Genomic DNA, 144,179 nt, shown 5'->3' on the forward strand with positions numbered 1-144,179 from the left:
GTATCTCTAACTTCAAAATCAATTTCTCCAAATCGGAGGCCCTTAATATCTCCCTCCCTGATATCTTAATCGCCTCCTTTGAAAATTCATTCCCATTTAAATGGCAGCTAAAGGCCAAGTATTTGGGGGGGGTGAGTGCCTGCTAATCCTGCCAACACCTTCTTCCTTAACTACTCAGCACTAAACCAACACACTTTCAAGTCATATGATCGTTTCTAACTCTCATGGTTTGGTAGAATAAACACAATAAAAATGAACATCCTACCTCGTTTCCTCTACCTTTTCCAAACCACCTCGATCCATGTCCCCAGGTATTACTTCAAAATACTTAAAGAAAAGGCCTTTACTAAATTTGTCTTGGGCTCTCGCAGGCCCAGGACCAGATGTGACGTCATGTCTAGACCCAAGTCTAGGGGGGCGGGGCTTCCCAACCTTGAACACTGCTATCAGGCAGTTCTGTTATTCAGGATGATTGACTGGCGATTCAACAAACTAAGTAAGCAGTTGGTGCAGATTGAGAGGTTGATTTCCCCATCCCTTCCCTACTCTTGACCTCTCCATCCCCCTAATACAGAATTCCAGGCTCTTACAGAGTCATTTTTATTTTGGGAAAAGTTTCATAAGAGATCCGACTTGGTCACGATATGTGGCCCTGCCTGCCAACCTCTTAGATAATCCTACCTTCCCCCATGTTATGGCGAGGGAGTCGTTTCTGTGCTGGCACTCCTCAGGTCAGGTCAGATTGTGGCAAGTGGTGGAACTTTTCTCTAGGGCTCCAGATTTCTTGACCTTGCAGGGGACCTACCCAGGAATCTCCCCCTCATGGCGGACTTGAGGGGAGATGCAGTTACCTTGCTCCTCCTTTGAATCCCTCTTTATGCCAAATGCTCCTCCTTCCCATCGCATCTATATTCTATCCTGTTGGATGTTTGCACAGAGACTTCTCCTGATTACCTAGACTTACGGCAAAACGAACTCCAAACCACTTTGTCGGACGCAGATTGTTCTATAATATACACTTTAAAACACACATAATATCTGTCTCCTGTCTCAGCGAGGAAAAGAATTTTAAGGTCTTGACACATTGGTATAGGTGCCCGGTCTTCTTGCACCAGATCTTTCCCTCGGTCTCAAATCTCTGTTGAAGATGTGGCTTTGCTATTGGCACTATGACTCCCATTTGGTAGCCGTGTACACTACGCTGGTCATTCTGGTCTTCTATTAATGAAATTTACTTTCAGGTCTCAGGCACACACCTGGTACCATCTCCTCAGGTTGCTCTCCTACCAGGTAGTTTTCGGCCATTAGAACATACATCTTAGGCCTCTTTCACACGTCAGTGATTCTGGTACGTTTGTGTTTTTTTTTTTAAACGTACCAGAATCACTGACATACGCAGACCCATTATAATGAATGGGTCTGCTCACACATCAGTGATTTTTCACTGACCATGTATCCGTGCAGCGTTCACGCGTGTCTGTGATTGCCGCACGGAGACATGTCCATTTTTTTTCTGGCATCACTGATGTCCCACGGACCACGCAGTGGTGTGATCCGTGAGACACGTGCCAGAAAAAAACGTGTTTTTAAAATAAAAATAATTTTTACTCACCCGGCTCCAGCGATGTCCTCTGCAGCCCGTGGAGCCTGTTGCTTCTGAGCTGGCTCATTACTGTCGCGCATATTCATGATGCACGACACAGCAGACCCGGAAACAGCTGCTGCACCGCGGGAGCGATCAGCACCATGGAGAGCGGGAGCGCGCACAGGTGAGTTAATCTCTAAGTGCAATCACGGGCCACGGAGAACGGAGCCCGGATTGCACTTAGACAACCCACGTGTGCCGTTATTCACGGCACACGGAGGGATATGTGCGTGTTTTACACGCCAGTGAAAAACGTCAGTGTTTTTCACTGACGTGTGAAACGGGCCTTAAGATTTTTCTTAGCAGTGGCTCGGAATGTTAATTTCCAGACACTGGAGGTCCCCTGACCATCCATCTATGAGGGAGTGGATCTCAGAGATGAACCAGCTGGAGCGTATGGAATCTGGAATCCCTTATGCTACATGATTACAGTTCTTGGAACCAACATGCTATAATTTGGTTCTCCTGGTCAACATTCAAGGATGTCTCCAATTTTCTGCCTGGCTTGCTTGATTTGATCAGGGTGAGTGTGATAGCTAAGCCCCTCCACTCTTGTTCAATTCCTTTCCTCTTCCTGTTCTAGTGTTCTAGAAGTTGGATATTGGGCTCCAAATACAGCCTTTGACGATTATTACATAATATTGCTTATGTATTATTTGATGCTTTGTGTGGAGATTGTGGATTTCCCCTTGCATGTACCTGAGCTGTGTCTTGTAATAGAACCGTTCTCAGTCTTTTGGTTCAAGGGCATAAAAATGAAAAGTTTGAAAATTGTGAAATGTTCACATGGTCAAATAATTTCGTAAATGATTGCAAATCAAAGTCTACCATTAACATGAAGTACAATATGTCACAAAAAAAAAAAAAATAAGAATCACTAGGATCTGTTGAAGCGTTCCAAAGAGAACACCTTAGGCTGGGGCCACACGGGCACTACTGCGATCCACTTGCATGAGACTCTGCTCGTGCTGGCAGTACAGAGTGTCATGCCTGTGTCCTTGCAACTGAGGTCCGTTCGTGCGAGCAGACCTCAGCTGCGGGGGGCGGGCCGGCACTCAGGAGGGGAGGGAGGGATTTCTCTCCCTCTCTACTGCGTAGCCGGCTATTGCCATTCTCGCACTGCACTAGCAGTACACCGGTGTACCGCGAGTGCAGTGCGATTTTTCTCTCGCCCCATTCACTTGAATGGGTGCGAGAGAAAGAGACTCAGCTTACAATCGCAGCATGCTGCGATTGTTTTCTCAGTCCGATTAGGGCTGAGGAAATAATCGCTCATGTGTGCTGTCACACAGGCTAGAATTGGTCCGAGGGGAATGCGATGTTTTATCGCACTCCACTCGCACTGTTTTTCTCGCCGTGTGGCTTAGGCCTTCAAGTGATACTGGTCAATTGAAACAAATACAAACTGGCCAAGTTATGAAGCTAAAAACAGGCTCGGTAGGTGAAGGGGCTATAAATAAAAAAAAAAATAAAGAAAACCAGACCAGTCCCATCGGAATTAATTTACATGCATCAGAATGTTGCAGTTTTTACCTGCAAACCTAAGCAATTTGCAGTGGATTACTCTCGCAAGTGGATGGATCTCATTGATATGTTGCCCAGTTTTGCCATATGGAAACTGGCCTTTGGTCCAGATTCTTACATCCACGGGATGTGAATTCTGTTTAATTACAGACTTTGCTCTTAAAATTTCAGCTGTGCAGTCCTAAATACACTAACAACTCCACCAGTAATGTCGTGTTGTATGTGATCTATAGAGAAGCAGCAAAATCCACTTTAAATAGTTTCCTGCTCCATCTGCAGAAAAATCTACATCACAATCTGCGCATATTCCTGTGGGTTTTCAGTGGTAATCTGCTGCAAATCCAACAAATGATGAATTACTGTGTTTAAACGACAGAGAAGACGTAAATCAATAAAGGATAGCTTCCACATACAAGATCAAGAAAGAAGAGGGAGAAAAATAAAAAGACAAAACCAAATTCTTTCAGAATAATCCCAATTTTAATTTACAATGTTTGGTGGTAAAAGGTCAATTTTGCAATGAAGTGTGCACCAGCTTCTCATACAAAAGAAAGCATTTATTCTGTTTGCTTGCTGACCCCTGCAGGCCATCTCATCAACTGCACAAAAACAACTTGCAGAGTTATCAGCGGGTGTTTATAAAGTTCACCTCAAGCGCTGAATATAAAAAAAAAAAGCTGTGATGTCAAAACTTCTAAATAAAAGAATGACTAACACAAGGAGCGCCTTTTAATATGTGAGCATGACAGACGAAGTATGAAGATGTTCAAATTCCAAACCACTTGAAATAAAGAGTGCATCAGCACAAAATGACCGTTCAAACCAAGCACAGGTGCTTGCTGCACCTTCCACCTTTTTCTCATCCATCTCTGGACTCTTCCACCTCCCGTAAAGCCAGAGCTGTCAATCAAGAAGAGGCGAGTGGAGATAGATTTACAACAAGTAAATGAGAAGGTGCACCAAATTGCTTGGCCACACCAAGGGTGCACGGAGTTCCTTTGCTTGGTATCATTTTATACTGAAAGAATCCTTTAAAAGGTTATCTGCACTAATAAGTCAACCAGCGGTAAGTCATGTCACTGATTGGACATTGGCCCAGTTTTTAAAGTTATTAATAAAAATGTATTTTCAACTATAATAGATGTTGTAGTTGGTGGTAGAGACCAGTCCATGGCTACTGATTGCCAGAATTACAATTTTATAATATTTGTGAGACCTTCAAGAAACATTTGTGAAGGTCCCCATGGGGAAGGGGGTACCCCAATCTATTGAGAAATGATGGATGTATCACAGTAGATCACATTTTTAAAAGGGTCACAAGGAAAAAGAAAGGCAAGGATAAGATCCTTTGTAATGCAGCTTGCAAGTGATAACACACACATTTCACTTAGATTCAGGTTTACAGTCCTTTACAACAAATGTGTAAAAATCTGCACGATGGAGAAGAGCAGCTATGTACAAGAAATGGATTCGAAAGATGATCGGTCATGTGAGAACAATTTCACTTAAAATAGGAGAAGTCCAATAGAAAGTTCCCTGTTCTTCAGTAGGGAGTTTTAGCGGCGCTGGAAACTAAGCAGTAATCTGTATACGATCGACCAGTATCGAAGAAGACTTCATAAGATGAGCCAAGCCCAGTGACGTAAATACAGAAGTAATGGAGGAAAGTACCTCTGGCCCCGAACCTCAAAGAAAGCCACTGGGTTTCACTTCGCTCTGGATTACAAGTTACCAGCATTTTATTTCCAGTGATGGACAGTATTCCTCAAACTAAATGCAGAGCTCAATTGTAACACCAGCCAGGAACTAAAGGCATGGAAAGGTGTAACTCCCTAAATCAAGGCTGCAAGCCTGTGCTCACCTGCTCCAGTACACGGACGTGGGCTAAATTGCAGGCCACATCTACGGCTCCCAAGCTACAGATATACCTCACTACATAAAATTGTTCTCCCATGACGTACCTTCTTTACAATGGTCTAGGCTCAAGTGTTTCTCAACTCCAGTCCACAAGACCCACCAACAGATCATGTTTTCAGGTTTTCCTCAATCAGGTTTTCAGGATTTCTTTAATGTTGCACAGGTTGTGGAATTATTCCCTGTCTAATATTGAGGGGAAACCTGAAAACATGATCTTTTGGTGGGTCTTGAGGACTGGAGTTGAGAATCCCTGGTCTAGGTGACCTGGGAAAACAAAATATTTTAAATACCTGAGTTTAAAAAAAAAAAAACAAAAAAAATGCACAGGGTGAGAAATAGGCTATTTGCCCCAGTTTTGTCAGCCCTTATCTAGCTGGTATGGCAAGAGGGCTACGATAAAATTTAAAGGTCATATCACCCAGTGCAAAGTAGCAATTTCATCTAATTAGTTGCATGCAGCAGTGAAAACAATCCCAAGATACAATGTTTTTTTTTCTTCTATATATGGTTCCCTTTTCATAATGTCAATTATGTATTTCAGATTGCTCACTACAGTTGGCAAATAAAAATGGATTTTTTTTTCACATAATAGAAAATAGTCCTCTGGTATTCAACAGAGTATAATAGCAACAATTCTACAATATGAAAGTTCAAAGGCCCCCCAAAAAAACGGCACCGTCTCTGAAAGTGCTAGGGAGGCCGTTCTGCAGTATATACTCACGTATGGTTATAGCAGTATGTTGTATTCCTCTTTAAAACAGTCTCATAGCCCTGGAGAAGGATAATGCATGGATGTAGTAATTGTCCCATACACAATGAATGGTCAGGGAGGTCGAGCATGCACACCCCCCACTCTGATAAAACCAGGCTCTGCAGAGTCCCGTACTCGGGATAACTTGGGGGTACAAAGGTCGGACTCTCAGTGATCAGTAATCTAGCCAATGGAAAGGGGATAATTTGCACTTTTATGAAAACCCCTTTCATGAAACCATGAGACAGGACCAGACCATCATTGAAAGCCTACATCCATATGCTCAGCATGCCAAGAGCCACGTAATGGTGCCCTCAGATCGGGCAGTATTCGCCTGCTTTAAAAATAAGTATATTCTATTCACAAGAAACCACACACCATGGACAATACAGATACTAGCAGTGTGGGCATGGCTCACTATACTCCCTCCCCATTTACTGATTTCAGATTAATAATGTGAAAGGCACTTCCTAAGGCAAGGATTCCTGCCCGACCAAAAAAGAAAACCCCTTCTAGCTTACAGAGGGCTTTAAAAAGGTATCAGTACAGCGCTTTCATTCTAGTGCTCTCTACCAGTCCCTTTCCCTGCACCGATCACATACCATCTGCAGGGAAATAGACTGGTGTGACCACACAGGGTTGTACTGAAAGGGCAGATCATCATCAGGTAAAGACCCCTGCTCAGATTATGTCAGGGGACAGAAGATCAGCAGGTTTGCTTTCCAGAAATTGATCCATTTATTCTCTCTGGAGAAACTGCTGGTAAAGGTGCCTGTATGGGTCAGCCAGGAGAAAGAACGGTTTGTCAAATGATCATTCAACAAAAGCCATCTAATGTGGAGGCCTTAAAGTGATTGCCTGGTCACAGTGTGACTGCAGACATCTGAATCCTTACAGTGTGCGCACCGCACCACTGTCAGGATTCTTCGGTAATGGCAATAAGGAAGGAGGGTGCATGGCGTGTTTGCAAATATGTGACCACATGTATGCAAACCACATAATTTCAGCCACGTGACTGCTCTTACCGGCCCCACCGGAGAATCCTGGCAGTGTGCAGTGCTCACACAAAGGATTCAGGAGTCTACAGATTTTCATCAGGAGACAACCCTCCTTTTAAGTAATCATTCTTTTGTTATTTTAGGCAATTTGATACCATTAGTGTATTTTTTGCCAATCCCAGAAACCCCTAGAAGAAAGCTTGATTTCGGAGTGGTAAAAGCATTATCAAATTTATTACCAGTGCCATGTTCCAGAGAACATCACAGTTTTCCCTCTGAAAAGACAGCGTTTTACAAGACCAAGCCTGACGTAGTAGAGCAATTTACTTCTTAATGTTATAATCATGTAAAGACGCTCTCCATGTAGATGTATTATGTGGCATCCTGTAGTGACAGACCGAAAAGTAAGATTTTATTACTTCCAATCCTCCTAGAAATCAGTGCAGCCTCGTTTGCAGCTTTCCATCTCAAAAATGGTAGCTCAAACATTCAGCTGGACTGACACTGTCCTTACGGCACAGAAGAGCATTTTGGTACTGCCTTGACTACTAAATGAATTTTAGTACTGAATGTCTTTAAATTTATTCCTTTAGGATGTGTCTCATGTCAATTTTAAAAGCCACCGATTACTAGTATATTATGGAAATTTACACCAGTACAATCAGTTACCCACTAAGTAATATTTGAGGATAAATTTGGGCCCTGTTCGCACTAGGTTTCTATATAGTACTTCAGGGGATTTAGCAATTTTTACAAGGTCAAAAAAGTTGAAAACTGATCATGCATAGCTTTTATGGCTCCACTTTAATCTGAAGCCATACTACTAGCATGCACACAACTTTACCACCATCAATTTTTAGGGTAGCATAATCACTTTTGATCAGTAACCCAAAGCTTTGCAAAATTTTATCATTTCTTTATGTGAATTTAGATCAGAAAATATAAACTTATGGAATCAAAAGTGTATTCAATTAATCTGAGCTTGAGCGTCCCCATTTATGTCCGATAAGGAATCCCTATAAAAGTATACACAGATTCTAAAGAAGGTGCACCGTGTACACGAATACAACTTATGTAATCACTACTGCCATACTGGGTCACTTGAACATGTTGATTTATAAATGTGTACTTAAGGTATAAGTTTCAATAGTGTTGGAAATTGGACAGAAAACGAGTCAGGTATCATGCATGTGCCCTATTCTAATGGACAGGACAGGGGCACAGTACCTGCCAATGGTGCAGACGACCTCCTAGTTCTCTACGCCGCTCACCTCCTGAGATGGGAGTAATGCAGAGCAACCCCTCAACTTTCCTCACTTATACTCCTTTTTGATTGCATTGACTAAATGAAGACCTTCTATAAAAGTGCCCAAAAACAGAAAAAAACCTTAATGAGGAATGTGATCATAAAAGTGATCATTACGGCAGGGGAGGAACATGCAATTCTCTTATGTCACCCTAATTTTTGTTTTTATCCAGCAGTCTCTAGACATAGAATGTGTACTTGGCTAAGCTCACACTATATAGCGCAGGTTGAGCAGTGCTCAGTTAATTTCACATATAAAATCAGAAGAAAAAAAAAAAACAACAAAAACAAAACAATTTAGTTTAGACGAGTATTCATGTTCGCTAACCAAGCGAAAAGGAGAGACCAGGCTAAATACAGCAAGCATTGTTTGGTTGAGTTTTAATAATTATATATTTTTTTGTTTTAGAAATCCAACTCTTAAAAACATCCCATAAAAAAGAAAACTCCAAAAAGAAAAAACATGGGGTAAACATAACCAGGGACAACAAATGTCAAAAGCCAAGTGCGGAGAGTAGACCGGCCCTCGTGCTAGCTCATCCTTTATATATAATCTTAAAATTTCATTGTAGTCTCCAATTAAGGTAAGGATTGTTAAAGAAAAAAAAACTAAAAACTAAAAAAAACACAAACATGATAATTGCCCACAGTTTAGAGTGTTTTTCTAAAGTGTTGAGGGGCAGGAAGCATTTTTCATTGAGAAACAGTAATCCAGAGAAGCACAGAATGCAACTTTTATTAGCACCCAATGATCATTTCAGTCCTATACATCAACTAAAACTTGATCATGTTTGGCCAATACATTTTGCTTTTAATGCCCCTCCAAAAAAAAAAATAAAAAAATAAAAAAAAAAAAAAGCTTTTTTTGGACACTTTGGTGTTAAGTTGAGAAGTGGTTTAAAGGTAATACCAAACAGGTCATCGAAAAAAGGAAAAAAAAAACACCTCATACAGACTGGTATCAAATATTGTCACTTTGCAGCAGTAGATTGCAATTTGAAAAAAAAAACCAAAAAAAAAACCAAGAAAATAGACATGCGGACCATGATTTTTCGGAAGTTTTAGATGCATCATAATGCCGCTCTCCCTTAGCATTTCAGCTTAATCTGAAATGAACTTTATGACCCTTTAGAGGCAAACTTCAAGCTTGGCTTCAAAGCTCAACTGATCTATGAAGTGCTGTGCCAAAAACACCAGTACAAAGGTTATAGGGCATGACCTTAGATTTGATAAGTCGCTAGGCCAATATGAATATGAAATTTGGAAAGGTGTTCAAGCCTCTCTCACCCATAGCAGATTTCTTGGGTATAAATTTGATTCTCATGTGATTCGCATAAAGGCAAAGTCAGGCCCAACCAAACCAGTAACGGACATGGACTGACTGCACTTCCACAGTCGGCAGCGTGCACATGGGGGCTATAATGTAAGACTTCAAGGGCAGAGATCTTTAGTGGCTCTACAAGAAAACCAAGATGAAACAAGGGTAACTTGAAATGAGCCATTACAGACTTATTCCCAGAATTGCTATATCCTCTAGCCATAAGATAATTGGATAAAACGTCCTGTTGGCTTGGGAGTCCAGAACCACCAGAAGGGACTCGGCAGAGCTTCATCGCACCTTGAGGAGACACATTCAATGTCTATGGGACTGCCAGAAAAAGTTAAGGGTTGTACTCTACTTTCACTAGTAGCTCCACAAACGATGAATAGCGGAGGTCGAGCATAAGCATCTCTGCTCCAATACATTCTCAGGATCACTGGAGATCGCAGCAGTAGAACCCCCAGCCATCAGTAAGTTACCCTCAGATAGGGAAGAACATGCAATTCTGGAAATAAATAACCCTTTCAAGGTTACTCCGTCACCAGGAGAGATTTTTTTTTTTGCTGGGGAGATTACAGAATGGGAATTAAAGCCAACACATTACAAAGAAACTTATCCACTATGGCCTGGGCATCTTTCCAAACCATGGGGCAAATCTTTCTTGGAATTAAGCAAGAGGAAAAAAAAATAAAAAGTTGGATGTGTGAAAAAAAAAATTCCATTTATGCCACCCATAGTTCACAAGTATTTGCAAAGCTACAGTACAAATTTGCAAACTGTATTTATTCCCACTTGCCAACTTGAAGCAATTGAAATCAGTCACAAGTCCCTTCACCACCTCCACACTTTATTGTAGCTGGGGTGGGATTATTCTTGGGGGTAAAAAAAAAAAAAACAAAAAAAAAAAAAAAAAGGGAGCCTAGATGCGTTGACCTTTGGCACCTGAAGGACTGTTTTCTAAACGCATTAAGAGCGCCGTTGCCCGTTTTTCATTAAGTGATCCTATAGGCCATTTCAGGTACACGCAAATTCCGAGTGCTTGCCAAGCATCTGGGAGGGTTAGATGTCCATTTCAAACTGAGCATCGTCACCTGAAGACAAAAGGGAAATCATGAGTCAAGGAGTAATGGAAAGACACACACTGGGCTGAAAGAAAACAAAACAAACAAAAACACACACACACACACACACACACACACACACACACACACACACACACACACACCATTGTTGTCAAGAGCTGATCCACCCACCCAGTTTAAAGCACCACTAGAGCATTTTTTTTTTATTGCACCGCTGGAGTGGTGCTTTAAATCTAAGTCCCCTGGCCCATCTTGTAATCATCTTCCACAGACTTCATCCCTTTCCAGAGTTGCTCCGGTTGGTCTGCGCTGAAAAACGACTAGCTGGCAGCTATAGTGTTTTATGGAGCACACCGGATGTAACAACGCAATACAACTCTATGGGAGCCTCATTCTGGTTCTCAGAGATGCATTGAGCAATGGTGACATAGCTTCTGCTTTTCAAACAAAAAGAATTTATGGGCTCAAGATAGCGCAGCGGGACCGGAGTAGTATGAAAACACTGGAAGGAGAGTATAAGACATGGGGCTTACATTTTTGTTGTGGTACTTTAAAAGAAATAAATCATCATTGAACATTAGTACAACTTCCAGTTTTTAAACCTATAACATGAAAGCTTAATAGTATAATTTATTATAAAATCCCTTTTACTCAAATTACTTCATGCAAAAATGAGTACACCCCACATCAAAAACTGCTACATATAGTATTCTGCATGACTGCCATGATTTTTAAAGGATATTGCCACCAACATACATTTAAAAAAATAAAATTTAGAAAAATACATGGTGACTCAAGTGAAACATAATCCAGGGGAAGCAGGAATAAAACATGGTTAATCCTGCTGTTGGTGAAGGAGTCCAATATAAAAGCAGAACTGAAAATAAAAGGTGGTTGATTAAACGCATTTTTAAGCTTACCTTTTTTGGTGACCTTCGTTTACTTCGAAATGTGTTGAACAAAAATTTTTATTTTTATGTGAAACTGACTACCCAATCAGAAACTGAGCTGATCAAATCAGATTTTTTTTTTCTACTTTTTCTGCACCCTGTTGGAGTTACGGGGTTTACACTGTACCCCTATGTGAGGTTGCTAATCATAATTAGGCAGTGTCAGAGTGGGGACACAAAAGAAAAAAAAAAAAAAAAAAAAAAAAAAAAAACACCCCCCCCAGGAATTTTTAATGTGATTTAAACCCCCTTCCCAACGTAGCATTTTCATTTTTTAATTCATTTTTAAAAGCTATAACTTTTTATTTTTCTGTCTACATAAGACATGAGGACTTTTGTTTTCTGTTGGGACGAGCTGTGCTTTTGAACGACACCGTCCACTGGGGGAAAAAAAAAAAAAAAACAAACTTTCAAGTGCGGTAAAATTGTAAAAAATAACAAACGCACCACAATTCTGATATTGTATTTTGAGAATTGTTTTTGTTTTTTTACGACGTACATTATGTGCTAACGATCATCTGAGGTTTGAATTTTTTTCTCTTCACAGAATTTATCAATTGGTTAAATATTTTTATATATTTTGATAGATCGGACTTCTACAAACATGGCAATTCCGCGTGCATTTTTTTGGGGGGGGGGGGTGGGTGTTATCATCTTTAATTTCAATGGGTAAAAGGAGTGGGATTAAAAAGTTTGTTTTTTGTTTATTTATTGGTCCTCCAAAGAAACCTGAATCTTTGTCTAATTGCTTGTGCTATTGCTGTATAATGTAAAAACCATGGTCTCCTTTGAAGACCCCCAGCTGCCATACCAACAGATTGGTGCCCCTTATGTCGCTGAGCAGCCGATGGGCAGATAGAATGATGCCTCCCCATACTAGCACGCTGTTAATGCCAGTGTCACAGACCGACAGAGGCATTTAACAAGTTAATAGACAATGGTGTAGCTCTGTTCCATCCAGAGTTGTTAGTGGGAGATCCTGGCTGTGACACGTAGTCATTATCTGCCAGTTATGGGGATGTACAACTCCTGTCATGCACCATCCATGTTCTGAGAATGTCAGAAGGGGTGATGACACCTGATGCGTCTCACTTGAACACTCAGAACATCACTGCCTGTCACTACAGAACCAAGAGGAGAGCCGCAGCGGGAAAGCGACAGAGCCGTGAACGTGAAGATTATTGTGGGAGCAGCGTTTGTCACATACAACGTCCTGAGCCTACTACAGATATCAGGGAATGAGGAGATTGTGGTCATTCCCCAATGCCTGTAATAGGACAGATGCTGCTCCCACCATGATCCCCGCGGCTCTGGTGCTCCTCCAGGAGCTATAATGATGGGACCGAGGTATTGTCATAGTGATGACGTGACATCAAGTCTCACCAAATAACGCTGACAATGCCTTGTTTTTACATTCTGTGCTGGAATTTCATTTTTTCCCCTGTATAACACTCCTTTCTTATTGAGCAACACCACAGAGGGGAAAAAGTAAAGAAAAAAAATCTGTTATCACCCCTTGGTTCCAGGGGAGATTTCCATATAGGAAACAGTAAAATGTCCATCTGTAATGTGCACTGGCCTATAGGCCAACACGGTTTATTTTACACACCGCACTGCCTAGTGTGAACTGGGCCTACGGCATGCTATAAGGTCCATCTTACCAACAGTAGTCTTTCTGTCATGATTGTTCAAGTTGTTCGTTTCTACTTTGGGCTGTTCTACAACAGTACTGGGGCTGGTCACTCCAGGAATATCTGGCAAGCGGCGGGGAGGGGTCTGAGCCAGGGGGGAATTGCGACGGTCCAAGAGAAATTTGCGATCATAAATGATCCTTGTACCTATAGAAGAGAAAAAAAAAAACTAAGTTAAAGTTTAAAAATCTATATACCATACTCCAAAGCCAATTAAAACACTTTGTTTTTAGGAACGGTTTCATGTGAACCTTATGGACAACTTACAGTGTACAAGTTTTCATTGAGATTTTGCACAGTGTTTTAGCAAATTCTTCACATATGGAAATAATAATCTCCACAAACAGCGGCTGGCAATAAGGGAATGCCATTATGAAGGCTTTAAGAATTTCCCACTGCGTTCTAAGCAGATAAAGAAATACAAAAGCAGTTACTTTTTCTTGCCACACGCTGGCAGGACCAGGACATGACGTGAAGATCTCGAAATATTTTGTAACGGAATACGGACATGAGCAACTGTAAGTGACAGTACACGGGCTACATTGTAAATCTACACAACCCTGGAATAAAGTATCATGTCAGGAACAGAATCATTACCATTCACCAATCAGTATATAGTATAGGCGTGAAAAGGGCTTTGGGAATGCAAGTCTGTCTGGAACGGGTCCAGGCTCTCGCTCTGCCACAAGCTCAACAAAGCAAATTCTGATCAGCAACTCTGCACGTCCTAAATTCACAAACAAAACCATCTTATAAATGCAAAATAGCCGTGTACAGGACAGAACGCAGAATAGAGATAACCAAGGCCCATACAACCAGATAAAGAGAATGTATCATAAAAGTGATGGGGGAGGGGGGTCAGGGGAAACAAGGCACCGATTATCTGTAGAAGTTCGAATTATGGCCATGAACTTACATGATACCCAGTTGACCGCCGGCAAATATTCAGATCACTTTACTTAAAATCGGATCTTTTACTGGATTTTGTAAATGTCAAATGAGTACCTCCTCCAATTGGTGCGGCTTTACTGAATATGGAACACTTTTCCTATTTTACTTCTGTGCTCCTCTAAAAAAAAAAAAAAAAAAAAGGGGGGGGGGGGGGGTCTTCCTGGTAGTAAGGCTCCTTTCACATTGCGTTTTTCTGTACGTCCACAGGTCCCGTCGGGGCATCCGTCCGGACTGCCCCTCCCCCACTCTGCAAAGCGTGCTCCGGACGCCCCGACAGGGCCATTCACTGGACACCCGAACGTAGGTGGTCTACGTTCGGGTGTCCGTCTGCAGAAACGTATATGTGCACAAAATGGCACAAAACAGAGCACACGCTAACGCAGTGCGCTCCATAACAGTGAATGGCCCTGTCGGGCGCATGCGTTCGGAGCACGCTTTGCAGAGTGGGGGAGGGGCGGTCCGGACGGATGCCCCGACGGGACCTGTGGACGTAGAGAAAAACGCAATGTGAAAGGGGCCTAAGGCTGTGTGCGCACGCTGAATTTTTTGTTGCAGATTTGCTGCAGTTTATGATGCAGCTTGTTGCCCAAACCTGCATGTCTATCCTTATCCCAGCAAAGTCAATGATAATTTTGAAGTGTTGTGCGCACGTTGCTGCTTTTTCCTTGCAGTTTTGGGTGCAGAAATAATCTGCAGCATGTCAATTGTTTGTGCATTTTTTTTATCTTTTTTTTTCTAGCCCTTCCAGGTATTAAACAAAAAAAACAAAACAAACACCTGGCAAAAACATGTTTTTTTTCGTGCATTTTTCTACCACAAAGTGCATTTTTGGTGCAGAAAATCTCTGCAGCGTGTGTGCGCACATACCCTAAGGCTATGTGCCCACGGGGACAGTGTCCTGCGAATATATCCGCAAGACATTCCGCAGTAGCTCCCAGGAAACCGCACCACAACGTTTGTCTGTTTCCATGCTGCGGAATGTCCTGCCGATATAGTGCGGGCATTCTGCATTGAGGATACAGTACCATGGCTTCGGCACTGCATCCTCAATGCAGAACAAGTGCTGCAATGATCGGGAGTTCATACTCACCTCCAACATGCAGCACCTCGCTTTCCGGCGGCCGGGTCACTGTCAGCGTCTGCAGAAGGTGGGCGGGCCTGAACTAGCTCCGGCGGTCACATGACCGGAGCTCGTGCAGGCCCTGCCCACCTCTTTCCTATACCTGGATGGCTAGATCCACAGCGCTCCTGTACACCAGACGGAGAAAGTGACTCCAGTGAGGCAGGTAAGTATATGGGACCCTGCGGAGAAATCCGCAGGAAGAATTGACATGCTGCTGATTTTTCCGCAGGGAAATCCGCATTATTTCCGCTGCGGAAAAATCCGCAGCGTGGACACAGCAGTTCCCAAATGCCATAGAAATGGCTGGGGAGTAGCTGTGCTGCAGATTTTTGAAAAATCTGCGGAATTTCCGCCAAAAATCCGCGGCAAATTCCGCGCATTTTCCGCAGCGTGGGCACATAGCCTAACAGTGCACATTTTCCTTTCAACCATATACCAAGGAATGTTTGTGGGAATTTGGTTTTTCTCCTCTGATGCTGGCCAATCAGAATATAGACTTTAAAAAAGTAGGAACAAAACAATATGTATATTTGTTCCAGAATCAGTGGAGCAAAATCTAGTGACCATTTGAGTTTTAAAAGAAAACATTATAAAAATAAATAGCGGACTATTAGAGACTAGTTTCCTTCTTATTTGCGGTCTGTTGCCTGCTACACACGTAACCTGTAACACGCACCTCCAGCATGGGGTTTACAGGATTTGAGAGACCTTTGCGTCTTTTCACATAATCACTCGCACACCGGTAATACTCTGTCCGGCAGGGAAACCTGGAACGCAGTGCAGTGGAGCGTGAGGACCCGCGGCAGAAGGCATCAAGAAGTCATTGATGTGCTCCTGCACCCCAGAGGCAATAGACATTGCCGGTGTGTGTGTGTGTGTGTGTGTGTGTGTGTGTGTGTGTGTGTGTGTGTGTGTGTGTGTGTGTCGGAAGCAGGTGAGGACCATTGTGGAGCATTCCTACTGGAAGCGCCCGCTGAGGATCGCAGAAAGACCGGAGGGGGGGGGGGGGGGTGCAATGCAGCAGACTTCTTGGGTCTGGTAAATAAGAGTACGACAGTGTCTTATTTATGTAGTATACGTCTAAATCAGTATTGGGCTTATTCTAGCACAATGCACATAGATAGCATAGTCTCCATATACCAAACAGTGCATCTACACCCTTTATTTTTTTTTTTTGTTCAAATTTTGCCACTATCCACAGATATCCTAAGTGCACACAGTGTTCTACCCAAATAACCGAGCATCACATGAGCAGGAGTCCCAACAGTAACTTGGCAAGAAGTAACGTTTTGTACCAAACCTTGTGACACTGAGAACATTGCTTGGAGAGCGCCCAGTAAAGAAGGAGGCAGTTACATGGAAGGTAAACATTACTTCTAAACTGAAGAGCTGCACAGAGCCAAAAGATGACTTCACCTTGTATCAGGTGTTTACCAAAATATATTATATATATTATATATATAGATTAGTATTAATTGTTCATACAACATAGATTTCCCTTAAAGGGCTTGTCTGACATGAGCAAAATTCAAAGTGCTCGTAAAAGTAAATCAAAATGGGCCATTTATCCCTTATTAAATATTCTCCCTATTCTCAAGAACAGAGGACTTTCCATAATTCATAGTTTACAGAGGTGGCCGGTTTCCTAGGCAAAGCGTGTACCCCTGCAGTTTACTACAGAGCTGCAGTGGATGTGGCCAGGTTCACTCCCCCACACTCCTACCCTGTGGCAGAGGCAAAGATGAACCGATCCTGCAGGAGACAGGCACAGATCTGACAAGTGACCCAACTATAGGGTGCTTTACACGCTGCAACATCGCTAGCGATAGCACCCGCCCCCGTCGTTGGTGCGATATGTGGTGATCGCTGCTGTAGCGAACATTATCGCTATGGCAGCGTCACACGCACATACATGGTCAGCGACGTCACTGTGACCGCCGAACAATCCCTCCTTCAAGGGGGAGGTGCGTTCAACGTCACAGCGGCGTCACTAAGCGGCCGCTTAATAGCGGAGGAGGGGCGGAGATGAGCGGCCGGAACATCCCGCCCACCTCCTTCCTTCCTCATTGCCTGTGGACGCAGGTAAGGAGATGTCCGTAGTTCCTGCGGTGTCACACATAGCGATGTGCGACGTCGCAGGAATGAGGAACAATCAGCGGCATGCAACAGCAACGACATTTGGAAAAGGCGCGACGTGGCAACGATCGATTTTTGCCGTTTTTCCGATCGTTGCTCCTAGCTGTCACACGCTGCGATGACGCTAACGGCGCCGGATGTGCGTCACGACCACCGTGACCCCGACGATATATCGTTAGCGATGTTGCAGCATGTAAAGCACCCTTATGGGTGTATCTACCCAATCAATGTACATAGTGTTACCATGTGCAGTGTCAAGTAGGTAAAAACTCTCCACCAACTGGTAACCCTCGATTATTTCACAAATTTGTAGTAGCGCAGGAATAGCATGACAATGCAGAGCCCTACAAAAATAAGCTGCAAAACAGTATGCGGAATGCAAGCAAAATACTAAACCAGACATGAGGAGAGCGGATTCCACAGCCCGGAGGTAGCCTGCACTCCACCATCACACACGAGTGCGGCTCATCTTTCACTATCTCCTATGTGACGAGAGCAGACAGGTGCATATTAAAGGGGTTGTCTGATCAAAGGTGTAGTGTGCACTTACCGTGTGGCTGCAGACTCGTGTCAGGGTGCACACAACACACTGTCATGAATCCCCTGTATTCCCAGTGTAGGTGGGTGTGCATGTGACCGCACGTATGCCATTTACAATCAATCACTTGTAGAGTAGTTAGACTCTCCTCAGCTGCTCCATGTTCTAGCAGAAGAGAGTGTAATCTTCACGTAACTGCAAGCACGCAATTCTCATACACGTGGTCGATCATGGGGAATACATGGAAATATTGAAAGCGTGTACATTGCACACTGATATAATTCCACAGAGTGAATGCAGCCTTTTTCTTAGACTGGACAACTAGCGATGAGCGGACCTGCAACAAAGGCAGGGAGACAACCTATAACAGACATTGTAGGTCATGGGTCGTTAAGGGGTTAATAGCTACATTTTACAGCACCAACTATATATTGCTATGAGATTTCTGAAAACTCAATACTGCACAGTGCTATGAGGTCTAAGAAATCTCATCCACATGTTTTACTCCCCCCCGACAGTTTGTTTTTTCACCCATAGAGGACAATGAGAAAGTGAAAAATGCAAGAAATGTTTTTGCAGCATTTTTAGTGAATGAAAATTACTGTTACTATTAAAAGGGACCTCACAGGTCCTTCACCAAAGTGAATCGTTTGTATAATACCATAGAGAACAGAGAGGGAGGAATAACAGGAATCCATATGAATACCCACCCAGAGATTATCTGCTCTGGTGCAACTGTCACTCAAGAAGCTGATGATTTTTTAAACTTCACTTTCTTGGATTTGAAAGCCTAAACATCCGAGCTGACCACTACAGGTATGTAGAGAATCAGCCCGATAGTGCCAGTACAGCACTGGCTTTACCTTATGTATGAAAATCCTGATGATTGGTTCCCTTTAAGCATGTATGGTAGACAAAGCACACACACCTAATTTGCACCTCAAAAAAATATTAAAAAAAAAAAATAAATAAATTTAAAAAGCTGCAAAACATGCATTTTAAACGCAGCATTTTTTCTGCCAAGAGCAGATTTTGGATGCAAAACCAGCCTTTGGGTATGTCCACACGCTCCAGTTTTGTGTTCACCACAAAACTGCACCCTATGGCCACAAAAACATGCATTTTCCATGCATTTTTTGACCACGCTTTTTTTTTTTATCAATAGGTGAAAAACGCAGGGGAAAAAAAACAAAGAATTGACATGCTGCATTATTGTGGTCACAAAAAAAAAAAAACAAAAACAAAAAAAAAAACCCTAAAATAAAAAGCAATGTGCAATCAGCAAAATTGAAATCTTAAGACTTTGCTGGTGAAGGAAATGCATGCATTTTTGGGCCACAAACTGCACACAAAAACGCAGCGTGTGAATGGGGCCTTACAGCTCACACAGAAACCTAGGCTATGGTGTGACTGGTTCTCTAGGATGATGCGGTCTGCTTAGGATTGGCAAATGGGGCAAAAAAAAAAAAAAAATAAAAAAAAAATATATTTCACTCTGCAGCCAATATTACATTGTTTGTGCAGCGCAATATGAAAAATTTGGTGGAAGGGCCTTTTAAGACGCCCATACAGACTGAAGCTGGCGCACCCGTCCTCCATTTCTATGAACAATTTCATGTGGGCCTTCTGAGATCATGTCAGAACTGAGATAAGGATCAGGTGATGGAATTATAAACAGCCCAGTCCTCATCTTCTCCAACATGATCTGTCAAGGGCGAGTCCGGAGACGCCATGCACAATAGATGGCTGGCTGATACCAGCAGATAAGCTGTGGCCATGTGATTCTGACAACAGCTTATTTACTCCCCCCCATCGGAACATGCTTGAGTATTCGGAAGTGGAGAGAGACGGCTATCTCCTGAACAAACTGTGGGCTGACAGACCCTTACTTAGCATGCCCGGCTTCAGGCCTTCTTCACACACTTTCTATGGATTCTTGTAAAAATGAAAACAGGACTTAACACTGTAACCTCTCCTGGATGTATGTATCTCCACCGAATATGCAAACAATTTCTGTGACCCCTATTTGAATGGATCTGAGGTGAAACTGAGGGCCTGGTCTTTTCAGTGGGACCCCCCCCCCCCTCGCGAAAAGACACTTATCTCCTAATGTGGCACAGCCCGTCCAGGAGGGTGAGAATATACCTTGTGAACTGCCAGGTGGCTGGACATTAGCAGAAGGCTGATGGCTCATTTATCTAACAGATTGCATGTGCACCAGTCTGGCCACACAGGGGCTTTTCCTTTGCAGGGTGATAACTAAAGTCAAAGTGTCTTTCTTTACAATATCAGATAGATTTCTTAGAAAGGTTTCGGTGTTGTCTGTCACCACACGCACAGTTACTGGATGTTCTGTGTCCTCCTCGCACTTACTAGCGGAGACAAATCGAATTGTAAGGTTAGCACTTCAATCAAACTCAATCCAAACTTGTATTATCAAGGTAAAAGATAGTGTGGCCAATTCATTAAAAGGTGTGTACTCCAGAAATCTGGCATAAACACCTTGAAGTGGGCTTTACACGCTACAAAATATCTAACGATGTGTCGGCGGGGTCACGTCGTAAGTGACGCACATCCGGCATCGTTGTGGTGTTGTAGCGTGTGACAGCTACGTGCGATTGACCGTAAAACTGTTCATTTGCTAAAAATTGCACGTCGGGTTGTTCAATGTTCCCGAGGCAGCACACATCACAGTGTGAGACACCCCGGGAACAATGAACACAGCTTACCTGCGGCTCCTGCCGGCATTGCGGAAGGAAGGAGGTGGGCGGGATGTTTACGTCCCGCTCAGCTCCGCCCCTCCGCTTCAATTGGCCGGCTGCCTTGTGACGTCGCTGTGACGACGAACGTCCCTCCCACTCCAGGAAGTGGACGTTCACAGCCCACATCGAGGTCGTATGGAAGGGTAAGTACGTGTGACGGCAATAGTTTGTGCGACACGGTCAACAAATTGAACGTGCCACACATACGATGGGGGCGGGTCACATCGCATACGATATCGCATGCTTAATTGCAAGGTGTAAAGCAGGCTTTAGTACAATATTCCTGCACAACTCAGTAGGTGTGCAAAAATATTACGATTTTAGGCTTTTATATGCAGTTCTGACCAACTACTCCAATATGGGCATAGCATGTGTGTGAAAGGCTATTGTCACAACCCGCCGTCAAATTCATCATATGTTATGCCTAAAGTGGTGAAACGTACTCCAGATGTATACGCCAGCCCCCGGCTCATGGACATTTCTGGTGGCGGTGCATGCTGCTTAATCAAGCCAGTCACTCCATCGAGCGATTCCCTAAGCCTGGTGTGTGCTACGCCAGCCTTAATGAGTCACCATCAGTATCTTTACTTATAGCCTACGCGTTCCCAGCTATGGCAAAGAAAGGATGTTAAAGACTCACTGACTATACTAATACTGTGTTTTTCCAAAAATAAGACACAGTCCTATACTTTTTCTTGCCCCCAAAAAAGCACTAGGGCTTATTTTTGGAGTAGGTCTTATTCTTGGTGAAACATGGTTGGGGGCAAGCTTACCCTTCTCCAAAAAAGCAGACGCCCCCTTTTAAGGAGACTTATACCAGACCCCGGACGTCTGCGTGGCTCCCAGGTCCTCCTGTGATCTTCAGCGGGCCCTCTTAGCAGGTATGCTGCACGCCGTCCTCCCCTGCTTCTGGCCGACATTCACATACATCAGATCACGCGCACGCACTCAATACACACACTAGTCACTCACCACATCCGGCGGTACAGAATGCTTTCGGCTGCAGGGAAAGATGGGAGGAACTTACATAACGCAGGTCCTGTATTCCATCCACAGCCGCAGGTCCTTGTGTTCCCCCACATTGCCTCAAGATTCTGCCGGCCAGAAGAAATCTGTTTCGGTGGATAGTGTGTGTGTACACGATCTGATGTGTGTAGGTGTGAGATCCAATGCAGGTCCTCCCACTCGGTGTCTGGTCAGAATGATTGCGGGGTGTTCACTGTCTATAAGGCCCCTTTCAGATGTCCGTGTTTAATCAGGTACAAGCCACATGCATCGGTATGGTCATGTGTTTGACATCTGTGTTTGCATACGTGTGACATCAGTGTGACACATACTGGAGAAAACGCGGGTCTTTGAAATAAAAAGATTTTCGATATTCACCTGTACCCAGCGCGGTTTTCTTCGGCTCTGCTGTCTCCTGCTTCTGACCCCCACTCATTATATTCATTGATTATTCACTACACTGAGGACCTGGAAGTTAAAGCATTGTGGGGACAGCATCGGCGAAGACCGCACCGCCGGTGACAGGTGAGTATTCAGCAAGCAAGCAGTTTGTGTGCAGTGACGTCCAGGAGGTCATCAGAGTTCCCAATGAACTCTGATGAACCCATGAAGTCACCATGGTGACACCCGCTGTAGCACGGGTATCGCGGGGGTGTCATCAGGAGGTCATCAGAATTCATTGGCAACTCCAATGACCTCCTGGACATCACTGCACACCCACTGCTTGCTGAATACTCACCTGTCACTGGCGATGCTCTGGTTTCCAGGTGCTAAGTGCAGTGAATAATCAATGAGTAAATTAACGGGGGACAGAAGCAGGAGGCAGCAAAGTTAAAGAAAACAGAGCTGGATACAGGTAAATATAAAAAAAAAAAAAATCTATTTAAAAGACCAGTGTTTTCTCCGGTATGTGTCACACTGATGTCACACGGATTACATCAGTGTGCGATCCGTGTGACACCTGTGCTGCCGGAGAAAAAAACGGACGTGTGTAAGTGTCAAGTGGGGTCACATGCTCCATGTGAAAACACGGCCTGTCAGTAACTCCAGAGAACAACATTGGTACGTGTGGGCATCAGTGTTAAAAGCAGATGTCATACGGAAGTCTGAAAAGGGCCTAATGAAGTGTCAAGCAGTATCTAACTTAAGCTGCACGGACACTTCATTACTGAACCGCGACTAGGGCTTATTTTCAGGGGAGGGCTTATATTTAAGCCTTGCTCTGAAAATGCTGAAAATCCCTGCTAGGGCTTATTTTGGGGGGAGGGCTTATTTTTGGAAAAACACTGATACGTTACAAGTTATAGTTATAGGTATGAGTGGAGTGCTGAACTTCGTACAATGAAAAGGAAAAAAAAAAAACAAAAAAAAAAAACACAAACCTAATGCCGGCCACATTCATGACCTGCCATTTTATTCACAATTCTAAACATTAATGCTTCATTGCCAGATAGCTTAACAATTGTATGACCTCTCAAGGAGGCGATAGCCAACATATCCAAACCCTCTTTCTTAGGCTAGTTTCACACTTGCGTTGGATGGCTTCCGTAGCATTGCGTTGTGTGACGGATGCAACGGATGCGTTGCATATAGTGGCACAACGGATGCTACGGATCGTACAAAACAACGGAAAGCTTTTTTTCGTTGTTAATTTTTTTTTTTTTTATTCTTTACAGTTTTACCGGCAGCAGACTATTGTGAACGATCAGCTGATCGCTCTCAATAGCCGGCGGCCGGCCGCTCAGCTGAGCGCTGTCACTTGCAGGCGGCCGGGCGCTCAGCTGAACGCTGTCACTTGCAGGCGGCCAGGCGCTCAGCTGAACGCTGTCACTTGCAGGCGGCCAGGCGCTCAGCTGAACGTTCGGCCACCGCGAGACAAAAAGTTTGATTAAAAAAAAAAAAAAGAAGAAGAAGAGCATGCACAGTGAAATCCTACGGATTGCGCTGCTCAAAAAAACGTTACATGCTGCGTTTCTTCCGCCCGATGCAGCGTCAAAATAACGACGCTGCATCGTCCAGCGGATGCAACGCAGACACTTGCGTTACAGTGCGCTGTCCATTCAAGTCTATGTTAACGGACTGCGCTATTCTCCATAGTGACGGACTCCGCTGAACGCAAGTGTGAAAGTACCCTTACAAATTAAAAAGAAATACGAGACAGCTGAAATTTCTGGCTGTGGTCAGGTTCCCAGAAAGAGAGCAAAGTTAACCACTGGGTTATAGCAGAGCTGTTTGTCAAAGGTAAACAAAAGCCTTCATTTTGGTAAGTGTACAAATTGGTTATACACAGATGTAGGACTTCCCAGCCCATGACACGGGCACCGTGTGGTTTCCCAACATCTGCAGCCTCTTGTTTAGCATTCACATGTGAATTGGTTCATCCACCAGGAAAACATTCTCCTTTACATTCAGCTTATTGTCAAGGGGATTAACACTGATTAATGAACAACTAGCAAAGGAATGGGAACCTGGGAATTCGCAAAACATATAAAAAGAACCTGTCACGAACAGAGCCTTCCCTGCCTCCGTGACGTGGGTGCAACTATAAGGCTATGTTCACACACTGCGTTTTTTACCTGCGTTTTGGGTCCGTTTTTGCTGCAGAAATTTCTTGAGAAATTCTTGTAACCTTTCTGCAGACATTCCCCAGCAAAACCTATGGCAAAAAAAATTAGCTGTGCACACACTGCGTTTTTTTCTTAAGAAAATTCTTTCAGTAGATTTTCTTAAGAAAAAGAATGAGCATGTCACTTTTCTGCAGCTAACTGCGTTTTTTGCCATAGATAATTGGCACAATAACGCAGGGAGCAACCAGCGGTAAAAACGCACCAAAAACGCACCGAAAACGCACCGAAAACGCGGCAAAAACGCAGGTGCGTTTTTGATGCGTTTTTTAACGCAGGTGCACTAATCCTCCACTCTTAAGAAATTTCTTAAGAAAAATCATTTTTCTAGTGTGAACATAGCCTTAGGCTATGTGCACACTAGAACTGTGAAGTTTCTCAAAAAAATTTCTTGAGAAACTTCTGGGAGTGGAAGATTTCCGGACCTCCGGAAAAAATCCGCACCAAATCCGCGGCAAATCCGCATGCGGATTTGTCGCGATTTTCCCGCAGGTTGTTCCCTGCGGATTTTGCAGGCTGTACTGCCGAAATCCGCAGGGTACCTGCGGAAAAGAATTGACATGCTCATTTTCTCAAGAAATTTTCTCAAGAAATTCTTCAAGGAAATTTCTTGAGAAAAATCTGCAGTGTGCGCACAGCTATTTTTTTTTCACATAGGATTTGCCTTGAAATGTCTGCACAAAGATTGCAGACATTTCTCAAGAAATTTCCGCGGCAAATCCGCGGGTAAAACGCACTAGTGCGCACATAGCCTAAGGCTGCTTTCACACATCAGGTTTTTGCTGTGCGGCACAATCCAGCGCTTTGCAGAGAAAACGCATCCTTTTTTTTGCTGCCGGGTGCGTTTTTTCCTCAGACTTTTATTAGCACCAGATTGTGCCGCATGTACTCGTGTTTGGTCCGGTTTTCGCCGGTTGTGGCAAAAATCGTCACTCCGGCGGCCGAACACAGGACGCAGAAAGGAACGTTTTTTGCCAGTGGCAAAAAACTGCATAGCACCGCATGCGGCGCCGTGCGGCATGGTGCATAATGAAAGTCTATGCACGCCGAATCCGGTGGCATGAATCAAACGCCGGAAGCATGTACCAGATTCGGTTTTTACTTCTGAGCATGCCCAGAAGTGATATAAATTCATTGCTTGTCAGAAAATATCTCTCTCTCTGGCCTAAGAAAATCGGTGCGAGTGGAGTGTATAAAACATCGCATTCCACTCGGACCAATTCTAGCCTGTGTGTCAGCACACATGAGCAATTATTTTCTCAGCCCTAATCGGACCGAGAAAACAATCTCAGCATGCTGCCACTGTAATGCGAGACTCTCTCACACCCATTCAAGTGAATGGGGCGAGAGAAAAATCGCACTGCACTCGCGGTACTCAGGTGTACTGCGCGTGCAGAGCGAGAATCGCAATAACCGGCTATGGAGGAGAGAGGTAGATAAATCCCTCATTCCCCTCCTCCGTGCCAGCCCGCCCCCCGCAGCTATGGTCCGCTCGCGCACTCAGACGCAGGGACACTCGCATGACACTCGGCTCCTGCTGTGCTGCCAGCGCGAGCCGAGTGTCATGCGAGCATCACAGTAGTGCCCCGTGTGGCCACAGCCTCTCTCACACACACACTCACTGACTCATTCACTCACTCTCGCAGATCACCGACGCGGTGCTGCACGGCTGTCACACTGCTGGCGGCTTCTCCTGATTTGAAAATGCTGGCCGCCCATTATTCAATCTCGTATTCACTGCTTTCCCCACCCACCGGCGCCTATGATTGGTTGCAGGTAGACACGCCCCCACGATGAGTGACAGCTGTCTACTGCAACCAATCACAGCCGCCGGGTCTATTTCTTGCAGAAAAAAATAAATTAAAAAAAAAAAAAAACGGCGTGCGCTCCCCCCCCCCCCAATTTTGATACCAGCCAGGATAAAGCCACACGGCTGAAGGCTAGTATTCTCAGGATGGGGAGCCCCACGTTATGGGGAGCCCCCCAGCCTAACAATATCAGCCAGCCGGAATTGCCGCATACATTAGATGACAGCCGTGCAGCAACCAAACGCTCAATGCAGAAACCACTTCGTGAAAAAGGTGACAGCTCCCAATGCCAGCCACACACAATTATACTTTGTCCTCAGGCCATACACAAGGCACAGGTACAAGCCGACACCCAGTTTATACACAAAAGCTTAGGTTCTTTATGAAAACTAAAGGCCCAGTCACACTAAACAACTTACCAGCGATCCCAACAACGATCCAACCTGATAGGGATCGCTGGTAAGTTGCTAGGATGTCGCTGGTGAGATGTCACACTGCGACGCTCCAGCGATCCCACCAGCAACCTGACCTGGCAGGGATCGCTGGAGCGTCGCTACACGAGTTGCTGGTGAGCTCACCAGCAACCAGTGACCAGCCCCCAGCGCCGCGTGGAAGCGATGCTGCGCTTGGTAACTAAGGTAAATATCGGGTAACCAACCCGATATTTTCCTTGGTTACCAGCGCACACCGCTTAGCGCTGGCTCCCTGCACTCCTAGCTACAGTACACATGGGGTTAATTACCCGATGTGTACTGCAGCTACATATGCAGAGAGCAGGAGCCGGCACTGACAGCTGAGAGCGGCGGCGGCTGGTAACGAAGGTAAATATCGGGTAACCAAGGTAAGGGCTTCATGGTTACCCGATGTTTACTGTGGTTACCAGAGTCCGCAGAAGCCGGCTCCTGCTGCCTGCACATTCAGTTGTTGCTGTCTCGCTGTCACACACAGTGATCTGTGCTTCACAGCGGGAGAGCAACAACTAAAAAATGGCCCAGGACATTCAGCAACAACCAACGACCTCACAGCAGGGGCCAGGTTGTTGCTGGATGTCACACACAGCAACATCGCTAGCAACATCTCTGTTACGTCACAAAAGTTGTTCGTTAGCAGCGATGTTGCTAGCGATGTTGTTTAGTGTGACTGGGCCTTAAGCAAAACGTAATGGTAGGCTTTAACAAAAGAAGCTTAAATTAAAAAAATAAATATAGAAACAAAAACACGGTAAAAATGCACTGCAAAAAGAAGCGTTTTTTTTCTGCCAGGACATGCAGATTGGTGCAGAGATTTCTGCAACCAAATACTCAGCCTGCGCACAAAGCCTGAAGGCATAGCTGGGAGAAACTTGTACAAAAGAAAAAAAATGGGACCGTTGGAATTTTCATGTAACTAAATTGCACCAAAATGTAGCAATTTTTTAAAGTAATCTACGTCATAATTCTAGCGAAGCTGCCTAGAGGAATCTGGGCCAAAATGTGTAGAAACCGTGTAAATTAACAGTGTATGTAATCAGAATTACACAAAATGCTTGATACAGCAGATTCAGGGGTAAAAGGGAGAAGAAAAAAAAAAAAAAAAAGAAGCCGCCACTGTCAAGGACTCCAGTTGTACAGCTTTCACAGCTGTGACAAGCCCCGCCACACAGAGATAAATCTTTGGCAGATCTGTGGTTGCAGTGAAATCATGGACATATTGTTCCATTTGTACACAGCCACAAACCTGGCACTGATTGTCCACAATTTCACTGCAACCACAGATCTGCCGCAGATTTATCTCTGTGTGTGACAGGGCCTTAAAGTTGGCCGCGTCGACCGATATTGACAGCTTCCTTCACCACCAATGTGTATTGGAAATCCGGGAGACGACAATCGGACATGTCCGATTATAGAGTGACGATCACTTTGTTCTCCTGGAGACAGTGATTGGCAGAGATGTCCATCGGTCGGTGTCTCTCTCACAGGGGCACCGAGATAATTAGCTGAAGACCATCTAATATGTATGGGGGGGGGGGGGGGTTATACTGGTCACAGTTTTGATGAAGTTGAGCCAAACACTATGAAAGACCCAGGAGGTCCCTTCCGACTCAACCAATCATGATTCTATGAAGCACAACAGAGGGGAGAATGAAGTGGCCACTGATTGTGACGCGATCCCCGCACCCAGAGTTACACGTCCCCTGGGAGAGTCGGCACAGACATCACTGGAACGGTCCCCGCACCAGAGGTGAGTACATACTGTATGTTATGTTATTTTATAAGGGGAAAACCTGGTGATTAAGAAGGGCCTATCCGAGCGGCTGACAAACCCTTTAAAAAGGGAACATGTCCCCACTTTTTTGGCCTATAAGCTGCGGCCACCACCACCGGGCTCTTATATACAGCGTTCTAACATGCTGTATATAAGAGCCCAGGCCGCTGTGACAACATAAAAAACCCTCTATAATACTTACCGAACGGTCACGTGATGGGCCTTATGGACGTCTCCGTTGTCCGGTGCCGGCATTGCCTCTTTTTTCCATCTTTGTGCTGCTTCTCTAGCCGCGGTGCATGACAGGTCCCACGTCATACACACTCGCCGGCATTCAGGTCCTGAGCAGGCGCACTTTGATGCGCAGGACCGGCTAGTGTGTATGACGTACCGCGTCATGCACCCAGGCTTCAGAAGGAAGACGAAGATGGCCGAAAGAGGAGGCGCCGGCACCGGACAATGGAGACGCCCATATGGCCCACCGCAGCGACCGTTAGGTAAGTATTATAAAGTGTTTTTCATGTTATACCCCCGGCCTGGGCTCTTATATACAGGTTGTTAGAATGCTATATATAAGAGCCCGGTGGTGGTGGCCGCAGCTTTATAGGCCAAAAAAGTGGTGACCGGTTGCCTTTAACCAACGGATCTAATGTAATTTTTACTTTAAATATGTAAAGTATGTCACCTCCATGAAGACAGAACAGATTACTTAGCTCAATAACATTACAATCTGCCTTTGCACACGAGATTGCATCAGGCAGAACTAAAAGCACCTCAGTGTTTACCAGAGTATGAAATATAAACGATATGCCAGCATTAAGAACTGTAGGCAGTAGTCGGAGTTGGGTGTCCGCCAAGGGACAAACACATTACCAAGCTTTCCTTTGTGACCCATCAAAATATTTGCTTTGCTCTTAAATACACTTCAATACAAAACCGGTGTGCTGCAGAAATACTCCTGCCACTGGAGCGTGCAACAGATCCGAAATCCGATCAATGGTTTGTGAAATCTCCCTGTAAATAGCCCTATCAAGCCATTTACACAGCGTGCGGAAGTCAGGAGTCGTGTGCGTCTGTTATCCAGCCGTAGCATATTCCGCTGCAGATCTCCCCAGCCATTATACACAAGCTCTGCTTTGCACCTACATGCCAGGCTTGTGCAGTGAAACGCAGGGCAATTGTCCAATACCTTGCCTGTCGCTGATATTAGCAGGAACCAAGCAGTTCTAGTAAAAAATGCATTTCAAAATCTAAGTGGTTCACATAAGATTTTGGCAGCACAGCGATTCCCCACAACAATCTGGGAAGGGGCATCCTTAGAAATAGACAAGTATTTCCTTGTCAGAAAAAAAAAAAAAATTCGGCAAAAATCTTCAATCATCTCACAATGATCGACACCTGAAAACCACATGGGACAATTCCCAGCTTACTGCACAGCGGGTGAGAGGAGGCTTTTCCACAGGTGACCATTCATTGCTTGGAGTGGGACTGTGCTGGTAAGGCTACTTTCACACATCCGGCTTGAGCTCTGCGGCTCAATCCGGCTGTGCAAGCTATGCAACGGATGCGGAGAAAACACCGCATCCTTTGCATAAGTTTTTCCTTTGCGGCCAGTCCGGTTTTTGCCGCTTGCGGCATGCTACTGAGCATGCGCAGTGGCAAAAACCGCATGCGGCGGCCGGATGCGGTTATTGCCGCATCGCGCCACATCCGGCCGCCATAGGCATGCATTGAAAAATGCGCCACATCGGCCGAATGCGGCGCGATGCGGTTTTTTTTGCCGCACGAAAAAACGTGCCAGGCAACGTTCCATTCGGCTGCCGCATCGGCTAAATCTGCCGCATGCGGCAAAAACCGGACGGAACGCAAAGCCATGCGGCACAATGCGGCACCAATTAAAGTCTATGCAGGAAAATCGCAACCGGCAGCAAAAAAAAACGGTTGCGATTTTCCTGCAAAGTGCCGGATTGTGCCGCATAGCAAAAACCGGAGGTGTGAAAGCAGCCTAATTAATCAGGCGTGGGGTGGCACAGGCGTAGTCCCTGCAGCTCAGCAGCGTGGGGAAACGGTGGCTGCCACTATCCGCCTGTCAAGGTGAGAATGACAGGAGATGGTCCAAGGTCGCAACATTTTAAAGCATTCTGAGTTGCGACAAAATTTTTCGACTTTTCAAACTCAGACAAATGTTTTACCCCTTCACAATGCAGCTACTTCCTAGAGGACTATAACCTGCGATTGATCGCTTGTGCTATACACAGCAATGCCAGAGCATTGCTGTATATAGCAGAAATCAAGTCTCCTTTGAAGCCCAGTCATAGGTCTTCAGCAGATCACCTGCTGTCGTCATAGCAATCCATTGGCAACTCGCGTTCATGTCACGGACAGACTGACGGAAGGCTTAAAGTTTGACAGTGGGATTTAACAGGTTAATAATCACCGTCAGAGCACCGTTAGAGGAAGGTCCTGGCTGTAATACACAGCCATTAACTGACAAGTAAGGGGTGAGCTCACCCTGCACCATACACAAGCTCCCGACTTGTGCCATAGACGTAGAGTGGATGCCGTGAAAGGATTAAGGAATCGGGCCCAACATTTTTGAGGGGGATATAGACAGTTCATGTAAAAAAAAACAAACAAAAAAAACAAAACACAGAACTCAGTGTAGCCTACTAGAAAACGCTAACACAACTCCGCTGGAATGGTGTTGTGTGGGAGTGGAGTATATTTCTTATTTTCCATTGGAACAACGGCATTAAAGCGCATAAATCACCAGGATTTTCCTATATAACCTAAAACCAGTGCTATACAGGCACTATCATGCTGATTCTATACATACCTGTAGTTGTCAGCTCGGATGTATTGGTTTTGAAACACAAGCAAGTAAAGTTTGTAAAATGAGCAGCTGTTTGAATGACAGCAGCAGCTGATAGCTGAGGTGGGTGCGTCGTCCTCCCCATTATTTATGCTAATTCTATTATACAATTGTTTTACTGAGACTAGAAGGACCTGTGCTGAGGTCATACCCATTTGACCAGAAGGGGAGGGGCTTCAGCCAACAGAAAAATAATATTGCTTCCTGGTATCAGCTGTTGAGGCCCCGCCCCTTCTGGTCACATGGGTATGACATCAGCATTGGTCCTTCTAGTCACAGTAAAATGATTCTAATACAATTAGCATAAATAACAGGGGGGAGGACGTACAGGCACCCACCCCAGCCATCAGCTGATCAGCAGCTGCTGTCATTCACACAGCTGCTCATTTTATAATCATCATTTCTTGCTTGTGTTTCAAAACCTATATATCTGAGCTAACAACTACAGGTATGTATAGACTCAGCCTGATAGTGACAGTATAGCACTGGCTTTAGGTTATATAGGAAAATCCTAGTGATTGGTGCGCTTTAAAGGGGTAGTGGACAGCCCACTTAATAACATATGCACTTTGTACTGAGAAACCCGGTGACAGATTCGCTTTAAAAGGATTAAATGTCATGGCAAAGTAAAAATATTTATATGACTATCCACAAACTCCTGGAATATCAACTAGAACTTAATCCAGCAATCACGACAGTAACAAGTGTCAAACGAAACTGGCTAATACAGCAGTCTCATCACCGCCGAGGTGCTCAAGACTTGCAAAAGAAGGGGAATTAGTACAGTGACATAAGCAATAAACACAACTGAAAGGGGTTTCAGGCTCAGGTGGCAAATATGTGGAGATCTGTCAGTCTTTATTAAAGTGAACCTGTCATCAGAAATTTACCTGTAAACCTAAACGTTCCCCCCCTCTGAAGCTCCTGGGCTGCATTCTAGGAAGCTTCCTATAGTTTTTGTGGCCCCTTTTATACCAAAATAAATACTTTATAAACTTGTACCTTTTCGTATGCAAATTTTGTAAATCGTCCATGGGGGCGGGCTCTCTGGGATCCGTTGCTGTTCCTCCAGCAGATTTACGCCCCCCCGAACGCTGAATTTCAAACCTCAGGATGCCGCCTCTGGGCGACCGTGATCCCGCGCATGCGCTGTGCGACTGTAGCGGTGCCGAGCACTGTGTGCACGTGTGACCGCTGGTGACTCTTTGCGCGGGCACGAGGTTATGGGCGGCGCTGTGTGTGTCATCAGCAAGTGCCGCCCATAACCTCGTGACCGCACTTTCCCCTTTGCCTCCTGCGTTCTGTGCAAGCGTCTCCTCGTAACCTGTGGTGGCCTGATCCGCTCCTCCCATCTATTTCCTGCTGCAGGGCAAGATGGGAAAGGTGACGTCAGATCATTTGGCCAGCGCTTGCGCAGAACGCTGGAGGCAAAGGGGAGAGCGCGGCCACGGTATTATGGGCGGGCACTTGCAATGCAATCACAGCGCCGCCCATAATATCGTGCCTGCGACCACGTCACCAGCAGTCCTCGTGTGCACGGGACCTCGGGCACTGTCCTGATCTATGAAATGAAGCAATGGGGGACAGCGTAAACCAGAAGGAGGGACAGTAACCGACACCACACGGCCAACCACATGGACGATTTACAAGAACTGCAGGCAAAAAGGTACAACTTTATAAAGTGTTTTATTTGGTTTAAAAGGGGGCACAAAAAGTACAGGAAGCTTGCTAGAATGCAGCCCACGAGCTGCAGAAGGGGAAATCTTTTAGATTTAAAGCTCAATTTCTGATGACAGGTTCCCTTTAACATCACTCTGTTTACTCTATATACTGTGAATACTTCCAATACACACTAAATGCATTCCTTGCTTATAATGCGCCACATTCATGCCAACTTGTGTACACTTGGCACATCAGCACTGCGGCTGCCGCTCATTTGCTCCGGCACAGCTGAACAGCACTGGCACGGGAGGACAGTAACTGAGGAAACACGAAAATAAGTGGGTTGTTAATAATGGACAATCCTTTTAGGCCGGTGTCCCACTTGCGAGTGCCTCACGTGTATCTCACGCTGCATCACCCGGCACGGACTCACACTCTCCTCACAGGAGCGGGTCGCTTGCGTAGAGACACATGCAACCGACCAGAGAGTGCGAGGAAAGTGCCGGGTGATGCAATGCGAGACTTGCAAGTGTGACACCGGCCTAAAAGAGCTTCCATCACCAGGAGGTTTTTGCCACCTAATTTCAGAGCAGCACAGCGTAGGGGCAGAGACCCTGATTCCAGTCATGTGTCACTTACTGGGCTGATTGCTGCAGTTTAAATGAAATTACTAAGATCACTAGAGGACAAGTAAACCTGCTGGCATGTAGTCCTCCATAATCATGCGCTCTGTACAACCAAGCCCCAACACTGATTGACAGCGGTATATACTGTGCATAGGCAGAAAGCTGCCAATCAGTGCTGTAGCCGGGTTTAGAGAGCTATTTAGATATGTGACAGCTAAAAACTATTTTATCAGAACGGCAGCAAGAAACACAGTAAGTGACATCACTGGAATCAGAGCCTCATACATTATGTTACTGTCAGATGGGCTGAATAGCAAAACCCTAGTGACAGATTTCCTTTAAAGGAAATCTATCACCAGTTTTTTTCCCCCATAAGCTATGGCCACCACCAGTGAGCCCTTATATATACAGTAATCCAGGGTGCTGTATAAGTGCCCAGACCACTGTAGAATGTAAAAAAACAATCACATGCGGGACGGTCGGGTCCAATGGGTGTCACTGGTCTCAGTCCGGTGCCTCCTCTCTTCATCGCCGTCCTCCATTCTAGCTCCATGTGGATGACGCGTCCTACATCATCCACACTGCGGTCTCCATTGCGCTCCTGCACACTTCTCTGTCCTAGGTCAGATCAAAGAATTGTAGTGCGCATGCGGTCTTTCACCTTTCCCCACACTAGAGTACTTTGCTCTGCCCACAGCAAGGCAGATAAAAGTGTGCAGGAGCACAATGGCGGACTCTTCGTGGATCATGTAGGACAAGTCATCCACACGGAGCTGGGAAGGAGGACGGTGATGGAAGGAAGATAGAAGGCAGCTGACGGAGACCAGCAACACCCATTGGACAGGACTGCCCTGCAGGTGAGTACAATAAAATGTTTTTTAGGTTATACAGATCAGCCTAGACTCATACAGTATTCTAGAATACTGTGTTAGTCCATACAGGTGGTGGCAGCAGGTTATAGGGGAAAAACTTGGTGACAGGCTCCTTTTAAGGAACCTCATTGTCCTGTTGCACTTCGTGACCCCACTTTCTAATCCGCTGGCCACATACAAACATGTGAAGTCGCTCTGTGCTGAACAACTACCGTATGAGTACGTGTGAATCCTCTGCAGAAGTGGCTTCTAGAGTTCAGTATCCAGGTTTTATAAATTCCAAACTGGATCCAGCACAAGAACAAGCAACACCCAGCGCGGCCCGATAACGAGGCACAGGAGCTGGGCAGCGGCCAATAGCCTCACCAGTTCTGGAAAACTTATCATAAAGCTAAGCATATTACAAAATAAATCTGATCCCTGGACTGAAACAAGCGAAATGAGAAATCCAGCCACAGCTAGGAGCATTCCTCGAGTGTAGAGGCGATGCCAATAACCCTGCTCGGGGAGGGGGTATTAGCTGTGGAGGCCAAGAATGTCCTGACTTTGTACTATAAGTGCCATGTATTCTAAGAAAACAGGGCCGAGCCCTGGGCTCAAATCACACGTCACATAGGAACAAGCTTGCCTTCTGTTTCCTATGCAGCAGGGCTGTTTATTAGAGAAGTTCTGCAGCCACCTCTGTCACCTCCCCCTCACTTTCCCTGCACTATTGTGCAACAGTCATGGGGCTGCTCTCCCAACCTTGTTTACAAATTCGAGTGCTGGAAGGCATGGCAAGACGCTGGCAAAAGGTGGCCAGCATCCTGCACCGCAGGGCATTGTTACTGCCCGCCATACGACCGTGTGGAAATACCTGAAACACTTTGTATCAATGCACAATTAAACAGGACCCATTGTAAATTTGTAATATCTGATACTTTGCCACGAGGCATGCTGAACGCAGAGCGTGGGCATGCAGGAAGCAAAGCCTTGTTTATCTACAATCACCGCATACAGACGGTTACATTGCTGACAGCTGTAGGGGGCAGCTTTTACATGCGGATGTAAATCAGAAGACACAGCCCCGGCTACGCATTTCCCAGCAGGCCCACAATATACGCATATCTGCAGAAGATGTAGTCCCATTCATAGCGCTGCAAAACACTGAAGGGCCCATACCCATGATGAGCTATACTCACGGTTTTGATGCTGCATCTAAAACACAGCGTCTTAGGCCTAAGCCACACGGCGAGAAAAACGGTGCGAGTGGAGTGCGATAAAACATCACATTCACCTCGAACCAATTCTAGCCTGTGTGTCTGCACACATGAGCAATTATTTTCTCAGCCCTAATCGGACCGAGAAAACAATCGCAGCATGCTGCCACTGTAATGCGAGACTCTTTCTCTCGCACCCATTCAAGTCTATGGGGCGAGAGAAAAAAAAAAAATTGCACTGCACTCACGGTACACCGGTGCACCGTGAATACAGTGCGAGAATGGCAATAGCCGGCTACGGAAGAGAGAGGGAGATAAATCCCTCCCTCCCCTCCACAGCACCGGCCCACCCACCGCAGCTGAGGTCCGATCGCACAGTTGGACCTCAGTCGCAGGGACACTCGCATGACACTCTGCTCCTGCTGTGCTGCCAGCGTAAGCCCAGTGTCATGCAAGGATTGCGCTAGTGCCCCGTGTGGCTCCAGCCTTACAGTACAAAGTGGATGGGATTTATAGAAATCTCCTGCCCACTCTCCTGCTTCTTTACCTGCGGTGCCTTTTTCCAAGCCGCAGCATGTCAATTTCTCTTGCAGGAACGCTGAGTGTTCTGTGTGGATTCTCCCCATAGACTTGCATTAGATGCAGAAATTCCGTAGGTAAATATTGCACCTGCTGTTTTAGTGCTTTCGCTCAGCAGAAACGCATCAAACACACATATAATCCGCACATAATGATGTCAATATAAGGAACTTTCAAAAACAACTTTAGACGACATGACACCAAACAGACAAAAACCAAGTCAAAAGCAATTAAAAACGCAATTAAACTAAAGGGCGGAGAAGGGGCAGTATCAAGACTTCAATGGATCCTGGTCGTGAGAACGAAGCCTCAGGGGATTTCCAGAATGACAAAGGCCACAGTGAGCGATTCTAGAGGTTACACTGCATGGTTTACAGAAACCCCACACACATGACAGCGGCACATCGGACGGACCTGGAGGCCGATGCCGGCAGAGTGGCACACATGACAGCGGCACCTCGGACGGACCTGGAGGCAGATGCCGGCAGAGTGGCACACATGACAGCGGCACCTCGGACGGACCTGGAGGCAGATGCCGGCAGAGTGGCACACATGACAGCGGCACCTCGGACGGACCTGGAGGCAGATGCCGGCAGAGTGGCACACATGACAGCGGCACCTCGGACGGACCTGGAGGCAGATGCCGGCAGAGTGGCACACATGACAGCGGCACCTCGGACGGACCTGGAGGCAGATGCCGGCAGAGTGGCACACATGACAGCGGCACCTCGGACGGACCTGGAGGCAGATGCCGGCAGAGTGGCACACATGCAACTAAAAATCCAGCAGGAGGTTTGGTTTCTGTCACAACATGACCAAGCCGAAAATATTAGGCTGCTTTCACACTTGCGTTGTTTTGCCTCAGTCACAAACCGTCACCTTGAGGAAAAACGGTATCCTGCAATGTATTTTGCAGGATTCCGTTTTTTCCCCACAGACTTGTATGGATGACGGATTGCGACTGCTGGCCTTGCGTTGCAACCGTCGGGCGGCAGGAACGCAGCATGTAACTTTTTTTGAGCGGCGGAATCCTTTTGTTGTCACTGCACATGCTCAGATCTTGTGTTTAATCATTGAAATCATCTCTCTCTTAGCGGCCGAACGATCAGCTGATCACCCGGCGGCCGGCTACTGTGAACGATCAGCTGATCACCCGGCGGCCGGCTACTGTGAACGATCAGCTGATCACCCGGCGGCCGGCTACTGTGAACGATCAGCTGATCGCCCGGCTACTGTGAACGATCAGCTGATCGTTCACAATAGCTGGCCGCCGATAAAACATTAAAACAGCAAAAAAAAGGATCGTTTTTTGCAGCATCCGTCACATCAGTTGTGCCACTATCTGCAACGCATCCGTTGCATCAGTCACACAATGGATCGCAACTGATGCAAAACGACGCAAGTATGAAAGCAGCCTTAGATACACTGTGATAGTACGACCAAATAATCATGTAGGGAACCCATATTAACAATTTACTTTTCAGCCCCCTCTTGCGACATTTATATACGCGAATGATAGTCATGCAGCTGCTGCCGACAATCGCCATCCATCATGGTGACTTCACTAAGGACAACATGTAACAAAGCAGCATGGCGTCAGTGTAGACAAAAGACACCAGTGTGGTGGGCTGCCTGACAGAGGGGGGTCTCTGGGAATACATTAATGACCTATCGTTAGGATGGGTCATCAATATGAGTTAGGCAGGGGCTGCTGGTATTCGCTCTGCGGACAGCCGCATGTGTGTGCTCGATGTGTAGTGGTCTCTGCCGGGCACTGATGACCCTTCCCGGCCCCCTGAATAGGAGCCAAGTAAAGTACTCAGCACCAGCTGCTCAATGGTTACATGTAGCACCATTGGTGGGGGGCAGCTATATTGGTAAGTCACCAATTTCACACACCTGGAGAACCCCATTAAATAGCCATGCCCCTTCACTGTAGGTGGCTGAAGGAACATTCTGCTGACTGCCATTGACTATTACCCCGGACCACACACCAGCCCAGAAGAGCTAATGGTTTTTAGAAAGACAATGAGTCAAGACATCTTGGGAAAGGCCATAAAAATGTGTATTTAATAGCAGAGGCGGATATTGCTGGAGCCATATGGTGATGATACTAAAGGACGGTTCTGTATAAGAACGCAATAATCATGGAAGTAAGGGAGCTGACGGGCAAAAACTACCCGCCTTTCAGCTGGTGAAATGCCCCTTTCAGACAACCCATGCTCAGACATTCCGGACCCCTATTACATTGATGCCGCTTTGGCCATTGGGATATTTCACTTCACCATGTGTGGCGCTGCGGGGAAAGACGACAGCAGCGGACACACTGTGGTCACCTCATCACCAGGGGCCCTTATAAGAGCAGAAGACCCCTCTACAGGTTCAGGTTTTGGGAAAAGCCTTTTGTAAATACCCTTAAAGGGGATTCTCAGGAACACATGCTTCCAGAAAGCCATTATTCAGGCAGATGAGTCTTCAGGAAACTCCTTTTCTCTTGTATTTTTGTACTCATTAAGATTTGATTGTTTTTTTTCCCCCAAGAATATTTTGGTTGTTTTTTTAAGTGATTTTTCAATGTTTAACTGTTGGCATTTTATTTATTTTTTAACTCATGCAGTTTTTTAAGCAAACTTGCTGACAGCTTAAGCAGCAGCAGCCGCCCGGGCATGTTATTGACTGGTGAAGTATGAAGCTCCCTCCGAGCAGACGTCTGCAGAACGGGGCACTCGCCTATTTTGACCGCCTGGCATCTCTGGAAAAGTGAAGTGGTTAAAAGACGGATCATCTTTCAGGATTTTATATTGCACCCGGCTCCTAACGTGCCCAAAAAATGCCATGTGAACATACCCCAAGGAGCGAGGTGGAGTGCTGGTTACATCCAATATATGAAAGCGAGGACTGCGATGCCAAGTGCATTATGTGGCGGGCACCTCACTGATGAGTGGCACAATTCTCCCATATTAGGCCAAAACTCTCAAATGAGCAATGTCCGCTGGCTGGACACCCTGGTAGTCACTGATCACTATGCAAACATCTCAGCCAATAGGAACAGTGTACAGCTTCATGCCAGACTGTCACGGCTCCAGTCCTGGGGAGTATGTGCACAGCGGGGGCCCTCCAGCACTGACCCCCCCCCCCTCACATGCACAGGGAAGCCCTCCAGCACTGCCCCCCCCCCCCCTCACATGCACAGGGGAGCCCTCCAGCACTGCCCCCCCCCCCTCACATGCACAGGGGAGCCCTCCAGCACTGCCCCCCCCCCCCCCCTCACATGCACAGGGGAGCCCTCCAGCACTGCCCCCCCCTCACATGCACAGGGGAGCCCTCCAGCACTGCCCCCCCCCCCCCCTCACATGCACAGGGGAGCCCTCCAGCACTGCCCCCCCCCCCCCTCACATGCACAGGGGAGCCCTCCAGCACTGCCCCCCCCTCACATGCACAGGGGAGCCCTCCAGCACTGCCCCCCCCCTCACATGCACAGGGGAGCCCTCCAGCACTGCCCCCCCCCTCACATGCACAGGGGAGCCCTCCAGCACTGACCCCCCCCCCTCACATGCACAGGGGAGCCCTCCAGCACTGACCCCCCCCCTCACATGCACAGGGGAGCCCTCCAGCACTGCCCCCCCCTCACATGCACAGGGAAGCCCTCCAGCACTGACACCCCCCCCCTCACATGCACAGGGAAGCCCTCCAGCACTGACACCCCCCCCTCACATGCACAGGGAAGCCCTCCAGCACTGACACCCCCCCCCTCACATGCACAGGGAAGCCCTCCAGCACTGACCCCCCCCCCTCACATGCACAGGGGAGCCCTCCAGCACTGACCCCCCCCAGCACTGCCCCCCCTCACATGCACAGGGGAGCCCTCCAGCACTGCCCCCCCCTCACATGCACAGGGAAGCCCTCCAGCACTGACCCCCCCCCCCCCCTCACATGCACATGGGAGCCCTCCAGCACTGACCCCCCCCAGCACTGCCCCCCCCCTCACATGCGCAGGGGACCCCCCCAGCCCTGCCCCCCCCCCTGTCACATGCACGGGGGAGCCCTCCAGCACTGACCCCCCCCAACACGTGCACAGGGGAGTCCTCCAGCACTGACCCCCCCCCCCCCCCCAACACGTGCACAGGGGAGTCCTCCAGCACTGACCCCCCCCCCCCAACACGTGCACAGGGGAGTCCTCCAGCACAAACCCCCCCCCCCCCAATAACGTGCACAGGGGAGTCCTCCAGCACTGACCCCCCCCCCCCAATAACGTGCACAGGGGAGTCCTCCAGCACTGACCCCCCCCAATCACGTGCACAGGGGAGTCCTCCAGCACTGCCCCCCCCCCCCAATCACGTGCACAGGGGAGTCCTCCAGCACTGACCCCCCCCCCCCAATCACGTGCACAGGGGAGTCCTCCAGCACTGACCCCCCCCCCCAATCACGTGCACAGGGGAGTCCTCCAGCACTGACCCCCCCCCCCCAACACGTGCACAGGGGAGTCCTCCAGCACAAACCCCCCCCCCCCCAACACGTGCACAGGGGAGTCCTCCAGCACAAACCCCCCCCCCCCCCAATAACGTGCACAGGGGAGTCCTCCAGCACTGACCCCCCCCCCCCAATAACGTGCACAGGGGAGTCCTCCAGCACTGACCCCCCCCCAATCACGTGCACAGGGGAGTCCTCCAGCACTGCCCCCCCCCCCCAATCACGTGCACAGGGGAGTCCTCCAGCACTGACCCCCCCCCCCCAATCACGTGCACAGGGGAGTCCTCCAGCACTGACCCCCCCCCCCAATCACGTGCACAGGGGAGTCCTCCAGCACTGACCCCCCCCCCCCCAATCACGTGCACAGGGGAGTCCTCCAGCACTGACCCCCCCCCCAATCACGTGCACAGGGGAGTCCTCCAGCACTGACCCCCCCCCCCCAATCACGTGCACAGGGGAGTCCTCCAGCACTGACCCCCCCCCCCCAATCACGTGCACAGGGGAGTCCTCCAGCACTGACCCCCCCCCCCCAATCACGTGCACAGGGGAGTCCTCCAGCACTGACCCCCCCCCCCAATCACGTGCACAGGGGAGTCCTCCAGCACTGACCCCCCCCCCCCCAATCACGTGCACAGGGGAGTCCTCCAGCACTGACCCCCCCCCCCCATCACGTGCACAGGGGAGTCCTGCAGCACTGACCCCCCCCCCCCCCAATCACGTGCACAGGGGAGTCCTCCAGCACTGACCCCCCCCCCCATCACGTGCACAGGGGAGTCCTGCAGCACTGACCCCCCCCCCCCCAATCACGTGCACAGGGGAGTCCTCCAGCACTGACCCCCCCCCCCATCACGTGCACAGGGGAGTCCTGCAGCACTGACCCCCCCCCCCCCCATCACGTGCACAGGGGAGTCCTCCAGCACTGACCCCACGTCACCTGCGTTCAGACAACAGCAGGATTTAAAGTGACAGCACCCTCTCTAGGCCCCGGCGCCTCCCTGTTATGCAATGTGCGGCCCCCCCCATGTGCTCTGCAGACTGCAGCTTCCATTACACGGGGGGCACGGAGCACGTCCTCCCCGCCCAGCACGACATGTGCACGGCTGCAGCACGAGGGTGTGGGGCCTGCAGGCCGCGCTTACCTCCAGGGGTGGTGGAGAAGAGGGTGCCCCCGGGGGTGGTGCAGTAGTCATGAGGTAGCTGAGAGGAGTCGCTGATGGGGATGGTCCTGGTGGGGATGGCCCGGCTCTGGCTGTGCTGGTGTCCGGCTGACATGGTTCTGGCCTGGAGTTATGTGAGTGTGGTGGTGAGGGGACAGCGAGCGGCGGGCTGGGCGGAGCCGGGCTGAGGTAGAGGGCGCACGGTGCGGGCGGATTGGCTGCGGCGCCTCTATTATTTCCCTTCCTTCTCTCTTTCTCCTCCGCCCTTCAGCCTCGGTCCCTGCGCCAGGAAATGAAGTCAGGAGGCTTAACCCCTCACAGGCCGCGGCGAGCTGATGCAACCGGCGGGGGCCCGGTGCGGGAGGGTGATGGGGCCATATGCGGGAGGGTGAGTGGCCGGGGGGGCCCGGTGCGGGAGGGTGAGTGGCCGGGGGGCCCGGTGCGGGAGGGTGATGGGGCCATATGCGGGAGGGTGAGTGGCCGGGGGGCCCGGTGCGGGAGGGTGATGGGGCCATATGCGGGAGGGTGAGTGGCCGGGGGGCCCGGTGCGGGAGGGTGATGGGGCCATATGCGGGAGGATGAGTGGCCGGGGGGCCCGGTGCGGGAGGATAACGGGGCGAGGGACCCGCTGCGAGACAATAGGTATTGTACGTTGTTATAATGAGGCGAACGGCCTATGACGGGGTGATAATGGGGAAAGAGGCACAGTAAAAAATAGCGAGGGGCTCAATATTAGGGCAATAACTGGGTTAAGGGCATGGCACAGGGTGTAGTGATAATGGTGCGGAGTAATAATGAGTGGGGGACACAGTGCGTGTTATAAGTGGGGGGGAGAGGCACAGTGTGGGATGATAATAGGCCGAGGGGGCCCTGTAGGAGGTGACAATAATAGGGTGAGGGGCCCAGTCTGGAATAAGAGCAGGGTGAGGGGCCCAGTGTGGGATGAGGGGCCCAGTCTGGAATAAGAGCAGGGTGAGGGGCCCAGTGTGGGGTGAGGGGCCCAGTCTGGAATAAGAGCAGGGTGAGGGGCCCAGTGTGGGATGAGGGGCCCAGTCTGGAATAAGAGCAGGGTGAGGGGCCCAGTGTGGGGTGAGGGGCCCAGTCTAGAATAAGAGCAGGGTGAGGGGCCCAGTGTGGGGTGAGGGGCCCAGTGTGGAATAAGAGCAGGGTGAGGGGCCCAGTGTGGGATGAGGGGCCCAGTCTGGAATAAGAGCAGGGTGAGGGGCCCAGTGTGGGGGTGAGGGGCCCAGTCTGGAATAAGAGCAGGGTGAGGGGCCCAGTGTGGGGTGAGGGGCCCAGTCTGGAATAAGAGCAGGGTGAGGGGCCCAGTGTGGGGTGAGGGGCCCAGTCTGGAATAAGAGCAGGGTGAGGGGCCCAGTGTGGGATGAGGGGCCCAGTCTGGAATAAGAGCAGGGTGAGGGGCCCAGTGTGGGGTGAGGGGCCCAGTCTGGAATAAGAGCAGGGTGAGGGGCCCAGTGTGGGATGAGGGGCCCAGTCTGGAATAAGAGCAGGGTGAGGGGCCCAGTGTGGGGTGAGGGGCCCAGTCTGGAATAAGAGCAGGGTGAGGGGCCCAGTGTGGGGTGAGGGGCCCAGTGTGGAATAAGAGCAGGGTGAGGGGCCCAGTGTGGGATGAGGGGCCCAGTCTGGAATAAGAGCAGGGTGAGGGGCCCAGTGTGGGGTGAGGGGCCCAGTCTGGAATAAGAGCAGGGTGAGGGGCCCAGTGTGGGATGAGGGGCCCAGTCTGGAATAAGAGCAGGGTGAGGGGCCCAGTGTGGGATGAGGGGCCCAGTCTGGAATAAGAGCAGGGTGAGGGGCCCAGTGTGGGGTGAGGGGCCCAGTCTGGAATAAGAGCAGGGTGAGGGGCCCAGTGTGGGGTGAGGGGCCCAGTCTGGAATAAGAGCAGGGTGAGGGGCCCAGTGTGGGATGAGGGGCCCAGTAGTGGCTGATAATGACTAGTGTCCAGGTGCTAGGGATTCACTGCAGAGGTCACAGGGCGAGGGGTTATACCCAGGGCTGTTAAAGGGCCTGTTTGGGTAGAGGGCTAATTCCTCCTTAGTGACTAGTGTCAGGCTAATAAAATATTGGGATGCATTAAAAGAGGCCGAGATACTGATCACGAGGACATAGTTTAGCCCCTATACAAGTCACTGGTGCGACCACACTGCGCCAGTGTATAAGCACATACTAGAGAACAGCAACCAAGGTTATTAACCCCTACACAACTGGGAGATTTGACATTTTTGCACTTGTTTTTTTTTTTTGTCCCCTTTTTCCAAAAGCTATAACTTTTTTTTATTTTCCCTTCCACATGACTGTGCGGCTTGTGTATTTTTTTGCAGGACAAGTTGATTCATTTTCTCATGTACTGGAAAGTGCAATTCCACAATGTTTTTTGAGGTTTTTAATTTTCCATGTTTACTGTACTGACCAGGTCCGTGCAATTACACAGATGCGAAACATATATATTTTATTTATTTAACCCCTTCACACCATGGTCATTTTTGTTTTTTCTTTCCCTTCTTCCAAAAGCAATGTTTTATTTTTCTGACACTATTGCTGTATGAGGGCTTGTTTTCTGCGGGACGAGTTGTACTTTTGAAAGACATTAATTTTCCCATATATTATACTGGAAAATGGTGGGAAGAAATCCAAGTGCAGGAAATTGCATCCAAAAAAGTGCAATTCCCAATAGTTTTTTTTTTTTTTTTTTTCTTTACCGTGTTCACTATATGCTGACATCAACCTGGCAGTGTGATTCTTCCCCCGCTCAGTACGAGTACGTAGATACTAAACGTATGGGTTTTTCAAATTTATTTTGTGAAAAAAAAAAATTAATAAATTTGAGTTTGACAAAAAAGAAGTCGCATTTGTCATTTTGGGGATCTGGGGCTCAGTGAGGGCTACTTTTTTGTTCTCTGAGCTGATGTTTTTACTGATACCATTTTGGGGTAGATGCTATGCTTAGATTGCCATTACATTTTATTGTAGTGCACAGCTGCCAAAAATCATAATTCTGCCAGTTTTAATTTTCTTACACCGTTTACCAATCGGATTAATTTATTTTATATTTTGACACTTCTGAACTCAGAGACACCAAATATGTGCATTTTTTATTTTCAATGGGGCAAAAGGGGATTGATTTGAACTTTGGGGGGGTCCAATTTTTTTTTTTTATTGTGTTTACTAGTCTACTGAGGGGACTTCTTGAAGCTGCAATCATCCAATCACTTGTACTATACAGGGCATTGCATCAGCACTGCACTGTATAGCTTAAATCACCATCTCCTATGAATGCCGGTTCGCAGACGGCGTTCGCAGTAAGATAGTCATGACAGACATGGCATTAGCTGACTCCTTGCTTTTATGACAAACCCTCCGGTGCCCTGCAATGATGTCATGGGAGCTGTGAATGTCACAATCCCCACCAGCGTGTGTTAAGTTCCACTGTCAGATTGACAGCAGGATTTAACTAGTTAACAGCCACGGGGAGATCTCCGATCCAACTGAGGTAGTTAGGCCAGAGTCACACTTGTGAGTGCCTCGCGCGAGTCTCTCATTGAATCACCCGGCATGGCTGCAGTGTCTCCGGACAGGAGCGTCTCAGCTGCATAGAGATACATGCAACTGACCCGCTCCTGTCAGCTGAGTGTGCAGCTGTACCAGGTGATTCAATGAGTTACACGCTAGGCACTCACAAGTATGACTCCGGCCGTAGAGGCACGTGATGGCTGATCAGATCAGCCGTCATGTGCAGAGAAAGATACCGGCTCGGTGTGCAAGCCTGCATAAAACAAGGGACACTACATATGAAGAAAATATACTCTAAACAAAATCTAAACACAACACTTGTTTTTGCTCCCATTTTTCATGAGGTGAACTCAAAGATCTAAGATTGTTTCTATGTGCACTAAAGGCCCTTTTATCTCAAATATTGTTCACAAATGTGTTTAAATCTGCCATAGTGAGTACTTCACCTTTGCCGAGATAATCCATCCACCTCACTGGTGTGGCATCTCAAGATGCTGATTAGACAGCATGATTATTGCACAGGTGTGTGTTAGGCTGGCCACAATAAAAGGCCACTCTAAAATATGCAATTGACATGCTGACTGCACAAATGTCTACCGGAGTTGTTGCCCATGAATCGAATGTTCATTTCTCTACCATAAGCCGCCCACAGAGGCGTTTCAGAGAATTTGACAGTACATCCAACCGGCCTCACAACCTCACACCATGTGTAACCACACCAGCCCGAGCCCTCAACATCCAGCATCTTCACCTCCAAGATCATTGAGACCAATCACCTGGACAGCTGCTGCAATAGTTAGTTCATATAGAAACTCTTTGGATATGCAAACTATCAGAAATAGTCTCCGGGAAGCTCATCTGCAGCTCGTCGTCCTCATCAGAGTGTCCACCTGACAACAGTAAGGCTACATGCGCACGCTGCTTTTTTTTCCTGCTTTTTTGCTGCTTTTTTGGCTGCAGTTTTGTCAGCTGAACTTTCTGACATCTGACTTCCCAGCAAAGTCTATGAGAAGTCAGATTTGTCATGCGCACATTGCAGTTTATTTGTCAGCGTTTTTTTTGTCAAAAGTTTGTGACAAAAAAAATGCAGCATGTTCGTTCTTCCTGCGTTTTTGTCAACATTTGTCACCCATTGAAATCAATGAGGGCATCAAAAACGCAGGAAAAATGCATGCTAATCACAAGTGGTGCATTTTACCTGCCTTTTACCTGCGTTTTTGCTAGAAAAAACGCAGGTGATTTGTCAGGAAGTGAGGTCAGGCAAGTGGTCCCGTCCCGTCCTCCACGTGTTCCCCGAAGTACCGCTGTCCCCAGGGGAGATGATGTGGAGGACGGGACTATCAGCAGCGGCAGCGAGAGGGGGATGGACATTGGCAGCTGAAAACATTGATTTTTATCTCTCTCTGCTGCCGCCGCTGATAGTCCCGTCCTCCACGTGTTCCCCGAAGTACCACTGTCCCCAGCGTGCACGCACAGGGGAGATGATGTGGAGGACGGGACTATCAGCAGCGGCAGCAGCGAGAGGGAAAAATCAATGTTTTCAGCTGCCAACGTCCATCCCCCTCTCGCTGCCACCGCTGATAGTCCCGTCCTCCACGTGTTCCCTGAAGTACCGCTGTCCCCAGCCTGCACGCACAGGGGAGATGATGGACCCCTCTCACCGCCACCACCACCGCTCAAAGTCCCGTCCTCCACGCTCCTGCCGGCTCCACGCTCCTGCCGTCTCCACGCTCCTGCCGGCTCCACGCAGTAGCGCGATCAGCTGAGCTGTCACTGAGGTTACTCGCGGCTCAGCGGTGGCCGCGGGTAACCTCGGTGACAGCTCAGCTGATCGCGTGGCTGCCTTCATTAGCTGCGTGCAGGTGACAGGAGCGGCGGTGTCTGCTGCTTCTCCGGTCACCTCCATGCAGCAGAGCTGGATGCGACGCTGGAGCATGCTGGATTACGCCGGACATGGAGGGCTTTGTCGGGGTTAATAAATTGGTAATGAGGGAATGTCTTTGTGTTTTTTATTTATAATAAAGGATTTTTCGGGTGTGTGTGTTTATTTACTGTAATTTACAGATTAATCATGGAGGGCGTCTCATAGACACCTGACATGATTAATCTAGGACTTATTGGCAGCTATGGGCTGCCAATAACTCCTTATTACCCCGATTTGCCAACGCACCAGGGCAAATCGGGAAGAGCCGGGTACAGTCCCAGAACAGCCGCATCTAATGTATGCGGCAATTCTGGGCGGCTGCTGACTGATATTGTTAGGGTGGGAGGCTCCCCATAACGTGGAGCTCCCCATCCTGAGAATACCAGCCTTCAGCCGTATGGCTTTATCTGGCTGGCATTAAAATTGGGGGGGACTGCACGCCAGTTTTTTTTAATTATTTATTTATTTCTAATTTTTTTTTTTTTCAATTCAACAAGCTTTATGGGCTTGTTTGAACTGAAAAATACATGAAACAATTGTTGACAAAACTGCAACCAAAAACGCACCAAAAAAGCAGCAAAAATGCACCAAAAAAGCACCTACATTTTTTGTGACATTTCCAGGCTCTCTCTGACAAGGTGCAGTTTTGGCTGCAGTTTTGGCTGCAGTTTGTGAACACGAAAAAGAAGCAGCGTGCGCATGTAGCCTAAGGCTACATGCGCACGCTGCTTTTTTTTCCTGCTTTTTTGCTGCTTTTTTGGCTGCAGTTTTGTCAGCTGAACTTTCTGACATCTGACTTCCCAGCAAAGTCTATGAGAAGTCAGATTTGTCATGCGCACATTGCAGTTTATTTGTCAGCGTTTTTTTTGTCAAAAGTTTGTGACAAAAAAAATGCAGCATGTTCATTCTTCCTGCGTTTTTGTCAACATTTGTCACCCATTGAAATCAATGAGGGCATCAAAAACGCAGGAAAAATGCATGCTAATCACAAGTGGTGCATTTTACCTGCCTTTTACCTGCGTTTTTGCTAGAAAAAACGGAAGTGAGGTCAGGCAAGTGGTCCCGTCCCGTCCTCCATGTGTTCCCCGAAGTACCGCTGTCCCCAGGGGAGATGATGTGGAGGACGGGACTATCAGCAGCGGCAGCGAGAGGGGGATGGACATTAGCAGCTGAAAACATTGATTTTTCCCTCTCGCTGCTGCCACCGCTGATAGTCCCGTCCTCCACGTGTTCCCCGAAGTACCACTGTCCCCAGCGTGCACGCACAGGGGAGATGATGTGGAGGACGGGACTATCAGCAGCGGCGGCAGCAAGAGGGAAAAATCAATGTTTTCAGCTGCCAACGTCCATCCCCCTCTCGCTGCCGCCGCCGCTGATAGTCCAGTCCTTCATGTGTTCCCCGAAGTACCGCTGTCCCCAGCGTGCACGCACAGGGGAGATGATGGACCCCTCTCACTGCCGTCGCCGCTGAAAGTCCCGTCCTCCACGCTCCTGCCGTCCTCCACGCTCCTGCCGTCCTCCACGCTCCTGCCGTCCTCCACGCTCCTGCCGTCCTCCACGCTCCTGCCGTCCTCCACGCTCCTGCCGTCCTCCACGCTCCTGCCGTCCTCCACGCTCCTGCCGTCCTCCACGCTCCTGCCGGCTCCACGCTCCTGCCGGCTCCACGCAGTAGCGCGATCAGCTGAGCTGTCACTGAGGTTACTCGCGGCCACCGCTGGATTCAGCGGTGGCCGCGGGTAACCTCGGTGACAGCTCAGCTGATCGCGCGGCTGCCTTCATTAGCTGCATGGAGGTGACCGGAGCGGCGGTGTCTGCTGCTTCTCCGGTCACCTGCATGCAGCAGAGCTGGATGCGACGCTGGAGCATGCTGGATTACGCCGGACATGGAGGGCTTTGTCGGGGTTAATAAATTGGTAATGAGGGAATGTGTTTGTGTTTTTTATTTCTAATAAAGGATTTTTCGGGTGTGTGTGTTTATTTACTGTAATTTACAGATTAATCATGGAGGGTGTCTCATAGACGCCTGACATGATTAATCTAGGACTTATTGGCAGCTATGGGCTGCCAATAACTCCTTATTACCCCGATTTGCCAACGCACCAGGGCAAATCGGGAAGAGCCGGGTACAGTCCCAGATCTGTCGCATCTAATGGATGCGGCCATTCTGGGCGGCTGCTGACATATTGTTAGGCTGGGGGGCTCCCCATAACGTGGAGCTCCCCATCCTGAGAATACCAGCCTTCTGCCGTATGGCTTTATCTGGCTGGCATTAAAATTGGGGGGGACCGCATGCCAGTTTTTTTTAATTATTTATTTCTAATTTTTTTTTTTCTTCAATTCAACAAGCTTTATGGGCTTGTTTGAACTGAAAAATACATGAAACAATTGTTGACAAAACTGCAGCCAAAAAAGCAGCAAAAATGCACCAAAAAAGCACCTACATTTTTTGTGACATTTCCAGGCTCTCTCTGACAAGGTGCAGTTTTGGCTGCAGTTTTGGCTGCAGTTTGTGAACACGAAAAAGAAGCAGCGTGCGCATGTAGCCTTAGGCTACATGCGCACGCTGCTTTTTTTGCTGCTTTTTTGATGCGTTTTTGGCTGCAGTTTTGTCAGCAGAACTTTCTGACATCTGACTTCCCAGCAAAGTCTATGAGAAGTCAGATTTGTCATGCGCACACTGCAGTTTATTTGTCAGCGTTTTTTTTGTCAAAAGTTTGTGACAAAAAAAATGCAGCATGTTCGTTCTTCCTGCGTTTTTGTCAACATTTGTCACCCATTGAAATCAATGAGGGCATCAAAAACGCAGGAAAAATGCATGCTAATCAAAAGTGGTGCATTTTACCTGCCTTTTACCTGCGTTTTTGCTAGCAAAAACGCAGGTGATTTGTCAGGAAGTGAGGTCAGGCAAGTGGTCCCGTCCCGTCCTCCACGTGTTCCCCGAAGTACCGCTGTCCCCAGGGGAGATGATGTGGAGGACGGGACTATCAGCAGCGGCAGCGAGAGGGGGATGGACATTGGCAGCTGAAAACATTGATTTTTATCTCTCTCTGCTGCCGCCGCTGATAGTCCCGTCCTCCACGTGTTCCCCGAAGTACCACTGTCCCCAGCGTGCACGCACAGGGGAGATGATGTGGAGGACGGGACTATCAGCAGCGGCAGCAGCGAGAGGGAAAAATCAATGTTTTCAGCTGCCAACGTCCATCCCCCTCTCGCTGCCACCGCTGATAGTCTCGTCCTCCACGTGTTCCCTGAAGTACCGCTGTCCCCAGCCTGCACGCACAGGGGAGATGATGGACCCCTCTCACCGCCACCACCACCGCTCAAAGTCCCGTCCTCCACGCTCCTGCCGGCTCCACGCTCCTGCCGTCTCCACGCTCCTGCCGGCTCCACGCAGTAGCGCGATCAGCTGAGCTGTCACTGAGGTTACTCGCGGCTCAGCGGTGGCCGCGGGTAACCTCGGTGACAGCTCAGCTGATCGCGTGGCTGCCTTCATTAGCTGCGTGCAGGTGACAGGAGCGGCGGTGTCTGCTGCTTCTCCGGTCACCTCCATGCAGCAGAGCTGGATGCGACGCTGGAGCATGCTGGATTACGCCGGACATGGAGGGCTTTGTCGGGGTTAATAAATTGGTAATGAGGGAATGTCTTTGTGTTTTTTATTTATAATAAAGGATTTTTCGGGTGTGTGTGTTTATTTACTGTAATTTACAGATTAATCATGGAGGGCGTCTCATAGACACCTGACATGATTAATCTAGGACTTATTGGCAGCTATGGGCTGCCAATAACTCCTTATTACCCCGATTTGCCAACGCACCAGGGCAAATCGGGAAGAGCCGGGTACAGTCCCAGAACAGCCGCATCTAATGTATGCGGCAATTCTGGGCGGCTGCTGACTGATATTGTTAGGGTGGGAGGCTCCCCATAACGTGGAGCTCCCCATCCTGAGAATACCAGCCTTCAGCCGTATGGCTTTATCTGGCTGGCATTAAAATTGGGGGGGACTGCACGCCAGTTTTTTTTAATTATTTATTTATTTCTAATTTTTTTTTTTTTCAATTCAACAAGCTTTATGGGCTTGTTTGAACTGAAAAATACATGAAACAATTGTTGACAAAACTGCAACCAAAAACGCACCAAAAAAGCAGCAAAAATGCACCAAAAAAGCACCTACATTTTTTGTGACATTTCCAGGCTCTCTCTGACAAGGTGCAGTTTTGGCTGCAGTTTTGGCTGCAGTTTGTGAACACGAAAAAGAAGCAGCGTGCGCATGTAGCCTAAGGCTACATGCGCACGCTGCTTTTTTTTCCTGCTTTTTTGCTGCTTTTTTGGCTGCAGTTTTGTCAGCTGAACTTTCTGACATCTGACTTCCCAGCAAAGTCTATGAGAAGTCAGATTTGTCATGCGCACATTGCAGTTTATTTGTCAGCGTTTTTTTTGTCAAAAGTTTGTGACAAAAAAAATGCAGCATGTTCATTCTTCCTGCGTTTTTGTCAACATTTGTCACCCATTGAAATCAATGAGGGCATCAAAAACGCAGGAAAAATGCATGCTAATCACAAGTGGTGCATTTTACCTGCCTTTTACCTGCGTTTTTGCTAGAAAAAACGGAAGTGAGGTCAGGCAAGTGGTCCCGTCCCGTCCTCCATGTGTTCCCCGAAGTACCGCTGTCCCCAGGGGAGATGATGTGGAGGACGGGACTATCAGCAGCGGCAGCGAGAGGGGGATGGACATTAGCAGCTGAAAACATTGATTTTTCCCTCTCGCTGCTGCCACCGCTGATAGTCCCGTCCTCCACGTGTTCCCCGAAGTACCACTGTCCCCAGCGTGCACGCACAGGGGAGATGATGTGGAGGACGGGACTATCAGCAGCGGCGGCAGCAAGAGGGAAAAATCAATGTTTTCAGCTGCCAACGTCCATCCCCCTCTCGCTGCCGCCGCCGCTGATAGTCCAGTCCTTCATGTGTTCCCCGAAGTACCGCTGTCCCCAGCGTGCACGCACAGGGGAGATGATGGACCCCTCTCACTGCCGTCGCCGCTGAAAGTCCCGTCCTCCACGCTCCTGCCGTCCTCCACGCTCCTGCCGTCCTCCACGCTCCTGCCGTCCTCCACGCTCCTGCCGTCCTCCACGCTCCTGCCGTCCTCCACGCTCCTGCCGTCCTCCACGCTCCTGCCGGCTCCACGCTCCTGCCGGCTCCACGCAGTAGCGCGATCAGCTGAGCTGTCACTGAGGTTACTCGCGGCCACCGCTGGATTCAGCGGTGGCCGCGGGTAACCTCGGTGACAGCTCAGCTGATCGCGCGGCTGCCTTCATTAGCTGCATGGAGGTGACCGGAGCGGCGGTGTCTGCTGCTTCTCCGGTCACCTGCATGCAGCAGAGCTGGATGCGACGCTGGAGCATGCTGGATTACGCCGGACATGGAGGGCTTTGTCGGGGTTAATAAATTGGTAATGAGGGAATGTGTTTGTGTTTTTTATTTCTAATAAAGGATTTTTCGGGTGTGTGTGTTTATTTACTGTAATTTACAGATTAATCATGGAGGGTGTCTCATAGACGCCTGACATGATTAATCTAGGACTTATTGGCAGCTATGGGCTGCCAATAACTCCTTATTACCCCGATTTGCCAACGCACCAGGGCAAATCGGGAAGAGCCGGGTACAGTCCCAGATCTGTCGCATCTAATGGATGCGGCCATTCTGGGCGGCTGCTGACATATTGTTAGGCTGGGGGGCTCCCCATAACGTGGAGCTCCCCATCCTGAGAATACCAGCCTTCTGCCGTATGGCTTTATCTGGCTGGCATTAAAATTGGGGGGGACCGCATGCCAGTTTTTTTTAATTATTTATTTCTAATTTTTTTTTTTCTTCAATTCAACAAGCTTTATGGGCTTGTTTGAACTGAAAAATACATGAAACAATTGTTGACAAAACTGCAGCCAAAAAAGCAGCAAAAATGCACCAAAAAAGCACCTACATTTTTTGTGACATTTCCAGGCTCTCTCTGACAAGGTGCAGTTTTGGCTGCAGTTTTGGCTGCAGTTTGTGAACACGAAAAAGAAGCAGCGTGCGCATGTAGCCTAAGTCATTGTAACCAACTTGAGAGGGAAAATGCTCACAATCAAGGGCATCTGGCATGTTGAAGAGGTATTTCTTCACAGATTAATCCCAGTTTTCAATTTAGGCTAGTTTCACACTTGCGTTCAGCGCATTCCGTCACTATGGAGAATAGCGCAGTCCGTTAACGGACTGCGCTATTCTCCATAGAGTTGTATGGACGACGCACTGTAACGCAAGTGTCTGCGTTGCATCCGCTGGACGACGCAGCGTCGTTATTTTGACGCTACGTCGGGCGGATGGAACGCTGCATGTAGCGTTTTTCTGCGCTTCGTGGAGTATCAAAAAAACGCAACCTGCAGGAATCCGTTAGGTGTCCATTGTTTTTATAATGGACGCCTATGGTGGCAGATTCCGTTAACGCAGCTGACTTTACACAACTGCGCATGCTCAGATGTGTAAAGTCAAGAAAAAAAAACTACAACGGATTGCGTTATTTTGTACGATCTGTAGCATGCGTTGTGCCACTATATGCAACGCATCCGTTGCATGCGTCACACAACGCAATGCTACGGATCCCGTCCAACGCAAGTGTGAAACTAGCCTTACAGGGCAGATTTCAGACTGTGTATGGCATCTTGTGGGTGAGTGGTTAGCTATAGCCCATGGTGGCAGTTACTGTATGGGTAGGCGTATGTTAAGAACAACCAACACAGGTGCATTTTTTATGCCATTGTAAATTCACAGAGATACCGTGACAAGATCCTGAGATCCATTGTGACATCATCCACGCCATCATCCATGACATCTTCCATCAGGCCAAAAAACAAGCCACCATACAAGGGTGCCAGCTCTTTCAGCTCACTCAGAGGAAAAATAAAAAAAAGCTGTAGCTCTGACTACAACAACGCTAAAGCAATTTTTTTTTTTTTTACAAAATTGTTTGTATTGTGTAAAAGTGGCAAAACATTTAAGAAAAGCCAAACAGTATAAATGTGGTGTGGCTGTAATCATACGAATTTGAAGAATAAAGCTATCATCAATTCCTGAATTGCTGATTCTGCCTCTCAAAACATGGAATAGAAAGCGAACAAAAAAGTATGTGGCCAAAAATGGTACCAATAAAAACCCCAACTCATCCTGCAAACAACAAGCACTCACATGACTCTGTAGGCTGAAAAATAAAAATATTCCCTGCAAAGTTCGGTGGTGCAAAGACGCTTTACTTTGTATAAAGTGTGAAAGTAGGCAATCTAATATATAAAGGTGTCCGCTAAAGAAATCCGCACCGTTGCATTTACAATCACGAAATTTTGCACAGACACTCCATGTGACTCAGGGAGCATCATAGACAGTTTTGACAGGAAATATTAACCCCGCGTGTCACGGGGTTCTTCTCCCATATCACACAATCAACAGAGCGAGAGATGGCTGTACAATCCAAAGAGCATTTATTCCAAGCAAATCAAATGGTCCATAACATAATCCACAAAACAGAGGGTAAAATTGTCCAATAGTGGCATAGATGTCCCCGTCTCTCTGAGAAGTCCCAGCTTCTCCCAGAAGATCAATCCTTCTTACTTCAAGTTGTCAAACAGACTACCTGAATCTCCCAGGTAAGCAAAGGGTTTACAGTTGGCTGGACTCTAGGCCCACCTCCACCTACACCCAGGGACGGAAGCACCTCAAGAGTCTATAACCTTGCACTATAGGGGGTGATTACTTAGAAACAATAGAAATGTACGCAGAAGCAGTACAAATAATGGACAGTGAACCAGGCTAAAAATAGGAATCTGTACAGCAAGATACACCTCCCCCATATCCCACCATCACAACCTCTCCCTCCTTCTGAATAAGGGAGTATGCCATGAGGTCTACACAGACCTCTGGCCATCTCACTTAAGTCCATGTTGCTCAGCTGTGGATAGTCTATGGTTCTACTTGCCGGGACAGTCCATCAGCATTCTGGTGTTGGCTTCCACACTTCTATTGGATGGAGAAGCTGTAGGTAGTCCCTTGTACAGCGATAGGGTTGGAAGGACATGCTTCCCTTACATACAGTTGGCTGGACTCTAGGCCCACCTCCACCTACACCCAGGGACGGAAGCGCCTCAAGAGGCTATAACCTTGCACTATAGGGGGTGATTACTTAGAAACAATAGAAATGTACACAGAAGCAGTACAAATAATGGACAGTAAACCAGGCTAAAAATAGGAATCTGTACAGCAAGATACACCTCCCCCCATATCCCACTATCACACTGCGCTTTACAGTTACTCTCCAACAAACCTGCCTCCATTAAAATGAATGGAGCTGTGAGCTATAGGTTATTAATAGGAGCTGTGAGTGTTTGCTATAGGAATAAAATAAATTGTTAGTATAAGAAGCTTATATGTGAGGTAATAAGATGTCGGTGTGGAGATGGATAGAGAGAGACAGAAAGAGACAGAGAGAGACAGTCAAAGAGACAGACGGAAAGAGACAGACAGTCAAAGAGGCAGACAGTGACAGACAGGGACAGAGACAGACAGGGAAAGAGACAGACAGTCAAAGAGACAGAGGCAGACAGAGACAGGCAGACAGGGAAAGAGTCAAAGAGAGACAGATAGTCAAAAGAGACAGACAGGAAAAGAGACAGACAGGTTAAGAGGCAGACAGTAAAAGTGCCAGAGACAGACAGGGAAAGAGATGGATAGAGAGAGACAGAAAGAGACATACACAGACAGAGTAAGAGGCAGAAAGGAAAAGAGACAGACAGTAAAAGTGCCAGAGACAGACAGGGAAAGAGATGGATAGAGAGAGACAGAAAGAGACATACACAGACAGAGTAAGAGGCAGAAAGGAAAAGAGACAGACAGTCAAAGAGGCAGACAGACAGAGACAGACAGGGAAAGAGACAGAGCGAGACAGACAATAAAAGAGGCAGACAGACAGACAAACACAGACAGACAGGGAAAGACAGCCAGGGAAAGAGACAGACACAGGGAAAGAGACATACACAGGGAAAGAGACGGAAAGAACCAGAAAGAGACAGACAGACACAGACAGAGTAAGAGGCAGCCAGGGAAAGAGACAGAAAGGCAGACAGATACAGACAGAGAGAGACAGACAGTCAAAGAGGAAGAGGCAGACAAACAGACAGGGAAAGAGACAGACGAGGAAAGAGACAAGCGGGGAAAGAGACACAGACAGACAAGGATTGAGACAGAGAGAGTTACTATCCCAGGCAACGCCCGAGTACTAAAGCTAGTCTTAAATAAACCTATATAAATCTAGTATCGTTGTAATTGTACTGATATGAAGACTAAAGCCGCCCTATCATTTATACAGACAGGTGAACGATGAAAATAATAAAGCCAATTATTCAACAGCTGTTGATTTGATCATTCGGACTCCAAAAGATCGCAGTAAGGCTCAGCTCATATTTATCCTGTGTTCTACACTGAGCACTTACTTTGGGTTTATATATAAATCTCTGCAAAACGTGATTCAGACAAAGTTCCCAACAGAAAATTCACTGTAATAAGGGAGATGGAGTCACTTTAAACTCCCGTCTGGCCTGTGATCTGGCAGTGTCTGTGATCTGGCAGTGTCTATGTTGTTTACTTGTGTTTTTAGGCATGTACAACAGTTTTTCAACCATTTAAAACAAGGACACATCTGAACAGAGGCCAAATGGAGTCCGGAGTAACTCTGCTGTTTCATTAGTGAATGGATCCGTCGGGGTTCACATAAATTATGTATTTTGGAGATGTACACTATGTGCAAAAATATTAGACAAGTTGCATTTTAGAGGATTTTTTTATTATTGATCAACAACTATGTTCTGAATCAACCCAAAAGACTCATAAATATCAAAGCTTAAGATTTTTGGAAGTTGGAGTGGGGTTTTTTCAGATTTGGCTATTTTAGGAAGATATCTGTTTGTGCAGGTAACTATTACTGTGCAGAATTATTAGGCAACTTAATAAAAACCAAATATATTCCCATCTCACTTGTTTATTTTCAGCAGGAAAACCAATTTAACTGCAAAAAATTTAGAAATAAACATTTCTTACATGCAAAAACAAAACCCCCAAAATTAGTGACCAATATAGCCACCTTTCTATATGATGACACTCAGCAGCCTACCATCCATAGATTCTGTCAGTTGCTTGATCTGTTTACGATCAACATTGCATGCAGCAGCCACCACTGCCTCCCAGACACTGTTCCGGGAGGTGTACTGTTTTCCCTCCCTGTAGTTCTCACATTTTATGAGGAACCACATGTTCTCTATGGGGTTCAGATCAGGTGAACAAGGGGGCCATGTCATTTTTTCATCTTTTAGACCTTTACTGGCCAGCCACACTGTGGACTAGTTAGATGCATGTGATGGAGCATTGTCCTGCATGAAAATCATGTTTTTCTTGAACAATACCGACTTCTTCCTGTACCACTGCTTGAAGAAGTTGTCTTCCAGAAACTGGCTGTAGGTCCGGGAGTTGAGCTTCACTCCATGCTCAACCTGAAAAGGTCCCACAAGTTCATCTTTGATGATACCAGCCCATACCAGTACCCCACCTCCACCTTGCTGGCGTCGGAGTGGAGCTCTCTGCCCATTACTGAACCAGCCTCTGGCCCATCAAGAGTAAAGGCCCTGTCACACACAGAGATAAATCTGCGGCAGATCTGTGGTTGCAGTGAAATTGTGGACAATCAGTGCCAGGTTTGAGATTGTGTACAAATGGAACAATATGTCCATGATTTCACTGCAACCACAGATCTGCCAAAGATTTATCTCTGTGTGACGGGGCCTTAACTCTCTTTTCATCAGTCCATAAAACCTTTGAAAAATCAGTCTTAAGATATTTCTTGGCCCAGTCTTGATGTTTTATCTTATGTTTCTTGTTCAAAGGTGGTCGGTTTTCAGCCTTCCTTACCTTGGCCATGTCCCTGAGTATGGCACACCTTGTGCTTTTTGATACTCCAGTAACATTGCAGCTCTGAAATATGGCCAAACGGGTGGCAAATGGCATCTTGACAGCTTCACGCTTGATTTTCCTCAATTCATGGGCAGTTATTTTGTGCCTTTTTTGCCCAACATGCTTCTTGCTACAATGCTTGATTGTTCGGTGATCACGCTTCAAAAGTTTGGCAGTTTCAAGACTGCTGCATCCCTCTGCAAGACATCTCACAATTTTGGACTTTTCAGAGCCCGTCAAATCTCTCTTCTGACCCATTTTGCCAAAGGAAAGGAAGTTGCCTAATAATTAAGCACAACTTATATAGGGTGTTGATGTAATTACACCACACCCCTCCTCATTACAGAGATGCACATCACCTGATTTACTTAATTGTTAGTTGACTTTCAAGCCTATACAGCTTGGAGTAGGACAACATGTATAAAAAGTATCATGTGACCAAAATACTCAATTGCCTAATAATTCTGCACACAGTGTAGATGGAAACCCTAATGTACCATATTTTTCGCTTTATAAGACGCACCGGATTATAAGACGCACCCCAAACTTAGACATAAAAAAGGTAAAAAAAAGAAAAATGGGGTCCGTCTTATAATCCGGTGTTCTCTTACCGGAGGGGGGCAGCAGTGGTGGTGAAGCGGGGTCACAGGAGGCAGAGGTTGTGCTGGCAGGCACGGCAGGTCAGTGGCAGCAGGGTCCGTAGTGGCAGGTGGCGTCCGGGGTGGCAGGAGCCGGAGGACCCATGGTGGCAAGAGCCGCGGGGTCCGTGGTGGTGGCGGCAGCAGCAGCAGCGTTGGCGACGGCGGGTGAGTCATGCAGCAGGCTGGTGCAGTGAGTGTCCCAGTGTCCGCGGTCCCGGTTCAAATAATGGTGCCTGCGCAGATGGAGCTCTCATCCAAGGGCTCCATCTGCGCACGTGCTGACTCCTGGGGGAGCGCGTGCGCAGATGGAGCTCTCATTCAAGAGCTCCATCTGCGCACGCGCCCACTGCCATCATTTGAAACTGGGACCGCGGACAAACTGGGTAACTTGCTGCACAGCCGCCCGCCCCGCACGCACAGAGTGGCAGCCAGCAAGCTGCCCGCCCACCCTGCGTGCAAGCGGCCGGGTACCTGTGCTTGCGTGCGGGCGGCAGCCATCTGCCGCCCGCACAGGCACCCGACCGCTGCCCGCACACAGCACCCAGCCTCCGGCTGCTGCCCGCACACAGCACCCAACCGCTGCCCGCACACAGCACCCGGCCACCGCCCGCACACAGCACTCGGCCGCCGTCCGCACACAGCACCCGACTGCCGCCCGCATGCAGCCACGGGTACCCGGCTGCCACCGCATGCAAGCACAGGTACCCGGCCGCTTGCACGCAGCCACAGGCACCCGGCCGCCCGATCACCGCACAGACAGGACCCCCAGGTACCGCTATATTCGCTTCATAAGACGCACCCCCCATTTTCCTCTCAATTTTTTGGGAGGAAAAGTGCGTCTTATAAAGCGAAAAATACGGTAAGTGCTCAACATAAAGCACAGCATAAATGTGGACTGATCCAAAATGTTCTGTACCCAAAATTGCCACTAATAGCATTCAAGTCAACCCACAAAAAATACCCCACTCGGGTCCATCTTCTGTTAATGGAAATATAGGGGGCTTCCATTTTTAGTAGCACAAAGGCTCTTGAAAAGCGCTATGGCTTTCCAAGAAACAAATCCAGCAAAATCTGCACTCCCAAATGCCTCCCTTTCTCCTGAGCACCACAATGTGCTTAAACCACAGTTAATATCCATGTTTGGCATTATAGTGAGGGAAGCGGTCTTAATTTACAGGGTGTGTGTCTCCAAAAGCACAAGCTACACACATTGTACTGGCACTTCAAGGACTTATTGAAATTTTTAATTTTGCAACATTCACTGCGTTTGACTCCATGGGTGTTTTCCAGAGACAAAATGTCCGCTACACCCATAGATGAATTCCCAGAGGGGCATAATTTCCAAAATGTAGTCACTTGAGAGGATTTCTGATTTTCTGGCACTTAGGGGATCTGCAAGTGGAGTCCACAAATTGAAAAGATCTGTGCTTGAAAAGTCAAATGTTGCTCCTTCCCTCCCGAGTTTTACAATGTGGCCAAACAGTACTATACAGTCACATATGGGGTATTGCACATCCAGGTGAAATTGTATAACACAGTATTGGACCTTTTTAATTACTTATTCTCCTTATGAAAATTGGGAATCTGGGGTTAAAAAAAACATTTTAGTAGTAAAAATGTAATTATGTTTTCTTTACTGCCCAATAGTATAACATTGTGAGACATACCTGGGGTGTAAAAATGCTTACTGGTCCCCTAGATGAATTGAGGGGTGCATTTTGTAATGGGGGTCATTTATAGGGTGGGGTCTGCATTTCTGGCATCTCATGGGCTCTGCTAATGTGGCATGGCACCCCCAAACCATTTCAACTAAATCTGATCTCAAATATGGAGCTCCTTTCTTTCCGACTTCCGACCTTTGCATTGTGCCTCTAAAGTTTTTTGGGTTTTTTGCTACATATAGGGTATTGGCTACCTCAGGAGATATTGTGCCACAAATTGTATGGTCCATTTTCTACTATTATCCTTTTTGAAATCTAAAACTTTGAGGCCAAAGCAACATTTTAGTGGAAAAAAATGGTATTTTTTTATTTTCACAGCCCAATATTATACAGTTCCGTAAATCACTTGAAGATTAAAATTGCTCACTACACCCCTAGATTAATTAATTGACAGCTGTAGTTTTTAGAAAATGGGTTTACGTGTGTGTGTGTGTGTGTGTGTGTGTGTGTGTGTTTGGGGGAGAGGATTTCTGCACCTTTGTCACGTTAGAAGATCTTCAAAATGTGACATGGCATGTACAATCTATTACAGCTAAAATGGTGCTTATAAATTCAAATCGCGCTCCTTCCCTTTCAATTTCAAGTAGTAGTTTTCCACCACACATAGGGATCTGTTTACTCGGGAGAAATTGCACAACAAATTGTACAATTCTCCTGTAAAGGCCACTTTACACACAGTGACATCGCTAGCGATGTCGCTGCCGATCGCACCCGACCCCGTCAGTTGTGCGTCACGGGCAAATCGCTGCCCATAGCGCACAATATCGCTAGGACCCGTCACACTATACTTACCTTCCTAGCGACATCGCTGTGGCCGGCGAACCGCCTCCTTTCTAAGTGGGCAGTTCGTGTGGCGTCACAGCGACGTCACACGGCAGGCGGCCAATAGAAGCGGAGGGGCGGAGAGCAGCTGAAAGAAAGACACGCCCACCTCGTTGCCGGAGGACGCAAGTACGGTGTTGTTCATCGTTCCTGGGGTGTCACACGTAGCGATGTGTGCTGCCTCAGGAACGACGAACAACCTGCGTCCTGCACCAGCAACGATATTTGGGATTTGAACGACGTGTCCACGATCAACGATAAGGTGAGTATTTTTGATCGTTAGCGGTCGTTCGTACATTTTACACGTAACAACGTCGCTAACGAGGCCGGATGTGCATCACGAATTCCGTGACCCCAACGACATCTCGTTAGCGATGTCATTGCGTGTAAAGCCCCCTTTAGTCTCTGCAGTATGAGGGCTCTTTAGCCATTTTAATAGCCCCCTTTACTCTTGTGAAAATGAAAAATTAAAGCAACATTTTAAAAATGTATTTTTCTTTGATAATTGGAGGTTGAACATTCCAGAGCTGGATCATATTGTTTGGGATGAAGATGTTGAATCTCATACTCTCGTATCTCCAGCTATTAATAACAAATTCATCCAATTGTACATTATTCATCAGAGTTAGGCTATGTCCGCACTTGGCTTTTTACCTGCTTTTTTGCTGCTTTTTCAACTGCAGCGTTTAATGCCAAAATGGTTGTGTTCTGCTTTTCAAGCAAAGTCTATGGGAATTTGGGTTTCTTGTGCGCACTATGCTGTTCAAAAAGGTGCCTTTTTGTTGCAGAACTTTGGTCAAAAACTCAGCTTTGCAGTGCAAAACCCAAATGGCAAAAACAACTGACATGTCAATTGTTTTTGCCATTTGGGTTTTGCACTGCAAAGCAGAGTTTTTGACCAAAGTTCTGCAACAAAAAGGCACCTTTTTGAACTGCATAGTGCGGTCTAGAAACCCAAATTCCCATAGACTTTGCTTGAAAAGCAGAACACAACCATTTTGGCATTAAACGCTGCAGTTGAAAAAGCAGCAAAAAAGCAGGTAAAAAGCAAAGTGCGGACATAGCCAGTATATTACTCTTGTAAGACGGAATAAGATGGGGGGCTCTCGGAGCGACTGCTGCTTGAGATGTGGGAGGGCTAGGGCGGATTTTTGGCATATGATATGGGATTGTCATTTCATGAAGGCATACTGGAGGGATGTGGTGCAACTACTATCGTCGATCCTTGTCCTGGAGGTCCCGCTTGACCCTATATTGTGTCTACTCGGGGTATTAAATGCAGACGAATGGTCATGGTATGACAAGACTTTTCTGAAGAAAACATTATTTCTTGCGCATAAGGGGATAATCCTTAGATGGATGGATAGTCGTCCCCCTACTCGCTCATTGTGGATCAGATTGGTAATTACCACCTCTTCTTTTGAATAGTTTATTTATAAGAATAGAGTCTGTCCACAAAAATTTGAAAGGGTCTGGGGGATAGTTGGACTCTCCGATGACTGGATTATATGAGCAGTTTCTCAGATCCAATTTAAGGGATTTGGTGGGCGCCTGACCTTGCTTTGCTTTTATTTTGTGCTGCCTCACAAGTACTGTAACATTTTGTTTCTCCTCCTTTTCTTGAGCATACTCATGAATGGGTCAATGAGTTTGTTCTATCAATATTTTGATATGTTTACATTTTGAAATTTTGTCTGTATTATGGTATTGACAATCTGACTGTATAAAGGCTGCTTTACACCTTACAATTTTGCATACGATATCGTATGCGATGTGACCCCCCCATCGTATGTGCGGCATGTTCAATTTGTTGACCGTGTCGCACAAATGATTATTTCCCATCACACGTACTTACCTACCATACGACCTCGATGTGGGCGACGAACATCCACTTCCTGGAGTGGGAGGGACATTCGGCGGCACTTCGACGTCACACGGCAGCCGGCCAATAGAAGCGGAGGGGCGGAGATGAGTGGGACGTAAACATCCCGCCCACCTCCTTCCTTCCGCATTGCCGGCGGGAACCGCAGGATGCAGGTAAGCTGAGTTTATCGTTCCTGGGGTGTCACACACAGCGATGTGTGCTGCCTCGGGAACATTGAACAACCTGACGTTCAATTTTTAGTAATTGAACGACGTGCATGCGATCAACATTTTAACATTCAATCGCAATCGCACGGAGGTTTTACATGCTACAATGTAACAAACAATGCCAGATGTGCGTCACTTACGACGTGACCCCGCCGACACATCGTTAGATATATTGTAGCGTGTAGAGCCCACTTAATGCACACTTGAAAATTCATAAATGTTACTGACAATGAGGAAGTATTATTGTGATACACAGTTTATGCTGATGCGTACATGCATGTTAATACTTTACTGTTATGTAAATTCTTCAATAAAACGAGTTTTAAAAAAAAATGTATTTTTCTCATTTCACAGCTCAACGTTATAATATTCTGTTAAGCTTCTGTGGGTTGAAGGTGCTCACCACACCTCTAGATAAATTCCTTGAGGGGTCTAGTTTCCAAATGGGGTGACTTGTCACGTGTTTCCACTATTTAGGCACATCAGGGACTTTGCAAATGCGACATGGCATCCGCTATCTATTCCAGCCAATTTTGCTTTCTACCCATAATCTCGTGCCCGCACTTTTCCCTCTGCCTCGACAGTTATGCGCTAGCGCTGGCCATATCATCCACATTACCTATTACCGCGGGCACGAGATTATGGCCGGGTAATTGGATGACGCTAGTGATGACATTCACAGTGCCGCCCATAATCTCGCGCCTGCACAATTACATCAACAGCGCTCATTCCCGCGATAGTGTCACTGGGCATGCATGAGACTTCAGGAGCCTTGCGTAACATGAGGGCGGCGGCCTCATTGATGTAAATCAACACAGGGGGACGGCAAATAGTGGCAGGAGAGGGAATAACGGAAGAAATACAGCCAGCCCCCGTGGCCAGCAAAGCTCATTAGCATACCAAAAGGTAAGATTTTATAAAGTGTTTATTTCAGTCTGAAAGGGGGGCCAGTAGGAAGATGTACCTATCTAGAATGCAGCCCAGGAACTGCAGAAGGGGATTCTTTTAGTTTCATAGCGAAAATTCAGGTGACAGGTTCCCTTTAAAGGGGTGGTTCATTACTCAGCATTACTGGCCCCATCACTGTAAAACTGATAGAGAAGGCTTTTCTCAAATACCTTGTGATGTGGATTGCAGTCCGTTAATCCCCATCAAGTGATCCCCGGGATCCGTGATCTCTGAGATCCAGTGATGTCATGTCAACTTCCAGTTGACCCGACATCACCAAGGCTGGCCCCAGTCTCCCTGAGTGACTGTGCTGTGGTTGGAGTTTCACCGCCCAGCATTTCACGTGCTCTCTCCTCCTCTCAAGCAGGAGCAATGTTGGGCTGTGACGAGCGGTGAAACTCCACCCTCAGCCCATTCACTCATGGAGAATGGGACCCGACTCAGTGGTGTCGGGTCAACTGGACGTTGATATGACATCACCGGATCTCAGAGGTGACGGAGCCCAGGGTTCACTTGATGGGGATGAGCGGACTGCAATAGCGTCACTCAGAGGTAGAATGTACTATACAAGGTATTTGAGAAAAGCTTTCTCTATGAGTTTTACAGTGATGTGGCCCCTAATGATGAGTAGTAAACCACCTCTTTTATGTGTGCACATACTCTTTAGAGCCATTTTCGGACCATATGCCTTAGCAGTGGGCTCTGGTTTCCTACTGCTGTAGGACAATGTCCAACTTCATGTGGCCAGATTGTGATTGAGAGGATTTAAGAATCCACCTAATTGAGCAGTGTATATTATTAATTAGGATTGGAAGTATCTTGAAAATCCTTTGAATATTGCACTTATTTAGCGTAGAAAAAAAGATCCTATAGAGGAGATCTGTGGCGCCCTGGACAAGCCAGGGGCCACAGAGAACAACATCAACACACCCCACACTCCCAGCAGGCACACCGAAGTCAGACACAAAACCCTTGTTGCCTTCCTCCAGGGGCTGATGTGCACACCAGGGGGTAGGCCAGGCGGTTGGTCCCGCCCACCGAGGAGTTCACAGTCCTGGAGGCGGGAAAACAGACAGATTAGTTTTGGAGGTGAAAGTGGAAGGAAGTGAAGTGGTAGTGGAGCAACTAACTGACAGCGTCCGGGTGTGTGGCCCGGGCGATACAGCAAGGTTGGCAGACGGTGGTGACCGTCTGCAGGAGTGACTGATTGGAGTCTACCGTAAGGACCGTGGACGGGCGGTGGCCCGGCGGTACCGGACCGGTACACAAAGAGAAGTCAGCACCATCTGGCAGGGGTTTACGGACCCTGACAAGGCTAGGAGCCGCTGTGAATTTGTCGAATCCGTCAGCGAAGGGAACCTCCTGGGTTCCCCAGCAGCCAAGTCCCGACAAAAGGCAACCGCCCAACCGTGAGAGGGAGACACCGCCACCGCCAAGGCAATCGTTTTCCAGGGCCAGAGCCTGCGGGCAAAAAGGGGCTCCTCCAGCCCATATCCAAGCTGGGGAGTGGGTTACCGGTGGGAACCCATCGTAACCATCTACCGTACATAGGTGCAGGGAAAGGCAGCCACCATCAACCTGCCGGGAGCAGAAACCACCGCAGCCGTCTGTGGGACCCGTCCATCCAGCCGTGTGTTTTACCGAGAACTGTGTCCTCATCATTGGCTGAGTGAGTACCACCGTGCCGTGCGGCACAGCGCTGCCCCTGCGACCCTGCACCTCACCAGGCCCCGTAACCCGCCTGCCATCCATCCCTTTCCCCATCACCGGGCCCCGGGACAACCAACCCCCTACCCACGGAGGGAAGAACTAACAACAAAGCTGCTCCCTGTCACCGCTCCCGGGATCCCCGTCCAGAGCAGCGGTGGTGTCACCAATATCACCACAACCGTGGGTGGCGTCACGGACAATACTCAAACCCACCATCCAATCAATCCCTACCCCTTTTCACTCACGGGCGAGGAACGCCGCTCGAGTCCCCGGGATCCGGCCCACCGCTCGAGCCACCGCCGAGCAGCAGCAGCCGGACCCGAGCAGTGGGAGAGCGCAGCGTCCCCTCCTCCGCCCGCGACAACTTGGCGTCATGAACAGGATCTTACCGCTCTGCCGTCTGGTAGAGGTGCGCCTTGTTACCTCCGGAGGTGTCCGGCCGGAAAATTTGTGAAGCCGCCATCTTGGGCGCGAAGAATTCCCGCTCGAGCGTCTCCTCGAGTAGTGAAGGCGCAAAGGCCAAAACCCCGCCCCTGTAGAGGAGGAGCCGGAAAAAGACTAAGAGGGATGGAATGGCGGCTGGCCGCATGTGAGCGCGGCTATAAAAGCAGAGACGCCAGGACTCTGCAGCGATACCGGGTTCCTGGAGGACTTCATTGCAAAGATGCACAGTCTGACTTCCAACGAAGATGCTCCCGCACCCGGAACGGCGATGTGGCTGAGAGACCGGACTGCCCCGCTGAATAACCGTCTGCAAGCCCACATGCAGCTCCTCCTGGAGGAGTGGGAGACCGACATGGCGGACGTGGTGGCTGCTATGCGGAGACGTGAGGTGGAAGGGGATTTGGAGGAGCGGGTAAGAGACCCACGCCCCTGTATTCCCGAGGGATCGGCCACTGCGGCTGAGGAGCCCGGCCTGCACCTGCTCACCCTGCCTCCCTCTCCGCTACCCGTGTTGGCTGCTGCCGCCCCGCCACTAGGCCCGCTACCTGTTCAACCGGTAGCGATACCCTGCCAACCCGCTCCGGCGGACCAACCGGCTGCAGACGCTCAGGACTCCCCTGAACCGCTCCCGTGGGAGCCGCTGAGACCGCGGCCCCTTAATAAAAACGTGCCAGAAGTCCCGGCAGCGATTGCGCCAGACCCCGAGCCCGGGACCGTGGCATAGATGAAGGCCCGAGTGATGGAGTTCCACCCACGCCAGCAAAGTCAGATATATCTCATGATGGAGCAGTGGACTCATGAGGTGGAAATGCTGGTTGCAGCTGCCCCAATGTATGGGATGGGCGCAGATGTGACGGAGCCAACGGGTAACCCACGTCCCCATGTTCTACCAGGACCGGCCATTGCGGCTGGGGGGCCCGGTCCTATCACGGCCCTCATATCATCCCTACCATTATCCTTGGGGTGCCTCAGTGTTAGCCAACCTGACCTACTGCCCCGTGCTACTACAGCTGACCCTGATCTGCTGGATACTGGAAGCCAGGAGGCTGCGGCAGCTGGCGGCAACCCGCCTGACGCAGAGACAAGTGATAGTGACTCCAGCTCCGGTGCTGAGCCCACCCCTGAAAGTGAGGAGGCAAGTGAGCGTCTCCGCTACGTGGGAGAACCGGTAGTTTATTACACCGCGCGCAATGGTGGGAACGGATACCGGGCACCCCTGTCACAACAGGTATGTCACTGCATGTTTGATATGCTGGTGGCGGAGGATGGGGCCGCCTCATCAGAAGAATCAGAGTGATGGCAGCGGAGTCCCGTTGCAATCGTCCCCCGTTGGGACCACCAGAGTGCTGTTTAATAATCTATCGATGAAGTTCACCTGATTTACAGCTTGATTGAAACCGGTCGTTGCCGGCACCGTTGTCCCCGTGGGGACTGTCTACAAGAGTTGCATAAGGGACTCCTTATGAACAGGCCCGAGAACTAGCAGGGCAACCACAAACTAGTGGCATGTAAATAATGTTGTTGTGGCTTTCACCGTTACCGCCTCCGGAAAGGCAGATTGGAGGAAGGGCCCGCAGTGGAGCAGGCTGGGGCCCAGCCATCACCGGAACCGGTGGCGATCCTCTGGGGGTTTCAGGGGTTCCCCATGGACGTGGGTCCGCTGAAAAGGACAGAACCCGCTCGGGCAACTTGTGCTGGACTGGGGTCAAGGGGTGCTGCCTGTTTGCTTAGGGGCAGCATCAGGGCCAGGTTGCTTGGGTGGGAGAGCGCGGAAGCCGTAACCGTAACGTTTAAATAAGAGTACCTCCCGATGTGGGAAGATGTTAATATAATTGTAATGTGTTACCGTTTTACCTTTTCTATTTTTTAGTTGTGAAAATAAAACCGGTGATGGACGGGCAGCCCGCGGACGGTCTGCATTTAACTAAGGGGGAATGTTGCGCCCTGGACAAGCCAGGGGCCACAGAGAACAACATCAACACACCCCACACTCCCAGCAGGCACACCGAAGTCAGACACAAAACCCTTGTTGCCTTCCTCCAGGGGCTGATGTCCACACCAGGGGGTGGGCCAGGCGGTTGGTCCCGCCCACCGAGGAGTTCACAGTCCTGGAGGCAGGAAAACAGACAGATCAGTTTTGGAGGTGAAAGTGGAAGGAAGTGAAGTGGTAGTGGAGCAACTAACTGACAGCGTCCGGGTGTGTGGCCCGGGCGGTACAGCAAGGTTGGCAGACGGTGGTGACCGTCTGCAGGAGTGACCGATTGGAGTCTACCATAAGGACCGTGGACGGGCGGTGGCCCGGCGGTACCGGACCGGTACACAAAGAGAAGTCAGCACCATCTGGCAGGGGTTTACGGAGCCTGACAAGGCTAGGAGTCGCCGTGAATTTGTCGAATCCGTCAGCGAAGGGAACCTCCTGGGTTCCCCAGCAGCCAAGTCCCGACAAAAGGCAACCGCCCAACCGTGAGAGGGAGACACCGCCACCGCCAAGGCAACCGTTTTCCAGGGCCAGAGCCTGTGGGCAAAAAGGGGCTCCTCCAGCCCATATCCAAGCTGGGGAGCGGGTTACCGGTGGGAACCCATCGTAACCATCTACCGTACATAGGTGCAGGGAAAGGCAGCCACAATCAACCTGCCAGGAGCAGAAACCACCGCAGCCGTCTGTGGGACCCGTCCATCCAGCCGTGTGTTTTACTGAGAACTGTGTCCTCATCATTGGCTGAGTGAGTACCACCGTGCCGTGCGGCACAGCGCTGCCCCTGCGACCCTGCACCTCACCAGACTCCGTAACCCGCCTGCCATCCATCCCTTTCCCCATCACCGGGCCCCAGGACAACCAACCCCCTACCCACAGAGGGGAGAACTAACAACAAAGCTGCTCCCTGTCACCGCTCCCGGGATCCCCGTCCAGAGCAGCGGTGGTGTCACCAATATCACCACAACTGTGGGTGGCGTCACGGACAATACTCAAACCCACCATCCAATCAATCCCTACCTCTTTTCACTCACGGGCGAGGAACACCGCTTGAGTCCCCGGGATCCGGCCCACCGCTCGAGCCACCGCCGAGCAGCAGCAGCAGCCGGACCCGAGCAGTGGGAGAGCGCAGCGTCCCCTCCTCCGCCCACGACAGATCCCTAATCTACATATATAATTGCCTTATTTTGTCTGTCTGTCTTGCGCCAAAATGACATCACTACAATGACAACCGTCGCCACACTGCGCGCTAAAGAGCCTGCAACCAACAGCTTAGCTAACTGAACAGCCTGAACTAGGGGCCGACAGGATGACGCGCGACACTTTTCCCCGCAGCATCACGGAGTCCCGACTCCCCGATGAGTGCTGCACCCCCGGGAGCCCACATCGGCAAACCAGCCGACACATACCCACCGCTCGTCTCCACCCCCTGATGTCCTCAGCGCCATGGCCCCGCTTGGCTCCACCTCCCGCACTCCGCCCCCCCCACACATTACCCCGCAGGATCGGGGCACATGTCAGGATGGTGGCTGCACTTTGATGGGAGCACATACCAGCATTGTGCCACATCACAGCATCAGCATATTTTTACTTAACTTTACACTGTTCATGGCCTTCTTTCATTACAAGCCATGGACATCACTAAACATTAGACTCATCTATTAAAACTGTTTCTTCTATTGTTTGTCATTTTAAAACCAATAAACAATTATAAGAATACTAAATTAAAACTAACTCATTCATTCCATTCATTATTTTATTATTCAATCTGCTAACCTACATACACATTCTAGACTACCCGATACGTTAGAATCGGGCCACCTTCTAGTCATGTATAAATGTGTGTAGCTCCTGGACAATCCCTTTGTGGCAAAACGGGTGTCTAGAATGGTGGATCACTTGGTGCAAGCCAGGATTTCTTTCCTATACTAGGATGACTGTACTTTCCTAGTCAGCAGAAACAGCATGCTCATAGGATGTGCGTTATCTAGGCTGCTACCATTAGCTTATGTTATTGTAAGTACATTATTTCTGGGCCATTCCCTGCTATATGTGGTGTGAGACTGTGACCGGGGTTATCTATGACGGCCGGTATGTCTCGCCCCGGTTGTGCTCACTCCATGATAGAAAGTAAATCCACTATAGGGTTAATGCTGTTTCCTTACAGGCTGAAGGAAGGGTTAAATAGAATCAGGAACAACGGCAGGTGTGGCGGGTGTGAGGGAGTGAACAGAACTCCCTGAGTTTTCTGCTGGAGAGGCACATGTATTTTTGTTATGGACTTTTGTTTGGACATTAAAACCGTGTGCTGTGAACCTTAATGCCTGGATCCCGTGTCTTCTGCTGCGCAGCCGACCGTGCTACCTCACATATGGTGGAGAATCGGCGGGCATGACAGCCGGTGAGGTGTAGCATCCATCCCTGGTGACCCAGCTGCGCATGTCCTGGATTCGAGCGGCTATACTAAAGCCCAAACCCGGCGACGCCATGGAGGACATACTAAAGCATTTGGCTCAGGCTAATGCACAGCAGCAACAGACCAATGCACACCTGCTCCAATCCTTGCAAGTGCAGGAAAAAAAACTCCAAGAACAGATGGATCAAGCCAATGCACGTCAGCAGCAAGCCTTGCAATTGCAGGAAAAAAGGCACCAAGAACAGATGGTTCTCCTGGCCAAGTCGATCCGTGCCGGACCGGCAGCAACAACCCCGGGACCGGGTGACGACGGCAGCGTCTGGAAAGTGGTGAGACAAGCGTTGCAAAAGATGACCCCGGGGGATGATGTGGAAGCGTTCCTGGCGGTGTTTGAGCGGGTGGCCGAGCGGGAAAAGCTGCCGACCCCGCAGTGGGCTGAGGTATTGTCGCCCTATCTGACAGGGGAACCCCAAAAAGCGTACCTAGACCTCTGTACCGAGGACGCCATTGACTATGTGACCCTGAAAGCCGAAATAGTGGCTCGGTTGGGGGTGAATACCTATGTACGGGCTCAGCGGGTAAATAAGTGGTTCTATGAGGAAGCCAAACCCGTACGCTCCCAGGCCTATGACTTGTTGCATCTTGTAAAAAAGTGGTTGCAGCCTGACACTCTGAGCCCGGTGCAAATGGTGGAAAGGGTAGTAGTGGATCGTTTTGTGCGCACTTTACCCGTCACCGTTCAACGGTGGGTCGGACAGGGTGACCCGAGTACCCTGGACCAATTAGTGTCCCTGGTAGAGCGGCATGTGGCTACGCAGGACTTGATACGGGACACTGAGACTTTGCGTACCGCCCGTCGGTCCGGCCCCTCCAAGCCTAGGGCCAAGGACCCACCGCTGACAACGGTGCAGGAGTCCCCTACCGTCCCGTCTGAGGCCGCGGCCGCCATTCCTGAGGTCCGGAAGGTTCTGTACCCTAAACGACAACCCGTCAAGGGGGTTTCCGTCCCCATTAGATGTTGGCGGTGCCAGCGGGTGGGACATATGGAAGCCCAGTGTCCACTCACCACGGAGCCCATGGATTGTGGGGTTACCCGGCGGGGTTCAATGTATGCTCAGGTGGTGTGTACCGCTGACCTGGTCTCCCCAGAGACGGAGCCCCACTTGTGCCAAATACAGGTGAATGGATGTCCGGTTACAGGATTGTTGGATTCCGGAAGCTTAGTGACCCTTGTGCGATCCACCTTGAGGGCTAAAGTAAAGGCCACAGGACGCACCGTGGGGGTGGTTTGCATACATGGGGACCGCCGCGACTATCCCACGGTGATTGCCACCATCACAGCACCTTGCGGTCAGGTGCAACATGAGGTGGGACTTCTTAACACTCTTCCTTATGACGTGATCCTAGGAAGGGATCTGCCCTATTTTTGGACTTTATGGAGGGGACCCCCTAAGTCCCCTCAGATATTGGTCGGTCCGGGACCTGAGCCCTACAATCCTGAATCCAGGACACCTGCCGTAGGGGTCACCATGATAGGGACAGAGTGTGAACCCGATAGGTCACCCCTAGAGGTATTGGCAGGAGAGGCTGAGACGGTCGAGCCCATCCCGGAGTTGGAGGCGTCCCCGGATACGTTTGGGACAGCCCAACTGCAGGACCCTACGTTAATACATGCTCGGAGTCGGGTGACAGTAGTTGACGGGGTGGCACAGCTGCCCGGTGCCCAGGTAAGGTACCCCCATTTCGCTCTTAAACAGGATTTACTCTACCGGGTAGATGAAATACGGGGCGTAGGGGTAGAGCAGTTGGTGGTGCCCCAGCCGCATCGCCGGCGGGTCCTCGACTTGGCTCATAAACACCTGATGAGTGGCCACCTAGGGGTCAAGAATACGCAGGAGCGAATATTGCAAAGGTTCTATTGGCCCGGGGTCTTTGGGGAGGTAAAACAGTTCTGCGAAACCTGCCCGGAGTGTCAGCTTACCGCACCCCTGACCCATTTTCGCAGTCCGTTGGCACCGTTACCCATTATAGAAGTCCCTTTTGAACGGATAGGGATGGATCTGGTGGGGCCCCTCGTAAAGTCCGCTCGAGGGCACCAACACATCCTAGTGATCGTTGACTATGCCACCCGGTATCCCGAGGCGATACCTCTCAGACATACTGCAGCAAAGCTTATAGCTCGGGAGTTGTTTGCTGTGTTCTGCCGGGTGGGGTTGCCCAAGGAGATCCTTACGGATCAGGGGACCCCATTCATGTCTAAAGTGACCAAAGAGCTATGCCGGCTACTCCAGATCAAGCAGTTGCGTACGTCTGTGTATCATCCTCAAACGGACGGTTTAGTCGAGCGTTTCAATAAAACCCTGAAAACCATGCTAAGAAGGGTGATTTCAAAAGACGGGAAAGACTGGGATATGATGCTTCCCTATTTGATGTTTGCCATACGAGAGGTGCCACAGGCATCCACAGGGTTTTCGCCTTTTGAATTGTTATACGGGCGACATCCCCGGGGATTGTTGGACCTGGCAAAGGAAACATGGGAACAAGAGCCCACCCCCCATAAAAGTGTGATCGAACACATTTTAGGTATGCAGAACCGCATAAGCGCGGTCATGCCAATTGTGAAGGAGCATTTACAGGAGGCTCAGGCCGCGCAAAGCGGCCACTACAATAGACAAGCCACCGTGCGGACCTTTAAACCCGGGGATCGGGTGTTGGTATTAATCCCCACGGCGGAGAGTAAATTCCTGGCTCAGTGGCAAGGCCCCTACGAGATAAAGGAAAGAGTCGGGGTGGTTAACTATAAAGTATTGCAGCCCGGTAGGCGGAAACCTGAACAAATATACCATGTCAACCTATTAAAACCTTGGCAGGAACGGGAAAGCCTGATGGCTGTTTTTTCCCCACCTCCCTCCTCTTCGGGTCGTTCACATCCGGCTCCAGCGACCTCCGGAGAGGACGAACCGGAAGTAAGGATTGGAGAAGCCCTCACCAAGACACAGAGGCGAGAGGCCAGACGGTTGGTTCAGCAGAACCCCGATGTCTTCTCCGAGCTGCCCGGTAGGACCAGTCTGATACGACAGGATATTGTCACCGAGCCCCACCTGAAGGTACGCCTGAAGTCATACCGAGTACCGGAGGCTCGACGACAAGCCATATCGGAGGAAGTAAAGACAATGTTACGCCTGGGGGTCATCGAAAAATCCCGGAGTGAATGGGCTAGTCCGATTGTCCTAATACCAAAACCCGATGGCTCCTTAAGGTTCTGCAATGACTTTAGGAGATTGAACGAAATATCCAAGTTTGATCTCTACCCCATGCCCCGGGTGGATGAGCTGATTGATAGGCTGGGACAGGCGCGATATTTTACCACGCTCGACCTGACCAAGGGGTACTGGCAGGTGCCACTAACGGAGTCCGCCAAGGAGAAAACCGCTTTTGTTGCCCCGGAGGGTCTCTTCCACTATGTTGTCTTGCCTTTTGGGTTACATGGCGCTCCGGCCACGTTCCAGAGGTTGATGGACTTAGTGCTGGAACCCCACCAGGTGTATGCATCAGCGTACCTGGATGACATCATTATTTACAGCTCCGATTGGCAGACTCACTTGGAACAGGTACAAGCGGTGGTGGACGCGCTTCGAACAGCCGGATTGACAGCCAATCCCAAGAAATGTGCATTGGGACTCACGGAAGCCCGCTACTTGGGCTACGTGATAGGCCAAGGAGTGATTAAGCCCCAAATTAACAAGGTTGAGGCGATCCAGAAGTGGCCTAGACCCCTGACCACGAAGCAGGTTAGGGCCTTCCTGGGTATCGTGGGGTACTACAGGAGGTTTGTAAAAGATTTTGCGGGACTATCAGCCCCCTTGACGGACCTTCTCAAAGGCAAGAAGTCCGTCATGGTGCGCTGGACTCCGCAGGCCGAGGACTCCTTCCGGGCCCTGAAGGAGGTCCTGTGCGGTCAGCCCGTTCTGGTCAACCCTGGTTTCCGGAAGGAATTCATAGTACAGACTGACGCCTCGGAGGTCGGCCTGGGGGCAGTGCTGTCTCAGGTGGTTCAGGGGGAGGAACACCCCGTCACCTTCTTAAGTAGGAAGCTCACCCCTCCCGAGCGGAATTATAGCGTAGTGGAGAAGGAGTGCCTGGCGATCAAGTGGGCCTTGGAGTCCCTACGCTATTACCTGCTGGGACGGCAGTTTCGCTTAGTGACGGATCACTCTCCACTGGTCTGGATGAGGTCCGCCAAGGAACGGAATGCCCGGGTTACCCGGTGGTTCCTTTCTCTGCAGAACTTCCGGTTTACGGTTGAACATAGGGCCGGTGGGTTGCAGGGCAACGCCGATGCCTTGTCCCGCGGCCCGTGTTTGATGGCTGGAGTTCAACCCCGCACGCTTGAACTGAGGGGGGGAGTGTGTGAGACTGTGACCGGGGTTATCTATGACGGCCGGTATGTCTCGCCCCGGTTGTGCTCACTCCATGATAGAAAGTAAATCCACTATAGGGTTAATGCTGTTTCCTTACAGGCTGAAGGAAGGGTTAAATAGAATCAGGAACAAGGGCAGGTGTGCCGGGTGTGAGGGAGTGAACAGAACTCCCTGAGTTTTCTGCTGGAGAGGCACATGTATTTTTGTTATGGACTTTTGTTTGGACATTAAAACCGTGTGCTGTGAACCTTAATGCCTGGATCCCGTGTCTTCTGCTGCGCAGCCGACCGTGCTACCTCACAGTGGCTATTGCAGTAGTTGCTTTACTTTGTACCTATTGTATTTTGCCTTTGATAAGCACATATTTCAATATGGTAGATGACATTGGTACTTATCATTTATTCTTTGGATGTAAATTTGATAGGCACATAGACCTATAAGGTGGTAATGTGATGCCCTGGCCTATCAGGTAATCACAAGGGTGCCGTGCAATCTGCCCTTCTGCATGGTACCCGCTCCTCCTTGGTGGGTCCTGTCAATTTGGTGTTGCTACCAACAGCTGTACACAAATCCTGAGGAACACTTTGCACCATACCCACCAACCACCCATTGGCAGCCTGAGGGAAATAGGGCCACCCAGATGGGGGGATGGAAGAGGGAGGGCAGAGATGTCAGTAGTTGAGTTGAGTAGAGTTGAACAGTGAGACAGCGGTGACAGGACGACAAGGGTTTTGGTGCTGCTACAGAGAGCAGGCCGGCTGCCTTGTGCTACAACCGGGCAGGGGCCAGGGCACGATGGGGTACGCGGACCCTAGGCTGGGAAGTAGCTTTACGCAGCCCAGTAATTCACCCGACGGGAACGGAGTCTTCAGTAACCGTTCCCCACCCGCTCCAGAATCGGGGTACTAGCGCAACGAGGGGGATAGGACTTCCCAAAATCGTCCAGAAAATCCCAAGCATGAACCCTGAGAGTAGGCTCACCTTTCTAGCCACGCAGGTGAGCGGGAACCGAGTAGTCTTAGGCGAAAGGGATCCACCAAGTTACACACACTGCCAAGGGACAAGGCTTCAGACACCAAAGGGGCATGGACCCAGCGTGCTCAACCAAGAGAAACAGAGCATTCAAGAGTTTGGTTTACCTGGTGTCAGCGTCAGTGACTTTGGACTGTGTGAGTACCCGATATCCCTTCACCTTCGACAGGTTCCCCTTTCCATCCCATCACCGGACCGCACGACACCAAGCCCCCTACCCACGGAGGGGTTAAACATCCTGCTGCTTCAACATCGTCACCGGGCTCCCCAACAGCAGCGGTGGTCTCTACCATTACCACACACCGTGGGTGGCGTCACGAACATTATCTCATTCACCACCCAAAACACATCTTCCCCCTTTTTATTTCCGAGGCTGTCACACGACCCCGCCTCGGATCCGGAGACCCCTCGAGCCACTGCGGATCCGGGTCCGAGCACAGTAATAGTACTGTTACCGGCTGCATCAAATGCACCTTTTGGCTTTGTTTCATCAAACAGGTCAGTCGTAGCCTGTTCCACTCACTTTGTGAAATGTAGTTGGAGTTTAGTCAGGACAGAAGTGGTCAAGTTTGTCCAACAAATTTATAATTTATGCTTCAAAAGAGGTGTAAATTACAATAAAAATCTACCTCCGCTTACTGATTGGAACATGCAGTATTTCTCCAGTGGTGCACTGTAGTTGAACAATGCACCAAACTCATTAAAGGGACTCTGTCAGCACAGAGTGACTGTTACAATCAACTACAGATTCTGGGGCAAACATTTAAGTTCAGCTTCCAACCCGCTTTTTTCCATCCATCACTTCCATTTTCTGGCTTTAAGAAGCAAGAGCTGTCAATCAAAGAAGTGGAGGGCGGGATATAGAGGGAAGACAAGCAGGTGGGAAGGTGCACCTAAATGTTTTGCCACTTCATGATGCACTTGGTTTTAACAGTCTTTCTGTGCTGACATTGTCCTTTTAAAAGACACACACCTTGTAATGAGTTTGGTGCATCTTACTCCACTTTTTGTAGAAACTTGTATAGCATTCTTGATAAGTCATTGCCTTTTGTCTCTAACTGGATTAATGTGAACATATGAGTTAATAAAAAAAATTGCCATTACAAAGTACGGCATTTTGTATTTTTTAACCATATCTTAACCATTTTTACCATATCCACACTGGCTTTTCATATCATCTCGCTTTCCAAAAGAACGTAAAAAGTCAATGAATCTTCAATCCAATAGCTACCACTTCCTAACATCCCTCAACTTTCTCCCTAGAAAAGATATTGTAAAGAGAATTGAGTATAGTCATTGCTTGCATCGGCTCAATTAACTCCTCATACCATTGTTAATAGAAACTAGTGTATGTAAGGAGTGTGACAGAGGAAGGTCGCAGCACAATTGCATGGTGTCAATGGATCCATAGCCTCCTGGTCTGTCATAGATAACTAAGGATGATCTAATACCTCAAATATTTGGCTTCGCGAATATTTTCAGAATAGGTCGCCGCTATTCGACTATTCGCGAATATTCGATGCGCAATGTAAGTCTATGAGAAACCCAAATAACAACTATTCGGAACTATTCGGGCTTCCCATAGACTTACACTGCACATTGGATATTCGCATATCGGCGACCTATTCGGAAAATATTCGTGAAGCCGAATATTTGAGGTATTCGATCATCCCTAATAATAACCTAATAGACTGCCAGAGGCATAGTCTAGTAGGCTACCTGTCACTATAAGGCTAGTGCTACATGGAGACTTTGGCCATGACAGCTGTCATGGAACCAAAGATTGCTTGGTGCTGCTGCTTCACCACAGCGCTATACAAGTGAATAGGGTCACATTGTGACAGCTACACTACCCCAACAATCAAGTCACAAATTAAATCGATTTGGTTGGATTCTTTGTGACCTTGTCTCAGTAGTGTAGGTTTTTCATTGTGTCACCATTACCTTGTATAGCACTGTGAGGTAGCAGTGGCACCAAGCAAATTTTGTCCAAGTGACAGCTGTCGCTGCCAAAGTTAGCGTTTAGCCCTAAACCTTACATGCTTGTTTATACAAGTAATGCTGGGTATAAAAATAATTGCCTTATCTGTATAGGACTCATATGTGGGAGCTTCAGGTAGCGTGTCCCTCCACCCCAACGCATGTTTTGCACTTGCTTATTCCAGGGTGTGAGAAGGAGCAGGTACAAAACGTGCATTGGGTTGGAGTCTTCTACAGATAAAGTAATACTCAATATTGGTTATAATGCATTTGAATGCCCAATAACAATAACATCTCCGTCTCTGTTGGGCCCAGCCTGTTTTATCTCTGTCCTACTGCTGATAGTTCTCTTGCCTTTCTTTTCTCTTTCCTTTTTATTTCTATTCATATGTTTTCACTTCCATAGTTTGTTTGTCCTATCAGATCTTGTCAGGGGCTACTTATACTCACCATGCACATGCCTTTATTGCTGGTTATATTCCAAGATAGATGGGTGTTTGGAGTACCAGCTCTTCAGTTAAGGACTATCATGCTCAATTATTTCTATTGTTTTTCCCTGAGGTTTGTGAGATTCCCTTCTCTGCATTCTTCCCATTCCATTATATTTAGAATTTGGAGGTTTTCCATGTACAGTTAGGTCCAGAAATATTTGGACAGTGACACAATTTTCGCGAGTTGGGCTCTGCATGCCACCACATTGGATTTGAAATGAAACCTCTACAACAGAATTCAAGTGCAGATTGTAACGTTTAATTTGAAGGTTTGAACAAAAATATCTGATAGAAATTGTAGGAATTGTACACATTTCTTTACAAACACTCCACATTTTAGGAGGTCAAAAGTAATTGGACAACTAAACCAAACCCAAAAAAAATATTTTTATTTTCAATATTTTGTTGCGAATCCTTTGGAGGCAATCACTGCCTTAAGTCTGGAACCCATGGACATCACCAAACGCTGGGTTTCCTCCTTCTTAATGCTTTGCCAGGCCTTTACAGCCGCAGCCTTCAGGTCTTGCTTGTTTGTGGGTCTTTCCGTCTTAAGTCTGGATTTGAGCAAGTGAAATGCATGCTCAATTGGGTTAAGATCTGGTGATTGACTTGGCCATTGCAGAATGTTCCACTTTTTTGCACTCATGAACTCCTGGGTAGCTTTGGCTGTATGCTTGGGGTCATTGTCCATCTGTACTATGAAGCGCCGTCCGATCAACTTTGCGGCATTTGGCTGAATCTGGGCTGAAAGTATATCCCGGTACACTTCAGAATTCATCCGGCTACTCTTGTCTGCTGTTATGTCATCAATAAACACAAGTGACCCAGTGCCATTGAAAGCCATGCATGCCCATGCCATCACGTTGCCTCCACCATGTTTTACAGAGGATGTGGTGTGCCTTGGATCATGTGCCGTTCCCTTTCTTCTACAAACTTTTTTCTTCCCATCATTCTGGTACAGGTTGATCTTGGTCTCATCTGTCCATAGAATACTTTTCCAGAACTGAGCTGGCTTCATGAGGTGTTTTTCAGCAAATTTAACTCTGGCCTGTCTATTTTTGGAATTTATGAATGGTTTGCATCTAGATGTGAACCCTTTGTATTTACTTTCATGGAGTCTTCTCTTTACTGTTGACTAAGGGGTGCTTCACACACAGCGAGCTCGCTGCCGAGATCGCTGCTGAGTCACGCTTTTTGTGACGCAGCAGTGACCTCATTAGCGATCTCGCTGTGTGTGACACTGAGCAGCGATCTGGCCCCTGCTGCGAGATCGCTGCTCGTTACACACAGCCCTGGTTCGTTTTCTTCAAAGCCGCTCTCCCGCTGTGACACACACATCGCTGTGTGTGACAGCGAGAGAGCGACAAATGAAGCGAGCAGGGAGCAGGAGCCGGCGTCTGACAGCTGAGGTAAGCTTGTAACCAAGATAAACATCGGGTAACCAAGGTGGTTACCCGATATTTACCTTAGTTACCAGCCTCTGCAGCTCTCACGCTGCCTGTGCTGCCGGCTCCGGCTCTCTGCACATGTAGCTGCTGTACACATCGGGTTAATTAACCCGATGTGTATAGCAGCTAGGAGAGCAAGGAGCCAGCGCTAAGCAGTGTGCGCGGCTCCTTGCTCTCTGCACATGTAGCTGCATTACACATCGGGTTAATTAACCCGATGTGTACAGCAGCTAGGAGAGCAAGGAGCCAGCGCTCAGTGTGCGCGGCTCCCTGCTCCCTGCACACAGCGCTGGTAACTAATGTAAACATCGGGTAACCATACCCGATGTTTACCTTAGTTACCAGTCTCCGCAGCTTCCAGTCGGCGGCTCCGTACAAGCGCAGCGTCGCTTGCACGTCGCTGCTGGCTGGGGGCTGTTCAGTGGTCGCTGGTGAGATCTGCCTGTTTGACAGCTCACCAGCGACCATGTAGCGATGCAGCAGCGATCCTGACCAGGTCAGATCGCTGGTCGGATCGCTGCTGCATCGCTAAGTGTGAAGGTACCCTTAGAGACAGATACACCTACTTCACTGAGAGTGTTCTGGACTTCAGTTGATGTTGTGAACGGGTTCTTCTTCACCAAAGAAGGTATGCGGCGATCATCCACCACTGTTGTCATCTGTGGACGCCCAGGCCTTTTTGAGTTCCCAAGCTCACCAGTCAATTCCTTTTTTCTCAGAATGTACCCGACTGTTGATTTTGCTACTCCAAGCATGTCTGCGATCTCTCTGATGGATTTTTTCTTTTTTTTTCAGCCTCAGGATGTTCTGCTTCACCTCAATTGAGAGTTCCTTAGACCGCATGTTGTCTGGTCACAGCAACAGCTTCCAAATGCAAAACCACACACCTGTAATCAACCCCAGACCTTTCAACTACTTCATTGATTACAGGTTAACGAGGGAGACGCCTTCAGAGTTAATTGCAGCCCTTAGAGTCCCTTGTCCAATTACTTTTGGTCCCTTGAAAAAGAGGAGGCTATGCATTACAGAGCTATGATTCCTAAACCCTTTCTCCGATTTGGATGTGAAAACTCTCATATTGCAGCTGGGAGTGTGCACTTTCAGCCCATATTATATATATAATTGTTTTTCTGAACATATTTTTGTAAACAGCTAAAATAACAAAAATTGTGTCACTGTCCAAATATTTCTGGACCTAACTGTATTCTTTAAGTCTTTTGGGTTTCTTCAATTTTCCTTCATCTTCCCCTGTATGACTGTATGAACATGTTCTTAGCCCTGTTTGCTTGTGTGCACTTCCTTTATAGTAATTGTTGTTTTGTAGTTCACTTTGTTTATAGTTGAGGGTGCAGTTAAGAACACTCAGGGTCAGCCGACGTTGAGTGGGGGCGCTATTACATAATCTGAGTGGGGGCGCTATTCCATAATCTTAGGATGCCAACTTCTGCGGTCAGGCAGGGACAAACCTGTGGATTGCATCATTAAGATCTCTTCTGATTCCCATTCCCATGTGAGTGGTAAGGCTCAGTTATAACAAAGTGTTATTGTAAAGCTACAGAATAAGAATATCTGCCCTACTCTGTGCCACCGAATAATTGCCCCTCACTGTACTTCATGCAAAAAATATGACGTTCACAGTATCCTCCTTATGTACATGGTCTCCACACTGTCCTCTCTTTTCCACACTAGTCTGTGCATTGATGAACTATACACAGGTCTGCGACTAAAAAGCTGTTTGATTATTTTCATCTAATTTCCATTTATTTTGGTGTGCTGAAAATGAAAAAAATATTGAAAAAAAAAATCCTGGACGTCAGGATTTGCCACAAACGGCAAAATTCTCTTCAAATTTAGTAAATTTGTCATAATTTTTTTTTTTTTTTTTTTTTTTTTAGGGTTTTGAAAGTCAAAATTACTATTAATTAATTCACATCAATGCATTGAAGATATATAATGCAAAAAAAATATAACTTTCAAAGAAAAGAACTTTCAGAGTGAGCTAATGAAACCAGCATCAACATTTTGCAAGCTGAATGATCTCTGAAATGACCGGGCTTGTTTCAATTGTTTTATCTTTGTTCTCACCTGTTCACACTTTTTAATCTCAGTTCGTGTTAGCTCTTCATATTCAACCATGTTTCCCAAAACTTAGCATTATAGCTCAGCGGAAGTGTATTAATTCACCTGACAGTTTCTGTTACATTTGTGGTGAATATTAGAGATGAGCGAACCGGCCGTGGTTCGGCTCGAGTTCGGTTCGTCGAACGGAGGTCTCGTTCGAGTTCAGTTCGGCGAACGTTCGACAAACCGAACTCGAACCCATAGGAAATAATGGGAGGCAATCACAAACACATAAAAACGCATTATAAATGTACACATACAGTTAATAAACATTGCCATAACACTTACCGGCCCCGCGATCCCTCCTGCACTCTGTCTCCTGCCGCTATTCCATCCGATGATCGCTGAATCCTCCCGGTGACCAGCACTGCCAGCAGTGATGCAGGACCTATCGTGACGTCAAAATAGCCATGTGACCAGTCACGTGGCTATTATCTCATTGGCTACAGACTGGTCACATGGCTTTGACGTCATGTCCTGTCCTAGGTCCTGTCATTGCACTCTCCGGTACACGGTGCACATTTGTGTATCGCCGTGTACCGGCGACATGCTCTAGCACATGGTCGACTCCCCATTCCGTTAGGGACCGGCTGACACAGCCGGTCATTAACGGAGATCACCGTTGCCATAGCAACGCAGTTAGCGGTGACGTCACTGCTAACCGCGGCTCCGGGAATTACATGATCGGAGCACCGTTGCTATGGTAACACGTCTGTCAGTGTTACCGCTGTTACCGCTAACAGCCAGCAGCACTGATCTCTCACGGAGTGAAGGCTGCACGCTGCTTCCCGTGCAGCCTTCACAGAGTGATTTCTGCATGGGAAGCAGCATCTTCCTGCATGCAGCAGTGATGGAGCAGAGCTGCATTTGTTGAACGAGAAAGACAGAAGACCATGGATCGTGGAGGACTGACAGGGGGTAATAAAGATGGAGTCTCTAATGTGTCTGTGTATTTATTTCTATTAAAATATTTTTTCTCTGTGTGGTGTCTTTTTTTTAACCCTTTATTGGAGATTCTTAATGGCCGGGTCAAACGTGACTGACATTAAGAATCTCTGGCTTAATACTAGCTAGTAAAACAAAGCTAGTATTAACTCATTATTACCCAACAAGCCACCCGACTTCAGGGCTGTTGGAAGAGTTGGATACAGTGCCAGATTTATTTAATCGTATGAACGTATATCTTACCATCATTTAAAAATAAACACCAGACAACAGACAGTGATTGAAAAATATCAAAAGCATAAAAATCAAATTTGAATATCAAGATTTTCTATATATGCAATTGCGTTATCATTTACAATATAGAAATCCTTCTTGTCACCATGGTAGGATCTCAGGGGGCACTCCTCAACAATGTGCTGGATAGTTTGACGATCTGCTCCACAGTCACAGGTCGGAGAGTCATATTTTCCCCACTTATAAATAAAATCTGCACAGACGCCAAAGTTTGTTCTGATACGATTTAGAGTAACCCATGTTTTCCTTGGTAGATTGAAGCCTGGTGGGGGGTTTTGTAAATTAGGGAACATTTGGGGATCACCGTCTTCTACATTGACCCAAAGTTCTCGCCATTTCTCCTCTAAATTGAAGTTTTGTTCATGCAAGGTGATTGCAGTTCGGATGGGTGGATGTGTTGATTTCAATCGTTGTATTCTAACATCTCTGATATTTTGGTGTATTGGAAGTTTTTCATTATTCACTACTTTAGTGTACTCTTTAAGTAGGAGCTTTTGTCTTCTTAGATTTGCGGGTGCGATATGACCTAGCACAGGTAACCAGTGAACAGGTGTAGGTCTAATAGCACCAGATATTATACGCAAAGAGTTGTTCAGCTGAGTGTCAATTAAGTTTACATGACAGCTATTTAACCATACTGGAGCACAGTATTCTGCAGCAAAGTACACCAGAGCAAGAGTAGATGTTCTCAAAACAGATGTTGCCGAGCCCCATGAGGATCCACAAAGTTTCTGAATAATATTATTACGCGCTTTCAGTTTCTGTGTCAGTTTATCCAGATGGGATTTAAAAGTTAGACTTCTATCAAGGGTTACACCTAAGTACTTAGGATTGAAATTGTGTTTAACAGATTGGCCTTCAAATTGTACTTTAAGTTCAGTCTTGGCACTTGCATTGTGTAAATGAAAGCAACAAACTTCCGTTTTTGATGGGTTAGGTTTTAATCTCCATTGTCGGAAGTACTTTCCCATTACACTAAGATCTTTTGTAAGAACGTCCTCTGCTTCCTCCATTGTTTTGCTTACCATAGCAAGTGCCCAGTCATCGGCATATCCAAATTTCCGTGACACTGTTTTAGGAATATCAGCTAGGTACAGGGCAAACAGGAGAGGTGCCAGCACTGAACCCTGGGCCAGTCCGTTGTTTAAAGATTTCTTACAACTGGTTGAATCGCCCATAATAAGATGAAAAGTTCGATTTGCAATCATATTGTTCAAGAGGTACATCATTTTCTTACATGGAATCACCTTCAGAAATTTATATAAAAGTCTTTCCCTCCACACAGTATCATATGCAGCAGAGAGATCGATAAACGCCACTGAAACTTTCTTGTTCTTCTTCTATGAAAGCGCCATTTTCTGGGGCGGCTGCGGACTGCAATTCGCAGCAGAGGCACCCAAAATATGGCGAAGCCCACGTCATTTTTTTGGTGGGCAAAAAACTTCTGCATACAGTCCTGGATGGAGGTAGAAAGAGGTTTTTTGCCCAGCTCACCTGTGTGATGGAAGCCAGTGATCCGTCATCCGTGATCCAAAGCATGTTATAGATAACATCCCTACAGGTGAATATGTCCGTGCCAGGAGATGTTGCAACACCCAAAATGGTTTTGAGGTAGAATGCAGCACTATTGAAAAAAGGTTTTTGGCAAGAGGTTATAAAATGACAAATCTCCAGAAAGCCAAAACCAAGGCAACTAAAGTGAGTAGGTCACAATATTTGGACATGAATAAAACCAGAGATAGTCCCCAGAAAGAATTGTCAGTTGTTTTTTCAACAACATACAGTAAGAATTATTATGATGTAATTAAAATTATTAAAAAATATTTACCCATTTTATCTACAGATGACACATTATATCAAATCTTAAAAAATGGAGTTAAATTTGTTTCAAAAAGGAACATTACATTGGGATCCATGTTATCACCTAGTGATCACATGAATAGGTGCGGTTCCACTAAAAAAGAAAAAAATACCGGCAATTGGTTACCTAGCACAGGTTCTTTCAAATGTGGCCACAGATCGTGTGGACTATGCGGTTATATGTTAAATGTGAAGGATTTTTCTTCATTTACTGATAAAAAAACGTATAAAATAATGTCACTCATAAACTGCGGTTCAGACCATGTGGTTTATTTAATATCGTGTACTATTTGTCAGTTACAATATATAGGCAGCACTTGTCGTTCTCTCAGAAAGAGGATATCTGAACACATTTATGATGTGAATAATGCCACCACAAGAAAATTATCAGGAGTGTCTCAACACTTTCGCGACGCACATGCAGGTGATTTGAAAGGCATGAAAGTCAATGCCATTGAAAAAATCAAACTACCTAGAAGAGGTGGAAATTTGAAAGACATCCTCTTTCAGAGAGAAATAAAATGGATGTTTTTAATGGGCACAAGATTTCCTAAAGGTCTAAATAAAAGAAATGAATTAATGTTTGCATATTAATCTGGCTTAAATACTATGTATGTATATAAGTGTTATAAGCATTATATGGAGTGATACAACTTAAGGGGTTAATGTTTTTGTAATTCTCTTGCTCTCTCCTTGCATTTGATCACATGTTTGGGTTCAGCCCTTTTTAAACAGTTCTGTGACTAGATGGTTTAGAGACTGAAAAAGAACTGGATGTTCGAAACGCGTCCTCTCTGACATGGGCTTGACCACCATAGCATGGACTTTTTAATGATAAGAAAATAAAGGAATTTTTATTTTAAAGAACAAAATGCCTGGAGTTTTGTGCTGGTGAAACCCTTCAACCATTTTCAATGCACATGGACTGGCTCTCCAAACCTCTTCTCCGTGCACAGCCAAGGATTACTGGCTTCCATTGCACAGGTGAGCTGGGCAAAAAACCTTTTTCCATTACTCATCTTGAGCTGCTTTACCCGTGCTCCCTGTGATCCACGATCAGGAACTTTTAGTAAGTCAATCGTTATTGCCTTGGATCTTTTCAAAAAGAGACATTGTATACTATATATGATGAAATTGCATGACTTATAGTTCCTTATAAGAATTGTGTCATAAAATGGAAGACCAGATGAATGATGCTAATAGCAATCAGAATTTTGTTACTTCAGATAGATTACGTATGGAGAGAGCTGCAAAAATGTTTTCATTGAATAAGCAAGATACCCCTTTGGAAACGCACACAGAAATGAATCAAATTATGTGGGAATTTAGAAAAAGTAATGTCAGCGAGAATTCGTACCTGGTGGGACAGCGAAACCTTGCAAGCATATCTTGACAAAAGTATGGTTCCCAGGGGACTTCGGCTGAATAAAAGACCCACAGTTGAATTTAATCAAGAATTTGTTGCAAAATGGGATACAATCTTATCTGAATGCTCCAAAAAACTTATTCAATTAATTATAGAACAAGAACGAAATAAAATAGGTGTGTTGGAGAATAAGATTAAAGAAATTGAAGTTTCCCTTGCACAATATTCAGGTCTGGATGCTTATAAGACCATGAAAGACCAGATAAATGTTAAAATCATTGCCCTTGAGGACACAATCACTGCATTCAAAGAAAAAAAGTTTGTTCGTGATCTGAGGGACTATGAGGATAATAAAATCTACAATTGGCACAACTCCAGGAGATTTTTCCAAGCTGGTCCCAGATCCATATTGAAAAATAATAAAAGACGCAACAATTCCACTCGTGTAAATTTTTCTTCTACAGATTTTGAAACGACTGATGTGGACTCTACAGATTACAATACTGACACGTCCGATAATAATTTTGACACCCCATCCACTTCATCAAGTGTGTCAAAAAACTTGAAAAACCAGCCGTTTTTCCAAAAAAATCGAAAAAAACAAGGAGGAGCGGCCGCAAACATAGAAAGTCATGTGTACCAACACAATCATTTCACGAGGGGGAAAAGGAAATTAATATTGATAATAATAATTTTTCTGTTATAAACATGTCGGCATGCATTTTAAACAGTAGTGAAATAAGTGTTTTGAAAAGGGGTTTAAATTTTGTTCCCAATAAGAGGTTTGATCTTTTTAAAACAATACTAGATGTTAATAAGTTCATCCGAAAATTAACAGTAAAAAAACACTTTTTTCAAGATGAAAATGGGTCTAATGTTCCTAATGTTTCAAATGCATCAGCCGACACTTATTTCTCTCCTATGTCATTCAAAGAACAAATGGCTTTACAAGATTTGCATGATTTGTCAAGTGATAGTGGTGCCAGATCTAATTCACATTGTGCGGTTTCCCACTTTAATGTTCCTAATCCTAGTTTTTATCCCATACCTTCGAGGTGTGATCAGATGACTGATTTCCAGAATATAGTAGAAAAAGAATTAACTGCTCTTTCTCATTTACAAGAACCTATGGTTCAAAATTTGTCTAAGACTGAGAAGGATGCGATTATTTCCTTGCAAAAAAACTTGAACATCATAATAAAAAATTCTGACAAGGGGGGGGCAGTCGTAGTTTTGGATACAGGACTTTATGAAAGGGAGGTATTGACTATGTTATAGGATTGTGATACCTACAGGAGAGTCGATTATGACCCCTCTGCAGATATAAAAAAATCCTTGGAAAAAATTCTAGAAGAAGGCTTACATTTGGGTTTAATGGATGAAAAATTGAGAGATTATCTTAATCCCTCTTATTGTTTAACACCACTATTGCATGCTTTACCCAAGTCACATAAAAACCAATTTCCCCCAAAAATGAGACCGATTGTCTCAGGTATTGATTCTTATACTGAACATCTAGCAGAGTGGTTGGATAACCACCTTCAATTTCTTCCCAAAATGTCTCCTGGCTATGTCCTAGATAGCAAACATGTGTTGAATATTATCTCTCAGATGAAATGGCAGGATAATTACAGTTGGTTAACTTGTGATGTGCAATCACTTTATACATCCATTCCACATTCTCTTGCCATTTTAGCTTTGAAAGATTTGCTCAAAAAATATTCTGACTACTCACTTGAACTACAGGATTATTTGGTTGATGTAACTGAGTTTTTACTTAAGAACAACTATTTTACCTTTCTAAACAAAGGATATATTCAGTTGCAGGGATGTTCAATGGGCGCACGGTTTTCCCCCTCTCTAGCAGGCATATTCATGTTTTGGTGGGAAGAACAATATATTTTTAATCAATGTAATCCTTTTTTCTCAGATATAGCATTATATCTGAGATTTATAGATGATGTACTTATTGTATGGCAAAATCCAAATAAAAAAAATTGAGGATTTTATATTTTATATCAATAATAATGCCCATAATCTTTTTTTCACTTTTTTTCATGATGTATCAAAAATCAATTTTTTGGATATACAATTCCATGGGAAGGGTGATAATGGAGAAATTAATTGCAGTCTTTACAGAAAACCTATATCAGGCAACTCGCTACTACATGCGGGAAGTTGCCATCCAAAGCATGTTATAGATAACATCCCTACAGGTGAATATGTCCGTGCCAGGAGATGTTGCAACACCCAAAATGGTTTTGAGGTAGAATGCAGCACTATTGAAAAAAGGTTTTTGGCAAGAGGTTATAAAATGACAAATCTCCAGAAAGCCAAAACCAAGACAACTAAAGTGAGTAGGTCACAATATTTGGACATGAATAAAACCAGAGATAATCCCCAGAAAGAATTGTCAGTTGTTTTTTCAACAACATACAGTAAGAATTATTATGATGTAATTAAAATTATTAAAAAATATTTACCCATTTTATCTACAGATGACACATTATATCAAATCTTAAAAAATGGAGTTAAATTTGTTTCAAAAAGGAACATTACATTGGGATCCATGTTATCACCTAGTGATCACATGAATAGGTGCGGTTCCACTAAAAAAGAAAAAAATACCGGCAATTGGTTACCTAGCACAGGCTCTTTCAAATGTGGCCACAGATCGTGTGGACTATGCGGTTATATGTTAAATGTGAAGGATTTTTCTTCATTTACTGATAAAAAAACGTATAAAATAATGTCACTCATAAACTGCAGTTCAGACCATGTGGTTTATTTAATATCGTGTACTATTTGTCAGTTACAATATATAGGCAGCACTTGTCGTTCTCTCAGAAAGAGGATATCTGAACACATTTATGATGTGAATAATGCCACCACAAGAAAATTATCAGGAGTGTCTCAACACTTTCGCGACGCACATGCAGGTGATTTGAAAGGCATGAAAGTCAATGCCATTGAAAAAATTAAACTACCTAGAAGAGGTGGAAATTTGAAAGACATCCTCTTTCAGAGAGAAATAAAATGGATGTTTTTAATGGGCACAAGATTTCCTAAAGGTTTAAATAAAAGAAATGAATTAATGTTTGCATATTAATCTGGCTTAAATACTATGTATGTATATAAGTGTTATAAGCATTATATGGAGTGATACAACTTAAGGGGTTAATGTTTTTGTAATTGTCTTGCTCTCTCCTTGCATTTGATCACATGTTTGGGTTCAGCCCTTTTTAAACAGTTCTGTGACTAGATGGTTTAGAGACTGAATAAGAACTGGATGTTCGAAACGCGTCCTCTCTGACATGGGCTTGACCACTATAGCATGGACTTTTTAATGATAAGAAAATAAAGGAATTTTTATTTTAAAAAACAAAATGCCTGGAGTTTTGTGCTGGTGAAACCCTTCAACCATTTCCATCCAGGACTGTATGCAGAAGTTTTGAAAAAATTATGTGGGCTTCGCCATATTTTTGTATGCTAGCCAGGTACAGCAGGCAGGTACGGCTGCCCCCAACCCCCAGTTGCCTATTTGTACCCGGCTGGGAACCAAAAATAAAGGGAAGCCCTTTTTTTATTATTTCATGAAATAATTAGAAAACAAATGACGTAGGCTTCGCCCCATTTTTGTGTCCAGCCAGGTACAACTAGGCAGCTGGGGATTGGAATCCGCAGCACAGGTTGGCCTGAGCTTTCTGGGCCCCACTGCTGCGAATTGCAGTCTGCAGCCGCCTCAGAAAATGGCACTTTCATAGAAGCGCCATCTTCTGGCGCTGTATCCAACTCTTCCAGCACCTGCCTGCTATACCTGGCTAGCATACAAAAATATGGCGAAGCTCACGTCCTTTTTTTGTAGTTTTTTGGCAAAAAAAATAAAAAATGCTTCCCTGGATTTTCCATTGCCAGTGAAGGTAACACCAAGCAGTGGGGGTTAGCAGCCAGTAGCTGCTTGGATTATCCTTAGCTAGCAATACAAAAAATGCAGCGGGAGCCCATAAAGCAGACGGCTGTAGCCTGAAAACCACAGCTGGCAGCTTTACCGTGGTTGGGGATCCAATGTGGAGGTCCCCCCAGGCTCTTTTTTTTATAATTATTTTATAAATATTAATAATTACACAAAAAAAGTAGGGCCCCCCCCCAAATTGGATCACCAGCCAAGGTAAAGCAGACAGCTGTGGTCTGGTATTCTCAGGGTGGGAAGGTCCATAGTTATTGGGCCTTCACAGCCTAAAAATAGCAGGCCGCAGGCACCCCAGATGTGGCGCATCCACTAGATGCGCCAATCCTGGCGCTTCACCCCAGCTCATCCCGTGCCCTGGTGCAGTGGCAAACGGGGAAACAAATCGGGTTGATACTAGCTATAAAGTCACCTGAGATCAAGCCCAGCAGTTTGTGATGTCATGGCGTCTATTAGATACCCAACATCATAAACTGTCAATCGACAAAAGAAATTTATTTGAAAAAACAGTCCCCAAAGCATTTCCTCTTTCACCAATTTATTGTAAGAAAAAAATAAAGGGGTCCCACGACGACTCTGGACCGTCTAGAATATGGGGGGGAGACACTCAGGGAACGTATCCCCCATTTTCTAGGAGTGCAGACGCTTCATGTGAGGAGTGTGGGTGCAATGAATCTGCACTCACTCTCCCCGGGTCCACAGCAGCAGAGTCCATGTCGTAATGGTTGCTACCAAAGCTGCAATGCCCTGCTCATGAGGTAAGGGCATGCCTAATCAGGAGAACTATTCTACATTTCCAAATATTGGTATTTGCTGATATTATTGCTATTCCACCTACTATATATTGGGGATAGGATCTTGGAGATGGAATACCCCTTTAAGTCCAGTTATCCAGCTGAATGAATACTTAACAACAGAGCTCGCTATTTAGATGTGTTTTCTTGTGGCGTATAACGGACTCTCATGTTTGGTAGTCGTTCAGCAGGGAAACTATAAAAGCAAATCCCTCCATTTGGAAATGTAGTATATAGCTCTCCTGATCAATTATGTTCCTTACCTCATGAGCAGGGCATTGCAGTAAAAATAATAATTTATTCATTTATATAGCGTTATTAATTCCATAGCACTGTATGTCTTTGGAGTGTGGGAGGAAACCGGAGTACCCGGAGGAAACACATGCAAATACGGGGAGAACATACAAACTCCTTGCAGATGGTGCCCTTGGTGAGAATTGAACCAAGGACCTCAGCGCTGCAAGACTGCAGTGCTAACCACTGAGCCACTGTGCCGCCCATTTAGCTTACAGATGCATAACCACCACTCACTGTGTCTGAACACCGGAAGCTGAGCTGACAGCCGCTCTGTGCATGCGGCAGCGTCTATTGTGAAGGAGAGGGCTGTGGGGGGATCAACGCTGCACAGGTACCGTGGGACACCGGGGAACACTGGTGGGGTTATAGGGGGTGACCTGGCAGGGCCTGGGGAGGAGTTTTCTGTCGCATGTGTTATGGCACATGCGACAGAAATCAGAGGAGTAGGGTGAATGCAGCCGGCGCGCTGCTGTGCGCGCGGCCATCTTGGATTTCTGGGAGGGCATCAGGGGGGGCACTTTGGCGACACCGGGGGACCGGAGGGGACCGGGGAGGAGATTTATCATGTTTGTTCATGCCAGATGGGAGATAAATAATTTTTTACTGGCGCTGTCATTTACTGTAACGTGATCATCGGTGTACGGTGTATACCTGTGATCACGTGAGCGGGGACCGGAAAAACCGTCCTGAATCATGATCTCCAGGGTCTCAGCTAGCCGTGAAACCCCGGAGATTTTCTGACGCTGGGGGGCGTTATTCACTTATTTCTGCCTGCTGTTTATAAACGGCAGATCAGAATAAGGCTACATTAACACGACCGATCCATTTTTGCGGTCTGCAAAAAACAGTCCGTTTTTTTTCACTGGTGCATCCGTGTGGCATCCGTTTCCGTTCCGTAGACGGTCCGTATGTCATCTGTTTGTCATCAGTGTGCCTTCCGTTTTTTTTGTGTACTGCAAAAAAACTGAAGGAGGGAAAATACATAAATTTACCCAGGATCCATAGCTTCATCCTACATGAGGCGGTCACATGCTCACTCCAGTGCCATTTTCTACTGCTTTTCACAGCGTAGAGCGCTCTGGTGATTTTCTTGTGCTTGTGCACTTCATATCAGTCTTTTCTGTCATTATAATGGCAGAAAGACACATAATGTCCCACTCTCCTGCATTTTGTAATTTTGCACCCTTTGGTGCCTTTCATGTGGCACTAAGGGGTGCTTAGCTTTGTATTTAGCCAAAAAAATGGAAAAAAAAATGACGTAGGGTTCCCCCTATTTTTGTAGCCAGCTAGGGTAAAGCAGACGGCTGCAGCCTGCAGACCACAGCTGGCAGCCTCACCTTGGCTGGTAATCCAAAACTGAGGGCACCCCACGCTGTTATTTTAAATTAAATAAATAATTAAAAAAAAAAAACCACGTAGGGGTCCCCCCAAAATTGGATCACCAGCCAAGGTAAAGCAGACAGCTGGGGTCTGATATTCTTAGACTAGGGAGGTCCATGGTTATTGGACTCTCCCCAGCCTAAAAATAGCAGGCCGCAGCCGCCCCAGAAGTGGCGCATCCATTAGATGTGCCAATCCTTGTGCTTCGCCCCAGCTCATCCCGTGCCCTGGTGCGGTGGCAAACGGGGTAATATATGGGGTTAATACCAGATGTGTAATGTCACCTGGCATCAAGCCCTGGGGTTGGTGAGGTCAGGCGTCTATCAGATACCCGACATCACCGACCCAGTCAGTAATAAAAATAAATTGACGACAAACACATTTTTATTTGAAAAAACACTCCCCAATACATTCCCTCTTTAACCAATTTATTAGAAAGAAAAACAAATCCAGGTCTGGTGTAATCCAAGGGGTTGCCATGACGATCCACACTGTCCCAGTCAATGAAGAGCAGGATGTTCCCCATTGGCTGGGAGAGCAGTGCAGTGACCTGAGCTAACATCAATGGGTCAGCCCAGGTCACTGCAGGGGATGACAAGTGCTGCTGTCAGCGAGGTACATTACCTGCACTGATCTCCTGCACTGCTGACAGCACCTGTCACTGAGTTCAATGACCGCCGCCTTCACAGCCAAGTATCGCGAGCGGCCCGTGACGTCACCGCTAGTCAGTCTCGGGTCGGAAGCGAGAGAAGGTGATGTGACAAGCGGCGGCCATGGAGGACTGTGACAGCGCTGAGGTCGGGACTTCATCACCGCAGGTAAGCCGAGCGGGACCATGTGTGCAGAGTGCAGGTGGGCGGAGCCATGTGTGCTGGCGGCGGAGTGCGAATTGGGTGGCACTGAGGACGTCAGTGTCGTGGACTGCTTGGCTGGGGACAGGTGAGTGTGAGTGTGTGTGTGTGTGTGTGTACATGCCGCGTGCAGGAGGGGGTGGAGTGAGCTGAGCGGGGAAGTGTGGGCTTCCTGCACGTAACTAGGATAAACATCGGGTTACTAACCAAAGCGCTTTGCTTGAATACCCGATGTTTATCTTAGTTACCAGCTTCTGGCAGGCTGCCAGCGATGGCTCCTGCACACTGTAGCTGTAAAAAGCCCTGCTTTTTGCTGCTAGAACAGTTCTCGAACGTATCTAGAACTATCGAGCTTTAGCAAAAAGCTCGAGTTCTAGTTCGATCTAGAACAGCCCCCAAAATCACTCGAGCCGCGAACTGGAGAACCTCGAACCGTGAACCGCGCTCAACTCTAGTGAATATACAGTGTTGAAGCAACAGCTGAATATTACAGACTTTACAAAAAAAGTATACTTCGAATATTTCGGACTAAAGCTTGGAGATCAAGATAAAGCTTGGGCGCGTCATAAAGTGTGCAAACGGTGTGTTGAGGACCTTCGAAATTGGTTCAAGGGTAAGAAAAAAGCTTTGCATTATGGGATTCCTATAGTATGGCGAGAGCAAAAGAACCATAGTGACGATTGTTACTTTTGTTCATGCGATGTGAAAGGGTATAATTCAAAATGGAAGCATTCCATTTCATACCCCAATATTCACTCAGCATTTCGTCCCATCCCCCATGGCACAGATATACCAGTACCCAAGGCCCCTGCTACCTTGGAAGAGATAGCTATGTCTGATGAAGGTGGAGTCATACCTCAACCAGATGAATCAAGTTCTGACTTTGAAGATGATACAAGACCAAAATTGTTTTCCCAGGAGGAGATGAATGATTTGGTAAGAGACTTAAATCTTCCCAAAGATGCCGCTGAGTTACTCGGCTCAAGGCTCAAAAGCAAGAATTTATTGTTGCCAGGAGTGTCTTTTTCATGGTTCAGACATCGTGAAGACAAGTTCGTTCCTTACTTTGTCCAGGAAGATAACTTGGTTTATTGCATCAATGTCGAAGGTTTGATGGGTCAATTCAAAATCCAATATGGTTCAACACATTGGCATCTTTTTATAAATTCTTCAAAAAGAAGTCTCAAAGCAGTTTTACTCCACAACGGCGATTTTTATGCTTCCATCCCTTTAGGTCATTCCATACACCTCAAAGAACTTGGAATTGGTTCTTCGTAAACTTAAATATGAAGACCACGGTTGGCAAGTGTGCGGGGATTTGAAAGTCTTGTGCATGCTGCTCGGGCAACAAGCTGGGTATACCAAATACCCTTGTTTTCTGTGTCTATGGGACAGTCGAGGCCAACAAAATCACTGGACCAAGAAGAATTGTCAGCCGAGGGTGCTCACAGTTAGTGAAAAAAATGTCCTCTGAGAAACTTTGGTTCCTCCCCATAAAGTTCTTCTACCACCTCTCCACATCAAATTGGGATTGATGAAGCAATTCATAAAATCACTTCCAAAAGATGGAGAATGCTTCAAATACTTGGTCGCCAAGTTTCCAGGCCTCTCGGAGGCAAAATAGAAGGAAGGTGTGTTCGTCAGACCAGTCATTAGAAAGCCAATCAAGAGTTTATCAATACCATGACGCATCCTCAAAAAGAAGGGTGGATTGCATTTAAAGAGGTCGTAGAGAAATTTTTCAGCAATAACAAAGACCCTGACTACAAACAAATCGTCGGATGAATCCTAAAAGCATTTCAAGCTTTAGATTGCCTGATGAGTTTGAAAGTGCATTTCCTCCATTCCCACCTTGACAACTTTCCTGAAAATGTGGGAGCTGTGAGTGAAGAGCAAGGTGAACAATTCCACCAGGACATTAAAGAGATGGAAAGAAGATACCAGGGAAGATGGAGCATTACAATGATGGCAGACTACTGTTGGACGCTTCAGAGAGACATTACAGATGCTACTCACAAGCGTAAATGTACCAAGAGAAGCCTCACAGGGAAGAAGAATCGATTTTAGTGTGTGTTAGTGAGCTCATTGCAGTTAAAAAAATGATTTTCATGAAACATTTGTAATAAAAAATTAATTTTATGAGTCTATTTTCATTTATTTTGAGGTATTGTCTTATTTAACATAGTTACTTAAATTGTCAGAAAACGTGATATCCTATGACAAAACAGAGGTAATTTTCGGATTCAGCGCAGTCAAAAACATAAAGATTACGTGGAATAACCAAAACAGCTCTCGAAAAATTTTTGTTGCAGACCTGTGAGCTATTAAGCGGGTTTTACACGCTGCGATCTCGCTAGCTAGATCGTAAGCGATCGTACCCTCCCCCATCGCGCACAACCTCGCTTACCCCCGTCACACGGACTTACCTGTCCTGCAACGTCGCTCTGGCCAGCGATCCGTCTCCTTTCTAAGGGGGCGGGTCGTGCGGCGTCACAGCGACGTCACATGGCAGCTGTCCAATAGAAGCGGAGGGGTGGAGATGAGCGGGACGTAAACATCCCGCCCACCTCCTTCCTTCCGCATATCCAGTGAAGGCAGGTAAGGAGATGTTCCTCGCTCCTGCGGTGTCACACACATCGATGTGTGCTGCCGCAGGAACGAGGAACAACATCGCTAATTAGAATAAAACGATTTTTTGTTTCAGGACGACCTCTCTGCGGCAAACGATTTTTGCCGCTTTTCCGATCGTTTTAGGTCACACATAAGTGTCACACACTGCGTAATCGTTAATGACGCCGGATGTGCGTCACAAACAACGTGACCCCGATGATAATTCATTAACGATATCGTAGCGTGTAAAGCCCGCTTAAGACTGCTGAGGGATCATATACAGTGTGTCCACCCATATCCTGTCCACAGCCATTAACTTGAGAACGGCGGCAGCTATAAGCATAGAAGTGGTGTCTAGGTATAGTAAAGTAGCCACGTGCTACGCAATGAAACCACCTATAGCGCCACCTGGTGGAAAACAATGGAGTTAGAATTTTTATCTCAAAAACGGAGCGAGATAGAGAACAAAAGTGAATTAAAAAATTGTAGGGCATCATCAATTCAATACAAATCGACACCTTGCATATAGAAATGCTATGATAAGAACGTGTAAAACTCACAAGGCTGCGGACGTGAAGTGATACCTCATGGTATTGGGTACCTACAAGTCATTGGGTATGGGGGCTGCGTGGAGTGGCTTCCACGCTCACCTGACCTGATCCCATTGGACTCCTTTCAGTGAGGTCACATAAAACAGCAGGTGTATGCGACCCCTCCACCAACATTGCAGGATCTACGATGATGTATCACAGATGCTTGTGCAAACGTGTCACCTACCATATTGCACAACATGCAGCTAGATACAGTATGCTGTCCAGAGTCCAGATGTGCATTGCAGCTGACGGTGGCCACTTTAAGCATCAAAGTTAAATGAGCGCCATATGCGTGGCCAGCATTCATTGTTTTGGGGGAGTCATGGGTTCGATATCATAGCATTTCTGTATGCAAGGTGTCGATACGTATTGAATTGATGATGCCCTATAATTTTTTAATTCACCTTTTTTCTCTAGCTCGTTCTGTTTTCGAGATAAAAATGCTAACTCTGTTGTTTTCCACCAGGTGGTGCTTTAGGTGGTTTCATTGCGTAGCGCATGGCTACTTTACTATACCTAGACACCACTTCTCTGCCTATAGCTGCCACCGTTCTCAAGTTAATGGTGGTGGACAGGATATGGGTGGACACACTGTATTGTTCTTTCACAAGGGCCCTCTTTCTGTCTGTGTCTGCCACTGAGCTATCATCTGCCTGCAAAGATATTTCTGGAGCTGAGTCCGCATCAAAAACGGGACCCAACATGTGATGCACCAGGGTGTCATATGTCGATAAAGGGTTAAATGACACCAAGCAACAAACATGTAACAGATCAGCAATTGTTTAACAGTCTCGGTCTGCCAGTCTAAATGCAGCATTAGCTGTATAAAATCTGCATATCTTAAAATACAACCCTTAATGTAAACTTCAAGTATTCAGAATATATTTATAAGACTGACCAATACTAGCTGAATTTAAGGAAATTAATGGTGTGGACTTGGTGGACATGGGTCTATGTAACTGAATGAATAGGTTCATTATGTAAAAGATGAGCAGTGACTGCTTATACTGGGACTGCTGGTAAGAGAGATAAAGTGTAACTGGCAACAATAAACAGACGTGGAGCTGATAAACTGGTGGACAAACAGGAGGCCTGCGCATGGGGTAGTCTACACTAGAAAATACACTGACTATATATTGAATACATTGAAATGAAGTATTTAACATTGAAAATGCAGAACGCTCGTTATTACATGATTTCATAGAGAAGTTAGGCTTTATTCAAATGTAAATTGTCATCGGTATGTAATGGATCCAGTATAAAAGAAAATGGATCCATGACAAAAGCAGCAAGATCAGAGGCCACTTTGGTTTCCATATTTCATCTGTTTTTGTTCTGTTTGTAATACATTTTACAACAAATTGATTTTCCTATCTCTAGTGATCTGGGCATGTGCAGACTTTAAAGGGAAACTGTCATTTCCTTTTTTGATATTAAACTGCCCCCAATGTCTTGTTGGTGATGCAATGTGCATCACTAAAATGTTTTTTCAAACAAAAGTTTCACATATTTCTCAAATAAACACCCATTTTTTTATGCTCATATGAATGCACTGTATACCTTTTCTTTCAGTCGTAGGGGTGACACTTATCTTCAGTTCACTCACGATCCCTCTTCAAATTGCAAGCCCCCCTCGTTGTGATTCATTGCAATGACTGGCCCCATGTCATGGCAATCTCACATATAATCACCCACTTGCGCACTTCACCTCAGCTGCCCGCGCATGCGCACTGAATCTGAGTATATGTGTGAGGGGAAGTGCGCAAGCGTGGAATTATATGTGAGATTGCTGTGATATTGGACAGCCATGGCAGTCAATCACAATGTGGGGGGCTTGCATAATTTGAAGAGGGAGTCTGACTGACCATGACTGAACTGAAGGCAAGCGTCACCCCTATAACTGAAAGAAAAGGTATGTAGTGCATTCACTTTAGCATAAAAAGGGTGGGGGTTTTTATGATAAATATGGGGAACGTTTGTTTGAAAAAACCATATTAATGGTGCACATTACAAGACATTGGGGGCAGTTTAAAGGAAACCAGTCACCAGGTTTTTCCATATAAACTGCGGCCACTGTAAGCCCTTATATATACTGTATATTATTCTAGAATTGTTACGCTCACCGAGGAGCGGCGAGCGTCCGGAGGTGAACCCACTGGACCGTGCACCGGACTCCCCTGAGAAGGCGACCAGCAGCGAACTCCTATACAGGGACTGTGCGGCGCCTCCCCAGAAGGCCTAAATGCACGGCAGCCAGGAACCGGTAGTAGGAGTCTCTGTAGGGCCAGGTGTAGCAAGGTTATGACGTCCACAGCCGGCAGGACACGGAAACTGCACCGGAGATGTTCACAGCAGGTGACGTCCACAGCAGGTACGGCATGGATAATGTCCACGGCAGGTAGGGCATGGTGACGTCCACTGTCGGTATGAGCGGTGACGTCCACAGCAGGTACGGCACAGATAATGTCCACGGTAGGTAGGGCATGGTGACGTCCACTGTCGGAATGAGCGGTGCCGTCCACAGCCAGAATGGTACGGATGGCACTACGGTGAGACAAGGGATTAGAACCAGGTATCAATGCACAGAAAACTGATAACAGCACAAGAGGTCTGGACACTGGCAAGGCTCTAATGGAAGCGTTGCACGGGTGCCTGCTGCTGGGGGAGGTGAACCTAAATACCCATTAGGTAACAGGTGACCTTTCTGGTCACTTTCAGAAAACGGGGCATACCGCTTTAGGAAAGGGGGCGTGGCCTCGCGCGCAGCCTAGAGTCACTTACTGCAGCTCTGTGTAAGGAAGGGAGACAGGAAGAGGCTGCAGCATGCCTGGGAGCAGTACGTACATCAGGACCCGGAGCAGGAGCAGCGCCTGCAGAGCCATGGGACCGGTAAGAGGAAGGCCGTCGCTGCCTGGGGCTATGACTGGGAGTGCAAGTGGGAGCCATGCTGGGACTGGGCACATGTGAGGGAGCGCGCCCCCCACGGGGTCTGGTGGGACCAGGCACTACAGTACCCCCCCTGAAGACCCCCCTCCTCAGGAAGCTCCGGAGGAGACGAGGAGCATCCACATCCTCCGCAGGTACCCACGTCCTCTCCTCAGGACCGAACCCTTTCCAGTCTACCAGGTAGTAGGTTCTACCTCGGACCTCCTTAGCCGCAAGGATGGCTTTTACCTCTTAGACGTCGTCATCACCAACAGGAGGAGGCGAAGCCCCAGGATCACTGTGGAAACGGCTCAGGACCACCGGCTTGAGGAGGGACACATGGAAGGAGTTCGGGATGCGAAGTGTTGACGGCAGCTTCAACTTCTAGGACACCTCATTGATCCGTCGGAGCACTTCAAAGGGACCAATAAAGCGGGGACCCAGCTTGTAAGACGGCAGTTTCAGGCGGACATACTTGGACGAGAGCCAGACTTTATCTCCGGGATGAAAGAAAGGAACATCCAGACGGTTCTTGTCGGCGTGTTTCTTCATGCGGACGGAGGAACGTTCCAGAGTCGACTTGGTTTCAGCCCAGATGGCGGAGAAGGACCTCACGAGGTCATCGGCTGCAGGGTTGCCTGAAGAACATGTCACAGGACACGGCACTTTAGGTCGCTGTCCATAAATCACATGGAACGGAGATTTAGCAGAGGACTCACTTTCATGGTTGTTATAGGAGAACTCGGCCCATGGAAGCTGTTTGACACAGTTGCTGTGGTGTTCGTCCACGAAGTGGCGGAGATAGTTGGTCAAGACTTGGTTAATGCGCTCCACTTGCCCATTGGACTGAGGGTGGTAAGCAGAAGAAAAGTCCAATTGAATATCCATCATTTTGCAGACTGCTCTCCAAAACCGAGCGGTGAACTGGACCCCTCTGTCGGACATGATATGGAGAGGCAAGCCGTGAAGCCGGAAGATATGTTGAATGAATAATTCAGCAAGAACCGGAGCGGACGGTAGCCCGGAGAGTGGTGTGAAGTGGGCCATCTTGGAGAACCGGTCCACCACCACTCAGATGACTGTGCAGCCAGACGATTTTGGCAGGTCCGTGATGAAATCCATGCCGATATGTTGCCATGGAGCTTGTTCCGGGCACAGGAGGAACAGGATGAAACAAAGTCCTGGACGTCTTGACGTAGCCCTGGCCACCAGTAATATCGGGATATCAATTGCAGAGATTTCTTTTGACCCACGTGACCTGCTATTCGGGAAGAGTGTCCCCACCGGAGTACACGTTCTCTATCGACCTCAGCGACAAACGTCTTACCGGGAGGAAGGTGGTGCATGTCAACTGGTACCGCCATTAGCTGGACGGTTCAATGATGTGCCGAGGTTCATCTTCCTGAGCCTCTAACAGGAATGACCGAGACAGCGCATCGGCCTTCAGGTTCTCCTCTGCTGTACGGAAATGCAGAACAAAATCAAAGCGGGCGAAGAATAATGACCATCGGGCCTGTCGGGGGTTTAGCCTGTGGGCTGTCTGGAGATATGCCAGATTTTTGTGGTCAGTATAGATGGTAACTGGATGAAATGACCCTTCCAGCAGAAATCGCCACTCCTCCAGGGCCAGCTTGATTGCCAGCAACTCACGGTCTCCGATTGAGTAGTTTCGTTCTGCTGGGGAGAAAGCCTTAGAAAAGAAGCCACAGGTTACTGTCTTACCCTCTGACGTTTTCTGTGTAAGAACCGCACGGGCTCCGGATGAGGAGGCATCTACCTCAAGGATAAACGGCTTGTTAGTGTCGGGTCTGTGTAAGGCTGGAGCAGAAGCGAAGGCTCGTTTAAGGGACAGGAACGATTCTTCAGCTTCCAGGGTCCATTTCTTTGGGTTCTCCCCTTTGCGCGTGAGAGAGGATATGGGATGTACCAGAGACGAGAAGTGTGGAATGAATTGCCGGTAATAGTTGGCGAATCCCAGGAATCGCTGGATAGCCTTCAACCCTTCCGGACGGGACCAATTCAGTACGGCTGATACCTTATCGGGGTCCATCTTCAGGCCGGTATCAGAGACTATGTGGCCAAGGAAGGGTAGCGAGGTCTGCTCAAACAGACATTTCTCAAGTTTGGCGTAAAGGCGATTCTCTCTCAATGTCCGCAGGACAAGACGGACATATCTTCGATGGGTATGCAAGTCCGGAGAGAAGATAAGGATGTCGTCCAAATACACGACTACACAAGTGTATAGAAGATCACGGAAGATGTCGTTCACGAACTCCTGGAAGATCGCCGGAGCGTTACTGAGCCCGAAGGGCATCACTCGATATTCATAGTGCCCATATCGAGTGTTGAAAGCAGTCTTCCATTCGTCCCCCAACCGAATGCGGACAAGATTGTACGCACCCCGGAGATCTAATTTGGAGAAGATCTTGGCACCTTGAAAGCGATCAAACAGTTCCGGTATCAGGGGTAGCGGGTATCTGTTCTTCACCGTGATCTTATTCAATCCGCGGTAGTCAATGCAAGGCCGTAGACCCCCGTCCTTTTTCCCCACAAAGAAGAAGCCCGCTCCGGCAGGAGAGGAGGATTTTTGGATGATGCCTCATGCTAGATTCTACTTTATGTAGTCAGACATGGCTTGGGTCTCTTCTCGGGACAGAGAGTAGATGTGCCCACGCGGAGGAGTTGCCCCGGGGAGCAAGTCGATGGGACAATCGTAGGGTCTGTGTGGCGGCAACGTCTCAGCCTCCTTCTTGTCGAAGACATCGGCATAGGCCCAATAGGCAGAGGGTAACCCGGGAAGGGTGACCGGTTCAACGGGTCGGTGCGGAGGATGCACTGGTCTCAGGCAGTTGCTGTGGCAAGACGCACCCCATTGCAGGATGTCTCCAGAATCCCAGTCCAGTACTGGCTTGTGTGACTGAAGCCAGGGTATGCCCAGTAGTAGGGCATGCGTCATGCCAGGGAGTACGTGGAAGGCGATTGTCTCAGAGTGTAGCAACCCCACTTGCATTGTACAGTTCTCCGTGATGTACCGGATGGGTTCGGAAAGCGGTTTTCCATCCACAGAAGAAAGACTGATGGGGGTAGCAAGACATCGGACGGGAATCTGGTGTAGGTCCACCACAGATTGTTGGATAAAGTTCCCGGCAGAGCCTGAATCCAGGAACGCATGCTCTGACAACCGGATGGAACCGCAGGACAGGGATACAGGTACATGGAGAAAAGGAGAGGACTTGGCATGACCTAGGGTGGCCTCTCCGATGGACCCTAGGCTCTGTAGTTTCCCGGCTTTACTGGACAGTCCTGAATCAGATGTTTGGCACTTCCGCAGTAGAAGCACTCTCCTGCCATTCTCCGATTCCTCTGTCGCAGTCTGGACTCAGTGACGCGATTGACCTCCATGGGCTCGTGCGGAGCAGTAGGCCTGGTGGAGGGAGCTGACATCGGCCTTTGGAAGGTGGGTGCAAGGCGCGGAGTTCTTCTCGCCCGGGTGACTTCTCTGGCACGCTCTTGGGAGCGGAGATCAATACGGGTAGCCAGAGAGATCAGCTCTTCCATGGTGGTAGGTACATCCCGGCCGGCCAGTTCATCCTTGATTTTTCCGGATAACCCTTCCCAGAAGGCAGCTACCAAGGCGTCATTGTTCTACTTGAGTTCGGAGGACAGAGTGCGGAATTCGATTGCATACTGTCCCACGGTGAGATTCCCCTGGTGGAGTCTCATGAGCGAAGAGGCAGTAGACGAGAGACGGCCTGGCTCATCGAACACCTTACGGAAGGTGGTCAGAAAGACGGACAGGACTTGAACGGTCGGGTCATTCCTCTCCCAGAGCGGATTCATCCAAGCCAGAGCCTGACCAGTCAGATGAGACATGATAAATGCGATTTTCGAGCGATCAGTCGCTCGCTGCAGCGGCGACAGCTCAAAGTGCAGGGACCACTGGTTTAAAAAACCGCGACACAAACGGAGATCCCCTCCATACATGGGTGGGGAGGCCAGGCGGGAAGGAGACATGCATGTCGATAATCCCGCAGAGTCGGGGGTTGTTGAGAAGGCCAGATTCTGCAGGGCGTATAGACGGGAATCCACGGACGCCATATATTCGGCCATGCGTCTCTGGGCCTCATGCTGGCGGGACAGTTCCTTCTGTAGTTCAACTAGTTGGGAGCCATCGGAGGATCGCATGGATGCCAGACGGGATTCCACAGACTTCATTTGAGCCACTAATCTTGCTTGGGTCTCGCGTTGGCGGGAGAGCTCCTGTTGCAGGTCAGTTAGCGGGTTAACCTTGATCCCGGCGGAGTCCATGGCCCGAGCAAACTGTTACGCTCACCGAGGAGTGGCGAGCGTCCGGAGGTGGACCCACTGGACCGTGCACCGGACTCCCCTGAGAAGGCGACCAGCAGCGAACCCCTATACAGGGACTGTGCGGCGCCTCCCCAGAAGGCCTAAATGCACGGCAGCCAGAACCGGTAGTAGGAGTCTCTGTAGGGCCAGGTGTAGCAAGGTTATGACGTCCACAGCCGGCAGGACACGGAAACTGCACCGGAGATGTTCACAGCAGGTGACGTCCACAGCAGGTACGGCATGGATAATGTCCACGGCAGGTAGGGCACGGTGATGTCCACTGTCGGTATGAGCGGTGACGTCCACAGCAGGTATGGCACAGATAATGTCCACGGTAGGTAGGGCACGGTGACGTCCACTGTAGGTATGAGCGGTGACGTCCACAGCCGAAATGGTACGGATGGCACTACGGTGAGACAAGGGATTAGAACCAGGTATCAATGCACAGAAAACAGATAACAGCACAAGGGGTCTGGACACTGGCAAGGCTCTAATGGAAGCGTTGCTCGGGCGCTTGCTGCTGGGGGAGGTGAACCTAAATACCCATTAGGTACCAGGTGACCTCTGAGGTCACTTCCAGAAAACGGGGCATACCGCTTTAGGAAAGGGGGCGTAGCCTCATGCGCAGCCTAGAGTCACTTACTGCAGCTCTGTGTAAGGAAGGGAGACAGGAAGAGGCTGCAGCATGCCTGGGAGCAGGACGTACATTAGGACCCGGAGCAGGAGCAGCGCCTGTAGAGCCATGGGACCGGTAAGAGGAAGGCCGTCGCTGCCTGGGGCTATGACTGGGAGTGCAAGTGGGAGCCATGCTGGGACTGGGCACATGTGAGGGAGCGCGCCCCCCACGGGTTCTGGTGGGACCACGCGCTACAAGAATACTGTATATAAGTCCCCAAGCCAATCTGTGTAACATCAAAAAGAGCTTTTAATATACTCACCTGGGGGGTTGTCCGGTCCGATGGGCATCGCTGACCTTGATCCGGCGCCTCATCTCTTCTTGTGATCGCCATCCACACAGTGTCCTCTATAACGCTCCTGCACAAGCACAATTCTCTCTGCCCTGCTGAGGCCAGATTAAAGTATTGTAGTGCGCCTGCAGTGTTCCACCTTTTCCCACACCTGCGATTTACAGTAGGTTGCTCTTCCCTCAGCAGGACAGAGAGAAATGTGCGTGAGCAGGGGCGCAATGGAGGACACTGTGTGGATGACATAGGACTTGTGATGGGTAGACTCGCAGATAACCGGGACCTGTGGGTCTTACTGGGTTTAAAAAAAACCCTGAAACTGTTTTGATCCCGGATATCTGGCAGGATGCCGGACCCCATATAAGTCTATGGGGACCAGATTCCGATAGAAGGGATGGGGGATAATGGGGACCAAGCGGGCTGTACTCACCGAGGCTCCAGCATGTCTGTAACTGCTTCCTTGACGCTCATTTACTTCTGGGGGCGCTAATTACCTTCATTGCATATGTAGTGCTTTCCCTGCACACCAGCATCTGACTGGTTGCAGTCAGACGCGCCCCCACCCTGAGTGTCAGCGTGTCAGCTGACTGCTTCCAATCACAGACACTGTGTTTATCGTGGTATAAAAATAATTTATATATTTGGCGTAAGGTCCCTTAACCCCTTCACCCCCGGCCACTAAAACACCCTAATGACCGGGCCATTTTTTGCAATTCTGACCAGTGTCACTTTGACAGGTTCTAACTCTGGAACGCTTCAACGGATCCTGGCGATTCTGACATTGTTTTTTCGTGACATATTGTACTTCATGTCAGTGGTAAATTTAGGCCGATATTTTTTGCGTTTATTTGTGAAAATTTAGGAAATTGTGCGAAAATTTGGAAAATTTCGCAATTTTCAAACTTTGAAAATTTATGGCCATAAATCTGAGAGATATGTCACACAAAATAGTTACTAAATAACATTTCCCACTTGTCAACTTTACACCAGCGCAATTTTCGAAAGAAATTTTTTTTTCGTTAGGAAGTTAGAAGGGGTCAAAGTTCATCAGCAATTTCTAATTTTTCCAACAAAATTTACAAAATATTTTTTTTAGGGACCACATCACATTTGAAGTGCCTTTGAGAGGCCGAGGTGACAGAAAATACCCAAAAGTGACCCCATTCTAAAAACTGCACCCCTCACACTGCTCAAAACCACATCCAAGAAGTTTATTAACCCTTTAGGTGCGTCACAGGAACCAAAGCAATGTGGAAGGAAAAAATGAAAATTTTACTTTTTAACACAAAAATGTTACTTTAGCCATAAAATTTTCATTTTTACAAGGGAGAAAAGAGAAAGTGCACCCTACAATTTATTATGCATTTTCTCCTGAGTACGCTGATACCCCATATGGGGTAAAAATCAATTGTTTGGGTGCACGGCAGAGGTCGAAAGGCAAGGAGCGCCATTTGAATTTTTGAACACAAAATTAGCTGCACTCATTAGCGGACGCCATGTCGGGTTTGAAGACCCCCTGAGGTGCCTAAACAATGGAGCTCCCCCACAAGTGACCCCATTTTGGAAACTAGAGCCCTCAAATATTTTTTTTAGATGTTTGATGAGCACTTTGAACACCTGGGGGCTTCACAGAAGTTTATAACGTTGAGCCGTGAAAAGAAAAAAATTTTTTTTTACCACAAAACTGTTGCTTGAACTAGGTAGATTTTTTTTTTCACAAGGGTATCAGGAAAAAATGCACCATAAAACGTATTGTTCATTTTCTCCTGAGTACGCAGATACCTCACATGTGGTGGAAAGTAATTGTTGGGCGCATGGCGGGGCTCAGAAGAGAAGGGCACCATTTGACAGCAAAATTGATTGGAATCATTAGCGGACGCCATGTCACGTTTTTAGACCCCCCCCATGGTGCCTAAACAGTGGAGCTCCCCCACAAATTACCCCATTTTGGAACTAGACCCCTCAAGGAATTTATCTAGATGTTTAGTGAGCCCCTTGTACCCCCAGGGGCTCCACTGAAAGTTGATAACGTTGAACCGTGAAAATTATTTATTTTTTTAAAAAAAAAAAATTTAAATTTTTGCAGCAACAAGGTAGTTTTTTTTTTCTCTTTTTACAATGGTATTAGGAAAAAATGCACCATAAAACGTATGGTGCAATTTTTCCCGAGTACGCAGATACCTCACATGTGGTGGAAATCAATTGTTTGGGCGCATGGCGGGGCTCAGAAGACAAGGAACGCCATTTGACTTTTCAAACGCACAGACGCAGTGCACTGATCGGCCGCTGCAGGAGGCACGGTCGGATGAGATACAAAAAGCGCTGGGGATACGAAAAAAAAAAAGTCACGCCAAAAATTGAGCAGGGATGTTGATCCGCGCTCAGCGGGATGCACGGACAGATGCGATACTTTTTTTTCCGTATCCCCGACGCTTTTTGTATTGCATCAGTCCGTGCGTCCCGCCGAGCGCTGATCAGGGATGCACATAACGGATCGGCATCCCTGCTCAATTTTTGGCGTGACTTTTTTTTCCGTATCCCCGATGCTTTTTGTCACGCCAAAAATTGAGCAGGGATGCCGATCCGTTATGTGCATCCCTGATCAGCGCTCGGCGGGACGCACGGACAGATGCAATACAAAAAGCGTCGGGAATACGGGAAAAAAAGTCCCGCCGAAAACTGACCACGGATGCAGATACGTTATCTGCATCCCTGATCAGCGCTTGGCAGGACGCATGGACGCATGAGGTGTAAAAATAAAAAGGGGATAGAGGAAAAAAAGAAAAAAAAAAAAAGTTATACTCACAGTACCCAGAGGATTAGCAGGAGGAACAGAAGGCAAGGAACAGCTTTACAGCAGCAGCCAGCAGGCAGGAAGTTGGACAGCTCAGCAGAAGACCCAGGAAGAAGGACCCAGCGATGGAGGCAGATGTGATCGGCCGGTGAAGACAGGTAAGAGGACGTCGGGGGGACAGCAGAGGGGGAGGGGGACAGCAGAGGGGGAGGGGGAGAGCAGAGGAGGGAGATACCGGAGGAGCTGCAGAAGAGAGATCACGGGGGAGGCCGGCAGATTGGGATGTCGGGGGGCAGACCGGGATGTCGGGGGGCAGACCGGGATGTCGGGGGGCAGACCGGGATGTCGGGGGGCAGACCGGGATGTCGGGGGGCAGACCGGGATGTCGGGGGGCAGACCGGGATGTCGGGGGGCAGATCGGGATGTCGGGGGGCAGACCGGGATGTCGGGGGGCAGACCGGGATGTCGGGGGGCAGACCGGGATGTCGGGGGGCAGACCGGGATGTCTGGGGGCAGACCGGGATGTCTGGGGGCAGATCGGGATGTCTGGGGGGGCAGATCGGGATGTCGGAGGACAGATCGGGATGTGGGGGGGCAGATCGGGATGGCGGGGGGGCAGATCGCAGGGGGGCACGGGCAGGGGCCATTACGGGAGCACGCAGGAGCAAATCACAAGAGCGCGCAGGGGCTGCAAGAGAGCAGGGGAGGAGGGATACCGGAGGAGCTGCAGAATAGAGATGGCGGGGGGCAGATCGGGATGTCGGGGGGGCAGATCGGGATGTCAGGGGGGCAGATCGGGATGTTGGGGGGGCAGATCGGGATGTCGGGGGGGCGGGAAGATCGTAGGGGGGCACGCGCAGGGGCTGCAAGGTGAGCACAATACTCACCGCTCCTGCTCCTGCGACGTGACAGCAGCGGCAGCAGCGGTGGCGTGGTACCACTAGTACCAGCCAGTGCTGCACGCTGCAGACATGTTGTGGGAGGGTCCCCAGACCAGCACAGGCCTGGGGAGGGCGGCCACCGGCAGATCAGACCGCCCCACTGCACACTGATTGGAGCGATTGCGCGTCATCGCACGATCGCTCCAATCAGTGCTGCAGGGGGGGGGGCCACGGTGTCTGCTTGCTTCCAGCCAATGATCGGAGCTGCTGCAGCCCCGATCCTAGCTGGATTTTACAAGATCACGCTATTTTTGGCATTTTTTTTTGCCGAAAACAGCGTGATCAATGTGATTGGCGGTTCCGATTTGAACAGCCAATCACATCGATCGCCTATGGGGGGTGGCGATGCCACCCCCCCTGGGGTCAAGTAAAGGTCCCCTGCTGTAAGAAACAGCAGGGGACATCATTTGAAAGCCGTTGCTATGGCCACGGCAATCAAATGAAGTTTAGGCAGTAAAATTACGTCCCTGGTCGTTAAGTCACGTTAAAATAGGACGTAATTTTACTGCCCACGGTCGTGAAGGGGTTAATATTATGACACCCAGCACAGATAAAGCCTATGGCTACAGGCTGCAGCCCCCAGCAGTGCGCTTATCTTGCTTGTGTATGAAAATAAGAGGAATCGCATGCGGCTTTTTTTTTTTTTTTTTTTATTATTATTATTATAATAAATAATTTATAAACACAGCGAGCAGTCCCCCCCAAATTTTGATACCTTGCCAAGATAAAGCCTGACACCCAGCCTAAAAATAGCAGTTTCCAGCCGCCCAAGATTGTCGCATCCATTAGATGTGACAGTCCCAGCACTTTACCTGGCTCTTCCTCATTTCCCTGGTGTGGTGGCAATTGGGGTAATAAGGGGTTAATTGCAGCTCACATCTGCCACTAAGCCATCATTTTGTAATGGGAGGCATCTATGTGACTCCCCTACTAATCTGTAAGTGGAAAGAAATCAACAGAAAACACAGAAAAAATGCTTTATTTGAAATAAAAGAGAAAAAAGCACCCTCTTTCACCAATTTATTACCTGCCAAAATACCCCTTCAGGTCCGATTTAATCCACACGGGGGTCACACAACGCTTCCAGCTTTGCTACATCTGAAGTCACAGAGCGCGATTCTGAAGTCACAGAGCGCTGTCACTCAATCGGGGGCACGTCTGACTGCAACCAATCACAGATGCTGGTGGGCAGGGAAAGCATTGCATATGCAATGAAGTCAATGAACGGCCCTGGAAGTGAATGAGCGGCTGCGTTAGCAGTTACAGCCACGCCGGTTATCGTGCTTTATTTATTCTTTTTATTTTTCATTTATTTTTTATATTACCCAAGTGCCAGATCCAGATCAATACCTTTGAAAATGCGCGGGTCCGGACTTTTACGGTCTGGGTCCACCCATCACTACATAGGACGCATCATCCACACAAAGTGGCTAAAGAGGACAGCGATTACAAGAAGAGAGGCGGTGCCAAATAAAGATAAGATCAGCAATGCCCTTCGGTGGCACTGCTTCACTGGTCAGTATAAAAGGTCTTTTTTATGTTGTACAGATTGGATTGAGGACTTATAAACAGCATTCTAGAATAATGTATATAAGGCTATGTCCGCACTTTGCGTCGAGGTAGTTGCACTTGAAAACGCATCCTCTGGCAAATGGTATTTGCCAAAGTTGCTTTCGACAACGAAAACGCGATAAATATGCGTGCGTATTTACAGCGTTTTAGCCGCGTTTTTAGCGCTTTTTACCTGCTTTTCCATTGCTTAAAAACAGATGCATTTTGAACACAAAGACACTGCTAAATAAAGTTTTAACATACAAACACTATGAAAAAAGGAAAAAAAATGAAAACAAATAAAATCTTATAAATCATAACTAAAATAGTTTTATTTAATAAAATTATAGCGGTTTTATACTATTTATGGCTAAAATAACAATAAATATTTTTCATTAATTTAATTGTCGGACTATGTGTGTGTGTAAAGGGACATATCATTTCATTATTTTGATGTCATAAATGCATGCGTTTATGTAGTCCAAAACGCATGTTTTCTGCAGCTAAAAAGCATGTAAAACGCTTGAATTTTGATGTTGCTTGCTTTTTGCAACTTCTCATTGACTTCAATGTTAGCAAAACGCAGCCCAAATGGCAAAAACAATTGACATGCTGCTTCTTTGAACGCTGAGTTTTTGCCCAAAATTATGCAAATATATGCAGCGTTTTGAACTGCAAAGTGCGCACAAGAAATCCCTATTTCCCATAGATTTTGCTTGAAAATCAAAACGCATGCATTTTGGCATGAAAACGCTGCAGTTCAAAACGCTGCTGAAACGTAGGTAAAAACGCAAAGTGCGGACATAGCCTAAGGGCTTACTGCTGGTGGCCGCAGCTTATATGGGAAAAAACTGGTGACAGGTTGCCTTTAATATCAAAAAAGGACTTGACTGGTTCCCTTTAAAAAACAGATCCATGAAATGATGACCATCTGATGTGAGCCATTTACCATAATCTTCAATGTTAAATAACGAAAAAAACTGATCCAGTTTCTATCCATTGTTTTTGTCAGGCAAAAAAGTTGTTCTGAATAAGTTTTTGATCCAGCTAAAAAACAGATAACATACAAATCCTAGCCAAACGGTAAATTTTTGTCATCCAAAAACAGAAGTAATTATTACACGTGAAGGCAGAAAAACATATTTTTGCCATTTTTTTTAGACATAGGAAGTAGTAGAACATCCACAAACCGCAATGGAAAAGGATTATAAAAACGTTATTTATCAGTAACTATTAAAATATCAAAAGGGGGAAAAATAAAAATCTAAAAATAAACACTATTTTGAATTTTTTCCCTTTTGCTATTTTAACAGTTACTAATAAAAAAAATTTAATAGTTCTTTTCCATTGTGGTTCCTGGCTATCCTTCTGCCTTCTATGTGTAAGGCCTGTTTTCACAATGACATGTTAAACACGCATATGTCCCTCTGTGTGCCGTGATTTCCGGCACACATGTGTTGTCCATGTGCAATCTGTGAGACGTCCGTGCTCCGTGATTGCACATGGAGATAAACTCACCTGTCCCTGCTCCTGCAGTCTCTGGTGCTAAAGAGTCCGGTGGTGCTGCATCCGGCCGCAGCTGTCTGACCTCTGCATTTACTTCTGGGTCGGCTGTGTCGTGCATAATGAATATGCACGACAGTAATGAGCCGGGCAGGAAGATGCAGAGAGCAGAGGCTGAACACAGCGTCACTGGAAAAGGTGAATAAAAAATGTATTTAATTTTCAATGTACGTTTTTTTCTGGTGTGTGTTTCACAGATCACACCATAGTGTGGTCCGTGAGTCATCAGCGATGCCAGAAAAAAAAAGGACGTGTCTCCGTGCGGCAATTAAGGACATGCAAGTACGCTGCACGGAAACACGGTCAGTGAAAAATCATTGATGTGTGCGCAGACCCATTGATTATAATGGGTCTCCGTATGTCCGTGATTCTGGTACGTATAAAAACTGTCACATATGTACCAGAATCACTGACGTGTAAAACAAGCCTAATAAACACAAAAAAATGTGTTTTTCTGTCTTCACAGCTGCAATAATTAAACTAAACTAAACATTCGAACAGCAAAGTGGATTAACGATGAAATCAATAAGAAGTCTTCCAAGCGTTTTTGAAGCAATTGTTCGAGGTTTGTCTACTACTTCTTAGTGATATATTAAAACTTTTTCCAAACAGCTTTAGATTTTTGCATTTATTTTGGGACACATTTCAGTGATATAATGGCACATAACTATAATAAAAATATAAAAGTAACACAAGAAGAATAATCACACTGATAGCACGTAGCAGGAAGGAGGCGTCAATCAACAAATATTGCAGAAAATATCAATTTTTTCCTCAACACATTTTTTTATTTTTGTACACATTTATAATATTTCACTTTATTTTGTATTATTATTTTATATGATTTTTTTTTATTGTTTAATCTTATTATTTAGGTTATATACAGTATCATCTCCATTCAGATATATATTTTTCATACACTTGTGATCAGTTTCCCTCCCCCTGCACCCCTCCCACTCTTCCCATCCCATTCCCCATTTTTCTTCTGTTTGGATGTTATGAATTTATGTGAGTTATATCTTTATATCATATTTTATTCACTTTATTCATGTTAAATGTATTTATCACATTCATTTATTTTATTTAGCATTTGAATGTTATTATACAGTCGTGTGAAAAAATGTTTGCCCCCTTCCGGATTTCTTATTCTTTTGCATGTTTGTCACACTTAAAGGTTTCAGATCGCCAAACTAATCTTTAAATATTAGACAAAGATAACTCAAGTAAACACAAAATGTGTTGTTTAAATGAAAGTTTTTATTATTCAGAGAATAGTAAATCCAAACCTACAGGGCCCTGTGTAAATAAGTGATTGCTCCCTAAACCTAATAAATGGTTGGGCCACCCTTGGCAGCAACAACTGCAATCAAGAGTTTGTGATAACTGGAAATGGCAATCTTTGCAGAATTGTTGTAATTCAGCCACATTGGAGAAATTCCGGGCATGAACCACCTTTTTAAGGTCATGTGTCACGCTCCCCGGCTCCCCTGCCAAGCTCCCCGGCTCCCCTGCCACGCTCCCCGGCTCCTTTGCAAGGCGTCCCCCGCACCACGGCCTTCATGCATACTCACCTGCGTCCTACAGGCAACCCGATCCTCGGTCCCGGCGCCCATCTGCGATGCTGAGCGCTCCTGCCTCCTGTGCACTGCTCCCTGCTCTGGCTTCTGGCACCCGGGCCTCGCGCATGCGCATTAGGGTGCGCGCGCGGTCATTGACCCTCTCTTAAAGGGCCAGCGTCCTCCAACAGGATATTGAAGATTCAGGTGCAGGGTATATAGGGGGTTCCTTTCCAAGTGGGCGGGGCCTGTTCTTCGTGTTTTGCTAAGCTAGGAGTCAGGTCTCCTTGTGTCTTGTGGTATACTTACCTATCTCTCTCCTAGAGCCGCTCCTGCCTCGCCAACCGGTCCTGACGATACCCGAACCCCGAACGGTGACGGTCTGCCATCCCGTCAGTTCATACCATCTCCGATCCCTGTGGTGACCCGTCTTCTCGCTCCGTCGGTTCCAGACTCTGCCTGACGTCATCTCGGCCTCCGAACCTGAGCTCCGTCACCCGGACTACCTTCAGTGACTCCGTGGTCCCAGGGACTTCTACACTCCACTCCTCTGAACGGACTGTCCTGCTACCCGTAGTGCTCCGGCTACCGGGCACCTTGCCTTCGGTGAGGTGTTCAGCCCAGTGGATCCACCTCCTGGGTCTGCCCGTCCACCTGGCCCTAACATCATGCCACAGCATCTCAATCGAATTAGGGTCATGACTTTGACTAGGCCACTCCAAAGTCTTTATTTTGTTTTTCTTAAGCCATTCAGAGGTGGACTTGCTCTTGTGTTTTGGATAATTGTCCTGCTGCATAACCCAAGTGTGCTTCAGCTTTAGGTCATGCACAGATGGCCGGACATTCTTCTTTAGGATATTTTGGTAGACAGCAGAATTCATGAATTCACCTCCTGCTCCACATATGCTTTGTTTTGTGGTGCCTACCTGCTGGTTTCCCACTTTTTAAAGTATAACTTTTTTAATAATCTGTATTTTGTACATCCAAATAAAGTATTATTTTTTTTATTTCTTTGTGTACAATAATTCTTTCTGGATTATGTGTTATGTTGTATTAAACCTTGTTCCATGTGTATATGTGACCATAGAGATACTTTGATATTGGTAATTATATTGGTGCCACCCTGTGTCTTTTCCTTTTACAAAAAACATGCTTTTTTGTATATATTTTGGATACATAAATTTTCACATTCATTAGGATGGGTGAAAAATGCTGCCTGTAAAAAACTCTGAACAACAGGACATGTTAGAGATGGTTAACTGCTTCAAAATCTGTAGGGAAAAGCATGTGCATGAGACTTCAGAAATCATATTTACTTTAATGGGACAGTAAAATGCTGTTTTTTTAACGGGGGGAAAAAAGCAGAAACCATGCGACCTATGAACATACCCTTAATGCTTCCATCTTTCATTGTTTTCCTGTGCCATACACTGACAAACTGTTTGTGGATCATTTTCCAAGAGGTGGCTGTCATGAGTGTACCTTGTCCTGATGTCAACTCTGAGGAACCTGTGGTCAGGAGGTCTCAGCATTTAATTTATTGCAGGCCTTCTGTAGATCTCACTTGACTGTTGTCTTCTGGGTGTACTTTTGCGTCTATATTGAAGGGGTTAAGGACCCTTTTCCTGTTGGCTCAGAATTCTCTTACCCTTCATTTGAGCTGCAGCTTGTGATTAGCTGCTAAATCTACCCACCCTGGCTTCACTCTATGCTGGATATAGAATTTCTATTCTGACCATGGTGAAGAAGCTCATTTTTGTTAAGCAGAGGTGTTCATTCCTTTAGAAGCAGCACACCTTCCAACTGAAGATTTTGGAGCCCTGTAACACCTGTTGCCTGGTCTGTGTTGCTTGTGTTTTTCCTTGCTCTCCTGCCCCTTCACTCCCTTGTGGGGGGAGTACACGTAGGTAAGTCTTATCTAGACGCTTAGCAAGGTATGAGACCCAAGCATCTCCACCTTTAGAGGTAATCAGGCATTAGCCTAGCGACCCATAGTTTGAGATACAACTCACACCACACGCTGTCCCTGCTACCTAAGCGTCGCTGGTGTGACAGTGGCACTAGAGTTCAAAGTCCTCATCTTTTCTGAAAAGGGAATTTGCTCCCAGAAGAGCATTGAATGGTGTTTATGTCTCCTTATTCTGGCATGGCAGCCAAAGCATTTCACTCTCCACAAGAAGAAACCTTACCCTTTAGATCCCAGTCTTAAAGGATATTCTGTTACCACTGTCAAGCTATTTAACCTATTAATATGGACATACAGGTTATAGAATGATTCTCGTCAAGGGTATGGGAGTTTTTTTTAATTCCCAGGGGAAGCTTAGGCCAGTTTTATAATGTGGAAACCTTCACTTATTTAATTATTTTTCACTGCGTGTCCTGTCACTTTTTTGCTTGTGTGTCCAAGCATTTAGATTTGTCAGGATGCAATTCTCTCAAGAGATCCTCTTTTGACAGGTCTAGGGGGTGGGGATTTTGTGGCCTTTAGGTTCCGTTCAACCCAACTCTCCTTTCTCAGGAGGAGAGTCAAAAGTCGATGGCTCCTAATTTTCACTTGGTGTGGCAGCCCAGACAGAGCAAGATTGAATCTGCTCTTGGCTTCAGCTAGGGAAGGCTACTAGTCCCTGACTCTTGCTGTCGCCTTCTGGCTCAAAAGGACAGGGAATGGTTTTGGGGGCCCATCTCCTGCTGGAGTTTTAGGTAGATCAGCATCCTAGTGCACTTTTTTGTGGTACTATTAGGCCCTTTTTAGCGCACGCAAGTGAAAGCATGATCTCGGGCTTTCTAAAGAAAAAAACATAATGCTTCTTGGCATTTTGGCTAGGATCAAGTGTAGTTTCATTTGGAAAGGCAGTTTTGGCCTGGGCCACCCAAGTAGAAAGGTACATAATGCACATTGGGTACAAAGGGGATTTTTTAAAGTGGCAATTGAGCGTTTTTTTTTTATTATTGAACTGCTGAAGTGGTGCTTTAAATCTTAAGTCCCGTGACCTCTGTCTTATACTCACCTTCTGGGGCTTCATTTTTCTGTCGCCACTGCTCCGATCGGTCTCCAACGATATTTGACCTACTGAAAGCTTAAGTGTTTCAAGGAGTGTGTTGGAGGTCACAACTTAATGCCTCTTTATGGCTCTCACAGATTTCCATTGGGAGCTTGTGACGTAACTTCTGACTTCCAGCCAGTCAAAAGTTACAATCACAAGACACCACGAGCCCGAATTAGCACAGAAAAAGTCAGCGGATTAGGGTACGCTCACACGAGCCTATAAATCGGACAAGTGCAATGCGAGAAAATCTCGCATTGCACTTGGCCCCATGTTAGACAATGCTGTAGCTCAGATCAGTGATTTTTTTTCTCAGCCCTAAACGGACTGAGGAAAAAAAAAAAAAAATCGCAGCATACTGTGATTTTCTGTGAGAGCTATATCACTTGCACCCATTCAAGTGAATAGGTGCGAGAGAAACATTGGACTGCACTCCGATGTTATCCCAGTGCAAGTGCGATATACACACAGGCTGACAATGGAGGAGATGGGGGAATTAACCCCTCCCTCTCCTCCGCAGTGCCCGCCCTCAGCGTTGCAGCTGTGACCCAATCGCAAGATGGGGTTACAGTCACATGACACTCGGCTTACGCTCGCAGCAGAGCCTGAGCCGAGGGTCATTAGCATATCGTATCCATTGCTCTCGCATCGGATGCCATATGCTAATGTGTCTGCAGCCTAGTATAAGGCTGGACTCACACGAACGTATGAAAAAACAGTCCCATTCTCATCCAGGATAGTAGGACGATTTTTTTCTCACTTGTCATCCGTGTGCTCTCAGTGTGCAATCCGTTTTTTTCTCAGGAGCTATTACTGATTTATAGTGATTTACAGGACCATTTACAGTGTTCTCTGCTACGTTACGATTGTATCCAAACACCCCCCCCCCCCATTGAAGTTGACCTGGTTGAGGGTGTGGTTAGTATTACACTGACAAACCTTCACTTTTTATTCTTGTATTTGTTTCACTGTCTGTCACCGTATACATGTGTGGCACCCTGTCACTCGGATTTTGTGTGCATGTGGTTCCCTTATATGTTCTCCGCTTGGCAGGTCTGAGGGGGAAGGAGTGTGTGGCCATTAGGTTCTGCTCCCCTCAAATCCCTAGCTCTCCTCTCTTGGGAGGGGAGCCGACAGTTGATGTCTTCCAGTTCTTCCTTGGGTAAGAACTCAGGCAGATGTTGGAAGCAAGATTAGGTCCCATCAGGTTTCAACTAGGGGAGGCCATTTGTCCCTGACCCTTGCCATGGCCTTCTGGCTTGGAAAACAAGCATCAGTTATTGGGAGCTTTTCTCCTGTATTAGAGGGCTACAATAGACCATGTCCTAGAGCACTTTGTTTGTGGCACCTTGTCATTTTTTGAGCACACTCAAGAATCAAGCACGACCTCGAACTTTCAATTAATAAAAAATAAAACATAGAATGCTGAAAAAGTCATACTTGTATGTCTCATATCAGATGCCTTGTTGTGGAAAAATCCTCTTTTATCCCTTTATGTAAATTAATTCTTCCAGGCAATGGGGAAGACGCTGCCCGGAACATAACTCTGCCTCCATACTTTATTATCCTATGTATCGCCTCCCACACTGTCACTATGATGTTGGGTTTTGATCTTGCAATCTCGCACAAATGCATTGCCAGTGACGTCATTCCTCTTCAGCTCTTCTCTGGGTATTGTATTCATTTTACTTTTGTGCTTGAAAATCACTGGAACTTCTGATCCCAGTATTCTCCGATGCGCAGAGACAGAGAATTGCATGGGATTTATAGGTCTCCTTATCCTGGCATGCCAGCTAAGGCATGTCACTCTCCACAAGGAGAAATCTTACCCCTTGCATCCTTTGGTAATCCAAGGGGTAAGAATCACGACCGGCGATTTTGCGCTTTCCGTTTATTTTTCTTGACATTCTTCCGAGAGACATAACTTATTTATTTTTCAGTCAATATGGTCATTTGAAGACTTGTTTTTTGCAGAACAAGCTGTACTTTTAAATGAAACTATGAGTTTTGCCATATAGTGTACTGGAAAACTGCAAAAAAATTCCAAATGTGGAAAAATTGCAAAAAAAAGAGCGATTTCACTATTGGTTTTGAGATATTATATTCACTGTGTTCAAAATATGGTAAAACTGATGTATTGGTGTGATGCCTGAGATCGGTGAGAGTTCATAGACACCAAACATGAAAGTGGCGTACGTTTTGCGCCATTTTCCACAAGCTGTAGTGTTCTCATTTTTTGGGATCTACTGTATGGCTCAGTGACGGCTTATTTATTGTATTTGAAAAAACTGACCCGCACATCCAGCAAGTGTGTATAGATCCCAGCCAAAATAAACATAGTAACTAGAAAATGCATACAGCTGCACACTAAGAAGCCAACAATGTATAAAAGGGAACTTTGGGCCTGCATTACTGCTATAGGAATATATGAAAAAAGAAATATTTGGTTTATGTATTGGCCAATGCATGTAAGCCCGGGAACCAACAACATGCAGGCCTGGCTGGCACCTATACCACACTTGCTGGATGTGCGGGTCAGATTTTTCAAATATTTGTAGTGAGTCTCTTTCTGACTGAGCACTCCGTCCTAAAACCAGGCTATGTGCATAACCTTTATAACAGGAGCCTAGCTGCCCATACATGGAGGTTAGTAGTCCAAATAGTGGCATTTGCCCAGACATGGATGTTTTTAACCTAGATAGTGGCATTTAGGTTAGGTTCCCAGATTACAGAGATTACCTTGCCGTTGGTTTCCAGGCTTAAATGCATTGGCCAATACATAAACCAAATATCTCTTTTTTCATATATTCCTATAGCAGTAATGCAGTACCAAAGTTCCCTTTGGTTGTTGGCTTCTTAGTGTGCAGCTGTAGGCTTATTTTTTGTATCTTGAGCTGACGTTTTTAACACTACCATTTTTACACAAATGCTACATTTTTATCTACTGCATTTTGCGCAAAATTTTTGGTGACCAAAAAATGTAATTTTGGCGCTACGCTGTTTACCGATCAGATTAATTGATTTTATATTTTGATAGATTGGGCATTTATGAATACAGTGATACCAAATGTGTGTATATTTTTTTAATCCTTTAATTTTCAATGGGGCAAATGGGGGGTGATTTCAACTTTTAGGTTTATTTTTTTTAATTTCTCAAAACTTTTTTTTTTTTTAATAGTCCCCCTAGGGGGCAATGAGGATCAGCTGTCTGATTGCTCATTCCTTTCTCATGATCAGAGCAGCATCGCTCAGATCGGGAGAAAAGCTCATCTCTTGTAATAAGCAGCACTCGGCTGTATGTTACAGGACCTTAGTCATGTGAGCTACAGGAGTCATCACATGACCCTGTGCTACCATGACATCCATCGGATCCCCGTGATCACGTCACATGACTTCTGGTGTCGGCCTGTAAGTAAAGTTTTAGCGCAATCACGATTATAATGACACTGTCACATATTGACAGCGCCATTTAAGGGGTTAAAAGGCACGGGTGGAATGCGTGGCAGGCACACATGTCAGCTGTACAAATCAGCTGACCTGTGTGCTGATCGCCGCAGGCTGCTTAGAACAGCCCGCGGGGATTAACACTATCGCCACTAGGACATAATATTACCGCATGCGGTCGTTAAGGGATCCTGTCAACCACAAGTTCTGGGTGCATATTTCTAATCCCTGCCTAAAGGCCCCGTCACACACAGAGATAAAAGTTTGGCAGATCTGTGGTTGCAGTGAAATCATGGACATATTGTTCTATTTGTACACGGCCACAGACCTGGCACTGATTGTCCACAATTTCACTGCAACCACAGATCTGCCGCAGATTTATCTCTGTGTGTGACAGGGCTGTAACTGTCCCAGAATCTATAATGAGCAATTTTAAGAGGCTAAAATATAACTTTTAATCCCATATTAATTAAAAGCCTAGAATAGGTATAATCGTAACGAACAAGCTCCTAGGATTGTTGACAGTTTCAGCCCAATCGTGTATCCAAGGAGCCAATAAACATATAACAAAATTAACAGAAAAACACAACATACATAACAGAAATTTGAGTGGATAATTTCGCTCACAATGGACAGTGGTCCAATATATGAGTACAAAAAAATTATCAAAAATAACTCAATATAATCAACCCAAAGGTGTGTAGTGGTCCTCAGCGAGGAATCCACTTATAGCAAGATATTAAAATGAGTTGTCAACGATCTCACCCATTTCTTGCAGCTTGGGGTGTACAACCGTAGGTTTCCTCAGTATGGGTCCTTGTAGCCACAGCTTCAAACTGACCCTATCATATCCCTAGGACCCATACTGAGGAAACCTAGTACACCCCAAGCTGCAAGAAATGGGTGAGATCGTTGACAACTCATTTTACTATCTTGCTATAAGTGGATTCCTCGCTGAGGACCACTACACACCTTTGGGTTGATTATATTGAGTTATTTTTGATATTTTTTTTGTACTCATATATTGGACCACTGTCCATTGTGAGCGAAATTATCCACTCAAATTTCTGTTATGTATGTTGCGTTTTTCTGTTAATTTTGTTATATGTTTATTGGCTCCTTGGATACACGATTGGGCTGAAACTGTCAGCAATCCTAGGAGCTTGTGGGTTACGATTATACCTATTCTAGGCTTTTAATTAATATAGGATTAAAAGTTGTATTTTAGTCTCTTAAAATTGCTCATTATACATTACTATTTAAGTGGCCCCCCTCTGAATTGAGGATTGCTGTGTGAATGTCCCAGAATCTAGTAGCATAGATAAAGAGATCTTTAGAAAAAGTGTTTTTAAAGAACCTTTATAATATGCTTTTATTAACAAGAAACATTCTTGCATCAAAATAATTTGAAATCTATCGGTATAATTTTCCTATATTTCTGCTGACAAGTTCATGTGAGATCTTGTTTTTTGCAGAATGCATTGATGTTTTTATAGGTAACATTTTTGGGCATATAATGTTTTTTGATCGCTTTCTATTCTGAGTTTTTGGGAGGCAGAATGAACATGAAACTGCAATTTAGTGATCTTTTTTTGTTGTTGCTGTTTTTACACTGTTTACCATGTGGTAAAGCTGATAAGACTTATTCTTCAGGTCAGTAGCAACTGCCCCCATCATCAGCGCGGGGGGCAGTGGATAAGTACGGTATACTCACCGGTCCCTGCAGCTTTGCGATGTTCTCCTGTCTGCCAGCCAGCTGATGTGTGTAGAGAGCGGTGACCACAGCGATGATGCCATCACTCTGCGCACATGGCTCCACACACATCAGCTGGCCGGCAGACAGGAGGACATAGCGATGCTGCAGGGACTGGTGACACCTCCACACAGGTCAGCGGCGCTGCTGCTGACACAGAGGGGAAGATGATCGATGCTGCAGGGAGTGAGGAAAGGTGAGTATAAATGTTTATTTTTTTCTGTGCGATAGGATACAGGCCATATAGCAGGGATGGGGGTATATAGCAGGATGGGGGCACATACCAGGATGAGGGTATATTATGAGCAGGAACGGGGTATATAGCAGGATGGGGGTATATGAGCAGGAACGGGGTATATGAGCAGGATCGGGGTATATAAGCAGGATGGGGCTATTTAGCAGGATGGAGGTATATAGCAGGATGGGAGGATATAGCAGGATGGGAGGATATAGCAGGATGGAGGTATATAGCAGGATGGGGGGATATAGCAGGATAGGGGTATTTATCAGGATGGGGGTATATATCAGGATGGGGGTATTTATCAGGAATGGGGGCTATACCAGGATGAGGGCCATTTATACAAGGATGGGGATCATATACAAAGCAGGAGGATCATTACCAGGATGGTGTACCTTAGTAGAGAATTTGGGGATATTACCCCATAACAGTGTCAGCAGCAGATCCTTGCCCCATAACAGTGTGTCATGATCACATTTTTTGCTTAAAATTTTATTTTCCTATTTTCCTCCTCTAAAACCAGGGTTCGTCTTATGGTCCGATGCGTCTTATAGTCCAAAAAAATACACTCTACATATGCACATTAATACATATACTTATCTACGCATATTACTGGAAGCAGAAGGCGCCTTCACAACAGTGAAGACATAACCAGGTATAGAAGGAGGACATAGAGCACATAATGGAGGACTGTAACCTGAGCTTTCTCTTGTCCTGCCTGTCTCTGCAGACATCAGCCTACCTTCCCTTTCTCTTCCACTCTCCTTCCATTCCTACTGCCCTCTAGCGATAATTCAGAGGCCCTTCTGCTATGCTAGAGTTCTGCAATGCTGCCATCTGCTGGCCAAATTATTTATGGCCTTTCTTAAGACTTCATTCAGACATCATTTTCTTTTTGACATAAGAGAAAATGGACTGAGTTTCATCAGTGATTTTTATCAGTGTCATCCGAGTTTCATAAGAGTGTGGTCAGAGTTTCATCATTTTTTTCACTGATGAGAGAATAAAACGTGAAAAACGGACAGCACCACTAATGGTATCTAAATGCTGTCAGACTTTCTCACTGGCCCATAGACTTGCATTGCCGTTGTTGATGTGACACTCAGATCAATATCAGACATGTCTAAGTGATTATGCACGGACCACTCAGTCGGAGGGAAAAATCTGACAATTGAACAGCCCAATACGATGTCACAGGTATGAAGGCTCTAAGACTAAAACAGATAGCCTGTGTACATGAGAAACTGATTTGATAATGAGGACTGAACATTGGAGACATATTAATGAACTTTCTGATGCTGGGCCCCCTCCCCTTCAGGACTCCTGTGCTGCTGAACTGGCTGCACATGCAGTATGTCCGCCCCTAGACTGGACCTCTGAAGGATGGTTACATCCTACACAAATTTCTCAACCACAAATACCTTACCCATACAGTACTTTGCTTAATGGGGTTGTCCACTCGTGAATGGCAGCCGCAGTGCTCACATCCTGATAATTATTTCAGGGATGATCAAATACCTCAAATATTCAGCGTCGCGATTATTTGCTTAATAGGTCGCCACTATTCGCGAATATTTGATGGGCAATGTAAAACCCGAATAACAACTATTCGGACCTATTCGGGCTTCCCATAGACTTACATTGTGCATCGAATATTCGCATAGCGGCGACCTATTCGTCGGATATTCACAAAGTCGGATATTTGAGGTATTCGATCATCCCTATTACTAAACAGTAGGCGGGGAGAAGGGAGCCGGCGCTGATTGGTTGTGGGGCTCGTGTGTAATAACAATGTCACGTGGGCCCCGGGAAGGCGAGGTCCAACATCGCTGGAACCGCGCTGGCACCGGAGGGGAGTATAGGCTTTTTTAATTTTATTGGGATGCACATGGGATTGAGAAGGGATTGTCAATTTAGTGGACAAACTTTTTAATGGGATTTGATTATTAGAAAAGAGGTGTCATTTTTCCCGAAAACACATTCAAGAGTATCAGTTGGCAGTATTTGATTTTGCATTCAAATTAAGCAATCAGGTCTGCAATATTTACTAGAAATTGTCTGACTTGTCTTTTCTAAACCTGACTCCATTAGAAGTAGTTCCAGTTATAAACAGCAGGTGGCAAAACTGATTAAACTATCTCTTGCTGCTTATGTCTGTATATTTCCTAATATGTTTCAGTAAATAGTGTAGATAAAAATGTAAAAACATATTTAAAAGGGAGTCCATCACATCCAAAATGCAGTTTAAATGGGCTGTGCTGAGTTGTAGGGGAATTAGCCCCTATAAAAACCACACTAACACTCAAAAGTAAAACAGTGTCTTAAATTATTTTTGGCTCCGAAAGATGCGCTAGGGCTTAATTTCAGAAGAGGTCTTATATTTTATTTCTATATTTTTCCCCACTGTGTTTCTGTAAGCCCCGGAAAATTTATAATTGCTTGCCCGCTGTTAATAAAAAATGAATATTCACCCCTTCCCCCACTCACCCCTCTGTGCCGCTGTCAGTGATTCCGTCAGACTGCTGTATTCCTCACCCAACGATCGCATCACAACTCTCAGACTGGCAGATGGCTCTTCTGACCTCAGCGTTATAGCTGCATAGAAATACATGGGCAATGTACAGTAATAAAGGTTACATACCCTGAAGGGTCTGCATACGCCCTATTTCAGGATACCATTAGTATGATGAACCACAACTAGGTCTTATTTGTGGAGTAGAGTTTACTCCAAAAAGGACGAAAAATCCTGCTAAGGCTTGTTTTCAGGGTAGGTCTTATTTTCGGGTAAACGCAGTAGTACTGTGCCTGAGGAAATAACTTTTAATTTGTATGCAAATAAGGAGACTTCAGTGCACCATTGGCGTGGCCAAGATTTCTGTGTACCTTTACATCTGCTAATGCACATACTGTGGGCCTTTCCTGTTTCTGATTGACACCGAATGCTGCCAGTGTGTGTGCATGCGTGCACTACATTGCCTATCCCCGGCTGCGTGTGTGCGAAGTGGCGAGTCGCGTTTTCCTCCCTTCTTTTTGCTGAAGCCTCTCGCTTGACTAATACACCTGGAAGCGCAGCGACAGGCTTCAGAGAATTGGAAATTAAGTTTTCTTAAGCCACTTGATACACTTCTGTGTGTATATGCAAAACGTTGAAAGAAATACAATAGAATGAAGATTGGGTGGAAAGTGTGCCCAGCGACTTTGTGCACACATGCGCACACACCCCGGCTGCATTTAGTAGTGATGTGTCGGTCACGAACGATCCGACACAAAGATCTGGCTCCCTGCTGTGACCGACAGGAGTCGGATCACCGGTGTGAGCCAATAAATTCTCTAAACGTCTCTTTTCGCTGCTGAAACCCCGCCCACCCGTGGCTAAACTCCACCCACTCAACTTAATTGGTCCCCTGTAAATGGGTGGGGTGGGCGGCGTTTACTATAATCTTAAATATGTGTTCACCTGGGGTGAACACATATTTAATAGGGAGCCGAGAATGATCCGAATGAGCCGTCTCTTGTTGGTGAGCGAAGCCATGGGAACCAGATCACCAAAAAGAGCCGGACTGCCCATCACTAGCATTTAGACAGTGCTCACTCTGGGAAGTGAGCATTGTCAATAATCAGTGGGATAAGGCCCCCAACATGCAGGCATAACAGTGCACCAAAATCTTGACCATGCCAAGGGTGCAATGAAGTCTCCTTATTTGCATATGAATTAAAAGTTATTTTCTCAGGCCCTGTGCCAGTTACAGGTATGGTTGTTATTTACAACACTGTGTAGGACATTTAAAATACATTTTGGGGGTGACAGACTCCCTTTATTTAGTACCTGTTAATATGGTCATAATAAGCTATTCACTTTAACTAAGGGAAACAAGGTGACCATGGTTCATTTATTAATGCAGCATACATCATTCATGAAAAACAGAATCAGTAGGCATTACTTGGTTTAGGTGAGTTTTTTGAGTCTATGCTTATTTCCACTATTGCCTGAATTTATCCTACTTCACAGAGATTTTACTTTAACTTCAGGTACCCCGACACTGGCATATATTCTCTCATGCGAGAATTTGACCCAAGTGTCATTTACTGTGGTCCGATTCTCTCACCTAATTTTAACAACACAATGATTATGTTATTAAACACAAAAGGTCACTAGTTAGACTCAATGCACACCAAAAACTAGCTATAGCGTCCTTCATTGTCAGCCCATTAACTGAGCACAGTGTAAGGGCTCGCTCATATTCGCGTGAAAAAAAATTCAGACCCATTCCACTATTAAAGAGTTGGATGAGTGGTATCCGTCTAACTTTTTTACATGTTGTTGCAATGTGAGTGTGCAATTTTTTCTATTTTATTTTTTTCTCATATAGCATCCATATGACATGCATTTTTTAACATCTTTTACCGCCTAGACTACTCTATGTAAATTCTTGCTAGTTGTCAGAGATAATAAGGAAATTAAATATAAAAGTATAGATAGAAAAGATAAATATCCTGCAGATAAATAATAAGTCAACCCCCCTGCATATTATAAATTTGCACCCCTTTATTGACTTTCGTGTGGGACTAAAGGGTGTTTAGCTTGGTTTAATCTAATAAATATATAAATATTTTTAAAAATGACGTGCGGTCCCTCTATTTATAACTAGCTAAAGTAAGGCAGACAGCTGGGGGCTGATATTATCAGGCTGGGAAGATCTATTTTTATTGAGCCTTTCCCAGCTTAAAAATACCAGCCCACAGCCACCCCAAAGGTGGTGCATCAAATGTGGTTTTTGGGGTTGATATCAGCGGTGTAGTGTCAGGTGGCATCAAACCCTGGGGTTAGTAATGGAGAGGAGCCTATAAGACACCCCCATTACTAACTCAGTAAGTCAAAAGAGAAAAACAGACACAAAGATTTTATTGTAAAAAAAAAAAAAAGCAATGCAGGTCCAACTTAGTACAAGGACTCCGACATAGTCCAGGAAATATGACGTAGTCCAGAAAGATAAACGTGTATGCCATAAAAAGAGAAATAAAAACAAGAGACTGTCCCTTGTTCACCAATTTATTAGAAAGCAAAATTCCCAGGTCCAACATAGTCCAGCATTTCCCAAGATGCTCCTCGATTACGTAGCTTAAAGGCTATGAAGCCTCACAACGAGCCTTCATAGGCTTTCTGTAGTAGCCACTCCCGTTCAGACTGCGCTTCTTGAAACACAGCGATTGTGACGGGCGTTGATAATGTCAGTAATGTTACTAATATCACTATTGTCGCTGGGTCACACAGAGGGCAGGTCGAAACCCGGAATGAATGATGAGCGGTGACTTTAGTAACTTTCATTGCTTTTCACAGCCGTAGGGTCTCGCACTGCCCTCTGTGTGATCTGTCAACAGCGGTGATGTCAGTAACGTTACTGACGTCAGCCCTGCTCATCATAGTCACTGATGTGGCGAAATGCAGCCTGCCCAGGAGGGGCTACTGCTGAAAGCCTATGGAGTCTTGTTCTAAGGCTTCATAGCATTTGATCTACATAATCGAGGAATGTCATAGGAAGCGCTGGACTGCGTCAGAGCTGGGAACTTTGCTTTCTAATAAATTGGTAAACGAGAAACAGTCTCTTGTTTTTTTATCCTCTTTTTTTATGTCTTTTAGGTTTACATTTCTGGACTGGATTGAATTCCCTGGAATATGTTAGACTCCCTGGACTATGTCAGATCTGCATGTTTTGTTTTTTTGTTTTTTTTTTTTAATATATTGCAAACCAGAATTTTTTTTTTTTTTAAAATAAACTTTTTTTTTTTTCATTTGACATACTGGGTTAGTAATGTGGAAGGTCTGATAGACGCCTCTCCATTACTAACACCAGGGCTTGATGCCAGCTGACACTACACAACTGACATTAAAAACATTACCCAGATTGACACCGAACCAGAGCAATCGGGAAGAGCCGAGGCAAAGTGCCAGAATTTTGCATCTTATGTGAGGTCCACTCCTGGGGCAGGTGATGGCTGGTATTTTTAGGTTGGGAAGGGCCTAATTACCATGGACCTTCTCAGCCTGATAATATTAGCTTGCAGCTGTCTGAATACCTTTGCTGGTTATCAAAAATAGGGGGGACCTCACGTCATTTTTAAAAACAATTTATTAGCTTGACCTCTTTACCATCTGGCGATTTTCTGTTTTTCGTTTCTCCCTCCCCTTTTTCTAAGAGCCATAACTTTTGTTTTTCTGTCAATGTAGTCATATAAGGCCTTGTTTTTTGCAGGACGAGTTGTACTCTTAAATGACACCATTAATTCTGCCACATATTATACTGGACAATGGGAAAAAAATTTCAAGTGCAGTGAAATTGCAACTAAAAAAGTGCGATTGCACTATTGTTTTTTTTGTTTACCATGTTTGCAATATGCCAAAACTGACCTGGCATTATGATTCCCAAAGTCAGTATGAGTTTGTAGATACCAAAAATGTCTTGTTTTACTTTTATGTAAGTGGTGAAAAAAAATTCAGAAGTTTGTAAAAAAAAAACAAACAATTGCGCTTTTGTCGCCATTTTCCGAGACCTGTAGTGTTCTCATTTTTTGGGATCTGGGGCTCCGTGATGGCTTATTTTTTGCCTCTTGAGCTTACATTTCTAATTATACTATTTTTGAATAGATGAGATGTTTTGATCACCTCTTACAGTGATGCGGTGACCAAAAAAAACGAAATTATGGCGTTTTGATTTTTTTCCCACTATACTATTTACTAATCTGATTAATAGATTTTATATTTTGATAGATCGGGCATTTCTGAAATCGGTGATACCAAATATGGGTATTTTTTTTAATGGTTTTATTTTGAATGGCGCAAAAGGTGGGTGATTTCAACTTTTAGGTTTTTTTAATTTCTTCATTTTAAAATCTTTTTTATTTGCTATTGATTTTACAAGTACTTTATGCCTGTACTATCTGATTGCTTCTGCTATTCATAGCGATACTTCAGCAAGCCTCTAAACAGCATGCTGATCTGCAGTCAGTGTACGCGCTTCTGCCAGCATTTACAGGAAGTGAGTCATGACAGCGACCGGGGTCATCATCTGACCCCACGCTGTTATGGCAATCAAGTGACGCCCCATGGTCAGTGAACAGGACTGCTGATGACAGTGAGGAAGGGCACGATCCCGACGGAACACGTTAGATCCCACTGTGAGTTTGACAGCGTGATCTAACTAGTTTGTGCCTGTTACGCTGCTTTCACACTACGTTTTTTTAACATGTGTCAGGAACGTTTTTTTGCTGCAAAAGCGGATCCTGCTTTTACAGCAAAAAACGCATGCTAACGCATCTGTTATTTTGCAGGATCCTGTCACTGGATGTTTAGGGGCGGGCATTGGAGTCATGTGATCGGGAGTGAGGGGAACTAAACGTGCCAGACTGGGAGCCGGCTTCTGACAGCTGCAGACGCTCGTAACTAAGGTAAACATCGGGCTTGGATACCCGATATTTATCTTGGTTACGAGTGTCTGCAGCTGCTAGGAGCAGGGCTCCCTGCACACGTAACCAACGTAAACATCGGGTAACGAAGAGAAGTGGTTACCCGATATTTACCTTGGTTACGAGTGTCCGCAGCTCTCAGGTGGGAGAGAGAGGGAGGAGAGGAAGGGGGAAAGACAGAGATAGAGAGGGTGAGGGAGGGAGGAGGAGAGACAGATCACGCGAGACTGGTTCTGGGCATGCTCAGTACTTTCTGGGCATGTTCAGTACAAAAGCAGGATCCTGTTACAACGCAACTCAACACATTCTGCTAGGCAGGATCCAGCGCTCATTGAAATGCATTGCAGCTCGCGGCGCAATGTGAAGGATCCTGTGAGATGTGTTATTTTGACAAAGGTAAAAAACGCTACAAGTTAGGAATAATGCGAACTCGATGCATTAAATGTAGAGAGGTGACCTAGGATGAATAGGTACGGGTTAGGTCATAAACGGGTTTAAAACAGGCTAAACACCCTTTAATGCCATATGAAAGGCACTAAAATGTGCAAGTTTATAATATTTAGGGGAGTTATCAAGTTACCATACATATTTGCATGATATTTATCTCTTCCAATCTAACTATATATCTATTTATCTTTCTTTCTATCATCTATCAATCGATCTACATAAATTATTTTTTTTATTGGTTGCCAGGAGGGTTTTGGCTGTGTACTGTGCGTAAAAATCGGATGGCATATGAATGGTCTGTGTGCCTTATATTTTTTTTCATACATCCATAACCTTGCATTGATGAGTCTCATCCGATATAAAGCATGGTGTGATTTTTTTTTTTACTCACGTCGATTAGACCTGAGAAAAAATATGCCGATCAGCTGTCTCATTACATAACATTCATCAGACTGCAATGTGATGTTTTCTCGCTTCGCACTCCTCCGTATTATACACAAGTGTAAGCAAGCCTAAAGGGCTCATTCAGATAAAGATATGAAATGTCATTGTGCTGTCCATATGCAAAACAGCATACGCACAGCACAAAGACCAATGCAAGTCAGTAAATTAAAAAAAAAAAAAAAAATAAAAATCATAATATGCATTGCCATCTGTATGTCATGCTTCTTTTCATAGATCCATTACAATTAGGCCAGTGTCACACTTGAGATTGCCTTGCGTGTATCTCGCGCGAGTCTCGTGTTGCATCACCTGACACGGACTCACAGGAGCGGGTCGTGCATGCATCTCTATGCAGCTGAGATGCTCCTGTCCAGAGAGTGTGCGGTCGTGCCGGATGATGCACCGCGAGATACACACAAGGCAATTGTGACGCCCTGGACAAGCCAGGGGTCACAGGTAATGACATCACCACACCCTACACCCCGGTTAGGCACATCTAAGCTAGACCAGAAATCCTTGTTGCCTTCCTCCAGGGGCTGATGTCCATACCAGGGGGTGGAGCCAGGTGGTTGGTCTCCACCCACCAAGGAGTTCACAGTCCTGGAGGCAGGAAAACCAGGCAGATAGAGTTTGGAGAGGAGAGAGAGCAGTTGTGTAGTGAAAGTGGAAAGAGAAGAGTGACAGCTTAAGAGCCTGAGAGCGTCCGGGTGTGTGCCCCGGACAAAGATAGCAAGGTTAGCAGACGGCGGTGACCGTCTGCAGGAGTGGCCTATCGGAGTTACCGTAAGGACCGCGGACGGGTGGTGGCCCGGCGGTACCGGACCGGTACACAAGGAGAAGCCAGCACCATTGGCAGGGGCCTTTCAGATCCCGGCAAGGCTAGGAGTTGCCGTGAATTTGCCAAATCCGTCAGTGAAGGGGACCTCCGGGTCTCCAAACAACTAAGTCCCGATTGAAGGCAACCGTCCAACCGTATCAGAGAGACACCGCCACCGCCAAGGCACCAGTTTCTCAGGGCCAGCGCCTGCAGGCAAAGAGGGGCTCCTCTGGCCCATATCTAAGTCGGGGAGCGGGTTACTGGTGGGAATCCATCGCTACCAACATTGAACATAGGTGCAGGGAAAGAGACAGTCACCGTTAACTACCGGTGAAAAGCAACAGCAGCCGTCCGTGGGAACAGTCTTTCCAGCCGTGTGTTTTACCGAGAACTGTGTCATCGTCTCAGGCTGAGTGAGTACCACCGTGCCGTGAGGCACAGCGCTGCCCCCGCGACCCTGCACCCCACCAAGCCCTGCACCGGGCCCGCCATCCCTCATCCTCCACCTCATCACTGGGCCCTGAGACAACCACCCCCTACCCACGGAGGGGAGAACTAACAACTTTGCTGCTCCCTGTCACCGCTCCCGGGATCCCCATACAGAGCAGCGGTGGTGTTACCAAAAATCACCACAACCGTGGGTGGCGTCACGGACAATATCCCTAAAACCAAACCACCCCTTTTCACTCACGGGTGAAGAACGCCGCTCGAGTCCCCGGGATCCGGCCCATCGCTCGAGCCACCGAGCAGCAGCAGCCGCAGCAGCGGCAGCCGGACCCGAGCAGTGGTAGAGCGCAGCGTCCCCTCCTCCGCCCGCGACACAATCACAAGTGTGACACCGGCCTTACAGTTACAAAGGACCCTGTCACTGGATTCATTCTGGCCAAACCACTTACAGCAGGAATCAGAGCCTCACTGCGCGATTGTAGCCAGGTTTGTTTTTCTCTGGGATGCTGAAGAACATAGTTTTTAAAAGCAGCCCTTGAAATCAGGACTAGAAATCATTAGAATACTGCTTTAGGCCTGTTTCACACGTCGGTGAAAAACACAGATATTTTTCACTGCCGTGTTAAAAACACATATGTTCCTCTGTGTGCCGTGATTCACAGCACACGTGTGTTCTCCATGTACTATCCATGATCCGTAATAGCACATGGAGATAAGATATTCCAAACTCACCTGTCCCCGCTCCTGCTCTCCAGGGTGCTGAATCTCCAGCTCTGCTGTGTCCGGCCGCTGCTGTGTCTCTGCTGCTGTTACCTCCGGGTTGCGGTGCAGTACATATTCATGAGAGTAATTAGCCAGCTTGGAAGCAGCAGGCAGCAGCGGCCGAACACAGCATTGTTGGAGAAGATGAATATAAAAAAGCTTTTTATTGCAAACATAGATTTTTTTCTGGTACGTGTTTCACAGATCACACTATAGTGTGGTCCATGGGATATCAGTGATGCCAGAAAAAACAGACCCGTTTCCGTGCAGAAACACGGACACACGTGTACTCCACATGGAGACACGGTCAATGAAAAATCACTGATGTGTGCGCAGGCCCATTGATTTTAATGGGTCTGCGTATGTCCGTGATTCTGGTAGATATAAAAACTGTCACATACGTATCAGAATCACTGACGTTTGAAAGAAGCCTTAGGTCCCCTTTACACGTCCGTGATAAAAACACATGTTTTTCCCACAGTCCGTGGTGTAGGTGCATATGTGTGTGCATGGTCTGTGTGTGTTCAATGTGATAGCACACGGACAGCAGAAACTTCTATACTCACCTGTCTCCAGCACTGCTGTCTCCGGCGCAGCTGCTTCTGGGCCCACGGTGCAGTAAATATGCATGAGCATAATGAGCAGGCTCGGAAGCAAGTGACAGCAGCGCCGAAGACAGCAGGGAGACAGGTGAGTATAGAAAATCATTTTATTTCAAAGACACGTGTTTTCTGCGGTTCATATCACAGTGACGTCACACGGATCACGGATGTGTCCTGGTAGTATAAAAGTTATATAGCATCGACTTCTGCTGAAAACAAAACTTTCCCATATATAATTTTAGTCATGGATCTTAATCACCGCAACAAACAATGGAGGAGTGCAGCTGCTTTCCGACTGCACTTCTTGCCCTTCACCCTTGCCATAGTTAGTAGTTGGCAGGCGGTGACATCCTTCTGGGATTATTTACTTCTATATGAGGACCTATTTCAGGAAAGAACACATTAGTTGGTATTATTTCTTATGATGTGGAAATGTCTATAACCTCATTCATAATGAGCTCGGTTAAGGTGAACATTGTCTTTACTTATGTTTTCTTTTCTGGGAATAAATCGTACACGATTCTTGTTTGCTCGCTGGGATAAATATGGTTTTATTATATTGGATAGTTCAAGGGAATTGAAATAAAAATAAAATACTGCAAATACCTTATAAAGTATATATATATATTTGTGTGAATGAATGTAACCATAAAATAACCTGAGGTCATATGTGGACGATCAGCATCTGCAGTCATCATGTCCTCAGAGACTCACACAACAAAAACTGTAACGCTAACAAAAGACCTCAATGTTCCCGCGAGGCACAAATGTCACATTCTCCAGAAGGAAAATCCACTGCATTTTACATCAGAATTGTGAGCGAAATTTTAAGGAATATTATACACACACTCTGCAGCATGTATATTGACCGGCACTATGCACTTGAAACCTGCATTATGGCCATTTATGCTCTGTATGTGACTGCAGATTTCAGCCTTTTTTGGGTATGTGCAAACATCTTAAAGGGAATGCATCACCAGGTTTATGCCACCTAATCTGAGAGCAGCATAATGTAGAGAATGAGATCCTGATGTATCACTTACTGGGCTCCTAAGTGTAGTTTTAATAAAATCACTGATTAATTAACAGTAGATTATCATTAGGAGGACTACATGGCATGCTGCTATGTAGTCCAGCATATTCATGAGCTCTGTATAACCCCGCCCCCACCTCTGATTGGCAGCTTTCTGTGTACACTGTATATGGAAAACAAAGCTGCCAATTAGAGGTGTGGGCAGGGTTTTAGAGCTCCACATTCAAGTAATTGTGTAGTGCCATAGTCCCTGCTGGGATGCCGACTTAGGCTATGTGCGCACGTTGCGTTTTTTTCCGTGGAAACGCTGCGTATTGAACTGTAGCGTTTACAGTGCGAAATTGCATGCGTGAGCTTCCCCAGCAAAGTCTATGAGAGAGCTGAAAAACAATGCACACGCTGCGTTTGTAAACGCAGCGTTTTGAATGCCCAAAATCGCTGCGGAAAAAAAAGCAGCATGTCACTTTTGTGCGTTGTAGCTGCGTTCTCCCCCCATTGAAATCAATGATGTGGGTCAAAACGCACTTGGACTGCATTTTTGTTGCGTTCCGCATGCTTTTTTTTACAAGCAAAACGCAGGTCTTTTCAGTCTCTCTCTATCAATGTCAGTCAATCTCTGTCTGTGGATGTCGGTGAATCTCCCTCGGTCAGTCGGTCGGTCTCTTTCTTTGTCAGTTGGTCGCTTTGTCTGTCTCTCTCTCTGTCGGTCGGTCTCTCTCTCTGTCTGTCCCTCTCTCTGTCCGTCGGTCTCTCTCTGTCTGTCCCTCTCTCTGTCCGTCGGTCGGTCTCTTCCCCTCTCTCATACTCACCGATCCCTGGCGCGGCTCTGCACGGCTGTCACACTGCTCCGGTCGCTTTTCCTCTTTTGAAAATGCCAGCCGCTCATTATTCAATCTGGTATTACCTGCTTTCCCTGGCCACCGGCGCCTAGGATTGGTTGCAGTCAGACACGCCCCCACGCTGAGTGACAGCTGTCTCACTGCAACCAATCACAGCCACAGGTGGGCGGGTCTATATCGGGCAGTAAAATAAATAGATAATTTTAAAAAAACGACGTGCGGTCCCCCCAATTTTGATACCAGCCAGGGTAAAGCCACACGGATGAAGGCTGGTATTCTCAAGATGGGGAGCCCCCCAGCCTAACAATATCAGCCAGCAGCTGCCCGGAATTGCCGCATCCTTTAGATGCCACAGTCCCGGGACTCTACCCGGCTCATCCCGAATTTCCCTATTGCGGTGGCAATCGAAGTAATAAGGAGTTAATGGCAGCAGCCCATAGCTGCCACTAAGTCCTAGGTTAATCATGGCAGGCGTCTCCCCGAGATACCTTCCATGATTAACCTGTAAGTTAAATAAAATAAACACACACATCAAAAAAATCCTTTATTTGGAATACAAGACTAAAAAAAATCACCCTCTTTCACCACTTTATTAAAATCCTCAAATACCCCTCCAGGTCCGACGTAATCCACACGAGGTCCCGCAATGCTCTCAGCTCTGCTACATGAAGCTGACAAAAGCGGTCACAGACCAGACCGCTCTGTCAGCTCCATGCAGCAACTGAGGTGAGCCGCACGATCAGCGATGAAGTCACAGGTGAGTTGCGGTCTCGGGTGGGGGACTCCAGCTGGCCACGGGTAATCTGAGTGACGGCAGCGCTAATCGCGCTGCTCACTTTAGTCACTCAGGGGATTAGCGGTCACCGGTGAGTCCTTCACGGGTGACCGCTAATCAGGACGCCACACACAGACAGAGCCGCGGTATGACAATGAAGTCGGGTGAAGTTCACCCGAGTTCATTCTCATTGCGCGACTCTGTGTTTGATGTCAGCCGGCATGTAGTAGAGCTGAATTGCCGGGAGAACGCACTGTCAAAAATGCATCCAAAACGCATGCAAAATGCATGGAAAAAGCATCCAAAATGCATGCGTTGTGGATGCATTTTTGTTTTACAAACTCAGTATCCAGTCTGCCAGAGGATGCGTTCTTTTCTGCACTGCAGAGAACGCAACGTGCGCACATACCCTCTGGACAGGTTTTGTGCTCCCCCACTGCCCTGCGGCCGTTCATGTGTGATCCTCCTCTCTCCTCCCTCGGGGCTTGTGCATGCTGCTCAGGCTTCCCGTGAAAGCACTTAGGGTGCGCGCCCACACCGGCCCACCTCTTAAAGGGCCAGTGCCATTTCCCAGAAATGCCTCTCAGTCTAAGGCTGAGAGGCACCATGTATATAAAGGCACCCTCCCATTGGGGGAGGTGCCTGCGGAACATCCTTAGTGAGTCTTCCAGTCTGCTAGTTAGTTGCCCCATCCCGTTATCCCTGTGTCTATCACCTGTATCTGTGCCTGCCTTCTCATACCTATCTGTCTCTTGCCGTGCCCACCATTCCTGTCCATACCCACGTGCCTGTCTGCTTCAGTCATCCCACCTATACCTGCCTGCATCTGTGTTTATACCGGAGTCTGTTTCCTGTCCTGGGGATCAGCTGCCACAGTCCCAATCAGTTAAGCTCCTCCCACTAAAGGGTAAGCCCGGGTCCCCCTTGTGGCCCAATGGGTCCACTCCTACTTATCGCCTTAACAACACCGGCGGCAAAAGTTACTAACTGCTAGATCTGCAGCAGAGAAAACAGTGATTTTATCAAAATGACAACAAACATCTCAGTAAGTGACAAATCACTGGGATCAGGATCTCTGCCCCTACATTATGCTGCTCTCAGGTGAGGTAGCAAAAACCTGGTGGCAGATTCCTTTTAATTCCATCAACAACATTAGGGTATCTTAACACGGGCCTAGAAAAATAATCATTTAGTATTTCATGTAGCAAATTAGGACAATTTTTTTCTGTCACATGTCATCTGTATACAAAAGTCTAAAGTGACTCCCTCTGCCTCAGTATAGGGAAATTTCTGTCAGGGATATTTTCTGAATCACGCATTTCAGAAATTTACATGTAACCCGAATGTAAGTGCTCAGCGTAGAGCGGAGGATAAATGTGAGCCATGCCTTACTGCAATCTTTGGGAGAAAGAAACAAACCAACAGGTCAAAAATTGCTTTTATTTATTTTTTATGCCATTCACCGTGCAATAATAGTGATAAAGATGATAAAGCGACTGTTTATTCTTCTCATCGGTGCAATTACAGTGATACCAGGTTTACATAGGCTTTTTATATTTGGCTAGTATCACACACTAAAAAACAACTAAAAAAACCTATTTGCATTGCCATATTTTGAGAGCTATAATTTTTTAATTTTTTTCTGCTGACAGAGCCATGTTTTGTTTTCTTGCGAGATGAGTTGATGTTATTGTTGAAACCATTTTCGGGCATATGCCGTTTTTGGATTGTTTTCTATTCTGATTTTTGGAAGGCATAATGAACATGAAACAGCAATTCAGGAATCGTCTTTTGTTTTTAACGCCATTGACTGTGTGGTAAAAGTAATAACCTGGCTTTATTCTTCATGTACGTTCGGTTACAGCGATACCACATTTATGTTTTTTTTAGGTTTTGCAGTTTTTACACAAAAACAATTTTATAGAAAAAAAAAAGTTTTTGCATCACTTTATTTTTATTTTTTCCCTGACGGAGCTGTATGGTGGCTTATTTTTGGCAGATCAATATTATGTCTTCAGGTATACCATTTTTATTTACATTTGACTTTTTGATTGCGTTTTAATATATTTTTTGGGCAGGATGATGAAAACGCATAGTTTTTGCCATTAATTTTTTGTTGTTCACTGAAGAGGTTAATTAGTGTGACCGTTTTAAAGATTGGGTAGTGCTGATGCAGGAGTACCAAATGTGTTTACTTTTTTGGTTCATCTTTGTTTTTACATACATGTATGTATGTATTGGTATAATATTTTTTATTTTGAGTTTTTTTTAACATTTTTTTTCGTCCCACTATGAGACTTAAACTTTTATTAGTCTGATCGCTGGTATAATGTATTGCAAAACACAAGTATTGCAATACTTTTATAACTGTCAGCTTTACATGGGCAAATCGCCTGTTTCTGGCTGGGTCTAACAGGCCACCATACCTGGCAGACTTCGAGGTCATTATTGTCGACCTCCAGCTGCCATGACAATCCTTGGCTTCCCTGTGATCATGTCGCGGGGGTGATGGAGGGGTGAGGGAAGGAGCGCACTCCCTCTCACTCTCTCTAAATGCTGCAATCGCTATTGATCGGGGCATCTGGATATAACACAGGGTTAACATCATGGGGACATGAACTAATGAGATCCCGTTGGTGTTCTTCACTGGAAACCCATTGTTTGCAGGACTCTGGGACTCCTGAGCGCAGCCTGACCGCCGACCATAGAGAAATGTTGGCGCTGCACAAAGCCTAGCCAAGCACCGTCGATTATTTACTGTTGGTTGTCAGGAATAAGTTAAAAATCTAAATCTTTCCATTTTCAATATTTTTAGCAAGCTCCTTATCATCAGAGGCAGACAATGACAGGTTAATGCCTAACCACATAGCTGATAATACATCATTTACCAATCACAATATTTGATGCTATAGCTGACCCATTACTCCTCACAATGTCCTTTGCACATGCACATTACATGCTTCAATACAAAAGGTAGTGTCTGCTCATTGTGGCTAATCTATATGTGCATTTCCTGAAACTAGAAGTTAGAGTCTGAAACAGTCCCAGTGTGAAATATGAAAGTTTTAGATTTATTTTTAATACAGATAATGATATGGAAAAAAATCCAACTTTGCCATGAATTAAAAGAAAAACATTTAAAGGGAATCTGTCGTGTAAAAAAAATGCTATTAACCTGCAGATAGGGGGTTAATCTGCAGGTTAATAGCATTCTGAACCTGCCTGGCTCCTGCACTTAGAGCTCCGCTGCTTGGAGAAAATGAACTTTATTCCTCCTGACATTGTTTGGCTTCCAGTCATAGGGTTGTGGCTGGAGCAGTTTCAGTCACTGCTCAGTGAAGAGTGAGCGGCAGCTGTAACAGAGCCCCGGCACTGACAGACAGCTGGGTCAGTATTAAAGCTCAGCATTAGTGCTGGCTGTCAGTCAGTGCAGGAGGAGTGGTTACAGCCGCCACTAAGGTGACTGAAACTGCGCCGATGCCTTTCCCATGACTGAAAGCTGAATGCTGCCGGGAGGAAAAAAGGTAATTTCTTCCCAGCAGCGGGGCTCTAAGTGCAGGAGGCGGGCAGGTTCAGAACACTAATAACCTGCAGATCAACTCCATATCTGAAGTTTAATAGAGGTGTTTCACATGACAGGTTCCCTTTAATAGTGTTCTTAAGCTGAACAGTAGCCACACTGACAGCGCTGCTGCTAGGAGGTAATTACCTTTATTCCTTTCGGCAGCCTCAGGGTATCAGTCACAGGAGTGCGGCCAGCACTGCTTCAGTCACCGCTCTGTGCATAATAAGCAATGGCTATAGCCATGTCCCAGCACTGACTGACAGCGGTCTCCACACCCCCATACTGTCTCCTCACAGATTATCCCTCTCCCTTCTCAGCTCCCCACACTGTCTCCTCACACATTTTACAAAATTCCCTGTTACAATAAACCTTTGGTTTCTTCAGCTCCAAAAAAGTTCTTACCATACTGATATTCACTGCACCTATGCAGTGCTGGAGAGTGTTGTCAGCAGCCCTGACCCAGTAGTGCTGGCAGTAAATTGTACTCAGGCCTGAAAGATGCAAGTACAATTGATTGCTGGGAGCCAGCTGTCAGCTTGACAGATTTCAGGGAACAGCTGAATCCCACTCCAGGAGGTGGCAAAATGCAGCCGCCTGGGAGACAACTCAGATCGCTGCACGAGGCCTGACAGAGAACCCCTATTATCTATGCCTGGGGCAAATGCCCCCCCCCCTGATACACCCCTGATGTATTCCATATGTTAAAGATATTAAAATTGTATACAGGGGCGTACTACCGCGATCGCAGCGGTCGCAATTGCGACCGGACCCAGGAGGTTAGGGGCCCGGCGGCCGCCCGGCAGATCAGCAGCCAGCTCCTGTCAGTGAGAGAGGAGCTGCGCTGATCTGTCGCAGGCCACGCGGCTGCTATATGACCCACTGCTGCCCCCACCATGGGGCCCCCCTGCCTGGTGTCAGCGGCGGCCCCCTTCCCCGTCACCGCGCACAGTAATGTTGAAGCATAGAGCTGCCGGTAGCACTCTATGCATCATCATCTCCCCCCCCTGTGCCTGGTGTCCTGCAGCTCACAGCTGATGTCCCCCCTCAGTGCAGAGAATAAATTAAATTAAACTATCATCGGCTCTGTATTTTCAGGGCAGCCGGGACTTGAACCCATGGAACTGTGAGTTCATTGTTTCAAAGGCAGCAGCTCTACCACTGAGCTACTGCCTGTATTGAAAACCATAGGAAGATTTTGTTATCTTGACCTCTATACTGCAGGTGAGACACCAGAAGCAGATTATTCAGCTGCAAGGATGGATGAATGGAGGGATAGAGGGAGGGATGGATGGATGGATGGATGATAGTGGGATGGATGGCTGATAGAGGGATATATAGATACATGACAGATAATAGATACATACATGATAGATAGTTAGATAGATAGAATCATAGATAGAGGGATAGATAGAATCCTAGATAGATAGTTAGATAGCTAGAATCCTAGATAGATAAATAGCTAGAATCCTAGATAGATAAATAGATGGATAGAATCCCAGATAGATAGATAGATAGATAGATAGATAGATAGACAGATAGATAGATAAATAGATAGATAGAATGATAGATAGATAGAATCATATATAGATATAATCATATATAGATAGATAGAATCATAGATAGAGGAATAGATATAGATAGATAAATACTGTATCTCAATGTAGGTGAAGGAAAGAGTCAGATTCATTTGTTCCCATAAAACTACTATAAAGAAATGAGGAAAAAAAATACAAATACTTTTCTTTTTTTTTATCTTCACTACCTTGGATTCAAACCAGCAACGTTCAAAACTTGTGTCCAGCAGCCTCCTAGCTTTCCTAGCTGCTCTAGCTGTTGAGCCACTAGGATTGATGATGTCAGAGGGAGGATTTTACATAAATGAACCTACAATGCAGCCTACACAGGACACATCTCCATTGTACACAGCAGTGTCTCTATCTCCTGTATTCTACAGAGAGAGGAAAAGAGGATTTTTTTTTCTTCTAATAAAATTACTAAAATAATAAAAAAAATAGAATAATGTAATTTTATTACACTTTTTTATAAAATAATAAACATCACAAATCAGCAAATAACATGGCCATATTTTGTGTCCCTGTAACCGTAATGACCTGAACAACACAGCGATCAGGTTATTTATGGGGATCGGTAAATGGCGGGAAAAAAATGGCGCATATTATTTTTCTTTATTAAAACCCATAAAAAATGTAATAAAAATGTATCACTGAGGCCGTGTTCACACATAGCGTAAATGCTGCATTTTTTTCTGCAGGTGTCCGCGCCACGATTGCAGTAACAATCTCCTCTGATTATTGCGTGTCTGCGGTATTTTTTAAGCATTGTCGCATTATTTGATACGTTTGTTGCAGATGTGAATCCTGAAGCTTATAAAGAAAAAAACACCAAAACCGCACAGTTCAGCGGCGTCTTTCCACGCACCAGGAGCGGAGATTTCATGACGTCTCATCCACTTTGCTTGGACAATTAGTAATAATAATAATAATAATAATCTTTATTTCTATAGCGCCAACATATTCCGTAGCGCTTTACAATTCAGGAGGATCATATACATACAAGTATACATGTAGTGTAAATGCTGTGTTTTTTTCTGCTGTTGTTTTGCACATTTATTCTGTTGTGTTTAATTGTCCAAGTAAAGTGGATGTTATTCCATGAAAAGACGCTGCTGAATTCTGCGGTTTGTTTGTTTTTTTTTCTCTGGAGGTTTCTATGTGGAGCTTAAAAAAATGCAGGAAAAAGCTTCTCAGTACAATAAAAACACTAAAAAACGCAGATTCACATCTGAACCAAAAACACATTAAATAATGGAAAAAAGGCAGAAAAAATGCAGCAAAAATGGAAAAATCAGAGAAGATTGTTATTGTGTAGTTTGGTGCAGACAGAAACAAAAAGAAACAGAATTTATGCAACGTGTGAACACAGATTGATAGGCACAAATAAGCAACATGTCATATAGTGACACATAGAAATATAAAAAAATCTGACTGCTATGAATATGAATGAACAGTCCGGGACATCTGCTGAATGACCCTTACTGCCAAATGGGTGTGGCTAGGGGTGTGGTCAAAACTTGCCGCGGCGCACGCCGCATACTTTATACCGCTTTCCTTTCTTGAAAAGTTGGGAAGTATGCAACTCTAGTTATGCCACTGATAGTATACATATAACATATACTGCCCACAGATATGCCATACATTTGGGGATCGAGCCTTTGGGTTCATTCAGATGGATGTGTTTTATTAGTGGTTGTCATGGACAGAGCTCGGACCTATTGTGCCATTCACTTGTCTGTGTATTCTGTGCACTGTCCACGTCACTTACACTTTCCCTGCAGTCTGTATCTATGGCTGATACTATACACAGTGTACACAATAACATTAACAGCCATACAACCACACACCATATATAAGCTCTCTGTAGGGTCACATAGAGAAGGTTGTGTCTACAGATAGAAAGCTCAGTACACAATACAAAGGGAGTAGAATTGAAGCCACTCGCCGAGGAAGGGTCGCGCAACGCGTGCACCGCATAAAATCGAGCTCCCGGCTTCGTCCCTACGAACGGCAGGTGCAGGCCGCAGTGTTGATGTTCCCTATTAGGTCCGCCCCGGGAGCGTGGCCTGTGATTGGCCGGCGGGGGCGGCACCTGGGGCAGCAGCTGTTCCTGCTCAGTCAGTGAGTGTAGAAGAGAAGCTGGGGTGCGCACACTGCCGGTAAGTGCTGTGTCTGCAGCCGGCGCCATGTGCTGCTGCTGCTGCTGTGTGCAGGATGTGCAGGATGTGCAGTCTGTGTCTGCAGCCGGCACCATGTCTGTGTGTAGTATTTTATAATGCAGTCACTCTGCATCTACTTCTAGAAGTGCCAAGTCCCCACTCCCCATTGGAGGATACTATACATGCACTTTATGTATGGGCACTGATCAGTCACAGGCTTAGTGAAGAGGGGGTAGATATTCATTATAGGGGGCTGTGTTCTGCCATCTCTACCATTGCCTTGTGTATTCTGATAATAGGCTGTCAGTAGTAAATAGTGACAGTAAGGGATTGTTCACATGTGGCGTTTCTGCAGCTTAAAATACACCTGGTTTTAGCTGAAGTCTCTGTGCACACTGCGCTTTTCTTCTGTGCATTTTATTTTTGTCATGATGTGCTGTGTCAATCCCTTCAGTATTTTTGCAGAGCCTTTCTCCCATTAAAGTGAATGAATGAAACATGCAAGTATAAAGGGGGCTTTACACGCTGCGATAGCGTTAATGTTTTATCCTCGGGGGTCACGTTATTTGTGACGCACATCCGGCGTCATTAACGATATCGCAGCGTGTGACACTTATGTGCGACGTAAAACG

The 144,179-nt window shown here is 46.6% G+C and overlaps 2 protein-coding genes across 2 annotated transcripts in view; one reads left to right on the forward strand and one right to left on the reverse strand.

Moving 5' to 3' along the window:
• Window positions 1-3,627: 3,627 nt before the first annotated feature.
• On the reverse strand, window positions 3,628-42,090 carry EIF4EBP2 (eukaryotic translation initiation factor 4E binding protein 2). The gene is made up of 3 exons (XM_075348926.1): window positions 41,796-42,090; window positions 13,156-13,332; window positions 3,628-10,553 (listed from the first exon to the last, which is right to left on the reverse strand). Exons 1-3 carry the CDS (start codon window positions 41,926-41,928, stop codon window positions 10,522-10,524), a joined length of 342 nt encoding a protein of 113 aa, XP_075205041.1. The 5' UTR covers window positions 41,929-42,090; the 3' UTR covers window positions 3,628-10,521.
• Window positions 42,091-143,447: 101,357 nt separating this feature from the next.
• LRRC20 (leucine rich repeat containing 20) overlaps window positions 143,448-144,179 on the forward strand; it is a 706,926-nt gene continuing 706,194 nt past the window's right edge. Inside the window, exon 1 of the mRNA XM_075348927.1 lies at window positions 143,448-143,547. The gene's annotated coding sequence lies outside the window, so the exon portion shown is untranslated. The remainder of the gene's footprint in view (window positions 143,548-144,179) is intronic.

The sequence above is a fragment of the Anomaloglossus baeobatrachus genome, chromosome 5, assembly GCF_048569485.1.
Source record: "Anomaloglossus baeobatrachus isolate aAnoBae1 chromosome 5, aAnoBae1.hap1, whole genome shotgun sequence".
Taxonomy (NCBI): domain Eukaryota; kingdom Metazoa; phylum Chordata; class Amphibia; order Anura; family Aromobatidae; genus Anomaloglossus; species Anomaloglossus baeobatrachus.

What these genes read in the sequence shown, in the direction of transcription:
- EIF4EBP2 (XM_075348926.1), bottom strand. Translation starts at nt 41,928, where the DNA reads ATGTCAGCCGGACACCAGCACAGCCAGAGCCGGGCCATCCCCACCAGG. An exon ending in CTTCTCCACCACCCCTGGAG is followed by an intron (nt 13,333 to 41,795) that starts GTAAGCGCGGCC and finishes TCTCTTCTATAG; the next exon opens with GTACAAGGATCATTTATGAT. An exon ending in TGACAGAAAGACTACTGTTG is followed by an intron (nt 10,554 to 13,155) that starts GTAAGATGGACC and finishes TTTTGTCTTCAG; the next exon opens with GTGACGATGCTCAGTTTGAA.